The sequence below is a fragment of the Lissotriton helveticus genome, chromosome 3_1 (genome assembly GCF_964261635.1).
Source record: "Lissotriton helveticus chromosome 3_1, aLisHel1.1, whole genome shotgun sequence".
In the NCBI taxonomy this organism is placed as follows: Eukaryota; Metazoa; Chordata; class Amphibia; order Caudata; family Salamandridae; genus Lissotriton; species Lissotriton helveticus.
The window spans coordinates 568,783,329-568,927,507 of NC_136061.1; positions in this window are offsets into that span (position 1 = coordinate 568,783,329).

Below are 144,179 nucleotides of genomic sequence, written 5' to 3' on the forward strand. Positions count from 1 at the left end.
TGTATTTGTTTTGCAGGGACTACTTTCTAACCGCGTAATGTTATTGTGCTTTGTTCAGGATTGGAGAAGCTCGCGGTTGGACGCTGCGTCAATTGGGAAAGGTAAGATTATTTTTAATTACTATTTGTTAGAGATCACAAATGTTTGACTGTAGTTTGGAGGTGTTTAGTATTAGTTTAATTATTTAAGAGTGGTTTCGGTATGTTTTAGGTGTTCGTTGTTTTTAACGGAAGTGTTGTGATGGAATGTTTTAGGCCTAGTGATTTTCACTTACTCATTTAAAGTTATGCTTATTTGTAGATGATATATTAATGTTTATATGTGTTCTGAAATGTTTTGGGTGTTTTGTGTGGATGGGTTTGCTTCTGTAATTTTTTTACAGGTTCCTGGTTTTCGCAGTTCCGAATCGTGGATGGATGCGTTTTTTTTTTTTACAGAGAAGAGTGTAATACTTAATTAAACTAATATTTTTACACTCTCTTTCCTTTTTTCGGCCTTTCCGGGATCTGGTTTTAAATCTTTGAGTTTGTATTCTGTTTTTAAGCGTTTCCGATAGATGTTGCAGATTAACATGCGTTTTTTATCATGTTAAAAGTGTGTATATGTTAATACTTTTTTAGCTGTACACACTTTGTTTTTGGGAGATTTCCTGAAGCTATTTTTAAATTTTTAAACTTATTTTCGTATTTTAAAGGGTTTCGATTTGATGTTGGAGAAGAGCGTTTTTTTAAATTAAAAGTGTGTGTTTTAATCTTTATTGAATAAAGTTACCACACTTTTTTTTCGGGATTTCCTGGAGAGTTTTTTTTAATTTTGATTATTTTTCGGGTTTTTGAGGGTTCCTATACTTTGGATTCATATTGGATTAACATTGGATTTTGTGGATTAAGAGTTGATGGATTACATCTGGGACAGCTACATGAATTGTAAGTAGTAATTTAAAACATTTATTTGGGTGGGAAATGTTTAAGTAATTGTGTTATATTTTTTTGATAATTTGTAAAAATATTATTTAATTGTTACATATTTACTGCATTTAAATAAATATGTATGACAATTATATAATATTTAAAAAAAATTATGTTGCTTTAATGTTTTGAATATATTATATCGAGTATTTTAATTTGTGTAGATGAAATTAAAGGAGGGTTTTAGCTGTGAGAGATAGATAGTCTAGACCTTTTGTAGAAGGATATAAGGTAACCTGACTTTGAAGTTGTCTAAACATTTGTTTACTTTGTTTGGTAAGTTTAGGTCCTAATTGAGTTATTGATTGGTGTATGCGTAGTTCTTGGTAGCTCTGTTCTTTTTGTAAAGCTTCTAGTAGTTTTTGGACCGTAGGTTTTCCTCTGCTACTGGTTGCCTGGAAGGCATTGTGCCATCCTTCTACGCTGTTGTTAGTTCTTGCTTCTTGGTTAAGTTTGCTTAAATATGCATTCCACCAAGGGATTTGAAATTGTGGTTGGCGTCTATGTCCTGAGCGGTGTAACCTTCCCACAGGGACATATGCTAAAGCAATCAATTTTTTCATTTGGTAAGCAAATGTGCTATCTGTAGCATATTGGATGCATAATGTCGATTTTTGTAGGTGTCTCCAAATGCTTTTGTTGAAATGATAATAACAACCGTGTATTGCTGTGTGTGTATACGTTTTTAGAATGGAATTAATCATAGCTAATTCGAAATAAATAATTATTTTCTGTGGAAAATAATTATTAGTTTCTTGTTTAATTGTGTTTAGTACCTCTATGTAGGTATTCTGTTGTTTGTTTGGTAAAAGGCAATATATGAAAGGTATATTGGAATGATGGTATAATCCATGTATGGTGTAAAGTTGGTAAAATGGTTTTGGGCATGTTTTAAAAGTCCCATCCATCCTCCAGTGGTGGCAGTCTTGTGATTTTCTAATATCAAGTCAAGTCAAGTCAAAAAGGCTTTATTTCGATAAAAGTTATCATAAAAGCTTCACATTAAAAAAGAGTATACACAAATTCATTAGTATTAAAAAAGAACAGCAAATTGATTACATTACTTTTTTTTTAAAAAAACATTAAAAGAAGCATTTCATAACAGTTTAGGTTAAAAAAAGAATTAAACATTTTCTTTAAGCCTTTTACTCCTGATGCGCCAGGCCCACGATATAAATTTTGAAAGGGTGCAAACATATAATGAACGTGAGTCTGATATTAAAATACGCAATGCGTCAACATGATTCCTAGTCCCCAACATGCGACACAGATTTTTGAGCCATTTTCCTCTTGGTTAGGTATACTCCTGGCACTCAAACAGGAAGTGCGCCACTGACTCCTGTTTGTGAGAGCACGAAGGGCAGAGATCTGTGGTCTGAGTTGACTGTTTCCACCGGGATGTAAAAGTATGCAGAGGTAATGTTCCAATTCTAAATTTGAAATATAGGGACCTATCAAATGGTTTTTCAATAATGTCTAAGTAGAGTTCTCGAATTGGTAGGTCCTTGAATCTCAAGAAATCCTCTGTCAGTCTGCCCAATGTACAGTCTGTGCTCCTATTATTCAAAATCCAGCTCCAGTACAAGCTCTTGAGTACTGCCTTTGGGGGAGATGATTTGTTGAACCAGGCTTCACTTATGCCCAGGTCACAGGGAAGGGATTTCATATCTTTTAGCCATTTAATTTTATACCATCCTGGTAGGGACATTATTTCAGAGAGCCCTTTCGCGTAGTTCGCAAGCTCCGGAACACGCCACAACCGGGCCCATAGGAGTAGGGGTCTAAACCTTGCTAGATCTTCAATGGGTCGACAACCTAAATCAAGCATTAGTGGAGTTGTGGGAGTACCTTGGGGAAGTGACATAATTGCCCTACAAAACTTCCTTTCAGATCTTGCCAATTCATTAATTTTGCTGAAGCCCCATAGTTCGGCCCCATACAGAGCAGAACTAACTCCCTTTGCTATATAGATGTCAATGACAGGAGCTATGGGTCTTATGACACAAGAACGTTGTTCCTTCAAAAGGGTCCCAGTTACCCTCTTGTGTGCCAGCAACATTTTGTCTAGGTGGGGGGCCCACTGCATATTGTGCGACAAGCGGATGCCTAGGTAATCAAATACATCTACCCTCCCAAAGGTACGTCCTTCAGCTTAGGGGGGCGTACAGGTTTTTTCGGGGGATTCATTACAAGATATTTTGTTTTATCAGTATTGATTACCAGGCCCCGTTCCACACAGAAGCTCTGGAAGTTGTTAAGGAGTTTTTGGAGACCCATTGGGGATTTAGACAGGAGGAGCGTATCATCAGCAAAGAGAAGGGTAGGGACGCGCTCCCACACCAGGGATGGTTCATCTGAAGGGTCTTTCAGCAGGTGCTCAACCACTCCGTTGATGTATAAAGAGAAAAGGGTGGGAGCCAGAACACATCCCTGGCGCACACCTCTCTCTACTGGAATACTGGTGGTTTTTTCTCCCCCTGTGCCCCATCTAATCTTGGCAAAACTATTGTCATGGAGCCTTACAAGTAGTGATAAAATATAGTGCGGTATCCCCATATCACTAAGGACTCTCCAAGGGTCTCCCTGGGTACAAGGTCAAAGGCAGTCTTTAAATCGATGAATGCGAGATAAAGACTGCCTTTGCCTATGACCACCACCTTCCAGTACACTAGCATCAATCTAAACGCTTGTTCTATTGTGCCAGTGCCTGTTCTAAATCCTGCCTGGAAGTCGGAAAGAACCTTATTGTCGTAAATCCATTCCTGTATTCTGGTCAACAGCACCTTACCAACTACCTTTTGGCTTATATCCAGCAAACTGATTGGCCTATAATTAGACGGGTCGCCCCTGGGACCTTTTTTAAAAATAGGGACGACCTCTGCCCCTTTCCAGGAAGTGGGAACAGATACGCCCCTACAGAAGGCAATAAGTAGACTGTGGATGAATTTCCCCCATGTCGTAATGTCAGCACGCAATAGATCCCCAGGAATGCCATCAGGGCCGGGTGCCTTCCGGGGCATAATGGTACTAATGGCATATTTCTAATATTGTTAGCACTAGCAAACATTATAATTCTGTTTGTAGGGTCTTTGTTGTCATAAAGCAAAAATGGCTCTTTATTGTGAGTTATACTCAATTCAGGGGGTATGACAACTTCTTGTAGTGTTTTAGGGTTTAGTAGAGTTGTAGGAGTTACTCTTTTTTGTCTTTGAATTACTTTTTTAAGGGAGTCAATAGAGGGAAGTTGTCCTGAGGCGTGCTGAGGAACTTTTAAGAGTTCCTCTTTTAATATTTGGGTTGTAGGTTTGTCAGTGCTTGTACTTGCTTCTTTTAAGCTTTCCAGGGCATCTCTTATTTCTATTTCTGTGATATTGGGGGGATGATTATGTTCTCTTGTACTTAGTACTCTGGCTTATTCTGTTATAGCCCTGCCATAGCATTTATTTGAATAGTATTTAGTGCATTTCCAAAAAACTTTCAATCCTGTCTGTCTTTCTTGATTGTAGACATACCCCATATAACATAGTAAAAGTTTGTTTTTTTGGGACATGACAAACTCTGCACCTTCAGTCATTTTTGAATTGGTAGTGCTATGAAAGAGTAGAAAGAAACAGTTTTTAAGTATAAATTATGTTAAAAAAAATTTTAACAGGATTCATTTGAAAATTATTATACTTACTATGTATATTTGGTGCAATGTGAAAGCTTCTGTTTATTTTCTTCTATTTTTACTTGTATTTTGATGATGTATTTTCTGTTTGTGGGAAAAAAATATTATTTAGTTATTGGATATTTTTATGTAATTTAGAGATAGTTTTAGAAGGCAAAATCTTTAATAGTTAAGATTTTAATTTGTTAAAGAGTTGAAAATACATAGTTACTTAGCCAATTTGTGAATGTCTTTATTTTTCAGGAGTTGCTTATGAGTATGTATAAATTATCTGTTAAGGAGATAGTAAAATATAAAATATGCATTACAAATTTGTATGGCAAAATAAATTAGTAGTTTTTTGGTATTATTTAAAATAATACTTTGATATTTTGTAGATGTTTTCAATTTGAAGGAGTAGGTATTGGGGGGTGTATACAATTTCTGTTAAGGAAATAGAATAACAATAAAATGTGAAATAAAATTAGTGTTTAAAAATGTACTCGGTTTCTTTTCTATTATTCAAAATCTATACTTACTTAGGATATTTGTAGAATAAATAATTTGAAGGTAGTAGGTTTAGGGTATTTATAAATTTTCTGTGAAGGAGAAAGTAGAGAAATAAGATATATATTACATTTTATCATTAATGAAAGGAGTTTGTGTGGTTTACTATTATTTAAAATATATACTTACGTGGGTATTTTGTAGAGTCCTTTATTGTTGATGAGTAGGTTTTGGGTGTGTCTAGATTTTCTGTTAAGGAGATACAACAAGACAAAAATGTGTATTAAAATTTATTTAAAAAATGCATTTGGTTTGTTTCCTAATATTCCACATTTATACTTACTTTAGGATTTTGTAGAGTTGCGTAATAGAAAGTATTATGTTTAGGCTTTTTATAAAATTTCTGTTAAGAAGATTGAAAAGAAATAAAATATGCATTACAATTTAGCATTTCAAAAAGATAGTTGGTATGTTTTAGTAAACAGTCAAATATATACTTACATTGTAAATTTGTGTTGTTCATTATTTGGATTAGTTTCTTTTTGGGTGTGTATAAATGTTCTGTAAAGGAGGTAGAACACATAAAAAAATAGCATTATTAAATTTGCTTTTAAATAATCGTTGTTTGTTTATAAAAAAAATGCAACAAAATGCTTCTTTTTTGAAAAAAGATATGAAAGGTTTAGTGCTGTATTTAGGATATCTCTGTAGAGGAGATATAAATGGTGTTAAACAAATGTGAAAAATAGTGTTTAATTACATAAATGGTATGGTAACATTTTAGTTTGGTAAAGGTTAAATATAGGATAACTTACTTAATGTATGTCTGTAATATTCTTCTCAGCAACAGTAGTTATATTTGGAGAAAGTTGAGCAGTGTGGCGCCTTCTTCTTTAGATGTAATGTTTGAAAAGTTTCCTTTTATACTGTGTATTTGATTAGTGTTTGTGTTTGATTGGTTTAATGGAGAATGGGAGCTTTTCATTGGCAGGTTTGAATTTTTTTCAGTTAATTGGGGTTCTTTGTATAGTGTAAGTGGTAGTAAGTTAATACATTTTCAGAAAATATACCATAAGTGCATTTAGTGTGAAAATATATGTTATATTATTTTTACCATTGTTTGTTTTAGTTATTTAATGTATTATACATTTAATTTATGTGTTTTAGTGAGTTGTAGATGTTAAAGTGTACTTTTGTTTGTTCGTTATTTAATTGGTATAATTAGTTAGATATTTCTCGTAGAGTGTATTATTTTAAATGTATATATGTATATATTTCTTGAGAATATATTGTTTGGTACATTTTTACATAGTCAATATTTTATAATTTTCGATGTTTGCACAAACTATATTTTAGTAGTCGATATTTTAGCAGAGTACTGTTTAATTTTGGTATTGACGATATTATGTCTTTCTATATTTTGTCTTTCGATATTTTGTCTTTCGATATTTATTAGTGACTATATTTTGTACTCGATATTTTGGTTGTTAGTTAAATAGGTATAGGGAATCGATATTATGGGTGTCGATAATTACTCGACGATATTTGTGGTTGTCTATATTTTGTCCGTCGATATTAACTCAGTGATCCGTCGAAACGTCGACTTTTACCTCAACACCTACCATTGAACAACAGATTATTGTTACTGTGTTTTACCATATGGCATAGGCTCTATGAATGTCGAACATGTGTCTCTAATAACATGCCTATGTGATGTCAACTATTTACTTTCGTGACCACATTTTCCTCTGAAACTTTCATACCAATCCCTATTCCTCACTAATCACTTACCTACCCCACCCCTTCCCACGTCTGTCTCTGGGCACATTGCTGAATTGTTTATATTGAATACACAAATGTATGTGGATGAGGATGTGAATAAATAACATCACTCATCAATATTGTGTAATTTGTTTTGCATAGAACTGTTTTAAGTACTTCTTTGCTCATTAAAAAGCGCCATTACTGGGACCCCTTTTCACTGTACCTCGAGGAGAACAGCATCCTGGACTTGTCCCATTCCGGGTTCCACAGCAACCACAGTACCAAAACTGCCCTCATCGCCGCCACCGATGACATCAGGGCCCTGCTGGACTATGGCGAAACCGCGGCCCTCATCCTTCTGGACCTACAGCCGCCTTCGACACGGTCTGCCACCGAAGCCTACGCACACGCCTCCACGATGTAGGGATCCGAGACAAGGCTCTGGATTGGACCACCTCCTTCCTCTCCGGCAGAACACAGAGCATCCGCATCCCCCTTTCCGATCCGAAGCCTCCTAGATCATCTACGGCGTACCCCAAGGACCATCCCTCAGCCCAACATTGTTCAACATCTACATGGCACCACTTGCTCACGTCTCCCGACTTCACAGCCTCAACATCATCTCTTACGCCGACGACACCCAGCTGATCCTCTCCCTCACCAAGGACCCCCTCACCGCCAAAACCAACCTCCACGAAGGAATGAAAGCCGTCGCTGAATGGATGGAGAACAGACTCTTGAAACTGAACTCGGACAAGACAGAAGTCCTCATCCTCGCCTCTACCCCCTCAGCCTGGGACAATTTCTGGTGGCCGATCGCACTGGGAGCAGCACCTACACCCAATGACCACACACGCAAACTGGGGTTCATCCTCGACTCAACACTTTCCATGACCAAGCAAGTCAACGCCATCTCGTCCTCCTGCTTGAACACCCTCCGCATGCTCCACAAGATCTACAGGTGGATCCCCATCGAAAGATGAAGAAAGGTCACCCAGGCCCTCGTCAGCAGCAGGCTGGACTACAGAAACGCCCTCTACGAAGGAGCCTCTGCCAAACTCTTGAAACGACTACAACGCATACAGAACGCCTCTGCACGCCTGATCCTCGACATCCCTTGCCAGAGCCACATCACACACTACCTGAGAGACCTGCACTTGCTTCCTGTCAACAAGAGGATCACCTTCAAGCTCCTCACCCACGCACACAAGGCACTCCACAACACAGGACGACTCACCTTCTACACCCCGAACCACCAACTCCGCTCCGCCGACCTCGCCCTCACCACTGTCCCCCGCATCCGAAGAGCGACCACAGGCGGCAGATCATTCTCCCACCTCGCCACCAAAACTTGAAACACCCTTCCCATCCTCCTACGGCAGACCCAGGACCTACTAACCTTCAGGAGTCTACTCAAGACCTGGCTATGCGAGCAGTAGACTCCCCTCCAGCACCTTGAGACCTTCACGAGTGAGTGGTGCCCTTTACAAATGTTCTGATTGATTGATTGATGAAAAAGCTACTCTTGGAAACATAAATGCTTAAATTGTCTACATTCAAGCACCACTGTTACAGAATTAAAAACATGTGTATATCTCAGGTACTTTTGTCTGAAAGCACATAAAAATGGAAACAGTCATGGATTTAGATTTGTGTTTTGTTACCCCAAATAGTTTTATAATAAATTTAAAAAACATACAAATTCAATGAAACATTAAAGTTTAATGTTTAGTTATAGTTAGGAAATATCATTTATTAAATTGATACATAACCAACTTAAACTACACAAACATTAGCAATTGTAAAGTTATAGTTATAACTTAGATTTATAATTTACTCATCACCTTAAAATTACTGTAACTCGTGCACTTCGGTACTCAGTATTGTCAGCTTGCTAGCCACACTACATTAACTATAGCTCACGTCTTCATGATGCACAGCTTATACCCTTTCATATTACATGACCTATACCATGTGAAATCATTTATTTATAACAATGCTTATGACAACTCAAATAACATATTTCTGGAGACATTATGCATAGTAGACTGCCTAGTTATAGCTAATTTAGTGTGGCTAGCTATTTGACGACACCGTGTACGGAGGTGTGAGTTACAGTAATTATACAGTGGTGCAATACCTATAAATTTAAGTTATAACCATAAATGTACAATTACATAGGGATTTCCAAACATCATGACAGCCAAAACCGATGGACAGAATTACACCACATTTGGCCGAAAGGTAGAACATTAGCCAGATATCATGATTTGTGTGCTTTAGTATAATTCTGTTCAGTAGTTTTTGGGAAAATATTGATACTTGAACTCACTGGACTCCTACAGCAAATTAAAAAATTTGAGCATTCCTTTTGGCCGAGCAGGCTCTTTTTCCCGCCAGCTGTTTGCTCCTGTAGGAATGAGATGGCCCAGCGGGAGCGCACGCTGTGATTGATATGCCGTAACATGAACAAAAATATTGATGCTGCCTTTAAAGAACCTTGTGAAAGGGTGCCAGAGGGATGGCCTCATGGGTCCAATTTGAAGACAATTTTAAAAAAAGGGGGTTTTGGGAGGCGCCGCGTTCCTGCAGATGTCCGGCAGGAGTCATCGTCCCCCAGTCTAGGGATCACCAGTGGGAGTGCCACAAGGGGAAAATAAAACAAAATGTGATGGGAGTGTCTGTTGATGGTGGGCTGTTTGTGGGAAAGAGAGGCTGCAGAGCCTGGCCAGAGGATTGGTCTTTGTGTTGAGATCCAGGTTACAGTCTGACAGATTATCTATAGTTAAACAGAGATCATAGTAATTTATGTAGTCAAAATGCAAGGTTTTCGAGGGAACAAGGTTTGCTTTCTTAAAAAGCATATTGTGAATTACAAAATCAGAGATTGTTGCTGTTGTTGTCACCAAGGCAGTCAGTGGCTATATTCAGAGAACTTTGGAGTTACTGCTTTAAAAAAACCATTTAAAAATAGGTGCTGACTGCATCTAGAATGATAAGGTTATTATTAGCTTTCACAAATAGACTGCTGATTAAACAATGAGAAATTCCTAAACTCCGAAGTGTTTAAAGCTCCTGTTACATTGTTCAGCTAACAATGGGCCCAGATTAAAATTGAGTCATCTGATATTGCTTTAACTTTCATAAAGAAGTTACTTATTAAACAGTGACAAAGATAAGGTTCTGAAGAGGCTGAAACTTTTATGTAAGTTCTACAAAATATGGAAACTATATCCTACATGCTTAGTACCAAAGAATCAGAAAAATCTCTATACTGAGGAAAGATATCCTGCTAGACCATTTTATTGTGATTGTGACAGTCTTGCCTGTACCAGAGATGCAGCGTCTACCTATAGATTGCAGTGCACACTGTCATCGAGCATCAGTATTCCATCAGTGAATTACAGGCAAGATTTCTCAGGGATAACAGACAGCGTTATAGGGTCCTGTTTAAAATTTAGGGATGCTCAAATTTTTTTTTTCTGTTGCCTGTTTCTGTGCCATTTCCAGTTTCCAACATTCATGAAGTTTGCATCGTTTCCTTGTTACTTGTGCCCAAAAATGTTTTTGCAGCGTTCGATCATTTTACCAACCAAACCCAGTTAAGTAGCAACATGTAACATGTATGCAGGCATTTTTGCTGCCTGGGTATCACGTGTAGTGCTTTGCTATGCAAACTGTGCAGGAGGGAACTAACCATCTTCTGAAAATTATTCCTCATCCAGATCCATTTCTTAGAGTTACATCATAACATATGCAATAGGTAACAAGAACAGTCAATTTATTCGACACACCACAACTAACAGGCTCACAGACTCAGTAAAAGTCCATCCATTTGAAAAACATTTGCCTGGCCTTCCATCTGAACGAAATCATCGATTACCACCACCACTACTACTTTTAACTAAGGAGCTGGAGTTGCTGGGTTCTTTTTGTAACGAGGGCAAAACAAGGAGAAGGCACTCAAAAAACGGGGGAAAAGGCATGGAGAAAGCAGTGAGAACAAGTGAAAAGCAAGAAGAAGGCACACAAAAATGGGGGAAATAGCTGAAGAAAGCAGTGAAAATGAGGAAAAGGCAAGGAGAAGGCACTCAAAAAATGGGAAAAAGTAAGGAGAAACCAGTGAAAATAAGAGAAAAGCAAGGAGAAAGCTCTCAAAAAGCGGGGAAAAAACAAGGAGAAGATATGTTCAAGGGAGAGACGGGCCTGGTCCATATTGGACGCTCATCCTCTTTTACCACATTTGTAAATATCTTTTTCACTCTCAAAAGGGAGTACATTTCGAGCAAGATTACCTCATGACGATTATCTTGCACTCTTACACACATATAAGTTCAAGTTCAAGTTCAAAATTTGTATAGCGCACTACTCACCCAGAGGGTCTCAAGGCACTTGAGGGAGGGGGGGGATACGTTACTTGTCGAATAACCAGGTTTTTAGTTGTTTTCTGAAGGAGAGGTGGTACTGTGTAAGGCGGAGGTGGGTGGGGAGAGAATACCAGGTTTTGGCCGCTAAGTAGGAGAAGGATCTTCCCCCCATGGTGGATCTTAGGATGCGTGGAATCGCGGCGAGGGCTTGATTGGACGATCGTAGTTGGCAGGTGGGGGTGTAGAAGGTCAGGCGCGTGTTGAGGTATTCGGGTCCTAGGTCGTAAAGGGCTTTATGTGCGTGGGTGAGGAGACGGAAGGTTATTCTCTTGTTGACGGGGAGCCAGTGGAGGTCTTTCAGGTGACCGGAAATGTGAGCTTGGCGGGGGATGTCTACGATGAGTCTGGCTGAGGCGTTCTGGATGCGTTGGAGTTTTTTCTGTAGTTTGGCTGTGGTTCTGGCGTACAGGGTGTTTCCGTAGTCCAGACGGCTTGTGACTAGGGCATGGGTGACCGTCTTTCTTGTTTCGGTGGGGATCCAACGGAAGATTTTTTTGAGCATACGTAGGATGTTGAAGCATGATGATGAGACGGCGTTGACTTGTTTGGTCATTGAGAGGAAGGAGTCCAGGATGAAGCCCAGGTTGCGCGCGTGGTCCGTTGGTTTGGGTGCGTTTCCTAGGGCCGGTGGCCACCATGAGTCATCCCAAGCGGAGGGGGATGATCCTAAGATGAGGACTTCCGTTTTGTCTGAGTTCAGTTTTAAACGGCTGTTCTTCATCCATTCTGCTACTTCTTTCATGCCGTCGTGTAGGTTGGTTTTGGCGGAGTTTGGGTCTTTGGTGAGGGAGAGGATTAGCTGGGTGTCGTCTGCATATGAGATGATGTTGAGGTTGTGTTGGCGCACGATGGATGCGAGGGGACTCATGTATACGTTGAAGAGGGTGGGACTGAGTGATGATCCTTGTGGAACGCCGCAGATGACTTCAGAGGCCTCCGATTTGAAAGGGGGGAGGCGGACTCTCTGGGTTCTACCAGCGAGGAACGAGATGATCCAGTCCAATGCTTTTCCTTGTATTCCAATGTTGCTGAGGCGTTGTATAAGGTTGCTATGACAGACTGTGTCGAAGGCTGCGGAGAGGTCGAGTAGGATGAGGGCGGCTGTTTCTCCGTTGTCCAGTAGAGTTCGAATGTCGTCTGTTGCTGCGATGAGGGCGGTCTCGGTGCTGTGTTTGGCTTGGAAGCGGACTGTGATGGGTCGAGGGAGCCGTTGGATTCGAGGAAGGCGGCAAGCTGATTGTTGACGGTTTTCTCAATGACTTTGGCAGGGACAGGGAGGAGCGAAATGGGGCGGTAGTTCTTAAGTTCAGTGGGGTCTGCTGTGGGTTTCTTCAGGAGGGCGCTCAGTTCGGCATGTTTCCAGCTTTCCGGGAAGGTAGCGGAGTTGAGGGAGCAGTTGATGACATCTCGGAGATGGGGTGCGATAAGGGAGTCTGCTTTGTTGAAAATGTGGTGGGGACAAGGGTCGGTTGGCGATCCTGAGTGGATGGAGTTCATCAGGCGGATGGTGTCTTCAGTGGTGATTGGGTTCCAGGCGTAGAGGTTGTTGGTGGGGGGGTTTTGTTCGGAGGTGGGTGGGGTGGACTGGTCGCCAAAGCTGTTATGTATGTCAGCGATCTTGTTGTGAAAGAACGAGGCTAGAGAGTCGCAGAGGTCTTGAGAGGGAGTGATGTCGTTGGTGCCGGCAGTGGGGTTAGTGAACTCTTTGGCGATATTGAATAGTTCCTTGCTGTTGTGGGCGTTGTTGTCGAGTCGATCCTTGAATGCTGATTTCTTGGTGGTTCTGATCAGTTGGTGGTGTTTGTGGGTTGCGTTCTTGAAGGTGGCCAGGTTGTTAGTGGTTGGGTTTTTTCGCCATGCTTTCTCAAGGGTGCGACAGATCTTCTTGGATTTCTTGAGGTCATCATTGAACCAGGGGGCTTTTTTGCTACCTTGTATGATTTGATGGTTTTTCAAGGGTGCTAATTCGTTGGCGCTGTCGGTGATCCATTGTGTGAGGTTGATGGCTGCTTGGTTTGGGTCCGATGATTTGGTAGGAGGATTTTGGTGAAGCGATGTGAAGAGCTGGTCGGTGGTAATTTTATTCCAGTTTCTGCGAGGGATTGGTTGTGGGTGGTTGTGGGTTGTAGTCTTTTTGTAGTTGAAGTGAATGCAGCTGTGGTCCGTCCAATGGAGTCCGGTGGCGTGGTTGAAGGAGATGTGCTTGCTGGAGGGGAAGGTTGGGTCGAGCGTGTGCCCGGCATGGTGGGTGGGGGTGTCAACAAGTTGTTTGAGTCCGAGATTGGTGAGGTTGTCCAGAAGGGTGTTAGTGTTGTTGTCGTTGTTCTTTTCTAGGTGGAAGTTGAGGTCTCCCAGTAGGATGTAGTCCTCGGAGGAGAGGGCGTGTGGGCTGATGAAGTCGGTGATGTCTTCGCTGAATTGTGTGCAGGGTCCAGGTGGTCTGTATATGAGGGTGCCTCTGAGTGTGGTCTTGGGGTCGATGTGAATTTGGAAGTGAAGGTGTTCGGCAGCTGCAAGGGGGTCGTCCGAACTGGTCGTGATGCGGATCGTGCTCTTATGGACGATGGCAATGCCTCCTCCTGTTTGGTTGATGCGGTCCTTTCGGATGATTTTGTAGCCGTCTGGGATGGCTATGGCGATGTCTGGTGCTGAAGAGGCGTTCATCCAGGTTTCTGTAAGAAAGGCGATGTCCGGCGATGTGGTGTCGAGTAGGTTCCAAAGTTCAGTTGCGTGTCTGTGAACTGAGCGGGTATTGAGCAGGATACACTTCAGATGGTTAGTTACGGGGCTCTGTTTGGAGTTTGTGGATTTGGTGTGGGTCCTGATGCAGTCGAACTTGCAGGAGTGGCAGGTGAAGGGTCCATGGGTGTGTCCTGGTGTGGCTTGGTAGCAGTCTGAGAGACGGCCGGGGTTGAGTGCAGAGAGGGTAGCGGCGTTGTACGTTATGCGGGTGGAGTGGGTTTTACGGGGGACAGGGGGTCTGGCGCTGGGCGCGGTCCAGGCGCGGACGGGCGTAGACGGGCTTACCTTTGGCTTGCCTTTGGCGCGCATAGGGCGCGTCCGCTGCGCGTGAACGCTGCGCTCAAGTGCATCTGACATAAGTGGAGAGGGGCGGAGCGAGGGAGGAGCAGCTGGGAGGCGGGAGCGGGGTGGAGAGCCGGGCTGGGAGGCACAACAAACAAACAACAAAATGGCAGCAAGCCAAAAGTGAAACAGGACGAGATTGGGGCACAACCTGAAAATCGCTATTAAATGGGCAGTGGCACCGGCACAATCAGGCACAAAAAATTAAAGTAGGCAAAGCGAGCAGTGCACAGATGAATAATAAGTGTAGATCAGCCTAGCAGTAAAGCGCTACGAAAACGATATAATCAGGCACAATAAATTGCAGGAAGCAGTGCACAAATGAAATCAAAGGCAATGAGCAGTTTGGCAGTAAGCGCTACGATACCAATGAAAGGGCAGGGAGCAGCGTGAGGAGCGACCGCTTCTGAGAAGTCAGGACGGTCACATCGCTTGAGAGATTGGGTAGAGCCTTAAGTTACAGTGGGAGGGAGGAGCAGCTGGGAGGCGGGAGCGGGGTGGAGAGCCGGGCTGGGAGGCACAACAAACAAACAACAAAATGGCAGCAAGCCAAAAGTGAAACAGGACGAGATTGGGGCACAACCTGAAAATCGCTATTAAATGGGCAGTGGCACCGGCACAATCAGGCACAAAAAATTAAAGTAGGCAAAGCGAGCAGTGCACAGATGAATAATAAGTGAAGATCAGTCTAGCAGTAAAGCGCTACGAAAACGATATAATCAGGCACAATAAATTGCAGGAAGCAGTGCGCAAATGAAATCAAAGGCAATGAGCAGTTTGGCAGTAAGCGCTACGATACCAATGAAAGGGCAGGGAGCAGCGTGAGGAGCGACCGCTTCTGAGAAGTCAGGACGGTCACATCGCTTGAGAGATTGGGTAGAGCCTTAAGTTACAGTGGGAGGGAGGAGCAGCTGGGAGGCGGGAGCGGGGTGGAGAGCCGGGCTGGGAGGCACAACAAACAAACAACAAAATGGCAGCAAGCCAAAAGTGAAACAGGACGAGATTGGGGCACAACCTGAAAATCGCTATTAAATGGGCAGTGGCACCGGCACAATCAGGCACAAAAAATTAAAGTAGGCAAAGCGAGCAGTGCACAGATGAATAATAAGTGAAGATTAGTCTAGCAGTAAAGCGCTACGAAAACGATATAATCAGGCACAATAAATTGTAGGAAGCAGTGCGCAAATGAAATCAAAGGCAATGAGCAGTTTGGCAGTAAGCGCTACGATACCAATGAAAGGGCAGGGAGCAGCGTGAGGAGCGACCGCTTCTGAGAAGTCAGGACGGTCACCATATACATCACTGACTTATTGTTTTCAAAATCTTTTTTCTTTATTTGGTTTTTGACCAACCCTCTGCGTCCACTGGAACTAAAGCCTAATTCTATAGCATCCACCACAGTCACACACTTTCATCAATTCAAATGGGGTCCCTTCCTGTTGTGGCATCAGGAGCCTGATGACAGTCCGTGTGAGAAATTGGGTTGTTGGGTAGTGGGGTGTTAACCCTATTCAGGCAAGAAGCCTCAATTCCTTTCAGGGTGAACCACAAAAGTCACTAAATCAACCTGTGGTTAACCCTTGGGTAGCTTGGCACCAATGCTGTCATGCTTAACTGAGAGGCAATGTGTAAAGTATTTATGCAGAGCACAAACAGTAAAAAAGTGAAAATACAACACAAGAAAACTCCCACACTAATTTCGAAAAATAGAGTAAATTGTACTAAGTTATTCAACACCAAAACGACAACGTAATCAGTAGAAATGAAGTTATACATTTTTAAAGTTTAAGCTAAAGACATGTACCTAAAAAATCAAATTGAAAATAGCGGACACACAAGACGGAGTCAAAGTAAAAACATATGGCCAACCAGGATACAGCGCGGTCAGATTCAAGATGTGAATTGGGTCCGGTTGGTGCTTACCTTCAGACATAGAAGACATTTTATTACAAAATGTCTCAGAAGAAAAAGTTCAGCAAGGCAAGACTGCAGGCAGTGTCTGCGGAGGAGACATCATCGTCGGGGAGCCACTGGACAAAGTTGCAGTGAAGATTTCTACGTTTGAATGTAATGTAATGTATCCAATATTTATAAAGCACTCTATCACCCCATGGGTATCTTGGCGCTGAAAGATAGAAGTTCCAGTACACACGCAAAGTTAGCCCGCTGCAGGTGATGAACACTACACCCTGGGAAAAAGATGGGTTTTTAAGTTTTTTTCTAAATTGTACAAACTCCTCTGATTTTCTGATATTAAATGGGAGGTTATTCCACAACTGTGCCGCTGTCCAGCTGAATGCTCTGCCACCAAATCTAGAAGTTCGTACTTTGGTGGTACAGGCCAGGTAAGCAGTGGAAGAGCGAAGTGTTCATGAAGGAGAGTACCAGACACATTTTTTTCTGCAGAGGCTGGGGTCCGAGTTCATGAAGGGCTTTGAACACAATGCAAGCAGCTTTAAACTGGATTCTCTGGGCCAGAGGAAGCCAGTGGAGATCGATAAGAGCTGCAGATGCAGAGTCATCCAATCTCCTCTTTAAGGCTAACTTGGCGGCTATAGTTTGAATTCGTTGTAGTTTCTTGATAAGGAAACTAGGTGCACCAAGAAGCAGGGCATTACAGTAGTCTAGCCGACTCAAGATGACGCTTCTGAGTACTAAGGCCCTGGCTGACAGAGGCGACATGGGAAGGATCTTCCACAGGGCCTTGATGAGGGAGAAACAAGTACCAACTGTTTTATTTACATGTTTCTCCATACTTAGCTTGTTATCAAAAACTACCCCCAGATTCCGCACATCAGCCGCTGGGATGGGGAATGTGCCTGTCTGGATAGGCCAAAATTCAACTGGAAGTGGACGGGGGATATTTTTCACTGTACAGCGCAGAATTTCTGTTTTCCCACCATTAAATTGTAGGGAATTACCCATGAGCCAACTCGCCACCTTCTGCATACACTCGTGAAAATCACTGAGTGAAGCAGACTCCCTGCCTTCCAGGGACAGGACGAGCTGCGTGTCGTCAGCATATGTCACCAACTTGATGTTATGGGATTTGATGATGGGGATCAGAGGTCTTAAATAAATATTGAAAAGGATCGGACTAATCGAGGCACCTTAGGGACCCCGTGCTCAATCGTTCTAAATTTGGATGAGAAGGGGGGGAGTCGTACTGCCTATTCTCCAAATAAGACTTGAGCCATTTAAGGGCAAGGTCTTCCAGACCAAGTTCCGCAAGCCGCCTAAGTAAAATTTTGTGGCCAACAGTGTCGAAAGGGGCAGACATATCGAGTAAAATCAACGCAGTTGATTGACTTCTGTCTGCCCTCATTCTAAGTTCGTCCAAGACCGCAACCAATGCTGTCTCTGTCCCATGGCCTGGTCGAAACCGAATTGCTCATCTTCAAATCTCAAATTGGTTTCACAAAAGGTAGACAAAGCTCTGCTAACCAGGCGTTCGAGAATTTTTACCGGATAAGGGAGAAGTGATATAGGACGGTTGTTGTTCGGACACTGAGGGTCAAGGGTAGGTTTCTTCAGTAAGGGTGTCACTAAGGCCTGTTTCCAGCAAGAAGGAACAATCCTACTACTCAAGGATTGACTGCAGATTCTATGGAGCTTTGGCAGTAATTGTCTGCCATATTCCTTCCAGACCTTGGGGGGAAGAGGGTCCAAGGGGAATCCAGATTTAGTGCTCATAGCCAGTTTGTAAAACTCATCATCTGTAGGAGGAACAAACTGGCTTAGAGTTGTTAGTTTGTACTTGCGAGCCTCTTCATTTATTTGACCTACCGATGACTGATTGTGAGCCTCAGAGGCCAAATTACTCGAGTTATCCTGTTTTTCTGCCAACCCAGTTATTATCTTGGAAATTTTCTCATCAAAAAATATAGCTAAACTGTCGCAAAGTTCTTGAGTTGCGACTGTTGTATTTTTTAGGGAGTCAGGTTTAGATAATTCTTCAACTATTTTGAAGACCCTACGGGTTTTATTAGAGGACTCCAAAATTGAGTTGGCAAAAAATTCCACCTTAGCTTTAGAGATTTAATTTTTATAGTTGTTCAGGGTGACCTTCAACACTTTCAGCCAATTTGCAGTTGTATCTGAGGACTTTCAAATTCTCGTTAAACCAGGGAGCAGATCGTTTATGTTTAGTTCTTAGATTTTTTATAGTAATAAACTGATCAAGCGTCTTATTGATCTGTTTACAGAATTCCTGGTAATTGATTTCAACAGACTTACTTGCGTCAAAAATGCTGGAATCGGAAAATAGGGAGATTTGACTATCTATGTCATGTATTTTATTCCACTCCCTGCCTTTGCGGTAGTTAGATGTGAACGTGAAGTCTGTTTTTTTTGTAGGAATACCTACTGAGAAGGTGACAAGAAAGTGATCCATCCAGCACAAAGGCGAGATAGTCTCAATTATGGCTATGTGTTCCTTAGCAAAAATGAGGTCTAGAACATGGCCACCTTGGTGGGTAGGGACCGATATCAGCTGTTGTAGGCTCAAGTTCTCGCATGATTGCACAAGATCGTTAAGTGCTGACCCATTGTTTCCAATAGCCCAGAGGTTGAAGTCCCCGACAACAACCAGGTTAGAGTGTGTAAGTGCCAGATTAAACAATTTATTAATAAAATTCTGAAAGTGGGAATTCACTACACCAGGAGGACGGTAGCAGATGATACCAGAAAATAAATGTCCACCAGGGCTAGTCAAGGAAAATCCCATAGTCTCCATGCCCTTAGTATCGTCAATAGAGAGTTGCACAAAGTTCCAGATATCCTTAAATATCAATCCAACACCCCCACCTCTTCCAGTAACCCGCGGCTTGTGAAGTACCTTATAGCCGACTGGGCAGGCCAGTCCCAGTTCGACCTCAGAGTCAGGGCGGGTTCAGGTTTCAGTGAGGAATAGTGCATCTAATTCAAGGGTATCGATCAATAAATTAATCTCCTGGAGGTGTTTTACAAGTGACCTGACATTAGGCAAGCCGCACTAAAAACCAGCTGGCTTGCTCTCTGCAATGGGCACTTTAGCCGGCAAGGAGGAAGTGTTACGGGGATCCTCGCTCCTACCTTTTCTCAACTGTAGGAGTTGCTCCCGTGTATACTTCTTACATTGCTCCCTCCCAGCGTGGGACTCAAAACCGGCAGCATAGCTGGCGCTGTGTGCGGCCGGTGCGCGGACGGGCGCAGACGGGCTTGTTTTGGCACGCCGGCGGCGCGGCCGGTGCGTGCGGCCGCTGCGCGGCCGTGCTTAAGAAGCTCTGGTAGATGCGCATCTAGATCGCTGACCGAAGGTTCTGGCCCGAATCTTACTTCCTGCCCTCCCCGGAAGTGAGTATCTGCGAGCCCCCAAGCATATTACTACAGCTTCTGAGCAGGTAATGGCGTAGTTCCCTAAAATGCCTATTCCAACTGAATCAGGTTTCAATATTCACTTGTTCAGGCAGTACAAAATGAGCTTAAAAACAATATGTTTAAAAGACAGAACCGTGAACAGTGCAAATTACAAATTTACAGGGAGCAGGTTAGCATCAGCGCAGTAAGCAGAGCAGGTCGTGCGAGTATGCCCGATTCGAAATGATCTATCACTGTGTCTGCTTTGCGGCCGAACTTAAGAAGCCCTGGTGAATGCACATCTAGAGTGCTGACCGAAGGTTCTGGCCCCAACCTTACTTCCTGCCATCCCCGGAAGTGAGTATCTGCGAGCCCCCAAGCGTATAACTACAGTTTCTGAGCAAGTAAGGGCGTAGTACCCTAAAATGCCTATTCCAACTGAATCAGGTTTCAATATTCACTTGTTCAGGCAGTACAAAATGAGCTTAAAAACAATATATTTGAAATACAGCACCGTGAACAGTACAAATTACAAAGTTACAAGGAGCAGGTTAGCATCAGCACGGTAAGCAGAGCAGTGCGTGCGAGTATGCCCGATTCGAAATGAACTTAGGCTCTTTTTTGGACATCAAAATTCTCCAGTGGACAAAGCTGCAAGCTGTAGCCAATGAGGGTTCCATGAGTCCGGATACTCCTTCGGCGAATGAACACTGAACAAGATTTGCTACTGCAGAGAACAACATCACAGGAGCTGCCGCAAAGTCATGTCGACCGGCGATGCACCTTGGGCAGATCGACGTGCAGGTAGGTCCTGTTCTCCTCTTGGTTCTGAGAACACTTTTTAACCAAAAGTTTCCTAAGTCATCAGATTTGGATTTTCGACACCTCTAGCACCACTTCCAAGGGTTCACGACTAGAGAAACATCACTTGGAGGGTTAGGACTCACTCAGGCTGGGTCCATGTGTGGGTTCAAGATAGTTGGAGACTTTCTGTCCCCTAGGCTCTGATCAGGAGGCCATCCAACTAGCCCTTGGGGTCACTTTTGCTGTCCTGGGCTTAAGTAGTATAACAGGACTCAAAGAGCAGGGAAGGCCTCTGAGGGTTCAAGGCAGATTGCAGGCAGCAGAGCAGCTCTTCCAGGTGCAGCAAAGCAGTCTTCTGAAGTACACTGCAGGCCACAACAGCAGGCAGTCCTCTTAGAGTCATTCCACAGGTCCAGAAAGTGAAATGAGTAGTGTGTCTAAGGGTCCTATTTTTGTACCTGGTGCCTTCTTTGAAGTAGAAGAAGTTTCTAGAGATTTCCCTTTGAAGTGCTTGGAATTTTTAGGCTCCTGTGCCCAGGCTCCTGCCTGACTACAGGTACAATAAGGTAGTGTGAGGTCCTCTCTGTGAAAAGCAGGGCACAGCCTATTGATTTGCAAGTGGGGCTGTGTTCAGCTCCACCCCCATCCTACCAGTGATGGCCCACCCAGGCACACCTAACCTCTCCATTGCGTGGCTGTGTGAGATGAATATATAAAGTCCAGCTGTCAACTATACTCATTAATGAGACTCAGGAACAGGTTACAGGCACAAAATAGATAGGGCAGGAAAATGCAACTTTCTAAAAGTTTAATTTTCAAAATGTTGGCTTAAAATCAAACTTTACCATTAAGGAGGATTTAAAATACAATTTCTTAGACACCAAACACAAATGAAGTACTTGCACCCAATCAAAAGTTAGTATGTATTAAAATTAATAACAATGTTATCCTATGGGATAGATGGACCTCACAGAAGTGTAAAACAAATTTAGGAGTTTTTCACTCGCAGGACATGTAAAACCTAATAGTACATGTCCAAACTTTTAATTACAATGCACCCTGCCCTATGAGCTACCTAGGGCCTACTTTATATGCAATAAAGGGGAAGTTTAAGGCTTGTCAAGGGGGTCAATTTGCCAAGTCAAATTGGCAGTTTAAAACTGCATACAGGCTGCAATGACAGACCTGGACATGTTTTAAACACTATCAAGACAGGCCAGATCTTTCCACTCCTAAAGAAATCCACATTAGACCCAGATTTCTTTGCCAGCTACCGGTCCATCACTCACCTACTCTTCATAGGCAAACTTATTAAAAAAGCAGTCTACACTGAACTCCAAGATCACATGAATGCTAACCACCTCAAGCATAATTACTAATTTGGCTTCAGATCACCCTGCAGCTTGGAGACTACTAGCTTACACATTTTAGACAATGCCCTGCTGACCATCGATTAAGATGACCTCTGTGTATTGCTGCACCTCTCAGCTGCTTTTTTTGACTCAGTTGACCAACCCACCTTCACCAACACCCTGAAGTCTCAAACAGTATTCCCTAGCAATATTTTTCACTGGTTCTCCTCCCACCTTTCCAACTGACACCAGTTCATTCACATGGGCACCACCCGATCCCAAAAGATGATATTCACCTGTGGAGTCCCCCAGAGTTCCATACAACCATCTGTCATCTTTAACCTCTACATAAAGCCTCTTGAGACTCTAAAGATACCAGCATCAAAATTAATCAATATGCTCCTTCAGATATCCAACGCCTCTAACACGGCCTGCACCTCATCCAGACATGGATGTTCAGCAAACCAGAAGCTAGAAATAGTACAAACCTGGCTCAAGTTCATGAATCTTGATGGCTACACCCCCTAACTGTCACCTAAATGCCAAGTCACTTGGATTCACCCGGTACATCAACCTCATCATCAACGAATACAAAGATGAAAAACTAAGATGGCCTGGTACCATCTCGCGCTTCTAATGAAAGAGAAACCATTTATTCTGAAAAGCCACATCAGAACTGCTTTTTTAGTCCTAGAACTCTTGCATCAGTATGGTGGTAGTGCCCAGCTCCCTGGTCTCACAGACCCAGATTAGCCCCTTTCAGGGCATCCTCAATGCCACAGCATGTCTCAACCATGGCCTGAAGGATTATGATCACATCACGCTCATCATGATGAAACTCCCTTTGCACCGCTTGCTGGCCTGAACAATCTGCAAAGTAGCTGCATCATTTACAAAGCCATCATATCTAGTACCCCAGCTTATCTTGCAGACAGGCTTACCCTCTCTGGTGGTTCTTGGCACGGTCACACACAAAGCAACATCAGGATAGAGACTAACAAGTGCAAAAAATAAAAATAAGTTAGCAGGCCTTTTCCATTTTTATCCTATCTACCTCGCCTATCAGTTGTTAAATGTATGATTGCCTTTGACCCTGTAAAGTGTTCTGCTAACTTTAGCTAGGTTCACGCTCTACAAATAATGCATACATATATACACACAAACCATTATATTTGGTCAGTGATATAATTTAATTTCATTTCATTTTCATTTCATAAATCTTTATTTCGGCACACTGTGGCCATAAAAGATGCATAAAAACGACGATACATGGCACATTTATAATAGAAGAAATAGAAGATTTACATGCAGTTGGAGGGGTTCAAGGAAAATACATAAAATCCATGAATTAGTTAAGAAGGCAAAATATGAAAACATGTTAAAAATTAATTTGCACAGTTCCAGTAAATGGTTCGTAGGAGCAATTCAGACTTTAAGCTTTGTACATGCGCTGCGTGTAAAACGCTTCCTCCTGAATTTTAAACCTTTTAAAAACTAGTTAATATTTGCTTTGCGCCGAGCTACCGCGTTTTTCACTTTAATTTGCTAGCGCCGCTTAGTGGGAATCTTAGGGAGCTCTTACCCACATATAATTGTTGTACACCCACATTTGTGGGATAGAAGGGACTCGGGGGCACTGCTCAAGCATCGCGCCGGTTTTAGAGCGCCAGTTTGGAGTGGGGAGAAGGATTTCCTCATAGAGCGCCATCTTGGGTGAGGGAGAGCCACTCGCCCTGCCAGGACCCACGCATAGGAGGAGGAGGTAATAAAAGTAGGACCTCCTACCCCGCTTAGATAGACTTTAAGCTTTGTACATGCGCTGCGTGTAAAACGCTTCCTCCTGAATTTTAAACCTTTTAAAAACTAGTTAATATTTGCTTTGCGCCGAGCGACCACGTTTTTCACTTTAACTTGCTAGCGCCGTTTAGTGGGAATCTTAGGGAGCTCTTACCCACATATAATTGTTGTACACCCACATTTGTGGGATAGAAGGGACTTGGGGGCACTGCACAAGCATCGCGCCGGTTTTAGAGCGCCAGTTTGGAGTGGGGAGAAGGATTTCCTCATAGAGCGCCATCTTGGGTGAGGGAGAGCCACTCGCCCTGCCAGGACCCACGCATTGGAGGAGGAGGTAATAAAAGTAGGACCTCCTACCCCGCTTAGATAGACTTTAAGCTTTGTACATGCGCTGCGTGTAAAACGCTTCCTTCTGAATTTTAAACCTTTTAAAAACAAGTTAATATTTGCTTTGCGCCGAGCGACCGCGTTTTTCACTTTAATTTGCTAGCGCCGCTTAGTGGGAATCTTAGGGAGCTCTTACCCACATATAATTGTTGTACACCCACATTTGTGGGATAGAAGGGACTCGGGGGCACTGCACAAGCATCGCGCCGGTTTTAGAGCGCCAGTTTGGAGTGGGGAGAAGGATTTCCTCATAGAGCGCCATCTTGGGTGAGGGAGAGCCACTCGCCCTGCCAGGACCCACGCGATATCCTCGCCGGCCATTTAAGATGGCAGCCAGACAGGAGCGCAGCGACGGTGCAGAGCGGGTGCGCCGTAGGGGCGCTGGAGGTGCGCCAGAGGTAAGCCCGTTTGCGCCCGTTCGCGCAACGGACGCGCTGGGGGCCGGTACCCCTGGACTATCCACCCGGGATGTTACTGTGTACACTCGAGATGAACTCTTAGCCTTTAACATCAGTCCACCGTCTAGGGGACTTGTTGCATCTTTAGGAAAACTGACGGACTCCTTTAGATGTGGCCTGTTAAATGTGAGGTCGCTGTGCTCACATCATGGAGAGATCGCCCTCATGATCGACCATAGTGAGCTTGATATCTTATTCATGACGGAGACATGGACAAGTATGGATTGTGCAGTAGAGCTGGGTTTGGCCTGTCCCTCGGGATATAAAATCAGGCACATCCCTCGGATTGGTGCTAGAGGGGGAGGATTAGGACTAATTTTTAGAGAGTCTATTGATCTATCCTTGATCGACATCAAGACCATTCCTGGCCACGAACTACTTGCCTTCTCTCTAAATGGACAGGGGGCGCTCTATTCACCGGTCTACTTTGTTATAGACCCCCATCTAGCCCTTTATAGGATGTGACGGGGCTGATTGAGTTAATCCTTGATCTATCCTCCTCGCACTCTAGACTAATGGTTTTAGGTGATTTCAATCTTTGGATGGGCGGCTCCGGAGACACTGCACTTACAGATCTAACCCAGACCTGTCGGAGCATTCAGCTGCAGCAGCTGGTCCTTACTCATACCCACCAAAAGGGCCACATACTGGACCTTGTCTTTGCTGACCCACAGCATGTAACTGTTCAAAACATCCTGCCTCAGTGCTGGACAGACCATGCGTTGGTCCATTTCTCTCTTATGCCCAAGGTAGGGCAGGGGAGAAATAGGAACACAGGTGGAGTAAAAAGTACTAGACAATGGTCAAAACTCCTGAGTCAGTCCCCTCTACCTTCATTACTTTCAGAGGTTTTTACCCTAGAGGAAAACGTAGACTTGAACTACGAAAGACTCAACCAACGCATTGTGTCCTCTCTCGATTCCTTGGCCCCTCTACGAAAAATAAGAAACAGGCCTACTCCGGCCATGCCATGGTTTTCCGAGGAGCTGTTTCAACTCAAACTCCAATGCAAGCGGGCCGAGCGCACGTGGAGAAAGAATTATCTGGACTCCGATCGGGCTCTCTACAAACAGGCCCTGTCCATCTATAAAGCTCAGATTAAATGTGCGAAGGCCAGGTTTCTGGAAGAGTCCTTGCGGGTGGCAGTAAACAAATCACAGACCTTGTTTAAGATCGTGAAGGATCTGTCATGCCCTGCTAGTGCGATTAATACCATCTCCGCATCTCAGTCTCTATGCGATTTATTGGCACAGACTTTTGAGGACAAAATCGCTGCCATCTTGAACAATCTCGGCGTAACATCTAGTGGTAATCTTCAGAGATGTACGGAAACATACTCCGGGCTTAATACAGATACCACCCCCAGCACCACCACGTTGGACTGTTTTCCTTCTCCAACTTTTGAGGAATTCTGCTCCCTGGCCAATAGCGTGTCGTCGGGATCACCTTTGGACCCACTTCCGCATAAACATTGGAAGCTTTTCCGGGAAGAACTCTTCCCTCCACTGTTTGCCATATGTGATCAGTCCATGGTTTCAGCACGGGTACCAGATTGCTGGAAACTCTCCGTGGTATCCCCTCTCCTCAAAAAACCTACTTTGGACCCGGCTAGCCCCGCAAACTATCGACCCATCTCCTTACTCCCGTTTCCAATAAAGATCCTGGAAAAGTGGATCACAAAACATCTGTCTAAATATCTGGAGACTGGGTCCTGTTTGGATGAGGCTCAATTCGGGTTCAGACCGGCCCATGGGACGGAATCAGCGCTGGTGACCGTGTTAGACGATCTTAGGACGCGAGCCGATCATGGAAGAGCAGCCTTTTTAGTGCTGCTCGACATGTCGGCCGCGTTCGACACTGTCAGCCACGCAATTCTGGTTAACAGACTAGAGGAAGTAGGGGTGACAGGCCTTGCACTGCAGTGGTTGACATCGTACCTTGGAAACCGTCACCAGGTAGTGGCTCTGCCACCGTTTAAATCCAACATCAGAAGAGTGGCGCAAGGTGTTCCACAAGGGTCGGCCATCAGCCCTATCCTCTTTAATCTGTACCTGCGGCCCTTGGTTGCGCTGATTAGATCGTTTGGCATAGCGGTGACGAACTATGCAGACGACACTCAACTTGTCTTCTCACTTGAGGGCAAGGAAGCAGTGGCACTTGACACCTTCCACCGCTGTATGCTCGCAAGCGCGGACTGGCTAAACCAGAACTCCTTGCAGTTTAATAGCTCCAAGACAGAAGTCTTACACTGCACTACGGATCGTGTCCCCAGACCTCTTCCACCGGATTTTTGGCCATCCTCCTTCCAAAGTGCAACTGTGTCTACCACCTCGGTTCGTAACCTGGGAGTGATGTTTGGGTCCAATTTCCAACTGGACGCAGCAGTGAATAAAACAGTGAGCACTTGCATGGGGCTGCTTCGTATGTTGAGAAAGATCCTCCCGCTGCTTCCTATGGACAGTAGGCCAGAGGTGGTGAGGAGTATCATCGTAAGTCGCTTGGACTACTGCAATGCTCTGTGTCTTGGAGCACCAGCTACCTTGATAGGAAAACTGCAATGGGTGCAGAATCTTGCAGCTAAATTAGCGCTTGCTCGCCGCCGTTTCGACTCTTCATCCCAGACATTAAGTGACCTTCACTGGTTACCGATCCCTCAACGGATCGATTTTAAATCACTATGTATTGTATTTAGGGCCCTCCATGGACAGGGTCCAGTGCCACTCCAGAACATGTTCCATTGGTATACTCCGTCTAGACCCCTTCGTTCGGCTTCTGCCTTCCTTGCTGTGGTGCCTAAAGTTCTGAGATCACGGTTGGGTGGTCGATCTTTCAGCTTTACGGCAGCCAGATTATGGAATACTCTCCCGCTAGGACTGAGAGGCATGGATGATTTTGTTATCTTTAAGAAAAGTTTAAAAACACATCTCTTTCCTAGGGTTGCTTCCTCTTAGTTTCAATCAGCAGGGCGCGATGTAGGATCCTTTTAGTCAAAGCGCCAGGATACCCGTGGGGTGACAGATACGCGCTATAAAAGATTACCAATACATACATACATAAATTCATTATTATGCAACTATTTGATAAATCAGACCAAACACATCATATACAGAATACTAGAACGCAAACCTAAACCATTTATAAATCCAGACCCAATTTCTTGCATACACGGCTTACTGCCAATAGGAATCTACTGACACCAAAGACAATCACTTGCCTGGTGTCAGTTTTAATGATCCTAAATGCTTTGTTGTACGAGCGTACACCTATAACATTGCACAATGGCTTAATCCACCTTTTCCTGGCTGTTACATATACTGCACAAAAGAAGAGGATATGATTATCATCCTCTTTGGTAGTAATCTGACAACACATGCATATCTCACTTATTGTTGGTCCTGCTGCCTTGGACCACCTTGCTAGGGTTAAATTAGTTTTCAGCATTCCATACCTAAATTTCAAATACAGGCTTTTGGCCAAAGGTGGTCGGACCTCGTCTAAGAAGTCCTCAAAGTATGGAAAATCCTTGTAAGCCAAAAAATTACTTACAATAGATCCACCTGCATGGCTATTTGGGAGATTGCATGTTATGTAAGCCCAAAATTTCATTTTCACCACTTTCTTACAACTTTGCGTCAGACATCTTCCCAGAAATGTGACAGCCCAATTCTACAAAGCCATGTTCGCGCATGTTTCAACCATACATTAGAGTTATGCAAATCCAAACTCATTATTTCTAAGAGACCATCTCTATAATCTCCGAGTTCTGGTGTACACCAGAGTCTCACCCAGTAGGAAAGTGGGCGTAGGATTGCATAATGGTCTGCACGCTTCATCCTTAGGTCTAGCATTAAGGGTAAAAGTGGGGTACGTTTAGGTAGTCTAAGAAGACTTCTATAAAAGTTATTTTCACTTTTCATAAAAAGATTCCTAACTATTGGGCTCCAGATTTCTGCGCCAGAAAGCGCTGCAGACTGGGCCTTAAACTTAAACACTTCTAGAGCTGGTGATACTGATTTACTAAGACTCGCCCCATGTTTCTTTAAAATAGATAAAGTGTTCTGTGTCAAAATCGTTTTGCTCTTCTCTGCTTGGGTTTTCCACAAATTCTTTGAATCTAAAGAAACGCCCAAGTAGGTAAAATTTGACACTAAATTCCCCTTGAAGGTTTTATGAGGGGTTAAGGCCATGCATTTGTTTTTTTTCGTATTAATCTCTAGGCCTTTTTTATTGCAGTACAGTTGGAATGAATTTAAAAGGGCTTGCAGACCTTTGGGCGTTTGTGAGATTAGAATTGTGTCGTCCGCAAATAAGAATCATTGTTGCACTCCTCTAAGTGGGCTGGGATGTCATTAACAAACAATGAAAAGAGCGTGGGTGCCAGCACACACCCTTGGCGAACTCCAAGCATTATTGGAACAGGTGTACTCAGTTCTCCATTTTGTCCCATCACACTCTTGCGTAATTATTATCATGAAGTCTTATAATCTGTTGGAGTAAGCAGACCGGCAACCCCTGCAAGTACAGGCAATCCCATAAACGATCACGCAAAACTAAATCATAAGCAGCCCTTAGGTCTACAAATGCCACATAAATGTGCCCTTTCCGTAAAAAAACATACCTCTATCAAAGGCAACAAAATCTAAAAACTTGATCAATCGTGCTTATACTACTCCTGAAACCAGCTTGGAACTTTGTGAGAATGGCATTCTCTTCCAACCAAGAATTCATACGAGTTAAAATATGCCTAGAAAAAATCTTTTGTAAAATATCCATTAAACTGATTGGGCGATAGTTTGACGGATCATTTCTATCGCCCTTCTTAAAAATTAAAATGATTTTCGCACCCCTCCAACTGTCAGGAAAATCTGCACCAGCAACTAGAATATTACAAAGCCGAATAATGTAAGGTGCCCAGACGTTAATCTCATGTTTATATAGGTCGCCTGGGATTTTGTCTAGGCCTGGTGCCTTACCATTTTTGACTAAGTTAATGGCTAACTCAGTTTCTTCTAAAGAAAACTCTAAAGTGCAAATGCAAGCTGAATACCAGGGATGCTCTTTTTCCCTTGACTCCGTAAATTCTGGGGCTTCGTATAAATGGGAGAAGTGATCAACCCAAGTCTGTTCATCAATGAACACGTCTCGAGCCAATCTTCCTGCATGGTTCCCATTGGCCACTAATCTCCAAATTCCCACATTATCCTTAGTTTTTGCTGCCAGTAACATATTCTCCCAACATTCCTTGTCCCAATTTGATCTTGCTTTTGCCTGTGTCATCTTATATTCCTTTCTTGCCACCTTGATCACTTCTGGTACTTTACTTTTGATTGCCTCTATAAGTGAAGCCTTGCCTAAACGGCAGTCTTTGTTATACCACGGATGTCTGCATGCTAAACTAGATTTCTTTTGACAGTTTTCTTTAGGCATTTTTGTAACATAGGGTATTAATGAATTAAAAAACCCATTGTGAAGATCAATGAAGACATTATCCCCTGCCGGTAAACTTAAATAACTAGAAAATGTGTCAGCTAAGAGCGAGTAAATACATGCTAACACTTCTCCATGGTCCAATATTCGTGCCCATTTAAGTGATCGTCTATTATTACTTACTAATGGAGCATCATTGTTGATATTATCCAAAGCACGGTACTCCTTCTCTAAATTATCACTGGGAAATAAGCATTGGGCAATTAACAATTGAAGTGGACGATGGTCACTTTCAGACCTAGGCATAATTTCTAAATCAATCAAGTACGGCCAAATATCAAAAGATGCTAGAATATAATCTATTCGGCTATGGGAGTTGTTTTTTACAAAGGTCGCAGCCTTTAGGGAATCAGAAGGGAGATGACCATTACAAGCCCTCAGCCCATATACGGTTACCAACCTCATTATTTGGACTGCTAGGGCAGTACAACGCACCGCCTCAGTGTTAGATAGGGGAGGAATAATGTTAGCCTTATCCTCTTCAACAAAAACGTCACCGAAACCCGCAATTGGCTCATAATTACAATCAGATGTCCACCTATTATCATACTCGGTATCACTTCCAGGCTATTTATAAAATTATCGAATTTTTCCAAGATCGGAGACTCCTTAGATAGACTACAAGGTCTATTATATACATAAAGTAGGAGGAGACTCCTCCCATCTTTCGTGCTAACTTTCAGACCGAGTATGTCAGCTGAATCAATGATTAATAACGTGATACTAATCGCCAGGGATACCTTTACCCATATAGTGAGTCCCCCAGAGGGCCTGCCTCTAACTGAGGATACTGCCTCTATATTGAAGGTCCTGTAACCGACTCTATGCGGCGTTTCCAGAGCCCATGTTTCCTGTAAAAAACAAATGTTACTAGAGTCTATGTAACTACTCCATTCAGGATCACAAAGATTTTTTATCAGGCCCGCTATGTTCCAGGATATTAATTTTAGATTTGATGGAGTACAACCCAACCTCTCTACTTTTGGTCCATCCAAGATTATATCTTGAGTACCTTCCATTGTAGCAGTAGTTGCCTCTATTATGTCTCCTGTAACACCCAGTATTAGAGGTGAATCATATCTCCCCTGAACATCAGTAACCATTGCCTCCTTGTTCAACACTTGGGCAGCTGTTTCAGGTTGGGGAGAAGTGTGGCTCAGTGGTTAGAGGCGGCAGACCCGGAAGCTGAGATCAGCTGTGGACCAGGGTTCGATTCCCCGCCTCGGCGGGTCTCGGGCTCAAAAATTCCACGGACTCGACAATTCTCGCTCCGTTGCCTACTCGACTCACGGGGGTCACACTCTGCGACTCTGGGCAATAGCTTGCTTAATCTCCACTACGGCCCCTCGCGGCGGGATGCCTGGCTTTCACCTTGTGGATACCCTGCCGGGGTATCTCACAGGGGAATATCAGGACGGGTTCCCTAAGCAAGCGCCTTGATACCTTCGGGTGATACGTGCGCTATATAAGTCGCAATACATCAGTAGGTTTATTTCCCCCACGTCTTACCCTGGTTACCTCTACATCAGGAATTAGAGACATTGATGAAGTTAGTCAATCAACCATCTCCAAAGTTGGTAAATCTCAGAATCTATTGGAAATGTGTAGAGGCAATGGTGTATCCAATCTTCTACCAACACCCTTAATAGTTGATCTATAGAAGAAACCCAATGGGAGGGCGTGAATATTAGTACAAGCCTTCTGGGTCTCGTCACATACTCTTAGTAGGTGACATACTGTGTTAGGGCGATTAAAATTTATAACTATGCAGTCCCCCTCTATGTTTTTCCTTTGCTCTCCAACCCAGCCAACCCTGCGGACCATAATGATCTCATTCATTTTTTGTGGGCTAAATCCATTAAACTTTTGTAGCCAATCCACAGCCTTGTTCCTAAGTGTATGCCAGGTTTCCATTTGGTCTTTCCTTAGCTCAGGTACTCCTGTCAGAACTAAAACATATGGACATGCTGCTGGAGGTAATCTTAAATTGTCACTATTAGGGGTGACATTAGGATCACTAGGCATTAGGGTATGCATAGGCAAATTGCTGTTACTAGAGTAAGCCAAATTCCCTGGTACATGGTCCAACCTTCTACCACCTAAACCCGAGATGTTAGTTCGAGGTTCAGTCTCATTTAACGATCGAGTGCTCACATTTGGGACAACCGTTTCAAACAAGGGAGCTACCACTGGGTGAGCCATAGCATTCGTCCCTGTGGTCACTTCTTTGTTTCTAGCTTCACTCAAAGTTTTCTCCACAAGTACTTTAGTACTTCCCTCAAAGATGTCTTTCCCCTTTTTGATCATAACATCCAGTTCCACTGACCCCAAGTTTATACCTTTAATTTTATCATCTAGATTCTGCATTCTGGAAACCATAAGGTTATTTATTTGCTCCTGTATAGATTGAAGGGCAGATTTAAAGATATCAGCAACTACAGATTCCAGCGACTCTACTATACTATTGCGCCAATAGAAGGCGAGGAATAAGCCATTTCGGTTTGTGTGCCGAACGATCTACTTTTATGGCTTGATTCCGCCTGACTGATCACTGGATTCTGTTTTACCCCCACTCCTCCCTTTTTATTATATATCCTTTTCCTTTGCAACGTGGATTTTGCTTTCGTTTTTTCCTGGGTCCCTTTGCTTGCCCCCCTCTGCCTAGTCACCATCGGCGGTGTTAAGGATTCCTCTGATTCTTGCTGAGTTCCATCAGTAGTTTGGGTGGAAACCACTGTTATCCTTTCAGGTGTAAACACAGGAGATGAAGTATGCTCGCAGGGTACATGTAGTGAGTTTATAGAGACTAGTGGGCTAAGGGCTTGGTGTAAAGCAAGAGCTGAAGGGTCCAAGGATAACCTTTTTTCCGCAAGTGCAATCTCATGGCTAATAAGCGATTCTGCAAGAAGGAAAAAACCATCCAAGGTTCCAGTTAAACAATTCTGTTTGCTCATTTTATTGTCCAAATTTTGGATAGCCCCTCGATATTTATCTATCTATCTGTCTTTGCTAAGTAAAACCAAATTTACTGTGTGTACACTTTACGGGATCCTTTCAACATAACCAGATAATTTTACAGAAAGTAACTAAGGCGAAGCAACAACTACTAAATACCCAGATATTATCAGGGATTGTAAGCAAGGAACGGGCAAAACTCCCCGGATAACCAAAAGTACTCGCACAAGGTCGGCTCAACAAGGAAGGAGCAATACAATGACTTAGGATCTACCACTTTTTAGGTGAATGACCAAACCTAGTGCTAATAATGATATGGCAAAGTCAATGACATAATACAATCAATGTTCCAAACATAATCCTCAATGTCACGAATGCCTAGGTTATAAACCAAGGAGGGTGGCCCGGCCCGGCCTCGTCCGGCCCCCGACGGCCAAAGACAGTCCCGCCCTTGTCCCGCGCTGGTCTCTGGATAGTAGAGTGCATACATTTTGTTAGAAATACCTCTATTCATCAGAAAAGACTCCACTTCTCGACAGCAAATTTGAAACCCATTGTCGGTCACAAAATAATAGGAATAACTCACACAAGTCAGTGATAATGTTCTGCTTTTTATTAGCGCTCTGAAGCCAAATCCTGAGTGTAAGAACATTGTGCAAAAACAAATGATAAACTAGTTATCAACATGTGAAATTATCGTACCTAAAAATGTGAAGAGAGAATTTAAAAGTAAATTTTGTCAATTATAATCATGCATCATTTCTAGATATTAAGGGGAGATCAGCTTGTAAGTAACACTCAAAGACAATATTTTAAAATAAAAATGAGTAAATGTCGTTTCTACATTTAAAATTGAAATACTTTCAGTGATTTAAACAAATCTTTTGACGTATTAGGTGTGTGAAACATTCTGATTGGTGTCACAGATGGCTTAAAATTGCAGCCATGTATCTTTGCTTTTAAACATGCTGAGCACTCTTCTATTTAACACCTTTTCAGGTTCCATGCGTTTCCTCCTTGAAGGATCGCCAGCTTGAAGTGGTTGAGGGGCTTGCATGTGTCAGTGACCTAGAGTGCTATGCTAACAGGAGCTCACTCTCCTGTCAGGGTTGCCTAATCTGGGTACGTCAAAGGGTAGAGACCAGACAAAGTGCGATCCACTGGTCCTCCACACTGGAGTTTGGGCACAAGGCTAACAATATTCTCCCATAGAAACATTTCTTACTGAAAGAACCTCTACATCATCTGGGCAGGTGTGACTTTCAGACGCTCTGCATGAGACGTAAAGGATTGACAGTAGTCAAAGCTGCAAGGAAACTACTGATAGGACAGAAGTTTTAAATGCCAAGTGCATGACCAGAAGCAGACATGTGCACTATGTATGACAAACGAAAGCTAGTTCAAGGAACACCTGAGAAAAGGTGTTACAACCTACACATCCTGGGGGTCAACAATAGCAGGTGGATTGTACTCTGGAAGGGACGATGGTTAGCATCAAAAAGTAGTAGCCATCATTCTGAGCAAGGGGACAGAAAAATGCCTCGTTAAGTGGAACCCCAACAACAGTAGATGCATGACAGCCAGGTTAAAGGCAGACACATCAACACCAACATTATCCAGTGCTATGCTCCAATAAATGATGCAGAGAAACAGTCAAGGTCATATTCCACCAACAAATGCAAGTTAAGTTTGAAGCTCTGCCGAATCATAAATTGAAGATTGTGATGGGTACTTGAATGCTAAAGTGTGAAATGATGACATTAGTCATGACAGAGCCATGGGATAGGACGTTTGTCAAACAATGAACAACAATCGAGAAAGACTTGGAATTTTGCACTGCAAATGATCTGGTGATAGGAAAGACTCTCAAGTCAAGTCAAGTCAAATAATTTATATAGCGCACTACATACCCAGAGGGTCTCAAGGCGCTTGAGGAGGGTGGGGGGGAATTATTTGTCGAAAATCCAGGTTTTAAGCTGCTTTCTGAAGGCTGGGTGGTTTTGAGTGAGGCGGATGTGAATGGGAAGGGAGTTCCATGTTTTAGCCGCTAGGTAGGAGAAGGATCTTCCCCCCATGGTGGATTTGTTGATGCGTGGAACCGCAGCGAGGGCTTGGTTGGAGGAACGTAGTTGGTGGGAGGGGGAGTAGAAGGATAATCGCGTGTTGAGGCATTCTGGTCCAAGTTCGTAGAGTGCTTTGTGTGCATGAGTTAGGAGGCGGAACGTTATCCTCTTATTGACAGGAAGCCAGTGGAGGTCTTTTAGGTGACCGGAAATGTGGTCTTTACGCGGGATGTCTAGTATGAGTCTGGCTGATGCGTTTTGGATGCGTTGGAGTTTTCTCTGAAGTTTAGCGGTGGTACCGGCGTATAGGGTGTTTCCGTAGTCCAGGCGGCTTGTAACTAGTGCGTGGGTGACCGTTTTTCTAGTTTCGGTGGGGACCCAGCGAAATGTTTTTTTGAGCATGCGGAGGATGTTGAAGCAAGATGATGAAACTGCGTTGACTTGTCTGGTCATCGAGAGAGAGGAGTCCAGGATGACGCCCAGGTTCCGTGCGTGGTCCGTTGGGATGGGTGCTTTTCCTAGGGCAGCTGGCCACCAAGAATCGTCCCAGGCGGAAGGGGAAGTACCTAAGATGAGGACTTCTGTTTTGTCTGAGTTCAGTTTCAGACGGCTCTCCTCCCTCACTGTGAGATTCACCAACTAACTTGATACTCACCCAGTGGCTGAGACAGAAACTATATTGACAACCTGATTAGCAGCACTTGGAGACGCTCACTGTAAGATGTTGGTGTGAGGAGGGGAGTGCATGCCAGCACTGACCACCATCTAGTGATCACTCTTGTGAAGCTGAAGCTGAGAGAAAGAGAATGCAAAACATCAGACAACAGTTCTTTGATGTTGCAAAATTGCAGACCCGAAGACTAAGAAGGTATTCACCTTATAAATCAAAAACAGGTTCCAACTCCTGGCAGGAACAGCTCACCAGATGCAAGCAAGAGAGCATGGACACCATCTGTATGAAATAAAAGATGGAGATTGAAGAGAACAAAAATACATTACAAGAACAGTTCTCCCCAGTACCCCAGAAAGCAAATAGAAGGGAGACAGGCCAAAGAATGTCAGGAGGTGAAATGTGGAAACATAAATTAAGACCCTAAATCACAGGTGGGGCATTATATAGAAACATGCCCATGACAGACAGAAGAAGAAATCCTTCGCTACTGCCCTACGTTATCTACGTAAGGGACAGTAAGTATGTAAAAGCTTTCCTTGTCCAGACTACAAAGGCACACTGTCACATTCCTCAAAGTCTCCCATAGGGCAAACCTGATGTATCAACCACCTCTTACATGAATAATTGTTTGTGTTCGGACACCACAGGCAATGTGAGCTAGGCTCCTTCATAGTCAGCAAAGCAACGGTTATTTAACTTTTTGACTTCTGTAGCCTACCAGTTAATCTACTGGAAGCCAAGGTCACCCACTTAAGCAATCTCATTAATTTGAAACTCACAACACAATAAATTATACAGACACATCTATACACCAAGCCATTGCCAGATCTTGAAATATTTAATTTAAATCATAAAAAATACAAAGATTAGAAGTTACATTTTAATGGTAATGCTGGATCTTTTCAATATTTCACTTATTAAAAAAACCTCAAGCATATCACTTTTAATTTTTAATTATTTAATTTTCTAAACAGCCGTGGAACCCCTGAGTATGCGTCATAGAACCCCAGGGGTCTGCAAACCACAGGTTGGTAACTGCTGCAATAAAGGATACTACAAATGCAGCAATGGATGTAAAAGGCATTAGTTGTCAGTGTGTTTCACTTTGAAAGTGTTGATCTGGATATCATTGAATATGAGATATGTTAATAGCTTGCCTTAATTTAGTACCTCTGGATACCCTGCATTAAAAGAACAGTGAGAGTCGGCAAAAAACATAGTAAGCACCTATATTCTGCTTCAAAGTAGGGTTCCTGTGTCCACCTCAACAGCTGAGTTAAATTCATCCTAAAACAACATTTGAGGTTTCTCTTCAGGCATGTGGTTCCAAAAGGCTGTTAGAATGAGGCAGTAATTCAATCTATAACCGTTAATCTTGACATGACTGACTCAACCCGAGCCTAATTGGAGGAGGCACAGGTTTGTAGGAAAACAATCCACATTTCCGATTGGCAGTGGTGGCCAGGGAATACAAGCAGGAGGGCTTTGTAGGGGGATCACACAAGAACATACATATATACACACATATACATGCACACTCACTCAAACCCCCATACACTCACAACCTTCCATTCGTACACCCACCACTCACAAGCATACACACACCCATTCACAGAATGCATGCATAAATACATTTACATTCGTACACACATACATACATTCATGCATGCACACCCAAACATGAAAACAAAAACACAGTTTACCTGCTGCAGCAGTGATTTCAGGTGGTGCAGGGATGCCTTGAGGTTCTTGTGGGGTTGTGACAGCCTCCTCCTCTCATTGGCTTACAATGGGTCAGCCAAGGAGAGGAGACAACAGCCCTTCCCTCGTCACAGATGGGATGGGGGTCAGTGAGGAGGAGGCGGCAGTTCCTACTCTGTCACAGATGAGAAGGGGGAAGTACGAGTTGCTCACACCCCACACTCTTTGATGAGCATCATGATAGACACTCAGAGGCCAATTTGCAAAGGTAAAGTCTAACTTGATTTCTTTTGGTATTCACAGAGATCATTTATGAGCTGTTTCTTTATGTCCGCAGTCGGGCCGGAATCTTCGCACGCGGGCCATACTCTCTGCACCCGGGCCGTACTCTCTGGCTCGGGCCGCACTCTCTGGCTCGTGCCGCATTCTCTGGCTCGGGCCAGATGAAGTGTAATCAATGGGCCAGAATGCAATTCTTACAAACGGGAACATTAGGAACATGTGATAAATGGTAGAGGAGGTCAGAATAAAAACTGTTTGGGCAATGAAAAGGGTGTGGCCAGACACTGCATCATATCCCAGAAAAAGTTGCTCCTTTGCATCACGGTACAATTTGCGCACCCCTCAGTGTTGACTGTAGTGTTAACTCTACAGTCAACACAATGGCGCTCCCCTTAGTGTTGACTGTAGTGTTTACACTATACTCAACACTGAAGGGAACACAAATTGTGCACTGCGTGTACCATGATGCAAAGGAGCTAGTCTTTGGCGATATAGTGTGCTAGACAAAACACAGTTTGGCATTCCCCTGCCACTCGTCATCTTTAAATGCCAGTGTCAGGGAAGGGGTTTGGAGAAGGTGAAGGGGAACAAGAGTAAGGAAAAAAACAGAACAGTGGATAACACCCTTTTATTTAGAGCCAGGTTGGAGAGAGACTGCTTCAGGCTACTCCTGTGCTACAAATATAAGTAAAATGGGAGTGCTTAGGAAGTCCCCAAACATTTTTTTAATCCTAATTTGAATTAACTCAATACAGTGTCAGTCCAAATACTTATTCCAATCATGCAACTTCTTCTTTCAGGTCCAGCCAATGTACAACAATTGCTTGGGAAGCCAAGTAAATATTATTAAATATTTTGCATGATGTAGTGATCATTCAAACACTGAGATTCTTCTCATAGATTTAAATATAATGCAAGAGCCAAGGCATGATTTTTCAAAGCCAACGTATTCTTTATTCTTTGCAAAATCCGAAAGCACCCCAACCAGCGCATTTCGTCCGCAACTGGGAGTTCATCCAGATAAAAAACATTATTGTTCTTCTCTCTTTTAGTGTCGCTTTTCTGGATGGAGATATCCCATAAAAATACAGACGTAGAGTGAATGTATCCCCAGTAAGACCTGCTATATTAAGCAGAATGGCGCCAAATCCCATCTACATGAATCATTATCGATGACTGACATTCTATTGAGCTAATTTAAATTTAGATACATTTTTTGGGGGGCTTCCTTATCATTCTCTTAAAACTAATATTTAGTCATTTGAATTCAATTCATTTTTGTGTCTGAGCAGTAGAACCATTAGACGGTTGAGTGTAATTGTATTTATACCACAGAAATAAGGCCTGTGCGGCCGGGTAGAGCCAATATTGCTCTTTTTAATGTACTACTGCGCTACTCTTAAGGTTGCTGGCCCAGGCAAGGCACCAGCTTGCCCCTGCTAGAGGCCAGCCCTGTGTAGGATATTGATCAGCCATGCGCTTGGCTCTATCACTGTTGCACCATGCACTTTCTGAGCCCAATTGCAGCCACTGCTGGGTCAAACAAATGCATCTGAGTACTAGAAAAGATCCAGGAAACAGGCAAGCTGATATAAAATTGAGTGTACTGTCCCTTTAATCAAAGTAGCTAAATAATAGTTGCAGCTATGGAAACAGCAGGATTGAGGCTGCAGGTAATCAAATACATTTCTGGGAATCCATTTTACTCCTGAATTACATTCCATTTGTCAATCAGAATTTAAACTTGCGAGATATGGCTTAATAAGTCCCAGATCTCTGAAAACATTGCTGAAAATAACTAAAAATCGATGAATAGTTCCATTGTGTTTGGTTTTGAGTAATAACATGTTTGATTTCAGGCTGTTTGCCTGGTTACCATCCACTGTTGTGCCCCTCCCATATAAAGCAAAGGAAGGCCTGCCAGCTTCTCCATATGTGATTTCATCCTGTTTCCCTTCGTTCATGCCCTGGTAAAAGAGACATGTCCATCCTCTTTGATTGCAGAAGGGCTGAGTCTGGTCTTGAATCATATTCAGTGTGGTTGTCATTTTGCATATGCTATGTTACATTATGCTAATAATATTTGTCAATATACATACATCGAGCGTCTTGGTGCTATAGAAGCAACATAACAGGTGTTCAGAGGAAAAGAGCCTTAACACATCTTAAATGCTTTATTGATTAAACAGTAAAGAATTTAGGCTTTTACAGTATGTGAGTAAAGAAGTGAGCGTGCCAAGTTTTACAGGGATCTTTTATTTGTTGTCCAGTGGCTGAGATATGCCTGGAGGCAGGAGAAATGAGAGACTGTATGCCTTGGCATCTAGATTGACAACAGCAATTAGGTATCAACTCACATGACAAAGGTACTAGCCTTTACATCACATGATTAAGGGTCTAGCCATGTGATCTAAGATGTGAACCTTGCAGGGTCTTGCTTCTGAGGAGTCATGGAGTCTAGAATGTGAGAAGCCACAATATATGGGCTTCGATAAGTCATAGGGTCTAGATGCAAGGGACAAGGGGGCCAGGGCTTGAAAGAGTCATGGATCTAAGATGTCAGTAGTCACCCGGTATAAAGTCTAAAGAGTCCCAGGATATGAGATGTGAGAAGTCATGAGGTCTAGGGTCTGATGAGTTACAAGATCCAAAACGACAGGAGTAACAGAGTGTGGGCACTGAGGAGTTACGAGTCTAGGACATACAGAGTTACTGGTAAAAGTGTCTGAAGATACACAGGATCTAAGTTGGATCAAATCGCAGGGTCTGTTTGACAAAGGCAGCTTGCACTTTGAGTAAGCTTACACTTTTGAGTAAGTGTATAACTTTTCAGTATTTACAAACTGAACTTTTGTTGTAACTTGCACTTTTATAGTAACTTACACTTTTGTAGTGCGTCCACCACTACACATGGCAACCACTGGTACCACAACAACATTCTGTAGAAAGTTATGGATGTAGGGACTTAAAATAAAACTGGATAGATAATAATGTTCAAATAAATTAAAATATTTCAATAGTTAAAAATATAGCTGCATTGTAGTAAATAAAAACCTACTCAAGTGGCTGTTTCACCTGTAGTTTGTTTCTGGTCAGAGGTAGAGCAACCCCACTCGACGTAGCTAGCACAGCCCAACATCTCAACTGCCACTGGCCCTACCGCCAGACCGCCTGGTGCTCTCCCCATAGAATGTATTGATGTCACAATGGTCCCACCCTAGCTAAGACTGCTAAGTACATAGAGATCAATTAATGTTTAAAAAATAGTACATATTTCTTATTTCACTATAAAATATTTAATAACCTATTTTGAATGAAAAAAACTATTTAAATGAACTGAAAAAACGTAATTACCAATGTAGACTTTACAGGCACACAGACAGTACCTTATAAATAGACCTCTGCCATTTTCTTGATGCAGCAGATTAGTTCAATTTATGCAGAAACAGAAACAGAATGAGGAAAATAATGATGATAAAAAGGAGAATAACCACAATCTACTCTCTAACCTCCAATGGGTGATCAGACAATTGAGGAACTGTTGATTGTGGAACTGCAAAAAATAGAAAAGTAAGTCATATCCAATAACAAAGGGAGGGAAAAACCCATGGAAAGAAGAATACTTCATCATACATGTTGTCAGTGGTGAGATCATACTTACTACTGTGCCTTTAATAAAATTAGGACTTTCGTACATTAAAGTTTGGAAAATCCAGATTTTAAGTCAAAACATGAGGGTCTTATTGTGCATTATAAAACAAATTAATAACAGAGTAGACTTGTGAAATTGGCCTACAACAGAAAGCTTTAAAATTTCATGCTGAAGATCAATCAGACGCCCTCAGATCTGGGAAAGAGGCCTTTGAAGCCATAGCCTTTCTGGAAGTGGAGAAGTGTGGCTCACTGGTTAGAGGTGGCAGACCCATAAGCAGAGAACGGCCCGGGACCAGGGTTCGATTCCCGACGCGGCAGGGTTGTGGACCAGGGTCAGCGGACTCGATAATTCTCGCCTCGGTGCCTACTCTAGTCAGAAACCACACTCGGCAACTCTGGGCATCAGCTTGCCTCATCTTCACAATGGCCCCCCCAAGTCCGCCGGGGATGCTTGGTCGCACCTTAGAGATACCCATCAGGGACCATCTCTCAGGGTGAGCCAGGACGGGTTCCCCAGCGGTCGAAGCGTGGAGATACTCCTCCGGGAGTCGATTCCTAGCGCTATATAAACCCACAATTAAATTAAATTAATTAAATTAAGAATGGGCTACAAATTACGAAATATCAATGCAGGCTTGTGACATAATCCATTTAACCCACATGACTAAAGTAGCTGTTGAAACACTAGAATGAGCAGCGCACTAGAAGACATTCTGAAAGAGGAAGTGATGACTCATGTTATATGAAACATCTTAAAGCAGAGATTTGGATGGTCTGAAAATCAGCCTTCTAAAATTGCCGAGGTCAATGTTTTAATTATTCTACTAATAGAGAAGAAACCTTGTAAGGCAGTAGACCGACTCGTTGACAGATCCAAGGCGTTGATCTCTAACACTCTTTTGAAAGAGACTAAGCAAATAACATTGCCAACTTTGCTGCTAATTCTTTCAGTGACAGAGTAGCATTATCAGACCATGATATAAACAAATTCAGAATTCAATTAAAGCCCAAAAATAATTATACTTGGAAGTAGGAGGCATACTTAATCTAATGACATGGAGTGATTAGTAAATCATAGCACACTCTAAAATTGGTTTTCCTGGAATGTAATGATGCTGTAATGATATGGCAGCCCTGTACATTTTTACCTTCTTCTAAGACTTGACTGCAAATGCTAAATGGCTTAGGAAATTGTCTATTGAAGAAATGTCAGGCAAAACAAGATTTGAGGTTGATTCCAGACATCAGCGATCCCAAGCTAACCTACTTGACTTATAGCTGTTGTCCTGGGGCCCAGGCTTTACTGATGAATCAGACTCTCATGAGAAAGCTATTGGATGGACTTTCCATGCCATCAACAGGAGTTAGCATGAATGAACAAGTCTGTATTTCTGCCCTTGCTGGTCTTGTAAAATGTGAGGCAAACCAGGGAGAAGAATTGGAATGTCTATCAACATTTGTAATAGATCAAGAAACCAAATCTGTCAAAGAAAGTACTATAAATAAAGGAGTTAACTTCCGCCCTGATTTTGTAGAGACAATGAGAAATCATGAGAACTGGAGGAAAAGATTAGGGAAGCTTTTGATTCTACAACCTAAGAAAATCATATATTGCTATTGCTAAAATATCTGGTCTTCAACTATAGAACCGGGGAAGTTGGTTATCAGTCTGGAGCCAAACCTATTTATTTAGTAAGGACACCAATCCTTCTGAAGGTGCTGAAATATAAAATTGCCTTTTGCCAAAATCTCTGAAATGGCAGGAATACCAGTCTACTACTGAACTCAGACATTGTGGAAAATATTCGCCCATTGCTGAAATGTGACATTGAAGACAATGCTCCCAAACTTTTTCGCCAGATTGACTACGATCGTGGAACGAGTACACACAGATGATTGATGTATCTTACTGCTGTAAGATTATTCCTCCTGTGAAGGATCAAACTGTGTGCATACTTTTTTGATGAATGTTTGGCTCAGAAAGGAGCCTCTAAAAAGCTCTATATAAGTTCTGCACATAGACAACTCCCTCTGAGAGTATGCATCACCAGTCAAAAACTGATCATATCCAGCACACCACCCTTACAAACTTGGGTCTGATTCTAATAGGAGAGCTTGGGCAGAACTGAAAATTGATCTTCTATTCCAAGCATGGAGGCAATCTTATCAATAGTATGCCCATTGTTTGTTTTCTATATCTGCTCAGACCTCATCTTAAGTGTTGAATTTTCAACCTTTGAAGAGCCCAATAATAAAGTGGACCTGGAATCACTGCTTGATTTGATGAAGCCTAAAGACCTAGTAGGTCATAAGGATGTAGGGCGGATCGCCACTGCCAGCATGGTGGTGGCGATCTACCCTACATCCTTCCCCGCCTGCCACCCATTACCCCCGCCATATTAGTATTAGTACCGCGGCGGACAGGAAGACCGTCCGCCGCTTTCAGGCGGAAAATGGTGGACTATGGTGGCGGTGTCTGCTAGACACCGACATCTATTTTAGTATGGGGCGGTAACATGCATTACTGTGGTGGCGTTGCCGCCACGGAAAGACATGCCAATTCTGCTTTCAAGAGTCCATTGCAGACCCCCAGGGTATTAGGGGGCTGGGGGTGCACAAGGGGGTTACCTATGGTACCCCCTTGCACTGTCATGACATGGTGGCAGGCACCTTGCGGTGCCTGTCACCTTGTGCATGACAATGCACACAGTGCATTCCCTCACATCACCGCCCACCACAATGCTGGGAATGGAGGGAGCTACCGCTATGGTGGCTGTGGCACCCTAATCGCCGGGTGGGACCGCCGCACCACTGGTGCTAATGGGCCCCTTACTATTTGAGCCAGTTGTCAAAGGGATGTATTATATATATATTTTATGGAGAAAGTCGGGAGTTCTATATATAAAACATTTAGTATAATGTTGCATTCGTCGTAAATTGGTCCCTATCAGTAGGGAGCAATTAAACGTATTGATCTGATCACTGGCTGAAATGGATATCTAGAGGCCTTCTTTAGATTGCCTTTTTTTGTGCTTGTACATAGAGTTTATCTGCTCCTTTACTATGTAGGAGAGAAGCCCAACTGCTGATTGTTTTACGGATTTTAGATTCTAACAACTGCTCCGTGAGCTCCCTTGTTTCAATCATGCGTATGGGATTCAGTTCCCGCAAGAAATGTTTGATCCTAAAATAAGACCACTGCATGATTTATTTTACAGTGTTTTATATTAGGGTCTATTTTGTTCCAATTTCTCGAAACATGACTCATACATTTGAACATTCCAATTTCATCTATCAAAGGATCTTCCTGTATATATACATCTGAGAGAAGTGTTATTCCATTAATACTGGGAATCGCATAGTGGCAAAACAGTTGTTGTTTACGCTTAATATTCAGTTGTAGTGTTTTATATCTAACTTTTCTGGAGGTTTTCGTTAAAAGCATAATATCAATAATATCATATTCTTGATGGATTACATCTAAAAAGAAATTGTTATACCTATTAATATTTAAAAACATGGTTGATCTATATGTAGTGTGTAAAAATCGCAAAGTAATATACTTTCAGATCAGGAAGGTCTATACCTCTTTCATCTAAAGCTAATCTTGATACTTATTTGCCCATAAAAAAGTAGAAAATATACCTTGTATTTCTTTAAAAAATGTCGATGTGTATTGTGTTAAAATGGCAAAAAATAAGAGACTACACAAAGGTAAAATAGGCATACGAATAATAGTAGCCCGGCCCAATATTGAAAGGTGAAAATCATTCCATTTTATGAACAGCCCCTTTTTCTTATTGAATAGGGGAAAATAGTTTAAAACATACAGGTCATTTACATTTTCAGAAACAAATATACCAAGATACCTCTTGGGTCTAGTGTTGACCAGTGGGCCTAATTCAGTTAGTTATGTGTCAGAAGCACTGCTACAAAGCAAGATCTCTGTCTTTGATTTATTCATTTTAAACCCTCCAATTAACTGGTATTCCTGAAAAATACTAAATATTTATTTTTGAACTTCTAAGTCAGGCTTTAAAAACAGTGCAAAATCATCAGCATAAAGCTTGATATTTGACATTCCTGGCATCGGAGATGTCAAACTGCTGATTGCGCGAATGGCTACAGCCAGCAGCTCTATAAAAAAAGCAAAAAGTCATGCCGACACAGGACATCCTTGTCTTGTTCCAATGTTAACTTTACAAACGACAATCTTATTTTCATTCATAGTTATTTGTGCAGAAGCTCCTTTAAAACACTTAGAGATCATACATAAAAGTTCAGCAGAAAAAGCAAACTCAGTTAACCCCTTCGACGCTCATGACGAGCTGGGCTCGTCATGGCGTAGCCTCCTCGCACGCTCATGACGAGCCCAGCTCGTCACGTAACATGCGCTTTCGCAAAACCCAGCGTACGGGCGGAATTCCGCCCGCACGCATGCGGTTAAAATATAAAAAAGGCTCTAACAACAAACCAAATTGAAAGCCTTCTCTCTATCTATTAACATAATCTGAGCAGGAATTTTATTTTGACTAAAATAGTCTAAAGGTACAACCAAAAAACTGGTGTTAAAAGATAATTGTCGCCCTGCAATGAATCCACACTGGTCTGAATGTATAATTGACCCTCTGCATTTATTTATTCTATTTGTCAATACCTTGGCTACCATTTTATAATCTGTGTTTAAGAGGCTTATGGGCCTGTAAGAATTCACACCCTCCTTGTCTTTGTTATTTTTCAAAAAGCTGACTACCAATACCATATGGAAGGAGGGTGGTATCTCTCCACCCTGCAAGATATGATTAGCCAGCGCTACTAGTTCAAAATTAAAATTTTAAAAATTCCACAGGTAGCCCGTCTTCTCCATATTCTTTACTATTTGCCAGGAATTGCACAACATCATCTGTTTCTTTTAATATAACACGGGTGACCATATTCTTACTTTGACTTGCCTGCAATTTTGGAATGGGGAATCTACTAACGAAGTCCTTTAATTTTGACATATCTACCTCTTGTTTGACTGAATAGACTGTTTCATAATGTTTTCAAAACTCCTTCTGTATTTGTTCTTCATTTGTAATGCAAATTGTCATAACTTTATCTACCAGAGCGGTAATTCTGTTCTGTGCCTCTCTATCTTTTATTTGCCAATCTAAAAATGTGCCTGAAAAGTTGCTCTCCTCGTAAACCTTTTGAAGATATGCGGAATTAGCTACATACACTTCAGCGTAGTAATAATCTTGTATACCCTTTTGCGTTTAACATTAATGTTGATTTATTTTCAATAGTTTTCTCCCTTATATATTGTTCATTTGCATATCTGACTTCTAATTCCAAATGTGCTCTATGTGCATTTTGGCAGCATCTAGCTGCTATATCTTTGGTAGTTATATTACCATGAATAGTAGCTTTTAAGGCTTCCCAGACACTTTCTACCTCAGCTGTGTTTCTGTGCAGGTGGAAAACACTTTCTATTTCATTTTGGATTGCCTTGCACAAATCTCATGCTCGAGGTGGATTCTATCGAATTACCATTTAGAAGATTGCTTACCCACGCCAACTCTAGATACCTCTAACTTTACTAAAACTGATAATAAAAGTTATTTTGAATGAATGAGCGATTAACTAAACTTAAGTTACGAGAAGTTGAAAAGTATTCCAATCTTGATGCTGTTTTATATTTGGCTGAAAAACATGAATATTCTCTTTTATTAGAAAATTCTGTATCCCATATATCTATCAAATCTAATTTTTGCATGCATTTCAATAGCTCCTTTTTCATGCGTGGTTATTCTGTTTCCGTACCCAAGAAGATGAATCCAATCCCGAACCCTGCAAAAGATTAAAATCACCCCCTAATATTACTGTTCCAGGGATTTTGCAATAATGCATGATAACGATACGATAAAGGTGTTGGATTGTCTTTGACCGAAGCATATATTGTGGCTATAGCTAGCCTGCTTTATTATTCATCAAACCGCCAACCAAGTCCCACCTCCCATCATTGTCGACTTGAAAACAAGTGGTCTGAAAAGGGGACAATCTATTAACATAAATTGCTATCCCTCTATGAGCTGTGCTCGCTGATGAAAACTATCTACTGCCTGCCCACTGTCTAAACATACTACATGTAGATTTCTTCCTATCCACACAATGCATCTCCTTAATCAATACTTTTTCAAGGGTGTTTCCTTTTAACCATTCTTCAACAGTCCAAGCATTTATTTTGTTATGAAGGCAACTGGCATTGCAGGAAAGAATGCATACAGAGTCCTTGTATGCCTGCTTATGAAAAGCTATAACAGAAAAAAGTAATAATCAAAGTGCGATGTACATTTTGAAATACCTGCTGGTACTTGTTATACAGTACATAGATTTACTAACGCTACTAGTTCAGGATTTAATATTGAACTACATTTTTGTACCTTTTTGTGCCTATACATACATCAAGAAAAGTGCCAGTTCAGAGCAAGATACCACATAAAGTGCATGGCAGTTTTAGTAATAATGTTACTTCATATATTTGAATAAAAAGGATTTTTTCAACCGACTAACCTCTCTTCTCTTATGTTGATTTAGACCTTTACCAAGAATAATGTACTTGTATCAACATATAGATGAACTATTCTATTTTTCCCCCTGCAATCACCCCGTGCCCTACCCCTAACCCACCCTTCCCCCGCAAAAGTTGTGGGAGAATAGCCCACATCTCCTCCCTACTCCTGTTTAGTACCCTGGGTGCCATGACTCTGCACCCACTGTTGTGCGCTTACCACTCCCGGAGTGATCTTAGTACCTCCGGGCCCCTGTCACCCGCCCCAGATAACATTAATACTCATATACATATTATGCAGCAGCACCTATAGCCTATAGCCTAAGTATCTCTAAGAAATATCTACACAATTATACCTAAATTCTATCGTTCATCATTGTGGACTATTATAATAAACTATATATCTTCTGTAATACTTCTTGTGCTTTTACTACTTCGTCCAATATGTGAAATTTGCCATAGGCAAGAACCTTTAACTTCTAGTGTTGAACAATAGTTGCTTGTGCCTCTTTAGTCTTGAAAGAATCAATCACTCGTACAAATTCTCACCGCCGTTTTGATGCAACTGCAGACATATCTGAAGAGATTTTAAATTGCGGAACTTCTTGTGCTGTCATAGTTTTTTTTCTATTGCCTTGGAAATCATTTTTTCTCTTACTGGGAAATCAGCACAATTCACATTCACATAAATATTTCACATTAATGGGGTGTTGAAAGGGTACCCTGTGCGCTCTTGTGATCGTTAGATCTCCTGAAAAACCTGGAATTGCTTTTTTCATCAGGGATTCAACCCAATCCCAGACTTGGGGTCCTTCAATTGCTTCCAGAACCCCCACTAGCCGTAAGTGTGAACGTCTATTGTAATCTTCCATGTCTTGTACTCTGTATTTTGTCTAATTTGTGTTATTTCCCGCCCAAAAGTCACCAACTTGTTCTCTAGGCTAGATATTCATTCCTCCACTTCGGTTAGGCGTACTAGCATTATACCTATTGTATCCCCGATTTTCGACAATCTTTCATGCAGTGAAGCGATCTACTGTGATTGTATCATATGCAACTCTTTATTCTCACATAGAATCAATTCAAACATGTCTCTGACCATCTGTCTGAATTCCTTATCATTTTCTATTTCCTGCAGAGGTTCTTGGTTACCTGCTGTGGCAATTTGGCACCAGTGGGGATTTATCTATTACCACTTTTGTCCCGGCTTGCTGTTGAGTTAGAGCCAATGTGGCCTGAATTGGTGTTGTATTTATTGACTGTCCAGAGGTAGTTGTTGCTGTTACAGCAATATGTGATTTTGAGAACAAAGGATACTGTTTACAGCAGATGGGGGTTGAAAAAGGTTTCAGCAGTGGATGACTTTTGGAGGTCTCTAACTTCAATGTTACTATCCAGATCTTCTGTTCTTTCCAGAATCATGTAGGGGCTAAACCTTTGTGATCTCTCAGTTTCTATAATATCTACATGCCCCACCCTTGTTACAACCTCTGACTGGGTTTCCTGAACATCGGGGACCAGCAGGTGTTGCATCTTTAAATCCATCCTTTTCTGTGTGTTACGCAATGTATGAGAGCTACCCATTACATTCTCTAGACCGCCTTTGTTGCATAACTTTTGAACCGGGGTAGATTGATTAGCAGGGAGAGAACTTGTGCTTAAAAGTTTACGCTTAAATGTTGTTGCAATCCCTTTCTCTCCACGTTTATTTGTCTGTATTTTATTCCCGATAGCCAATATCTGCCGATCACAGTATCCTGGTGCCCAATTATGCAAAGCCCAATCTATGAAGATTTATTTAGTCACAATGAGTCTTCTCTCCTGTATTTGCTTCCACAGTTGAACCCCTGATTAAAGGATCCTCTGGTTGAAGGAGCAGTGCTCGTGAGCATACAAGCGCGACCGACGGTGGATCACTTCAGGAGAAGGACAAGTGCCCTTACTGCACGGCTCCCCACGCTTCTGGAGCCTTACCTTCACCTTCTAGTGCCGTCATGACTTGGTATCGATGTACAGGCGGCAAAACTATCACCCTCCGATGTCACAGGATGGCGCCAAAAGACATGCCAGAATTTCACCAGAGTACTATGGATGGAGCAGCCATCGCATCTGCATCCCCTTCTCGGCCTTTCTCCTCCACTTCTGGGGCATGACCGGGTGAGTGGGGAGTGAACACACTAGCAGTGACGCATATGAGTAGCGTCTTGCCTTTCCCTTATGCATGTTCCTTTTACACTGTAAACTTTAACCTCCTACGCATAGCAAAAAGATGCTGCATGTTGAAACAAGGTCACAGGTTCACACTTTTTGCCCCCTGGGTGGGTAATTCCAGAGGGGTGCCAGGCTGTTTTGCTCCAGGCTTGGGACCTGATTGTGAGTAGTCCAGTTCCACCTGGTGCAGAAACTCTGGGTGAGATGTCACCACTCACACTCGCCCCTTGCAGTGTCTTCCTGTATTGCATACACTGGCTCTGCAAATCCAGATGGGTAAAACCACATATCCCGTGCCTGATATTTCTGGAACCAGACACAGTGGCCATTGTGTCATAGGATGTAGATGTGTAGTCACTGAAACAGCCCCTCTCAGAAGGACGTGTTGAGTTTCAACGGGGTAAGCACATAAAACTACCCGACCTGGGTCATAACAGTAATACGTTCAAAGAAAGGTCGAAGTAGTATCAATTTACTGAGACATTAGCAAAACAGTTCACCACAGAAGCAATTCATGATTTGATCACCAAGAACATGCATTTATGACACATTTATGACACATTTATTGGAGGCTCTTTCAATTCAATACATCAATGTTACTTCATGTATCTACTTAAATGTACTTCAATTCAGTGTGATATTTACAGTGCTCACAGTATAATGAAAAAAGGAGGTATTTGGGAAAGTGGGAGTGAATGGATACGCGAGGGACAGGGTAAAGGTGTGGTGACATAGGCACAATTACATTTATATACAGTAAAACCTTTACACGGAGTGTGGCTTGAACAGTCAGCCTAACAGATTAGGCGATTTCTGCGGGAAGGTGGTAAATGCTCTCCTAATCCAGCGAGAATAAATCTGTGGACAAAGCGACAAAATTGGGTCTGGGTAAAAGGGGCGCAAAGGAAGTCTGATCACATAATGGTTGCTCCTCTTGATAGACTTGCGCACGGCGGTCTAGGCGGGACAGAGGGTCTCTACGTGCTGCAGAGGAAGTCTGATCACATAATGGTTGCTGCTCTTGATAGACTGGCGCACGGTGGTCCAGGCGGGACAGAGGGTCTCTACGCGCTGTGGTATGCCCGGGTGTACTCACTCAAGCTCCTATGGTGGTTAATGATTCGGGAGCATATATTACATATATGTAAAATGAATTATAATGAGTGGTGAGCTGGCTTATCTTTAGGAGAAAGCTCGACTCTGTAGCGGCTCGATAATAAAACAGAAAGCGTTCGGTAATGCTGGTGTCATCTACATGATTGGGCGTGAGCGGATTAAACTGCACAATAGATCGTTATGGAGAATAGGCTCGATCGCAATGCCTAAACTAAGCGTACGTGGAGCACATTAGAAAATCAGTGCCGGATCCGGAAAGGGATGTGTGGGCTCTTCCCTCGCGCTCTTGTTACTTCAGAGTGGCAAGCCGGTCGCTACTGAAACTGACGTATATCAGAAGATGAGTGTGGGGACTTGGCCTGCTCACGCGGTGCCGCCGCTGGATGCTACAGTTAGGCTCGTCTCACCATTGGCCAATCGGAGACTCAGAAGAGTTTACAATGCGTAGTCATGGGAACAAAGGCAGAGAGATGCGGGCGGGTCTGTAGGCATTATTGAAAGTCTTACAAAAACAATGGAGGAGTATCCACTCAGAACAAAGAGAACAGAAAAAGGTTTCTCTGGATATGGGCTTATGTGCTCAATTCAGCACCATGTGCCTCAACCTGTTTTAGGATAATGCATATCCTTATAGAAGACCCCTCACTCACCAACCTAGTTGGTGACATGCTTCATCATCGGGGTCCCACCCCATAGGCCGAGTGCCTATAGGGTGTGCTGCGACACCTGATTACAGTGGAGCTGGTTCGTTATTCTTTTATGTGTTCAGGGCGATCAAACAAGTGATTTTAAAAGGGGCCAACACTACTCACTACAAGTATTTATTCTTGAGTGCTTGAACCCTAATTAAAAAAGTGTTACACCTATGCCTAATTAGGTAGACTTCGGTGATATGATTAGTGTTTGATAAAAATAGCTACGTGTGCTATGTGAGGTGTGATACATTTTATAGTTTAAAAAGGTCTACATGTTTCAACCATTGTATTATTCATTGGTTTTCGTCAGGACCATGATATTGAACTGGGTGGTCCACACACGCTAAGGTGCGTCCTGCCCTAGTCCAAATTAGAATGCACAAATTGTTGGACTCATGTAAAATTAGTGCGTTTCTTTTGTTCAAAGAAAAAACCTGTAAAAACAGGGAAACAAAAACCAATGGTTGAAACATGTAGACCTATAGCTATTTTTATCAAACACTAATCATATCACCGAAGTCTACCTAATTAGGCATAGGTGTAACACTTTTTTAATTAGGGTTCAAGCACTCAAGAATAAATACTTGTAGTGAGTAGTGTTGGCCCCTTTTAAAATCACTTGTTTGATCGCCCTGAACACATAAAAGAAAAACGAACCAGCTCCACTGTAATCAGGTGTCGCAGCACACCCTATAGGCACTTCTATAAGGATATGCATTATCCTAAAACAGGTTGAGGCACATGGTACTGAATTGAGCACATAAGCCCATATCCAGAGAAACCTTTTTCTGTTCTCTTTGTTCTGAGTGGATACTCCTCCATTGTTTTTGTAATTAATTCCGGGGACCAGGAGTTCTCGACTCACATTGATAAGTGAAAAAATTCCCTCACTCTCTCTTTTTGTTATTGAAGATTATTGAAAGCCTCTCGTGAATGGGGTCATCTAAGGAGTGAAGTGTGCAAATCAAAGCCCGGTGCTCATTGGCTAAGTGGCCAAGATCCTGCTCGGATGTAACGTTTTGATGTAAGCTGAACAGCGAACATTAGGTGCATTGCAAGGTTATTCACAAAGTTTTGGTACGTTGTGTTATCACAGTACCTTACAATGTCGGTATATTTCATTTCAACCACATTGGATCTGAATCGCATGGAACGATGTGGAAACCTACAGGAGCATTGTCTATTCAGCACAACGTTATCCCTTAAAATGTATAAGAAGATTGGTCCTGATATACGTTCAAGACATTACATATAAATTTACATATAAACCCAAATCCGATATGTAATTGGATTAACATCGCAAGGGTAGGTGTGGGATCACATAAAAGCAATACATGTTTCATACAGTACCCTAAATAAAACTGGTCTAGATAATGTTGGCACAATGCATTACATGTTTAGTATAGCACAATGTTGTCGCGGACATAGTGTCCGAAATATGAGTGGTCTCAATCATGTTGGCACATGGTGGCTCCATTGATGGTTGCATAGGCAGGGTTTTAGATCTAGCTAGTGTCAGTTACCAGATGTCTTAGATCGTGTCATGCGCGATACAACGCAATCCATGTTTGACACAACACAGTGTAGTTGCGTACATAGCATCCGCAATATGAGTGGTCTGAATCGTGTTGGTACAATGATATTGGAGACATGGTGGCTCCATGGATGCGTTGTGTAAGCAGGGTTCAGGATCTCGGATCATATCCTGTGTGATACAGTGTAATGGCCTGAGTCTATACCTATTCTGTTTCTAGACCCGCCATTTGGGCATATGTTGCATCCAGTTCATTGAGACCGTTGTTATCAGTGTCCAATAAGTGCATCCATTTACATTCTTTGGTGTTAAAAATGGGACTCACGTCCTCTCCTCTGGGGCCTAGGGTCACCTTTTCTAACACGCACCATTTCAATGATTCCGGGTTGTGAGACTTAATGCGGAAATGGTCAACTAAAGGGGCTCCCATCGTCTGACATCTAATGCGACTACAGTGTTGTAGGATCCGATTTTTTACCCTTTGTATTGTCTCACCTATGTACATTAAGTCTCATGGACAAAGAATGGCATATATCACCTCACTGGTGTTGCAGTTCATGTGTGATTTCAGGTTGATGGTATGATCCCTGTAGGTCAAAGTTTTGGTTTCTAGGCACATCGAGCAGGCTTTGCATCTCGTGCATTTGTAGTGACCTACTACCTCAGGTAGGTTCCACATTGTCTGAATCGTTGGAGTGTTCGGTGTTTCGAGCAGAAGGACAGCCCCAGGAACTGGCTATTAGGAATTCAATGGAAATCCTCTTCTCCACCCAAAGATACACATAAGGGGATCTGAGAAGGCTCCCCGCCTAAAACTCCAATGTGTGTTTCTTATGTCTAGAGACATGATCCCCCTATTAAACAAACGGGCCCTATGCCTGGAAACTCCTGAGTACCACCAAATAAGTATTACACACTCATTCAATCATTTTAGGAGGCATTCTGCATTACATCCCATTGAAAAGGAAACAATGTGGTGCAAATTCCTTACCATATTCTATTACGGAGCACTTCGATTTCGATTACTATGGTTCGCTTTGTAAACCGTGAAAAAACTGTTCTGTATGTTATTGATTCTGTAAAGGGCTTCAGTGTACTCTTGGACTTAATGACTACATCCAAAGAAAGACAGAATCACAGGTAGGTACAGAATAGACAGACACACATATAGACAGACACACCGATAGACAGACCATTAGACAGACAGACAGATAGACAGACAGACAGACAGACAGACAGACAGACAGACAGACAGATAGATAGATAGATAGATAGATAGATAGATAGATAGATAGATAGATAGATAGATAGATAGATAGATAGATAGATAGATAGATAGATAGATAGATAGATAGATAGATTTTCGTTTACTTTAATGGCATGATGTTATTCATCTTACTCGTTCAGCTGCATTCCTGTTAAATGCAGGACATAGCCACCCAGCAGAAAATACCAAGAAACTGCAATAATGGGCACTCACAATAAACTATCATTACAAGAACATTACCCGCAGGTTGCTAAATTGTAGCAGTCCCTTTATTTTTAACTTCTCTACAATCTGCTCACCATTATTAAGGATGCTGGGACACCATGGGAGATTTCAAAGTGCCAGCGAGTAATTACATACATTAGGCAAAGATATTTTTCATCTTGGGGTCAAAACAGCACCTAGATAACAGCTATTCAAGCGGCGACATGGGAAGCGTATGTTTTAGCGCAATTGCACTTCTCTTATGCTATCTAATACTCACGTGGTGTTTCTTTCTCAACTTCTGTGAAACTGACCCTTCAAGGAGCGCTGCTCGCCTCTTTCGTCTTTCAGGAACACGATTTTCCTTTTTGCTATAAAGAGCATTAAAACAATGCATTGAAGGAGCGACAATACGTGCAATCTTCGCTGAAAACGGGGAGATCTTTTATGGCGTGTTGTAATTGTTTCTCTCTGGAAGTGGAGGGGGGGGGCGTAGAAGGTAGTGAGGGCGGACGGACAAGGACGGTAGCAGCGAACACTTAGAAACTTCTGCAGACAATATGAAGGATGCTGAATAGATAGACGAGGGACGGATGGCGATGAGGTGACAGAGACACAGGCATATGCTTTTTGTACCCTGTCATTTGTCATTTCCAGTCCTTCACTTTGGAACACAGAGATGGGCATTAGCAGCACGTTTTCTTTTGTTCCAGCTTTGCTGTTCTTAAACGTTAATAATAATAATAATTAGTTTTAGCCATTCATTCAAGACAAAAGATGGAGGAAAGAAAAGGTATGACCCAAGTGCTTCAAGGGTTTAGTACAGCACAGCCACATTTAAACCCAGCCCCTGTTGGCAGTAATTTACTGTCATCGGCACAGTGCTCTACTTTGTGGAATGAACTTCATAATTAGGGCTCCCAGTTTTATGGTATTTATGTTTTTCAACATTTCCTTCTCTATTTATTCATATTAATTTTTTGGCCATCTTATCAGTATTCCATATTTATTTTGTGTTTATTGAAAAAATGAAAAGTAATACTGTATATTTCCACATGCATTTAAAACGTGCACTCATACTTTGATGCCTTTTGAGTATTAGCAAAATTAGGGAGCCAAATATAGCAAAACAATACATCTACAAGTAAATGCAGACAGGAAACACATTGTTTTATGTCTATATCTAAAAAAAAACAGCAAAAACTGAAGACTGGGAGCCTTAATCATAATCAGCTAGTGCCTAAAACAAACAGGGAGCAGCTTCAAAACGCTCAAAGCCAATAGACCCTGAGGCCTATAGGCAGTGCTTTAAATGGGCCGGTACTCACCGGTACTGAGTACCAGCACTTTTATATTTTCTCCCCTTGAGTACCGGGACCTTTCCTCCAACAAGGAGAGTACCTTACTCATAACGGCTCGGTTTTGATGCGGTTGCTGCTGAGCTGATTCAAAAGCGCCTGGACCGCAGCTCATTTTCAGTGGAACACATCGAGGTGTGTGTGCGTCTCTGGAAGCTAAGAGAGGAGGAGTTTTGCTGCAGGGTGTCTTACAGAGGGGGTCGGTATCTATCCGACAACCAAGGTAGATCAAGGACAAAATTCCTCACATTCTCCGATACCTCATCTTCAGGAGGAAGTGAGTCTGAACAAGGGCCCTCTCGCCCTCAGTACAATCAAAGAGGTGGTTTTCAAAGAAGCAATCAACAACAATATCAGGCCAACTACCAACCAAACTATCAAAACCAACAACAACAACCTTTTTTAGGACAGGGCCAGCAAAAGCCCCGAGGAAAAACAAGGTTCAACCAACCATGGGAGATGTCGACAAGGAGACACAACTACAAGAACTAGTCATATATGAAAAATCTCCAATTTATAACCTCTCGAAAAAAGTCTTGACGCCTGTGGAAATTAGCGTCCGAGAAAAGGGATTATCATTCGTACCAGCCAAATTCACCGACTTTGTCCGACTGAAATCAGAATTTATTGAATTTTGTCGCAAAATCCGTTTGGTTACATTTTTTTCTGGCAAGGAACCACCACCTCAATTTGAAACAACTGGATTCAAGAAAAAATCTAATTTTTGTCCACCGGCAAACACAATACCTAAAGAAGTCATCTACTTCGAAAAGACTATCATGTCCGCTTTGACAGCTCAAGAAAAGAAAAAGAAAGGATTTGTTAAACCTAATCTCTCTCACGAGCAGAAATTGGCGTTACAATCACTTAAACAGGATGAAAAGATTATCATTAAGCAAGCCGATAAAGGCGGATCAATTGTTGTATGGGGAATAGAGGAATATATTCACGAAGTCAACCGACAACTTTCTGACCCAAAATGCTATCGCAAAATTAATATGGACCCTACGGCTGATTTACAGAAAGAACTTGGCATAATTCTTCAAAATGGATTTGATCAAGGATTCCTTGGCAAAAAAGAGTTCAATTTTCTATCAAATAAACACCCACGAATTCCATTATTTTATGTACTTCCGAAAGTACATAAAAATGAAACCACACCACCAGGACGACCCATAATCTCTGGGTGTGAGTCTTTATTTGAACCAGTCTCAAAATTTATAGATTTCTTCCTGAAACCATTCACACTGACGGTTAAATCGTTCCTCTTGGACACTACGGACTTCTTGACAAAACTGGATCAATTACCATTCACAGAAAATCATGACCTTTTAGTGAGCATGGATATTGTATCGCTCTATACTCAGATCCCCCAAGACCAAGCATTGGAGGTCCTTGAAATCTTCTTGAACAAACGAGAGAGACCAGCTAAAATTCCTACAGAATTTATCCTCAAACTGGCCAAACTTGCACTCACGAAAAATTACTTTAAGTTTGGTGAAGACTTCTACTTCCAGATCAAAGGAGTCGCGATGGGCTGTCCTTTTGCCCCAGAACTAGCGATCCTTTATATGAGCCAATACGAAGATACCTTCATCCACAATGACAACCCATTCCACCAATGGATTGGTGGATGGGTGCGATATATTGACGATGTCTTTTTCACCTGGTCGGGGACCACAGAACAACTTGAACAGTTCCACGACTGGATCAATAACAGGACAGAAGATATTAAATTCACACTTCAGACCTCTAAGACAAGGATGTCATTTCTAGATGTGGAGGTTTACTGTGCTAATGGACAACTGGTCACCACTCTATTCAAAAAGAAGACGGACCGCAATAAGGCATTGGACTTTTCGAGTGGTCATCCAAGGAGTTTAAAACAAAACCTTCCAATAGGGCAGTTTTTGCGTATCCGCAGAAACTGCACCTTCAAAGATGAATTCATGGACCATGCAGATGCCCTAAAGGAGAAACTTCTGGCCCGAGGCTACCCAGCGAAATTGCTCAAACAAGCGATCAAAAGAGCATGGTGGACGCCTCGAGAGGAATTATTGACCAAAAAACAAAAGAGTAAGCAACAACGAACAGTGTGTGTATCTACATACTGCCCCTCATCTAACATCCTGAAAAAACTGATTCATCAGAACTGGCATCTAGTCAAGGACCTGGACAACCAATTGACAGATGTGCCCCTTTTCGCATACAAAAAGGATCAAAGTATTGCAAACCACATCGTCCGAGCAGCCATTCCCAAACCGAAAAATCCGACATTACGTGATTATCTGAGCCTGCCACCTATAACTGGCCATCACAAATGCGGCACATGTCTTTGCTGCTCATCGACTATTGAAGGTAACCTTTTCCAACATGCAGGGATCTTCTGGAAACATGATCAGTTTACTAACTGTAAAACCAAAAACGTTGTGTATGGCCTACTATGTCCATGCGACAAACTTTATATAGGGAAGACAACGCAAGAAGTGAGACAGAGAATGTCTCAACACAAATCCAGAATCAAGAAAAAAGTCCTGACAGCCCCATTAGTCCAACATTGGATAGACAAATCGCATAGTGAACATGACTTTAAATGGACGATAATTTCAAAAATTGAAACTGACCCAAGAGGTGGAGATGTAGAGGCCAAACTGCGACAACGAGAGGCAATGTTGATTCTGAAGTTTAATACTACAATACAAGGCCTTAATGAAATGTCTGAATTGTATAATCTGTGATCAATGCCCTTGAGCATATATATGCCACGAACATGCTCACCTTGGACTTTAATAGTCCCTTGTCCAGCAGCACCAGAATTGTCAGTGTCTGAGTCTTATATGAGAAAACTCCAGCACCCCTAGCCAGACGGAGCACACCTCTAGATTTTCGGCCTTTGACTAACTGGACGCCAAGGCGGCAAGCATGACATTTTAGAACGAATTAGGAACCCTTTTCTTTTCATTCTGAAACTAATTTGACTCTGAATTATAGCGTAATTTTAACATCTAGTGCTTGTAAATTCGTGGCAGATTACAAACTAAACTACAACTCCCATGAGCAGCGCGAACGGACCCGGAAACGGCGTTCACTGAAAGTAGGTGAACCAGGAACTGTCTCACATCGCGTAAACACACGATGGCGGAGTGAGCAGGAGAAGACGGACGCTTTTGTGCAAGTAAGTGAAGATTACAAGCCGTGACTCCGCAGCGCGACCCCCTGCGCGTGCACCAAAGGGCTTAGGGACACTAAGTCTAGCCTAGACGATGGAAGAAATTTCCAAATACCTTTTGGCACACTAATTTATTAAATCAAGGTCGGTAAGACGCACTCGCGCAGTGCGACGATAAAACGTAGCAGGTCCGGACCGGGAGTCCCGGCAGGGTCCTCAGAACGGGTTCTATTATCCGTCATAGAAACGGTCCTCAATCAACCGTTTTTTCATATTGTCACAACTTTCTCTTGAGGGGTTGGCACCCAGAATTTACATTTTAACTGGCTCAGTGCACGAGCAGCATAGAAAATCAGTCAGTACGCCCGCTATAGGGACAGTCACCCCGGGTTCTGAGAGGCCTCCCTAACAGCCTCCTTGGTTTCTTTTCTACAGAAATAACATCCGGAAATAACTTAGATCCATTGCCAACTCGTGTGGTCACGCCGAGGGTGCAAAGAGAATTACACCTTTAGCTGGACAAGATACTGAAATTCACCAGTGAGTATATTTAACTGACCCCTTTGTCTCAACAAATTCGACGTAGGTCGCAGCCTATGAACATGTATTAATCCGCGGTGTTCAACACATTCTGTTTTGTAGCTGACTAGAACCTCCACCACTTTAACGACATTAAGAACCAGTGACAGGTAAGCTTATGGAGAGTATGTGGCGGCTGAATGACAGTTGAGAGTCTCTCTTTGGTTTTAATGGTTGACTGATAGAATCTTTATCACTCATTATGTCTTTCAGATTAATTGTGTTTGGTCCTGAAGAGAATCCTTTACAATGATTTTAGGATTCGAAACGCGTCGACCGAGGTGGTAGTTGTGTGTGGTGCCAAGTTTTGGTTCTAAATAGATTCATTTATAATTTAGAGTGATTAGAAACGATTGTGAAATAGAGTTTTGGTCTTTACTACTGTGTTGATCTATGGAGCTCACTGATTGTATTATACCACTCCTATGATTGTAAATAGGTTTGGCTCTAGTTACACCATAAAAGTCAGCAATCTAACTTTGGCGAATATTTTGAGAACAACTTGACATCAATTACCACCACGTATTTGAAATGTTCTGATATATGTTCACTGTCCTGTGTACACGTGTCTTATGTCTATTTGTGTTGTTGTTATTGTGATAAACCACTTTTACACATTTTTGTCCTCTTGCCCCCCAAAGAACCCTATTTTTTCGTATATCACTAATCATGATGATAGTGTGTTCTTGTAAATAGATGTACAGATATTCACATGTATAAATTTCTTGTTTGAAATCCAAAAAAAACAAACTAAACCACAAGCTAAAAGAAAAATAAAAATAAAGAATTTTTGAATTTTCTATGAAGAATCTTGACTGAAAAAGTGGTCTTTTTTTAGGCAACGACTAGGAGTGTCTTATTTAAATGGTTGAAAACTAGTGCACAGTACTGGCATTCTTCTTGTTTATTACAGAGGGGGTCGGCAGGTGACCTAAAAACCTAATGGGCGTAAGTGTGGGACACATTGTTTAAGGCAACACAGCTTTTTAGCTTGCCTATTGTTTTAAATGCCCGCAAACCTTCGCCCATCAACAATTGAAATGAAAGGGATTTGCATGAAAGAAAATCCCTGTCCTCTAGACTTCAATCGATGCATTAATTCTTTTCCAAAAACTGCACCACTGGTATTGATTCGTCAGTGCGCCATTTATAAACATTTGTTATATAACTATAAATGTAGGTGATTTGCAGCACCCAAATCACCTCCTAAGTATCTCTGCTCCAATGAGACATAACTGTGGCAGTTTCTGAAAAGGTTTCAATATGCCAATATGTACATTGCACAAAATGCGAACCCCGACTTTGTGCTGCACCTGCTAAAGATTTGAAGGCCTCCACTGTCGGGCACTGCGTGTGAAAGAGAATGTGTGAGGGCCAGGAAGAAAAAGTGTGTGAGTTTGCAAGCGTGGGTATGGTTGTGAGAATGAAAAGTAGTACTGTGTGTTTGTGTGAAACTAAATGTAATCCAGAGAGTATGAAATGAGCTTTTAAGTGTGTGAGGGGGTGTGTGTGTGTGAAATGGAACAAATGTAACTAGACAGCTGTAGGGACTGTGTGTTTTTCAAGCCTGGCTCGACCTGTAAGTGGCTCCGACACCTCTTGGCAAATCTACTTTAAAAATAGCTACTCATGACACCAACTCTAGCTTTATTATTCGGGCAAAGCCCAAGGGTTTGCAGCAGAAAGTGGGTGCAGTCGCAAACAGCAAAGTCTGAATGTATTTTTTTTAACTCTGCCCCAAAGAATTTGTCAACAAGTCAAATGTGATCATAAATGTATCTGCCTTGCCTAACTCGTGACAACATGCTGCATTTCGAAATATTACCTGGAACAGAGATCTTTGCGAATCCAGTAAATTCCTGGGTAAAGTGAGACAGAGAGAGAACTCTGTTTATTTAGACCATAGTCTTTGGGTATAATGGCACTTTAATAACTCTGCTGGTTAATGCACTTGCTAGAATTATCTGTGTGCATTCTTCCAATCAAAGGTTTGACTGAACATAAAATTGCATAGAGGATCAATGTACCTGCTGTAACGCACAGCATGAAACATGCAGATCACAGAGTTGTTTTGTATATAGAGAGCTTTGCTGGTTACTGTTTTTGCTGCAGAGATCATTGTGTTACCGGCAGGTCCCAAGTTAAAATGTTTGTCTTATAGTTTAGTGATTCATGATTCTGTATCAATGATATGCATGCAAACTACAAGGCAAACGTTAGGCAACTTGGTGTTTTTTTCCTCAATATTTTATTATTATAAGGTTGCTTAAAAAAGGTTAGTTTGGTTAATATTAAGGACTTATTGGTAAGTACTAAACAAATGGCTAGACATTCTTACAATGCATGCATATTTTTTGCATTCAAAGTTTAGAAAGTAAAAAACATAGCCCCGGCCCTTGTCCCACCCAAAACTCCACCCCCAGTCCACTGCTTATATTTGGTGAGTACCTGCACTTAGTTTTTTTCTATTTAAAGCACTGCCTATAGGCAATGTACGGTATTCTCCCCAGTGCTTCAGTTTGCACTGTGAGGAAGACACAGGGCTTAAACCTTAACTCAAGAATGTAGAAATATTGATTACCATCCCGCCAACACCAGCTTCGGTATACAACCTTTACAACGCAACTTTTACAACGACCTACCATTACCACGCATTTTTTACAACGCAGGATCCATTACAACGCATACCATTACCACGCATGTATTTACAACGCAGGTACTTTTACAACGCATACCATTACAACGTAAGTATTGGTAAGTATATTATTTTATTAAAAATATTATTTGGGTTTTTGGTTAAAGGGGTATTTTTAGGGTTCAGGGTCAGTTTTGGGTTTTTTGGTAAAGGGGTATTTTTAGGGTTCAGGCTCAGTTTTGGGTTTTTGGGTAAAGGGGTATTTTTAGGGTTTAGGGTCAGTTTTCAGTTTTTGGGTAAAGGGGTATTTTTAGGGTTTAGGGTCAGTTTTCAGTTTTTGGGTAAAGGGGTATTTTTAGGGTTCAGGGTCAGTTTTCAGTTTTTGGGTGAAGGGGTATTTTTAGGGTTTAGGGTCAGTTTTCAGTTTTTGGGTAAAGGGGTATTTTTAGGGTTCAGGGTCAGTTTTCAGTTTTTGGGTAAAGGGGTATTTTTAGGGTTCAGGGTCAGTTTTCAATTTTTGGGTAAAGGGGTATTTTTAAGGTTCAGGGTCAGTTTTCAGTTTTTGAGTAAAGGGGTATTTTTAGGGTTCAGGGTCAGTTTTGGGTTTTTGGGTAAAGGGGTATTTTTAGGGTTCAGGATTAGTTTTGGGTTTTTGGGTAAATGGGTATTTTTAGGGTTTAGGGTCAGTTTTGGGTTTTTGGGTAAAGGGGTATTTTTAGGGTTCAGGGTCAGTTTTGGGTTTTTGGGTAAAGGGGTATTTTTAGGGTTCAGGATTAGTTTTGGGTTTTTGGGTAAAGGGGTATTTTTAGGGTTTAGGGTCAGTTTTGAGTTTTTGGGTAAAGGGGTATTTTTAGGGTTCAGGGTCAGTTTTGGGTTTTTGGGTAAAGGGGTATTTTTAGGGTTCAGGGTCAGTTTTGGGTTTTTGGGTAAAAGGGTACAGGGTAAAAATTAAATATAATTAAATTTAAATTAAATTAAATTAAATTGATTAAATTAAATTAATTAAATTAAATTAAATTAAATTAAATTACATTATATTAATTTTAATTAAATTAAATTAAAAAAAATATTATATACTTACCAATACTTACGTTGTAATTGTATGCGTTGTAAAGGTATATGCGTTGTAAATACATGCGTGGTAATGGTACTTCGTTGTAATGGATCCTGCGTTGTAAAAATTGCGTGGTAATGGTAGGCGTGGTAAAAGTATGCGTTGTAACGTCATACATCCCCAGCTTCCTCTGAAAGCAACACATGTGGTATTGTAGGCCCTTGCCATTCAACAAAGTCACTAAAATCAAATTTGTGAATCTGAAGATTGGCACATATGGTGGATATGACATTTCAGAGGTTAGAGATGTTATGGATTTAGGTCTAGACCTACCACCGGACCCTAACAAAGCGGACCTGTTATGACAGATATAGCTGCATTAATGAGGCAGTGTGGGGAAATGATGGAGGAGGTCGCCTGAGCGCTGTGCTCCACGACCGAGCCTCCTATTATCCTGTTAAAGCACCTCTACAACCTTCATTTCCCCTCGCAAGTCCGGTGGAAGGGGACCCCCACGTCGTGACTGCGGGACAGCTCCTGACCGGCCCTGTGGACTCGAGAACCGGGCTCGGCGAGCTGCCCGGGGTGTCCGGAGCGAGTCACCAAAATGGCGGCCGCGGGGTCGCCTTCCTGACTCCGAGAGCGCCGAGGACTGTGACTGCCCCTGCAGATCCCGTATGGCCTCCGGTCTGACGGAGGACCTTAACGGACGGCTGCCGAGCAGAGGATTGCAGTGCGGATGGCGGTGGAAGCTGCCCGACCGAGTGGTGGGCGGCGCTGATGGGCCGCGGACCCCTGTGCTGGAGGAGGAGTGTTCGCCCTTCCTTTCCCGGAGCTCGGTGAGGGCGTCGGCCTTGCACACTGCACCGGTGAAGGCTTGACCCACCCGCGATAGGACCCTGACCCGAGCCTAGGACGGAGGCTGCATCCCACCCGACCCACAAACGAGGGAGGCGACGGACTGCTTCCCGCCCCCCTCGCTGCGAGGAACGCCTCGGCCCTGCTGGAGGATGGGCACGTCGGGGTTGGATCCTGGTTGCGGTGGGGATCTGTGGACCGCGGGTGTGACCGCGGAGTGCCTGCTGCCTATCGGGCGGCCCTTGAGAGAGCCGACGCACGGACGCCCCGCTGGATCAGGGGCGCTTGCCGGCGGTCGGCCCGTGAACTGCGTGCCCGGTTCAGAGGGGCTGGTTCCACGGTGCCGCCCGGACCACCGGGGCTCGGGCTTTGGGACTGCTGGGAGTGCCCCCCCGCCACCTGCGCAGCGGCGGGTTAACTGGTCGCCGCTCCGGGGACTCCCCCCCCCGGGCGGATGCCGAGGAGGTGACGAGACCTGTGGAGGACCCGGAGCAGCTCATTAAGTGAATGCCCCGCGGTGAGGGGCCAAGCAGCATTTGTTGTAGGAACCGGAGGGGACTTCCGCCCACTGTTCGTTGACTATTAGGGCTCATACTAGTGGTACTGCAGAGGGACCTGACAGCGAGACCAGAGAGGTGGCTGCGGCGGGCGTTACTGACCGGAAGTCCCCTAACAATTTGAACTACCGAGTCGAGCTGGCTACCTACCTACTGGTTGTACTCTGCTGCCACTGCACGTGCCTCACACGCCCCCTCCTTCGCAGATCCTAGAGCAGCTGGACCTGGAGCCATCCCAATAGCGCCTAGGAACTTGAAAGCAGTGACACTACCTGATAAGGTGCGTTGGTGTTGTGGCTGGTGACCCGGGGGGACTGAGGGCGGCCCTTGTTGAGATAGACTGTGGAGCCCATAGAACTCACACTTGATAGCCTGTTACATTGCGAGAAGGCACTTGATCATCTGTTTCCCTTTGCTGAAGTCACTTTCACCCGGATGGTCTGGAGCGCTGCTGTCTGTGACCGACTCTACCTTGGACCCCTACAGCTGACGGCGGGGTACCTATGGCATACTCGCCGGATCGCTAGGACTGTGTTTTGGTGCCCGCGCTGGACGTGCCCAGGGGGGTCCCTAACGACCACTGAGGAGAACACCTGTCGAGATAGATTCTAGCAAGGTCCTCCTGACTCTGGACAGCTTCCCTTTCGCCTATCCACGAAGCAAGCAACCGATACCACTGTCATGGGAAAGCCTAAAGGAGTTAAAAGCGGCACACAGTCTACATCGGACACAGAGATGCCGGACAAGGGAGATCACCCAGACCCCGTTCAGCCACGAGATCCACACTTGCAACTCCAGCTGGACAGGATCTTGGAGGCGATAACAGATACCCGTACAGCGGTGCAACAAGATATAGCGCAAGTGGCCACGGGTCTCGGTTTGCTCCGAGCAGACCACGGCAAACTGTCTGATAGAGTTAAAGAAGTGGAAGATACAATTCACACCCTGGAGCCGGCACAAAAGGCCCTCTCAACCACTATGACTAACGTGCTGGACCGCATAGGTGTACTGGAGAGACGAGCGGAGGAAGCTGAAGGGCGCAATCGCCGGAATAACATCCGCGTCGTAGGCCTGCCGGAGAAAGTGGAGGGGAAAGACATGGTTCGTTATCTCAAGGATTGGCTAAAGACGACGGTGGCGCCAGAAGGTCTGTCCTCCTTTTACACGCTGAAGAGGGCACATAGAGTCCCGTCCACGCTGCTACAACAGGGCCGCCCCCTGCGTCCATTGGTGGCACGACTGCTGCACTACCGAGACAGAGACCTGCTGCTTCATAATGCTCGCTTGAATGGCCCCTTTCAGGTGGAAAACAGCAAAGTTAACATCTTCCCGGATTATACTTATGAGACACAACGCAGACGGACCTCCTTTCTAGCAGTCAAAAGGGAGCTGAGAAATGAGGGCCTCCAATACTCCTTATTATTCCCAGCTCGACTCCGAATAATTGTTGATGATGCCACCAAATTCTTTGACACGCCGGAAGACGCCTTCACCTGGCTGGAACTATACAGGGCCGGGAAAGACGGCTGTGGCCCACGACATAAAACTATATTAGAAGGATTACCGCAACGGAGATCCAGGCGGATCCGTAATCGACACAGAGGACTCAGACGACCTTCACGGTCAGTGACGACGGCGGTGCGGCAGGGAGTCCTGGAGGTGATATCTAACATTTCGGGATCACAGGGTTCTCCCTCGCGGGAGGAGACGGAATCTGGCAGAGGTGATGACCATTCGGACACTGAGCGCTCAGAAACTGACAGTGTGCCAATACCTGCGATCACTCCAGCGACAGCTGAAGGACTACTAGATGAACAATGAGAGGCCCTGGTGAGCTGTTGAGATTCGGACACGAACTATGGTGCAGTGTTTGCTGAGAAATAAGGGAGGGAACTAATTATATTCGGATGGGAAATGGATGGAGGTCATGCTGTGCTTATTTACCTGAGGCTCGGTTGCTCACCAGGAGCCCGAGTAGGGGGCGGCTTACTGTTTGATGCCCAACCCCCCTCATTGCCCTTAAGGCTTACCCACGGTGACTACTGTTGGGTTAATTGAGTTACTCTTGGGAGTGTTTGGGTGGGAGCTAGATTGCGGTCTTTAGGTCCTGTTCTGGGGGGGGAGAAAGTTTGGAGAAATTCTATAATGTTGGGGGGAGGGTATACCAACGGTGCTGACGATTTATCATACTTGCAAAGCATAAGGAAGGGTTGTGAAAGAGGGTTCAGGACATTGTGGGACAATGGGTGATTTATCTAATTTGAAATGTATAACCTGGAATGTGAGGGGACTCCACACTATGATGCGACGCCATAAGGTACATGCCTATCTAGTGCGAAGGGGAGTTCAGATTGCATTATTGCACATTTAACGAAGGCAGAAGGAATAGCATTGCAGCACAGATGGCGGGGCCAAGTGTACAATACCACATATTCAGCGTTTGCCAGGGGTGTTTTAATTTGGATTAGGGCCGGGATCCCATTTCAGATTATCAGACAGATTATAGATCCCGAGGGGAGGTGTGTTGCCATAGCAGGAAAGCTAAGAGGTAGGGACGTCACCTTCTGTAGCGTGTATGCACCCAATGTGGATCAGCTGACCTTTCTCACGAAATTATCAGGGTCCCTTGCTCACTTCCTAGTAGGACCACTGTTAATGGGAGGTTACTTTAACTCAGTCTTAGATGTGACCCTTGACAGATCGCATCCTCCATTGGCGGACTCCCCAACACATCGTATTGCTAAAGGCAGGCTGGAATGGCAGTCGAGATGGGGCCTCTCCGATATCTGGCGCGCTCATGATCCGCAGACTCGAGATTATTCCTTTTTCTCAGGACTGCACGAGCTCCATGTGCGGCTTGATGCGATGCTGTGCTCTCCAACTCTCATACCGATGATTATGAGAACGGAATATCTGTCGAGAACAATCTCAGATCATAATCCCCTACTGTTGGCCATGCAGTGGTTCCCTAGTGCCTCCTGTGTTCCTACCTGGAGGCTACGCCAAGAAACGTTGGAAGATCCACTATTCCATGACACACTGAAAGCGAGAATAACTCATTACTTTGAGGAAAATGCTGGCACAACGAAGGAGAGAGCAACAGAATGGGATGCCTTCAAAGTGGTCGTTCGAGGATTTTGCATAAGTAAGCAGGTGGGAGTACGGAAAGTACTCTTGGACGACCTCGATAGAGCTGATAAGACACTCCGAGATATGGAGCTCTTGAGGCCTGGTCATCCGGAACCACAGGAGCAGATTACTGCGGCGAAAGAAACAGTTGCGGTTGAAACAGAACGTCTGCACGGCTTCGACTATAAGGCATATACAGCCAGATTCCATGCAGAGAGCGACAAATCAGGATCCTTACTGGCCTGGCTCGCCAACCCCACAAAGAGAAACTCCCCTATAGTATCCATACGCACGGTGGAGGGAGACGAGGTATATACCCAACCTGAAATCCTGCGTTGCTTCGCAAGCTACTATGAAACCGTGCATCAAAGCAAACTATTGGCCGGCACCCCGGCCATAGATGTTTTTCTTGAGGGTCTCCCCTTCCCGGTGATAGACCCAGAGCAAACAAAAGACTTGGGCAAAAACATTGAGCTAGGGGAAATTAGATGTGCAATAAAACAGATGGCGCATAATAAAACCCCAGGTCTGGACGGATTGCCCATTGAGTTCTACGTAAAATACATAGACCTGCTGGCTCCACAGCTGCTAGAGGTCTATAGAGAGGCGAAACAATTAGGCCATTTACCGCACTCCATGCGAGAGGTGTTGGTAATTCCCCTACTTAAACCCGGTAGAGAGAGTAGCGATACAACGTCCTACAGACCATTATCGATATTGACTACCGATTACAACATTTTAAGCAGCATCTTAGCATCCCGTCTATTAGGACACATGACCACTCTAATCCATGAAGACCAAGCTGGTTTCAGACCTAAGCGCAATACTACCATGAATATTTGCCGCTTGATACGGCTCCTAGGAGAAGACCACTTAGAGGCCCATCACCCAATGATATTATCGGTCGACTTAGAGAAGGAATTTGACAGCCTAGAATGGGAATACCTTTACAAAGTGCTTAGGCGAATGGGGTGGGAGAGGAGTATCTGAAGTGGACCGCTGTGCTATATGCCTCGGCAATGGCTAGAGTGAAGACGGGCACACTAATATCACCACAATACCCAGTAGAAAGAGGCACGAGACAGGGATGTTCACTGTCTCCGCTGCTATTTGCGTTGGCAGTGGAGCCCCTCGTAATGTCAATCCATACGGGAGTCCGTTATGGAGGATTGCGGCGCAAGATTGGGCAGCAATATATATTGTTATATGCTGATGACTTGTTGCTCTTCCTTGAGGACGCCGACGGGGCACTGGTAGGAGCCGACAATCTTTTAACCAACTTTGGCGAACTGTCCGGCCTCAAAGTTAACTGGGCTAAGACATGCTTATTTCCAGTACGCAAGGGGGAGACCCAACCCTCCACGACTAGAGCGGTCAGATGGGAGCCCAGCTGCCTGAAGTATCTAGGGGTTCATGTCTACCATGCCCCAGCTGACGTTTTGGAGGGAAATATTACCCGAGGCATCAGAGCATTGAAGGGCAGCATGTCCTTTAGGGCTACTCTCCTACTATCGGTGGCGGGCCGGATAGCGCTACTCAAAATGGTGGCGCTCCCATGGCTCCTATATTACTTCAGAACCCTGCCCATCTGGATTCCTCCTGCTACCTTCAAGCTCCTTAAATCCATGATATTATCCTTCCTTTGGGGGATGGGCCGACGCAGAGTGGCCTTAACAACGTTAATGAGACCTAAGCCGGAAGGGGGTTTGGCGGCCCCCGACTTTGAAGTGTACTATTTAGCAGCTCAATTGCAGTCCTACACCCAGGAAATAGCGTGCGAATTCCGGGGACCCGAACATAAACGGGGCCTAGGAATACCTCGCCATGTGCTTTCTTTTATAGCACTACAGCAGAAATTAGACCTTCGAGATCTTACGCAAGAGGAAAAAACGATTAGACTATGCTGGAACCGTACGCAGCATAGGGCGGGCGTGTTGCACCCATACGCCCCCGAAATCCCGTTGGGAATGCTGACAGCACTACCACATGGCGGAGACTGGTCACGGTTGCAGCGATGGGAGGAAGCAGGGATCCAAGTCTTGGGGGACCTCTACGAAAACGGAACGTTATTACCGTTTTCGGCACTCTTGGACCGATATGATCTGCCTAAAGGGGACTTCCTGCTGTATTCGGCTCTCACACGAGCAATGCAAGCGCATTGGAGAGAGGGGCTCACGAAACCTCGAACTACGATGGCTTGCCTATACACTATGATGGCAGCGGGAACATTTAAAGCGGTCTCATGCCTTTACTCCAGAATGATCAATGAAGGATTGCCTCCTCTAGTGGCGCTAAAAGGTAAATGGGAAGCTGATATAGGCAGGGAGATCCCTGAGACAGTCTGGATGCAATTGATGAAAAGGGCTTAGAAGAGTACTCGCAATGCGCGATTTCAGCTGGTGCACTTCTACATTCTCCACCGAGCATACCTGACCCCAGGGAAGATCAAAAAATACTTTGCGGTAGATTCCACGAGATGTCCCAGATGCACGGCAGTTGGCGTAGAATTAGATCATATGCTCTGGACTTGCCCTGTCTTGACCCCCTACTGGAAGGCAGTGAGCGACACTCTTAACGAGATAACGGAGAGAGGCTTAGTATTTGACATGGCCATTGGGATTCTACATTGGTTCCCTCACACCCCTAAAAATAAGATTACGAGCAAATTTATAGATATGGGGCTTATCCTTGCAAAGCGTGAAATTACACGACACTGGAAGGCAGTGACGGGACCCACGGGCACTAGATTGCGAAATGAGTTTCTTAAGTGGGCTGATGGGGAAAGTATGTTGAGGTTCCAATCTGCGCGGCGCCAACAGAATGACATGGTTTTAGAAATGGCGCAAGCATGGGACGCACTGGTACAAGCACTGCGTGATTACGACGCAAGGCGCAAATTAGAGATCTAACACCATGATAGGAGTACACCCCTATAACACAACAGGTACATAGCACGTACTATTGTCTGACGGCTCCTGTGCTTTATAACCACTTTGACTGTAACATATTCCGCACACCGATGATGGGCTTAGGGTGAGGGGGGGATTACTGTTTCTTTTAATTTGTAGCATTTATTGAGTAATTAGGCTGGACTAGCTAGATACACCCTTTATTGGGATTTCCTGTATTTGATCCTATGCATACCTGGGTTTACCACTTAGGTTCATATAGAAAAGGGCCATTTTCGGTAACTTGAATAGCACGGGACATGTACTCAATGATGTATGTTGTGTGACACAAAACCCAATAAAATTTGTTTGAAAAAAAAAATGCTGGTATTAAATCACGGAAACCTTGGATTCCTAAGAAGATGTAGGTTGTGCTGGTCAGGACGATAAAGTTGGATTTGAAGTGCTTTAGACTGCCAAAGCTTCAATGCGCTTGACCGACGAACTGTGGGGTTGTGGCCCTATACACTGGAAAAACCAGTGACAAGGTATCCAGGCCTTCAAGTTCGAGCAAAAGTAGATCAGTTTGTGCATTGAATGGGTTCCGTAAATGAGTGAACTCCATGTGTGGGGTGGGGAAGTGAGGGCAAGCAGCCTCTGCCACAAAGTTGCACTGCCAGTGCATGCACACGTGGAATCTCACACAGACCAGTTAGCTCACTTTAATGCTCCTTCAAACACAAAAGCAAGGTATGTGAGGGTTGAAGACAAACATCTTTTGGGAAAGGAAGGCCTTGTTTGCTGGTTGACAATCTTGGGCAAAACCTCTGAGCTCTGGAGAAGTAGAAAAAAAGGCAAAACAAATTGAGGCTTTGTTATGTAAGCAACTCAATTTCCACGTCTCTTTCTTGGCTATTATCTTATTTTTGATAACAGTGAACATTGATTAAGGAAGGGTCTGCACGGATTTTGTTACCACTTTTGTTGGCTCACTGCTTTCCTTCAAACAGGCGGGCCTGCGAGTGTCCTGTGCACAATGGTTTAGATCTTCAGATATGACGTAACACCCACACCAGCAATGGGGAAAGCCATTTAATCAAAGTGCCTGTGTTGCTTAGCCCGCATTGCCGCATCGTTGGTCTATTTACTGATAATAACATAATCACTTTCTCCCAACCCGGTCTGCACTCGCGTTTCAGCCGCCATTATCTGTGTTGTTGTTGTTTTGCCCGGAGCCCGCCCCCTCCACCACGCACCCGCCTCCCTGCTGCTCCTCCCTCCCACTAAGAGGCAAGGCTTCTCCTGACCACCTAAGCGCTGTGACCGCCCTGACTTCGTTAGAAGTGATCGCTCCCTTCTGCCCTTGCTGACTCCTGCCTAAATCTGCCTGGTATCGTGTGCATTGCGCTGCTGACCTCATTTAGCGCTTAAACGTGCCTGTAGCATTATTTTATTGTGTGCATTAGCATTATATCATTATTTTGGCGTGCCGCTTGTTTGCTCGACTGTGCCTGCATTTGCTCATTTAATCAAAGTGCCTGTGTTGCTTAGCCCGCATTGGCGCATCGTTGGTCTATTTACTGATAATAACATAATCACTTTCTCCCAACCCGGTCTGCACTCGCGTTTCAGCCGCCATTATCTGTGTTGTTGTTGTTTTGCCCGGAGCCCGCCCCCTCCACCACGCACCCGCCTCCCTGCTGCTCCTCCCTCCCACTAAGAGACAAGGCTTCTGCTGACCAGCTAAGCGCTGTGACCGCCCTGACTTCGTTAGAAGTGGTCGCTCTCTTCTGCCCTTGCTGACTCCTGCCTAAATCTGCCTGGTATCGTGTGCATTGCGCTGCTGACCTCATTTAGCGCTTAAACGTGCCTGTAGCATTATTTTATTGTGTGCATTAGCATTACATCATTATTTTGGCATGCCGCTTGTTTGTTCGACTGTGCCTGCATTTGCTCATTTAATCAAAGTGCCTGTGCTGCTTAGCCCGCATTGCCGCATCGTTGGTCTATTTACTGATGATAACATAATCACTTTCTCCCAACCCGGTCTGCACTCGCGTTTCAGCCGCCATTATCTGTGTTGTTGTTGTTTTGCCCGGAGCCCGCCCCCTCCACCACGCACCCGCCTCCCTGCTGCTCCTCCCTCCCACTAAGAGGCAAGGCTTCTCCTGACCACCTAAGCGCTGTGACCGCCCTGACTTCGTTAGAAGTAGTCGCTCCCTTCTGCCCTTGCTGACTCCTGCCTAAATCTGCCTGGTATCGTGTGCATTGCGCTGCTGACCTCATTTAGCGCTTAAACGTGCCTGTAGCATTATTTTATTATGTGCATTAGCATTATATCATTATTTTGGCGTGCCGCTTGTTTGCTCGACTGTGCCTGCATTTGCTCATTTAATCAAAGTGCCTGTGTTGCTTAGCCCGCATTGCCGCATCGTTGGTCTATTTACGGATAATAACATAATCACTTTCTCCCAACCCGGTCTGCACTCGCGTTTCAGCCGCCATTATCTGTGTTGTTGTTGTTTTGCCCGGAGCCCGCCCCCTCCACCACGCACCCGCCTCCCTGCTGCTCCTCCCTCCCACTAAGAGGCAAGGCTTCTCCTGACCACCTAAGCGCTGTGACCGCCCTGACTTCGTTAGAAGTGGTCGCTCCCTTCTGCCCTTGCTGACTCCTGCCTAAATCTGCCTGGTATCGTGTGCATTGCGCTGCTGACCTCATTTAGCGCTTAAACGTGCCTGTAGCATTATTTTATTGTGTGCATTAGCATTATATCATTATTTTGGCGTGCCGCTTGTTTGCTCGACTGTGCCTGCATTTGCTCATTTAATCAAAGTGCCTGTGTTGCTTAGCCCGCATTGCCGCATCGTTGGTCTATTTACTGATAATAACATAATCACTTTCTCCCAACCCGGTCTGCACTCGCGTTTCAGCCTCCATTATCTGTGTTGTTGTTGTTTTGCCCGGAGCCCGCCCCCTCCACCACGCACCCGCCTCCCTGCTGCTCCTCCCTCCCACTAAGAGGCAAGGCTTCTCCTGACCACCTAAGCGCTGTGACCGCCCTGACTTCGTTAGAAGTGGTCGCTCCCTTCTGCCCTTGCTGACTCCTGCCTAAATCTGCCTGGTATCGTGTGCATTGCGCTGCTGACCTCATTTAGCGCTTAAACGTGCCTGTAGCATTATTTTATTGTGTGCATTAGCATTATATCATTATTTTGGCGTGCCGCTTGTTTGCTCGACTGTGCCTGTATTTGCTCATTTAATCAAAGTGCCTGTGTTGCTTAGCCCGCATTGCCGCATCGTTGGTCTATTTACTGATAATAACATAATCACTTTCTCCCAACCCGGTCTGCACTCGCGTTTCAGCCGCCATTATCTGTGTTGTTGTTGTTTTGCCCGGAGCCCGCCCCCTCCACCACGCACCCGCCTCCCTGCTGCTCCTCCCTCGCCCCTCCCCTCCACTATCCGCATATGACAGATGAATACTCGCGCAGCGTTCACGCGCAGCGGTCGCGTCGAAGGTGCGCCAAAGGTAAGCCCGTCTATGCCCGTCCGCGCCTGGACTGTGCCCAGCGCCAGACCCCCTGGCCCCCGTACCACCCACCGCACCCGCATTACTTACGACGCCTCCACCCTCTTAGCCCTTAACCCCGGCCGACTCCCCAACTGCGCCCAAGCCGCTCCTGGACACACCCATGGACCCTTCACATGCATCTCCTGCAAGTATGACGGCACCAAGACCAACTCCTCATCCACGAACACCAAACAGAGATCTGACCCCAACCACCTAAAATGCATCCTGCTCAACACCCGCTCGGTCCACAGACACGCCATCGACCTTTGGAATCTACTAGACACCATCTCTCCGGACGTAGCCTTCCTAACAGAAACATGGATGAACGCATCCTCAGCCCCAGACATCACCATTGCCATCCCGGAAGGCTACAAGATCATCCGTAAGAACCGCATCAAGCAAACAGGAGGAGGCATCGCAATCGTCCATAAGAATTCCATCCGCATCTCAACCAGCTCAGACGCCAACCTCACTAGCGCCGAACACCTTCACTTCCAGATCCACACCGACCCCAAGACCACACTCCGAGGCACCCTCCTCTACAGGCCACCAGGACCCCGTGCACAATTCAGTGAAGACATCACTGACTTTATCACCCCTCACGCCCTCCCCTCCGAGGACTACATACTACTGGGAGACCTCAATTTTCACCTGGAAAAGAGCAACGACAGCAACGCCACCCCCCTTCTGGACAATCTGGCCAACCTCGGACTCAAACAACTTGTTAACACCCCCACTCACTACGCAGGCCACACACTCGACCCCATCTTCACCTCCAGCAAACATATCTCCTTCAGTCACACCACAGTTCTCCATTGGACGGACCACAACTGTGTTCACTTTGTCTACAAAAAGATCACAACCCACAACCTTCCTCAACCCACTTTGCGAAGAAACTGGAACAAAATCACCATCGACCAGATCTCCTCATCGCTTCTTCAAAACCCCCCGGCCCACTCTTCAAACGCCAACCAAGCAGCCACTAACCTCACTCAATGGCTAACCAATAGCGCCGACAACCTAGCACCTTTGAAAAAACGTCAAATTAAACTAGGCAGCAAAAACGCCCCCCTGGTTCAACGACGACCTTAAGACATCCAAGAAACTCTGTCGGTCCCTTGTGAAGGCCTGGAAAAAAGACCCAAACACCAGCACCAAGAACGCCCTCAAAAAAGCCACCCGCACACACCACCAACTGATCCGGACTGCCAAGAAAGCTGCACTTAAAGACCGCCTAGACAACAACGCAAGGAATTATTCAACATCGTCAAAGAATTTACCAACCCCTCAGCCAACTCCAACGACATCACTTCCTCTCAAACCCTCTGCGACTCCCTAGCCTCGTTCTTCCACAACAAAATCGCAGACATCCATAACAGCTTCGACAACCAACACGGAGACCAACCCACCCAACCTTCTGCCGTACCCTCACCCCCCTTGAACATCCTTACTGATTGGAACCCAATCTCCACGGAGGACATCATCCGCCTGATGAACTCCATCCACTCAGGATCCCCCACAGACCCATGCCCTCACCATATCTTCAACAAAGCTGACTCCATCATAGCACCACACCTCCGAGATGTCATCAACTGCTCCCTCAACTCTGCCACCTTCCCGGAAAGCTGGAAACACGCCGAACTCAGCGTCCTTCTGAAAAAACCCACAGCTGACCCCACCGAACTCAAAAACAACCGCCCCATCTCGCTCCTACCATTCCCGGCCAAAGTCATCGAGAAAGCCGTCAACAGCCAGCTCGCCGCCTTCCTCAAAACCAACAAATCCCTCGACTCCTCACAGTCCGGCTTCCGAGCAAAACACAGCACTGAGACCGCACTCATCGCAGCAACAGACGACATTCGAACTCTATTAGACAATGGATACACAGTCGCCCTCATCCTCCTTGACCTCTCCGCAGCCTTCGACACAGTCTGTCATAACACCCTCCTACAACGCCTCAGAAACATCGGAATCCAAGGAAAAGCACTGGATTGGATCACCTCGTTCCTTACCGGAAGAACTCAGAGAGTCCGCCTTCCACCATTCAAGTCAGAAGCCACTGAAGTCATCTGCGGCGTACCACAAGGATCCTCACTCAGCCCCACTCTCTTCAACGTATACATGAGCCCCCTCGCGACCATCGCACGCCAACACAACCTCAACATCATCTCCTACGCTGATGACACTCAACTGATCCTCTCACTCACCAAAGACCCGAACACCGCCAAAACCAACCTACATGAAGGAATGAAAGAAGTAGCCGAATGGATGAAACACAGCCGTCTGAAACTGAACTCAGACAAAACAGAAGTCCTTATCTTAGGCACCTCCCCTTCCGCCTGGGATGACTCTTGGTGGCCAGAGGCCCTTGGAAAAGCACCCATCCCGACGGACCACGCACGGAACCTGGGCATCATCCTGGACTCCTCACTCTCGATGAACAGACAAGTCAACGCCGTTTCATCATCGTGCTTCAACATTCTTCGCATGCTCAAAAAAACATTTCGCTGGATCCCCACCGAAACCAGAAAAACGGTCACCCACGCACTGGTCACGAGACGCCTGGACTACGGTAACACCCTTTACGCCGGCACCACCGTAAAACTTCAGAAAAAACTCCAACGCATCCAGAACGCTTCAGCCAGACTCATACTAGACATCCCGCGCAAAGACCACATTTCTAGTCACCTGAAAAACCTCCACTGGCTCCCCGTCAATAAGAGAATAACATTCCGCCTCTTAACCCACGCACACAAAGCACTTTACGAACTCGGACCCGAATGCCTCAACACACGACTTTCCTTCTACACCCCCTCCCGCCAGCTACGCTCCTCCAACCAAGCCCTTGCTGCCGTACCCCGCATCAACAAAACCACCATTGGAGGAAGATCCTTCTCCTACCTGGCTGCCAAAACCTGGAACTCACTCCCCACTCACCTTCGCCTCACTCAGAACCACCTAGCATTCAGAAAGCAACTTAAAACTTGGATATTCGACAAGTAATTCCCCACCCTTCCTCAAGCGCCTTGAGACCCTCTGGGTATGTAGCCCGCTATATAAATTATTTGACTTGACTTGACTTGACATTCAAAAAAGACAGTCTGATCGGGACGTAACACTCAAGACATGGCACCTACAAAGAAGAAACCCCACAATAACCTGGAAGGAAACAAAAGGACATGCTCCTAACAAGCTCACTGCTCTCTCCCTTACCTGAAGCCCGATTGAAGACAACAAAGCAAACATAATTGGCAACCGGTTATCAGTAAAGCACTCAAACCTACACTCAAAACGGATAAAGACAAAACTCCACTTAACCTGGAGCATCGTCGCATGTAACATCAAGGCAAGCACTGGCAGACTGCCATGGTCAAACTATTAACAGCAAAAGAAGCTGTGAAGACAAGTGCTTTTTTCACATGCCTTTTAATCCTCTGTTATGAATGAAATCGTTTCTGTGTAAACTCTGGTCGAAGTAGTGGGTTAGTTCATATCTTGTTTTTTTGTGAGGGAGTCCAAACTGTTAATATGCCTTTATTTATGAAGGAATATTTCACAACATTCAACCCGTAATCCTGTAGGGCATGGCCATCAACGAACTCTGTCCAAACACCCATTCTAGGTGTTTACATGACTTGTCTTTTAACCCCTGGCCCCAGTTATATTAGGGGAAACCTGTGGAAAAAGACAGGCTTTCTAGAAGTAACAGATTGGTTGTTCCTAACAACAATCTATTTTTCCTTATCAACCCAGCCCCGAAATGGCATCACTATACAGGTACTGCAGAAATCGGACAGAACTTCAAGGACACATGTGGCACAAGTCAGATGTATATAAACACAGAGAATCCAACCAAGAATGGGGGGGGGAGGGGAGTGTTTTCAACGTGTGTTGAAGCACTCAGTGTTTTGAAAAATACCCCTCACACACCAAAAGGCCCCTTGGTGTCATGCTTCATCATCGGGGTCTTCGCACCCCTCTATCGGGATGCGGCGTGCTGCGACCTACGACTACGCGGGAGCACTAATAGTAAAGACTATGTGTGGTGTTGGTGTGTGGGGTGTTTTAGGTTAAGTGAGTGGTGGGATGTGGTGAAAAAATTAAAAAATACCTGGCGCATGAGTTTGAGGAAAAATTTATTCTGAACTCTGGCTGGTATTATTAAAAGAAGTGCAAAGTGAGGTCAGGGCTGTTATATTAGGGAACAGGACCTCTGGTGTGCGTTGTCGACATGTTTCGGAGCCAAGCTCCTTCTTCAGGACGGGGGCACAACCTCCCCACCTTACTCACGTTTTTCTAAAATTAAAAAGTGTATTATACAGAAAAGTGACGAAAATATAGGCTAAGTGTGCCTACAGCGGTCTGCTACAAGTACAATGACCTGCAGAAAGACAAAAAGGAGAAAACAACATTGGTTACCCTTGTAGCGGGTAGTTCAAGCAGGTGCAGTCACCTGGAACCTCACCATTATGCTTGTTTTAAAGCCTGTGGAAGGAAAAAGACTCACAAAACTCACAACATAGAACACACATGTACTGGTACTTAGAGTTATTATTGGTCCTACTTTTGAAGCTTGCTTTATTGCCTCATGAGCATAGAGAACGTCTGGGGTGTTGCTATTTTTGCAATCTGTTGGGAAGAATGATGTAAGATTTAATAACTCATTCTAACTCACTTTGGTTTTTGAAGGATGGTCTTAATTGATCAGTCTGTGGATTACTCACGATTACGGGACGCTATGGACACCGTCTACCCCCACACGCTGCTCCGCTGGTTCTGAATGGTAGACCAGTGGTCATGCTATTTATACCCTGTTTCTTAATGGGCGGAAGTATCTGTGTTTCCTAACATGGGTGTTCCGCTCCATGTTTAATTGACAGATGCCCATGTTTGGAAAGTCCGCTAATTTGCCTCGCGCATGTCTCTCCGTCATGTAATGACATGGCATAGACGTCTGGTGATTCTCCCCGTAGGCGCATGGTAACTGATCACTCGCGCATGCGCACGCCAGTGATAAATGGCGCATGCGCGATTGCTATGGTCATTTCTGACAGACACTGATTATCGCGCATGCGCTTCTTGGATTCCAGCGGTCCTTTCAGTACTGTCTGCGCTTTCAATGGGGCAATATCTTTCTTATTGAAGCCAGTTTATAAAACTTCAGTTTTTTGGTCTCAGAAGTATCCTGATTGAGTAACTACAGACATATGATTGTGGTCGCGCTGTATTTATCTGATTAGTTATAATAGTCTTCAATTTCAAAGATATTTATTAATTGAAGTTCTATTTTTTGACATACTTGAAGGACCGTTTCACCGGTCATTGGTCATTGGTCAATTGGGTCCACGGTAAATCGTCATTAAGCCCAATTATATGGGTTCCAAGCCTGAAAACCCATCTCTGTTCCTTCTGGAAGAGCCCGGCTTCAGAGGGTAGTTGCTCAAAAAACCGCGGATTCCGTATTTTTACAGCATCCCGAAAATTCATAAAAACCTCACCAATCCCCCTGGAAGACCGATAGTATCAGGGATCGGTTCAATCCTAGAACCACTGTCAAAATTCGCGGACGCTTTCCTGCGCCCTCTAGTACAATCTACAAACACCTACCTCAAAGACACAAAAGCGGTATTACAACTCCTACAGGACATACCCTTTGACCCGGGCAGTCAACTCTTAATTAGCCTGGACGTCGAAAGTCTTTATACAAGCCTTCCCCATGACGAAACACTCATGATCATTGAAGAAGTTTTGTTCTCAACACAATGGAAGTACAAAACACCACGAGGACTGGTTCTAGAGTGCATCTCACTGGCCCTAGAAAAAAACTTCTTTCAATACAAGACCACGATCTACCAACAGTGCCATGGAACCAGCATGGGTAGCACCTTTGCGCCGAGCCTGGCTGGGCTCTATGTACATCACCTAGAGACCACAAAAATTCTCAATGAACGAAATCCATACAGAGCAAACATAAAATGCTGGAGGAGGTACATAGATGACGTCCTAGTCATCTGGGAAGGTGACCGACAATCTGCGGAGGAATTCCAAATATGGCTGAACAACCAAAATGCCTTCCTCAAATTCACCAGTACCATGTCATCCAACCTACTAGTCTTCCTTGATCTAAATATTTATGCAGAAGATGGGGGCTTAAAAACCACTACCCATTTCAAGCCAACATCGAGAAACTGTTTGCTAAGATACGACAGCTTTCACCCCAGGCACTTGCGTGAAAATTTGCCTTATGGACAATTTTTACGTCTGAGACGTAACTGTACAAATGTGTCCAATTTCAAATCACAGGCGAAAGACCTGAGTGAGAAGCTAAAGCAACGAGAGTACCCCAAGAGAATCATTGCAAAAGGACTAAAAAGAGCTACGAATAACAACAGAGAGGCCCTACTGGAGGACCGAACCACAGAAGCTAAGGAGAATAAAAGACCTATATGTGTGACAACTTTTAACACCATGTCCAACGAAGTATCAAAAATTGTGAATAAACACTGGAGGATACTAACCTGTGGCAACCTAAACTTTGAAAAACCTATGTTTGCTCACCGAAGAGGGCGTAACCTAAGAGACATATTGGTACACACAAGACCAAAATCAACAACAACTGTTACGCAACCATCTGTTGACGTCCAAGGCCATTTTCCCTGTGGAAACTGCAGTAGCTGCCACCTGACCAAGAAAAGCAAAAAACTTTTCTTCCGTAATGGAACCACTTGGGAGCAAAGGAAATTTACAAATTGCAATACTAAAAACGTAGTATATCTGATCAAATGTCCCTGCAACCTTGAGTATGTTGGTATGACAACGAGGGCCGTCAAAACAAGAATGAACGAACATAAGAGCAATGTACGCTGTAAAAAGAGCACAACGAAAATGGCAACTCACTACCTAACTGCTGGACACTGCGTAAATGACCTAAACTGGACAATTATTGAGCAACTACCCTCTGAAGCCGGGCTCTTCCAGAAGGAACAGAGATGGGTTTTCAGGCTTGGAACCCATATAATTGGGCTTAATGACGATTTACCGTGGACCCAATTGACCAATGACCAATGACCGGTGAAACGGTCCTTCAAGTATGTCAAAAAATAGAACTTCAATTAATAAATATCTTTGAAATTGAAGACTATTATAACTAATCAGATAAATACAGCGCGACCACAATCATATGTCTGTAGTTACTCAATCAGGATACTTCTGAGACCAAAAAACTGAAGTTTTATAAACTGGCTTCAATAAGAAAGATATTGCCCCATTGAAAGCGCAGACAGTACTGAAAGGACCGCTGGAATCCAAGAAGCGCATGCGCGATAATCAGTGTCTGTCAGAAATGACCATAGCAATCGCGCATGCGCCATTTATCACTGGCGTGCGCATGCGCGAGTGATCAGTTACCATGCGCCTACGGGGAGAATCACCAGACGTCTATGCCATGTCATTACATGACGGAGAGACATGCGCGAGGCAAATTAGCGGACTTTCCAAACATGGGCATCTGTCAATTAAACATGGAGCGGAACACCCATGTTAGGAAACACAGATACTTCCGCCCATTAAGAAACAGGGTATAAATAGCATGACCACTGGTCTACCATTCAGAACCAGCGGAGCAGCGTGTGGGGGTAGACGGTGTCCATAGCGTCCCGTAATCGTGAGTAATCCACAGACTGATCAATTAAGACCATCCTTCAAAAACCAAAGTGAGTTAGAATGAGTTATTAAATCTTACATCATTCTTCCCAACAGATTGCAAAAATAGCAACACCCCAGACGTTCTCTATGCTCATGAGGCAATAAAGCAAGCTTCAAAAGTAGGACCAATAATAACTCTAAGTACCAGTACATGTGTGTTCTATGTTGTGAGTTTTGTGAGTCTTTTTCCTTCCACAGGCTTTAAAACAAGCATAATGGTGAGGTTCCAGGTGACTGCACCTGCTTGAACTACCCGCTACAAGGGTAACCAATGTTGTTTTCTCCTTTTTGTCTTTCTGCAGGTCATTGTACTTGTAGCAGACCGCTGTAGGCACACTTAGCCTATATTTTCGTCACTTTTCTGTATAATACACTTTTTAATTTTAGAAAAACGTGAGTAAGGTGGGGAGGTTGTGCCCCCGTCCTGAAGAAGGAGCTTGGCTCCGAAACATGTCGACAACGCACACCAGAGGTCCTGTTCCCTAATATAACAGCCCTGACCTCACTTTGCACTTCTTTTAATAATACCAGCCAGAGTTCAGAATAAATTTTTCCTCAAACTCATGCGCCAGGTATTTTTTAATTTTTTCACCACATCCCACCACTCACTTAACCTAAAACACCCCACACACCAACACCACACATAGTCTTTACTATTAGTGCTCCCGCGTAGTCGTAGGTCGCAGCACGCCGCATCCCGATAGAGGGGTGCGAAGACCCCGATGATGAAGCATGACACCAAGGGGCCTTTTGGTGTGTGAGGGGTATTTTTCAAAACACTGAGTGCTTCAACACACGTTGAAAACACTCCCCTCCCCCCCCATTCTTGGTTGGATTCTCTGTGTTTATCTAAGTATCCCAGTGGAGCAAGAATCCAGTCGTTTCGCTCTACCTCCCTTCTTTGTTTTTGACTCACAAGTCAGATGTATCCTTTCAACTTTAAGACTTCAATAATGGCTGTTTAATAATGATGGAGAATGGAGTTTTAAAAGTTTTATAGTGACTTAGGGCCTGATCTAGCGCGTTAGGAACAGGCCATTCTTTCTCCGCCATGGTGGAGCTGATCCAATCCGTCAGTCCAGGGATTATCTGTCCTCCATATTTAGGATTTGGTCTGACTGACTGATATCCTTCATGAAGGAGGAAGGACAGTCGGCTGGTCTTCAGTCCATTGTCGTCAGTCCAGCTCCTACTCTGCCATCAGACACCACTTCATCAACATTATATGGTGGGCACCCAATCGCTATATTTAGAAATGTCTGCCATCAGAATGGGATAGAGGGACCCACACAAAGGGAGACCGCAGTCCCATATGGGGTTTGCAACAGTGGATGCATGCATTAACGCTGATGGATGCATCCATCAAGACACACCAGATCAAAATCAACTCACCAATAGCAGCTGCAGGTCTCACTACAAAGGCACGCCTCAAACCACACCAGTCATTTATCACTCACAATACAAAGCATTAGCATTAGAGGTCCTTAACAATAGTGCTTAACATGTCTGGAAGAAGACAATCTAGATTCTCTGAAAATGAGAAAACTGTGATAGTAAATTAGATAATTAGGGTTGAGCCCCAGTTGTTTGAATCACAGGTCCATACAACAACCATGTACCAGAGAAGGGACATTTAGGCCAGAATTGTGAATAAGGTGAATGCTGTTTTCAAAATCATCTGTGTCACATCTCAACTGTGTTTCTGTAGGAGCGATTATTTTATTTATTTTATTTTAGGTTTTTATAGAGCGCGTAGTCACCCAACGGGTATCCCAGCGCTGAACCTCGTGGTCCTGAAGGAAGGAAGTGCGGGAGAGAGGGTGAATTAAGGGAAAAGGAGGGTTTTAAGAGATTTCCTGAAGCGCAGGAGGTTGGGTTCTGATCTGAGTTTCAAGGGGAGCGCGTTCCATTGTTGCGCTGTGTGGACCGAGAAGCGGCGGCCTCCTGTGCGGGCCTTTTTCACCCTGGGGACCACAATAAGGTTTTCATGGTCCGATCGAAGCGCTCTGGTAGGTTTGTAGGGTGTGATCCAGTTGCTTAGGATTGGTGGACCTACGTTGTGCAGTACTTTGTGAGCCAGGCACAGGGCCTTGAATATGACTCTTTCCCTGATCGGTAACCAGTGTAGTTTTTTCAGTGCGGGTTTGGCTGAAGTTCTGGCTGGGGTATTTGTGAGCAGCCGGGCAGCGGCATTCTGGGTTTTCTGTAATATTTGGAGAGTGGCTTCCGGGGCTCCTAAGTAAATGGCGTTGCTGTAGTCCAGCCTGGACACAACTAGACCTTGGATCAGTAGTAGCCGGGACTGGAAAGGGAGTAGGGAAAGCACCTTTCTGCATGATCTAAGTAGGCCGTAGCAAGTGCCCGCCGTTTTCCTTGCCTGCATTCTAAAGGTGAGATCTTTCTCTAACCATACTCCCAAACTCTTAACTTCCATCTTAGGGGCAGGGGGTTTACCCATACAGATAGGCCAGATGTTTGGTGGAAGATTCTGTGTTTTATGCCCTAGGAGAAGAATCTCCGTTTTTGACCCATTTAATTTCAGGTCGGAGTCGCTCATCCATTGATGGATATTGGAGAGGCAGTCATGGAGATTGGAAGGCTCTAGCTTGGGGTGAGATAGAGTTACCACCAGCTGAGTGTCGTCAGCATAGCTGACGATGGTGACTCCAAAAGGGGAGACCAACTCCTCCAGTGGGGCCATATACACGTTAAACAACGTGGGGCTTAATGAAGAGCCCTGTGGCACACCACACCGGAGGGGGATGGAGGAGGAGCGGCTTTCACCTTCCCAGACTTGGAAAGAGCGTTGGTGAAGAAAGGACGCGAGCCATTTCAGGAAGGGCGCAAAACAATTTCCCAACTTTCACCCACCACCAAGACTGCCCAATATGGGTCAAAGCTAATCAACATGGAAAGGGAGAAGATGAGATGGTAAGAGAAAGAACATAGGTCCCACAGAGTCAGAGCAGGAAGGTACGTGGTGCCCAGATATTCTCTATACGCCTCCTGATAATAAATAAGAGATTAGGGGAATCAGTGCATTTATAAACATTTATATATACACCATCCAACTGTTCTGACACAAACAAGTACATGTATAGAAATAAGCAATGCAAGTCCTCTCTGAGCAATCAGAAAGTAATTATTAGTAATAGTCTAAAAGTTGCATATGTTGTAGTCCATTTTAATTGATAGACTTCAGTTCAGGGACGTGATTCAATCCAAATTCAATGTCCAACAACACAGTAGTTTGATACAGCTTTATCCACAATACAGCTTGATTCATCAACAGTGCAGCCTGATACATTCGATTCATCAAGACTTCATACAGTCAACACATGTTTTATTGTGTGTTATCTCTCACACCTTGACTTCTTCAGGGCGAATGCCACTGAAGACAAATAACAACAGGAGTCTGACACCCTTGCGCTGTTATCCCCAATATTTCTTCTAAAGTATCCAAGTAAGTCTGTATCAACAGAACATGATGCTTTGAATCATCCTGATCCTCACTGTCGGTTGGCACATTTACAATGTAAAACAAGACTTCAATCTGAGGCCCAATGGAGGGCTTTGAAGTTGGAAAAAAATGCCTGGTAAAACACAGAACTCACTGAAGGGTATGATTCAATGCATTACAAGCCCCAGCATGCATTAGTAATTGGATATACCTGTGAAGCCGACTGGAGGGCAGATCAGCATGCATTTGAAAAGCAAGGGAGACAGTGCTTCTGTGTAACTCCAGCACAGCCTATGAATAAGGAGTAGGAGGCTCCGAAACGTGTCAGGTAAAGGGAACAATTGGATTGTTTTTTCTGGTTTTAAATAAAGCATTCAGTGGAACCATCTGCCTGCGAGTGCGTCCTCAATTCAGGGCAACATATGGAGACATGCTTCAAGGCAGCCCAGCCATGGAGGACTGTACCACCGTCACTAAGGTATGTGGACGCAGAGGCTTGGAATCATGCTGAGCCTCAACGGGGGATGACAGATTTACAATGTAAAAGCAGACTACAATCTGAGGCCCACTGGAGGGCTTTGAAATTGGAAAACATTACTGGTTAAACTATTAACCCACCAGAGGTTATGATTGAATGCACTACACGCCTCGGCATGCATTAGTGATTGGACACACCTGTGAAGACCACTGGAGGGCAGATCACCATGCATTTGAAAAGCAAGGGAGACAGTGCTTCTGTGAAACTCCAGGACAGCCTATAAATAAGGAGTAGGAGGCTCTGAAACGCGTCGGGCAAAGTAAGTGAATGATTAGATTGTTTTTTTCTGGTTTTAAATAAAGGTTTCATTGGAACCCTCTGCCTGCAATTGCATCCTCAATTCAGGGAAACATATATATTATATATATATATAATGTCCTCTTGTGTATTCTTTTCTCATAAAGAAAAAAGGTCAAATGTAAAAATAAAACAAAAAATGTGCACAACCTTATAGTAATCCTAGTACTTATTGTATTTCTTAGGACGGCAGAAACAAGGAACAAATATTTTATGCTGAAATATGTCTTTCATAAAGATCACCAATGTGACACAAAAGAAGATTTGGGCAGGCAAAGGAGCATATCAGATAAGTATATGTATACATAGTAAAAATCCTTACGTTGACGCAGTGCACGTTACTACCATTTCTTTTGAAGAGTTTGATTCTTTAAATGTCTTTTCGTTTAATTTCTGCAGGGAACCTTGTGAGCGGAGCCAGGTCACAGGAACCAGAGAACGCCCTGAAGACAAAAGAGAAAGCAGATGAACAGCAACACCGCCAAATGCATTGCACGACTTGAGGTGACCCGTAAACGGAAGGTAAGTGATCCTACAGTAGGAGATTGCAGATGTGAACACTAGAATACTAAGAAATCTCCTGCCTATGGAGGACAGCCTTTATGCCTGAAGTGTTCCACCGCTGCTGCATCTGAGACCAGGAACACGGCAGGCAAGATAATTTGCTCACAGTAGGAGAACCAAAAGTGGTGGAAGGACCTGAGAGGAGAGTCCATTCTAGGACATACCAAGAGGCCCTGGCAACTGAAGATGCATCTCCTGGACCCCTCAACTCCATGCCCTGGGAGTAGAGTGTGTTGTCCATACTCCACATTGAAGGCATTGTGGGAATAAGTACAGGCAGATTTGAAATTAGTAAGTACAAATACTTGCTCTCTCACATTAACAAATGCACCCTTTCAGCACTATGGTACTCCAAATCCATAAAACTGTACACTCAGGACAATCTATTCACACAAGTATGCTACCTGATATCTGTCACAACTCATTATTTACTTAAGTAATCACAATCTACCATTTACTGAGTCTGTTACACTATTCTCCTTAACAGAAGTATTATTGGAAAGAAATTCAAATAACTGTGACCTTACATTTGGACCCCAAATCACACACCTCCCATGGAAAAATAACATCTAGTTACTCAAGTTGCTCATACCACAGTAAGCTCCACCAACTATTATCAGATTTACATACCACATAAAAACTCTCTGGAGCCACTATAATACCATACTGAAAATATCTAGAAGTACAAGTCTGAACAAATGAATCTATGTCACCAGGACAAAACTGTTACAGTTCTGGATTCTAAATGACCATATCACTGGATTCTGCGATTCAAGGAATAGAAAAGTGGTGTCATAATGACATTGATCCATTTCATCAACATAAGTAACACACTCCTGTGACACACATTATCCTGGCCCATAACAGTGAGAAGAATGGGCCTTGATAGTGCAAGTACTACTCAGTTTTGAAAAGGGAGTGGGTTGAGCAGGGAATCAGCAACCTTGGATGTCTTTGTATCATACATGCGTATAGTCTATCAGAAAATGAGTGTGGATTTTGTACTTTTTATATAAAGAATGTAACACATTGTTCTATTTTAGTCAAAAGAAATCATTCTGAAGCTCAATTTTTGTAATGCACACTAGCCTGTATGTTGTGATCTGATTGCTTTGTATGCCCACTCTAACCTCCCCGTGGAGCCTAGGATTGAATACATATTGACAGTCAAGCACTTGAAAAGTATGGATGAACTTTCTGACACTATAACATCAATAAAGAGCAAATGTTCAATAGCATATCATAGCAATATATATAGCAATATCTACCATTTTCAAAAAAGTCACAATATTTTATTTTATTTTTCCTTCATAGTGATGTAAAAAGATTACTTTCATCAGCCTCAACCGTGTTATCATCTGACTGAGGAAACAAGATCACACGCCTTCAGTGGGAGATTGGTGTGGCCAATGCCTTAGGCCTCTTCCTCTCCCTGAGGACAAAAGATCAAATATATCCAGTAGAATCCTGTCTCTGTTACTTACATCAGTGGCCCCACAATACCCTGTGGCCTCACACTCCCAACAACTGTGTCTGCCTTTGTGACCCTACACTCCCAACAACTGTTGTAACCACTGTCCCAGGTCCTGCGACAACCACAGCCTGACGGGTTAAGCTAGGCAGACAAGGATCAGCTTGGCCAAATTATTGACCTCCTAAAGGTGCAGAACGATCTCTTTACGGTCCAGAATGATCTCTTGGAGCATCAACTGGAAGTAATAACTCTAAATTTTGGATTGGTGCAGGATGGCTTCAAAACATTTACCAATGTCTGATTTAGTTGCTACTTTCCCTAGTCAAGTACCATCTGCTGCTAGCTCAGTCCCATAAACATCTACAGCTGGCAGCTCCACAGAAAGCAAGACAGAGGTGCCCATGGAGGTTCCAGTCACCACCCACCGTGTAGACACTCAGCCCACTTTAGTGGTCCTTAGGAGAGATTCTTCATCTGGCCTGGTTGAGGGCAACATCAAAGAGCCTACCACTAAGAGATGTCAAAAGTGATCTTGTAACATGAATGCCTGGACTATTTTCCTTATCCACTCAGCCATTGTTGTCTGGAAAAGGACTTTAAGCAACTATTGGCTCATTGTTATTTCTCATCTAACATACAAGTTACCTTATTTTCTGAGATTCTTTGTAGGGGCGTAAAATTATTTTAACAATATGTTTTGCTATATAAGTACATTATGGAATACAAATAGTGTCTAATGACCTCATTCTTATATTGTATTGTTAGAGAATACATTTGTTTACAAGCCAGATATACTTTGCATAAAATTTGCAATCATGTAGTCTAAACACACTAGACATTTCATGGAAAAATGCATAGTAAAACAAAGATATGTATGTAATGGAATAGCAATTGTGATTGGGGCAAAATAATTTTTTTTAAACGTGTTAAAGAGCCAAAAGCCCAGTAGGGGAGAAATACATGTCAACAATGTGTACAAACACTTGTCTATATATAGATCAAACAGAGAAAACACAACATTATGAAGAACAAACTGAAATAGAATTAGTTACATGAGGCATAATGAAAAATGAAATACGACAGTTCCAAACCATGGTGTTTATCGGGGATCCATCTACTTTTAAAATATAAACTCAGTATCAATGACAACTGGCTCACTAAATATAGTAGAAAGACACATGGTAGTCTTCAGCCACACATTGGGCTACCTCATGTTTTCGATAGACATTATGCTTGGTTGAAGGAAAAAATGACATAAAATTTCCACAAATCAATTACAGCTGATACCATCAAGTTAGAGTTTAATGCTATGTCATAGACACACCATTGGGCAGGTGCCATTGATGAAAATCATGTTCACTGGCATTTCTGTATGATGAGAGGAAGTGTACTACTAATTTTTCACAACCATTCTACCAATGATCAGGCTACTTACACTAAGGATCTCTTCCAAATCAGCATCTGCGCAGCCAGTGTGCAACAAAACAAAATATCAACCAATTACTTGCTAGTTTCCTAGCAGATGACTGGATGACATGACCGAGGAAGGATTAAGAAGATATATTAATATGTTTGTGCCTAATATTGTACTGTCATTTGATGTTTCAAAAATGTTTTTCTAAGCCTACATCAACTGCTGTTGAACATAACTTGTCATCATGCATAATCAACATGATATTTGTGATTATGAAACTATAATAATCTAGTTTCAAACAAAATTTTAAATTCAATAGCACTTTTAAAATACTGAACAAACCAGAATCTGAAAGGAAATTTGCTGATTAGTAGCTTTAATCCTAAAAGAAAATATGTCCATAGGGAAGATAAGCACATGGCACTTTCTTTACAGTCAGGTAAAGATGTTTAATGAGTTCACACCTGAGGCCAGTGTTTTCATCCTCATTACTGTCAACTTATTGACACATGCCACCAAAATCACCTTGGGTTTCTAACAGTTATCAGGGATGAATGGCATCTTCATTCTCCAGACAATATTGTGAAGCATATAACATAAAACAACACTTTTAAAGACCTTAACTGGAGAGCAGTGGAGAGCCCCTTCGGTCTTGTCAAGCCAGCTGAACTGGGCCTTGGGGAGCCCAAACGTCTGCTGCACTGGACCTCTTGTTATCACATGGGCCACATTGAAGCTCATGCCCCCTGGAGGTATTGGGTTTACTGGAAGGTGTTAAAGGTCAGGTAGGGCCTGGATGCCCTCTGTCCTTTGAAATATATTGTAGTAATGAAGTCCAGACAAATTGATGTAGTTCAGGAAGAATTATTGTAGATATGTAGATGAGCCCCACCAGGAGCAGCCAGGATACTGCTCAGCCCCATCTCAACTGTGGCTTTTCTTGACAAAAACCCAACATTCCGTAATACATCATCATACTGTAACACTCCTGAGCATGTGGTAGAAAATAGCATACACAAATGTGGACAGGAAACTAGGGTACTACATATCTCCTTTTCTAATATAACAAAACAAAAGAGATAGAAACCAAAGAAAGAAAATGAAAGCACCAATGATTACCTCCAGACTCACCTACTGGTCAGACAGGTATGCTAGGAGACAAAGCATAACATGATAAATAAGGAAAACTGAGAAGAAGAGGATAGAATACAATAAAATCACTCATAATTCCCTGTTATAAAATTGTAACTATGTAAAGGTAAAAATTTACCCAAAGTTTTTGAGCATGGGGCTAAAACCCATGACCAAGTCCTACCCCGAGCAAATGGGGCGAAGAGCAATTGAGAGTGGGACTAGGCCTGCAATTGAAAGTGGGACTGGGCCCGTGTAAATACAACCTCGTAAAGAAGTCACATGATGTGCACTGTAATAATGAGACTGTAACCCATATGAGACACCCAGAGTGGTGTAACAGTATAGATAGTCCATTTAAGGACAACCTCGCATTGAGGTCACATGCTGTGCACTGTAAAGGGACTAAAACCCATACTACACACCCTGTGTGGGGTAAAAGTATAATAGAAAATTTAACCTGAACAAGACATACACCGAAACGTGAGGGAGGTTAACTATGGTCAGGTAGCGTATTCCAGGAAATAGGTATGATAAATTGATGTGAATGGGACTAACACCCATACACAAATGCCCTGTGTGAGGGCAGAAACCGTAAAAAGTACACATGGGCAAATGTACATAGAACAAGTGGGACTAACTGCCATCGCTACTTAGGGAAGACTGCATACATGCAAGCAAATCGAAATAATAGAATAATCAAACTCTTGAAGGTGTGTACCTACGGTACATATGCGTACCCTGTTGAGCCCACAAATAAAAACAACATACAATCCTAAGAAGGATAAAACTTGAGAAAACAGTAACATCATGAATTGTACAACAAGCCCAAACATAGATAAATATAATAAAACAGGCTTCAAATTACCATATGCATTAACATTTCATTTGAAGAGAGTTACAATGATGTGTACATGTCACTGTACCCATTTGACACACATCAGAGTTTGAACCAATAGACTTAGAAGAGATAGACGGGAGAGAACTAAAACTATTGGGTTTCTTGTGCACAGACAATAAATCTAATCACCTAAAAATAAAAATTATTTTTAACCCTGGGCAAAGCACTACGCTACGCTCACGTACTTCGCGAAATTTGAGCAACTTTGCATTATGCGAACTGCACGTAGCACAGTGCAAACATGCGTAGCGTGGCGTAGTGCAGCGGTCATTTTTTGCTTGCTCGCGGTCCTCAATGTCAAGTTGGCGACCGTGAGCAAGCAAAATGACATCCTGGCGAGACTTTTTCGGCGTTCACGATCAGCAACATCAAGTTGCCGATCGCGAGCGTAGGAAATAAACCTCCTGGCAAGATTCTCAACACGTGGAGGTCAGGTTTCTCATTGCGAGTGGTCGCGTATCCTCGCGACGAGAAACTACCAGTACGCGTTGAGAAAGCTACTGCTCGAGTAAAAATCTTCTCGAGTTGCAGAAAACTATAGCTCGCACTGTGCAAGATGCCGTTTTCAATGATTGCACAGTTCCGGATGCTTGTCCCCACTGTGCATTCATTGAAAACGGCATCTTGCACAGTGCGAACAGGGAACTAGGCAGTTTGCGTAGTGCTACGCGTAGTTTGCGTGGTGCGAAGTGCACTTCGCGTAGCTACGCGTAGCGCTACTTCACGAACTAAGCCCAGGGTTAGTTATTTTCAATTAGAATCCTTCTACAATGTGTACAAATTGAATAATACAGGCACTGTCTCGAAACATGTAGTCAGAATGGGAAAGATGGGACTTTTTCAACAAGAGTACTTCTCCAATGAGTAAACTTGCTTAACAAAATGAACTGTCACCCCACTTTAAACAAGTCAAAGACGAATTAAAGAGTACAGGCACTATCTAGAAAAATGCCCAATGGCACACAAAGACCACTTTGTGCCAGATGCTGCAATCGTGAGGCAAACGGTGAAAAAGTAAGAAGCCAAACTTCTCACTTACCAATGTCCAAGGTGAGCCTGTCACCGAAAGCAGACGTGTGAAGGAAATCTCACTCAAATGTTATTTAATAGACCATAAAATGCTGGTAGCCTTTTTTCCTCTGAGTAATAGCAAGAAAGTGCAACAAAATGGAGGCACGCACATGACGCCTGTTCCAGAAGGTTCATGGCACCTCAGAGCACCAAAGCGTCGCAAGAGATGACACAGGTCTGGGTGAAATGTCATAACATGATATTCTGAAGTCGATGTAAGAAGAGACCGCACGCGAACTGAAAATTGAAGGTAAACAAGCGCATGCAGCTTGCGGCTCGTGCCACAGTTTTTAAATGGCACGGGCTGTTGAACTGGCATTTGCGCAGACCCTAAAATTCCTCTGGTCGCGCAGCCAATATTTGAACAACATAAGTGAACAATGTTCTTCGTATCAGGCAACTGGCTGAAAACGTCAGCTACAACATTACGGTGCTAAAACGGGATGCGCGGCAAAAATGAATAATAAAGTTACCATCCCACTCACGTTGGAAAAAAAAAACGGCCCGACCAGACAACCAATTAAAATCCACCCAAATCCAAATGGGCTGGCAAACGGAGAGACAGAATGCTTAAAAGAATTAAACATTTCAGTTAATTTTTGCCACAGATAACAAACAGAACTCACATTTTGTGGTAACATCTTGATCCATATAAACTCCTGTTTTTGACAGGCAACAAAAAGGTTGATAACTTGAGCAATATTATGTGTACGGTTATCTCCCTGTTACCGCAAAATTGGAGATGACAATGATGCTTGACAGTTTTGAAATGCCGTTGAAAATATTTGATGAAAGGCGCAGTTCTTTAAGATGTGTCCAGATGCAGAACGACAAAAATGTAGTGACTTAGTGTACTTGAAGGCGCAGTTCTTCTTGATGTAGACACATGACACAGAGGGCAGCACGCTTGCGTTGCTATGAACTTGAGAGGCGTTTGTGAAGACATTCACTGTGACTAACTGAACAATCTGTAGTGCCACGCTGTGGTAGGATCTGGCATGTCCAGGTTGGGGGCGACCGGTGTATTGGTCACTGGTGGAGCTCAGGTTGTCAGAATCCTTGTTCCAATTATAGTTTGTTGTTTCTTCTCTACATCTTGACTTCTTTGCCATAAACTTCTTTTGTTGAAAAGGTATAAACGAGGGTAAGTTTCCAGATCATCGCCATAAAACTGTTGTAATGAAGTCCAGACAGATTGAGGTAGTTCAGGAAGATTTATTGTAGATATGTCGATGAGCCCCACCAGGAGCAGCCAGCATGCTGCTCTTCCCCATCTCAACTGTGGCTTTTCTTGACAGACAACCAACGTTCCGTAATACATCATCATCCTGTAACATTCCACTAGCTGAGCTTGTGGTAAAAAAAGCATACATAAACGTGGACAGGAAACTAGGATACTACATATATAAACGCAAACATGAGTGAATTCATGTTTGAATGCGCAAAGAATGACACTATTAATGGAATCCACATAGTGGTTGTAACTTACCAACTAGCCAGGCTCTCCTCGGTACAAGGACCTACAATTGCTGTGGTATGCAGCTGTTGCCCAGCACCAGTGACCCATGTGTTGAACCTGGAAATGTTTCACAGACAACAGTGGTAGAAGTTTGTAATGCAAAACACATGCACACTGGTGGAGTGGAAATGCTTTCTTTTGCTGTAGACTTGCTCCTTGTCATGAGGTGTTACCCATGCAAGATGGTTTCTGTCTATGGCACCTACCACATGTGATATGCCCGCCAATCTATAGAACCCATCCTTGATATTGTTCTGTGTAGCATTATCAGATGGAAATTGGATGTAGTAATTCATGCCTCATACGCATAACATCTTGGACCTGGTTGACGACATATGAAAACGCTGTCTGAGACATGCCGTTTGTGTGATTAACTGAGTGCTGGAATTAGACGGTAACACAGAAATGTAATGCTGCCATAATCTCCCTAATAGGTGGGGTGGCAGTCTGAATTCTGATGTCTGGCAAAAGTTAAGATTGAAATTGGGCCAAAGCTTCGATGATGTTACGGATCAGCTGAGTCCAGATGTGGCTTGTACATAAGTTCATTACTTTTATGTGTCCTCCTTTTTGTTTGGTGTGGATGATGGACATAACTGAAAAATATTAGTACAATCAGAAAATGATACCGGTACAAATATGATTGATGAGGCTATTTGAATAAAAATTAATGTCACCACATGTGTAAATATAAGCACAAATAAAATAGGAACAGTGAGAATAATTTTGATAATGATTTTTAGATAGTCTAAAATATAATAAGCCACATACCTACGTATATTTCCGTAAAATACCTATCTCCAAACTCATCTATAGGCACAATAATTAAATTTATTTTTAATAAAAATTGTATCTTGTTACACACATTCTATTTCATTCATTTTTTTTTCCTTTATTTGTTTGTGGAATTAGTCAAAGTTGACAGATATTACATGGCAGATGAAGGAAATCTATTTATTGCAAGTGAGATGTTCTAGTTGTGATTGACGGAAGCAAAATCACAGGTAACAGATGCTTCCGTCAGTGACATACTACCAATCTTCTATATGGTCAGGCATACCCTATGCTGACAATGACATTTTTTGCTTGCCGACCACACATAGCGGATGCTTGATATGTCAGCCATGGACAAAGGACTAGGTAGTGAAGGCTGCACCTATCTTTCCCAACGACTTTGCTCCCAAATTGGTTAAAACTATTTGTTATTGACCGAATCCATCATCGGCCATGGAGGCTTCTGTCACGTGGCCTGGTTAGAAACAACGCCATTGTCATGTTCATGTTTCTTAAGTTGCCCTCTTTCTGCAATGCAGTAACTTTTGACCTACATTTGTGTGCGTGTCAATGTAGGATAGAATTCCCCAAAACTGCATTTGCTTACATTTCAACTTCGTAGGCACACTATTCTGACACCTTGAACAATTAGTACAATGTATAGAGTTCAATGCACAAATGTCATGGCATGGAATTACCCTGTGCACAATGACACTATCAGACTAATACAAAAATTTGTGGCATGACTGGGACCTCGACATGGCAGCATGGGGCTGTTTAGTGTATATACGAATCTACTTGCCAGTTAAAATCAGAGGAGCACTCTGCTGACACCTTGAGGTCATTGGGCGCCGGAATCCCAGCTCAGCTGAGTCCTGTCACTGCCAGGAGGGATTTCTTGTACCACACCAAGACAGACAGCCTAATTACGCTTGCCCACAGATAATGGGGAGTTAGACCACCCAGCAGGGATTTTGACAGATCACAAACCCTAGGCCATGTTAGGTTAGAAAGCCCTAGGTAGGAGTACCAATATATTTCATTACTTATATGCGAGCATATATTTCACAGTTTTATCACAATGGTGGAATTATTCATTTTATTCACTTATCTTGTATTGCTTATTATGCTCATATGTTTTATTTTATTAGTAATTACAGTGTACATATTTTACTCAACATCTCACTGCTTCAATAAATATTAAAACTGCAGTTTGTGTATTTCTTGTGTATTTTCTTTGGGTATGCATAAGAGTACAACCAAAATAGTTTTAGATCTGTTACCACTTGGGGAGTCAGGGTTGTCATGTTCTGAGGTTGCACACACATTTGCTTACCCTGGGAGGTGCATATGGTGCACTGTGAGCTAGCAGGACTACGGGACAACCTCTCCTGAGGGTGTGGGGAATCAGACTCGCACCATCCCAAAGTTGATGTTGTCCAACAAATGAAAAGTGTTTACCATTGAGGTACAAGCTGCACGACACTCCAGTTGAAGGAAAAACCAGCAGGTGCAGGTGAAGATACAGGTGCATAGCCCTCACCTCCATAGTACTTACATTTGCCTGGTCCTACAACCAGTCAAAGCCATTTTGGACCCAGCTCCTGCACCTTGAGGTTCCTGACTTGCTCCTCTGCAGGTCATTCTCTCTATCACTCTCTCTCTGGCTCTTTCGATCTTTCTGTCTCTCACTGTGCCTTTCTGTCGTGTGCTGTGTTTTCTGCTCTATTTTTCCCCATTTTTCCTCTTTTGCTCAATTTTCCACTCTGTTTTACCAGGTCATATGTCTCTTGTGCTCCGTTTTCTGCTTTCACTCTTGTTCTTTGCCTCTTTACTCTGTTCTTTGTGCTGATATGTACCTTTATTTGCTCTGTTTTACTTTTGTTTGTGCCTCTTTTCTACCTAGCGTAAGCTTGTTTAGCGCCTCTTTCTGCTCTAAGTTTTCCCTTGATGGTGCTCTTAATGTCCATTTGCTCAGTTTTTGTGTGTCTTTCCTGTTTGTGTCTAAGACTATGGGCCATGTGTATCAAGGTACCCATTTGCGATTCTGAATTAGTGATTTTTAGCGAATCGCAAAATCAGAATCGCAAATTAGTATGCATGTAATAAATCGCAATTATATAGCGATTCGGTAAAAATCGCTATTTAATTGTGAGATTCCCAATAGCGATTCCTTAAACATAAGAAATCGCATTTTTGCGATTTCTTAACGGAAATAATCGCAATTTTGCGAATTTCGCAAATCTGCCAATCGGAAACTCAGGTGCAGCTTGATGACATCACAACCAGGAAGTGTGACTACCCATGCTGCACCTGAGTCACAGTCAGAGAGAAGGAGTGGTGGAGAGTGAACTCTGCAGTTTTCAACAGTATGGCAGAAACTGGAGACATAGCCAGCCAGGAAACACAGCAGCAGCAGCAGGGTGAAGGGCAGAGGAAGAGAAAGCAGAAATTCTCAGAGGCAAAGTTGGAGGTATTAATCCAAGAAATGGTGCTCAGCAATGAGCTACTATTTGGAAAAAAATCATTGAGGGTGCCGGAGACGCGCAAGAGGCGCATTTGGGAGGAAATTCAGCGGAAAGTTAATGCAGTGGGGGTGACACACAGGAGTGTCGATGAACTGAGAAAGCGATGGTATGATCTGCGCCAGCGCTCGAAGGAGAAGTTGGCTGCCAGGCTGGAGCAGTCCAGGTCGACCGGTGGAGGAACCTCAACAGTCTCTGACTCTACACCTCTGGAGGAACTGGTAGAGGGGACCCTACAACCAGAAAGTGTCATGGGCGTGGCTGATCTCGACAGCTCCGAGCAACCAGTACCAGGACCAGGTAATAAGCATGACATCACACCCCTGACACCCCCCAACCATCCCCCAGCATCGACTTAGGGGCAGGAGAAAATTAGTAGTCCAGAGCATGTACACAGGCACACACAGCAATGCATTATGGGAGATGTAGTCACATGAACAGTGAAGTGGTGCATTTTCACCCAGCCAATCCCCAATAGCATGTGCACATCAGGAAAGGAAAGTACATGACACATGTAAGCCCAAATAGTGAAATGTATTAATTGCCAAGTGCAAGTGAGAACAATTAAAAAATTTGTGCATTTACGTCCACAGCACCATCTGGAACACAGCCTACAGGCAGTGGGACACTGGCCGAAAGTCCAAACTTAGGAGTCGCAAGGCATGAGGAGGACACAGATGAGGACGACAGCCCCGTCATCCCTCCGAAGCAACGCAGGAGACATTTAGTCAGACCACTACCCACATTGGAGGGCGAGGCCGAGGCCGAGGCCGAGGACCGCGACGTCAATGTGCACTCACAGCCACAGCAACAAGTCTGTGCACGTGCTGACCACCTCCCACAAGGCACAACCAGGCGCAGGTATCACACACCCAGCAGTGCTGCAGATCCGGGGGAGGGAACAGTCTTTCCCGGCCTGGAGATGCAAATGTTGCAGGTGCAGCGCCTGCAAGCAAAAACAATAACATCTTTACAGAGAGAAGTGAGGGCAGGCTTCAGGGGCATGACGGGTGAACTGACGGGTGCCCTGCAGGCACTCTGTGAAGAACTAAGAGCAGACCACGCTGCTAGGCGCCGAGAGATGCAGCACCTGGACCTCTACTCACGGGCGGTGAACCGTCTGGCTTCTGCCACCAATGTCCTCTCCAGGCGCAGCATGTACATGCAGCGCGAGGTGGCACACGGTAGCCAGGACGTAGCTAGGGCACTGGTACAGGTTACAGCTGCTGTAGACGAGCTGCGAGCAGTTCGTACTACTGGGCCAGGAGTCCTAACTCCCAATGAAGAGGACGCACTGTCCGGGCAGAGCAACACCACCACCACATCCATCATGGAGAGGCGCCGTAGTGGCCGAAACAGTCGGCCTACCATGCCTAATGAGGAGGACAGTGTGCAACCACCAACAGTGACTTCATCTCGCCAGCGCCACATGTGAGGTGCAAAGTTTGTGACCACTGGAAGGGGGCAGCAAGCTACTTGACTTGTACACTACCTCCTGTTTACAAACTTGCAATGTGACAATAACATGTGCAGGAAATATAGATTGTGATTGGGTGGCATTCAGGCTGTGTGACATAATTGATCCTGCAGTTATGGAATTAAACACAGTCACACACATGAGATCTGGCATTGTGTCATATTATCTTACCTAGAAATAGTTGCGTGTAATCTCATCTCGCCTCTGGCACCCAGCTGCTGCACCAGCTACACCGGCTGGCATACGTCCTGGGCCAGGCCCCTCCACGTCTGAGGAATTCGATTCACTGACCTCCACTGGTGTGCCTTTCCTGGTGGCGATGTTGTGCAGCATAGCACATGCTACCACTATCTTGCAACAGGTCTGGGGGCTGTATTGTAGTGCACCTCCACTCTTGTGTAGGCATCTGAATCTGCTCTTCAGTATCCCAAATGTGTGCTCAATGGTGCCTCTGGTTGCTATGTGTGCTCTGTTGTATCGCCGCTCCCCAGCGTTGGCAGGATTCAGGTGGGGCGTCAGTATGAAATCCCAGACAGCATATGCACCTGTGGGATGGGATGGATATGGTTAGTCACTGTACTGCACATGCTAGCCTGAACAAATGTGGCCTCTGTTGAAATGCATTTACCTAGTAGATATCCCTCGCCAAACTCCTACGGTATATCCCACTGTGACGGAAGATGAAAGTGTCATAAGTGCTGCCTGGGTATTTCGCAACAATGTCTGTGATGATGTGTTTGGCATCACACACCACCTGTATGTTCAGTGAATGGTAGCATTTGCGATTCCTGAACACGTATTCATTCTGGGAGGGAGGGGCTATTGCAACATGTGTCCCATCTATGATTCCTATGCCATTGGGGAATTGGGCTATTTGGTAGAAGTCCTGCTTGGTCTGGTCTAGTGCCTGTGGGGTGCCTGGGAAGTAAATGTGGTGTTGCATCCTCTGAACTATGGCATCAAGGAACACGTGGAAAAAGCACGATAGTGCACTTTGTGACACCCCTCCTGCTGAGGCTATCACCCCCTGGAAGCTACCTGATGCCAAGTGCTGTGGTGAGCACAGGACCTGGATGTGAGTGGGGTTGAAATGTGTCCTGCCTGTGGGGTGTTCAAGGAAGGGTTTGAGTTCCTCAATTAAATCATGGATACTCTCTTCATCCAGTCTGTAGTGTGTGTAGATGTCCACCTCAGTGTGCTAGTAGATGGTAATGCGCGCACGGAATCTCCTCTCCTGGCGTCTCCTCCTCTGTGCAGCAGCTCTGAGTCGCAGCCTCCTGGCTATCACATACAGCCCAGCCATTGTGGAAAACGGTCTGTTGCATTCTGGTTCTCCTTAAATAGTTTGCACCTGGTTACCACCTGCTCCTAATTGGTGTTAATTGCGATTCTGTAAATTGTGAATTTACGGAATTCATAATTTGTGATTTTTTCATACATTCCATTGCAATTTCTTGATTTGCGATTTCACGTTTGCGAATTTCGCACACTGAGAAATCGCAAAATGAGAAATCGCTAGGAAATTCGCAGGATTTTGATGCTCTCAAAATAAGGAATCACATTTTTTGCGATTTCTCATTTTGCGAGGCACTTTTGCTTCATACATTCGAAATAGCGAATTTTCATTCGCAAACGCAGTTTTTTGAGATTCTCAGCATTTGCTAATGAAAATTGGCTTGATACATATGGCCCTATGTGTGCTAGTTTCCAGCACTCTTCCTGACAATTCCCTTTACCTTGGTTTTCCTCTCCAGTTCTCTTGCCTCCTGTGCACCTCTCCGTCCCATCGACTCCCCCTGCACTCCTACCCCCTCCCTAGACCTACTTAATGCCATCCAGCCATCAAGCAGGTGTATAGAGTCTCCCCATAGGATTTATATTTGTATTTGTATTTGTATTTGTATTTGTATGGGATATTTCTAAAGCGCTAACTGTCGCTCCGAAAGGAGCATCCTGGTGCTGGACAAGTGTACAAACAAAATATCAAGATCTAAATAGCAGCCATTACAAAGTCATCTGCCAGACTGAAAATCCACGTTTTTAAATGCTTCCTGAAGGTCGTTTCCTGTACAAGGTGTCTGAGGCTGAGGGGCATAGCATTCCAGGCTTTAGAGGCCAGGGCTGTAAGGGTCTTTCCTCCTTTGGTTTTAAGCTTAAATCTTGGAATATTAGTTAAATTACTACCAGACGACCTCAGACATCTTGGGGGATCATATCGAGTGAAACGTTTCATAAGGTATCTCGGGCCTGTCTTATTGAGGGATCTAAAAGCAGTTAGTAAGATCTTTAACAGAATCCTTTTATGAAGGGGTAACCAATGAAGGGTCTGAAGAGCAGCAGAGGCAGAAGATCTTCTAGATGATTTAAGGACTAATCTTGCTGCCGCATGTTGCACGCTCTGTAATTGTTTTAGCATAGCTTTTTTTGACTCCAGCCATTAGCCCGTTACATTAATCTAGTCGTGATAATATCAAGGCTACTGCAACTGACTTTCTAGAGTCTGTAGGCAAAAAGTAAAAAAACTTCTTAAGGGATTTAATGAGACTAAAACAGCTTCCTGCGGTATTCCTGACATGTTGGTCAAATGAAAGAGAGGAGTCAAATAGGACTCCTAAATTTCTAGCAGTTTCAACTGAGTGAGGCGGAGCAGGTGACTCTTCAGGCCACCAGTCCTTTGGGCAGAAGAAAACCTCCTTGCCCAAAGGTAAAATCTCAGTTTTGTTGGCATTACATCTTAAATGATTATTTGCCATCCAGCGGAATACATCCGTCAAACAGATCTTAAAATTGTGTTCCGCATTGGTGGAATTTTTATCCAGAGAGACCACAAGTTGGGTGTCATCGGCATATGATGTTACTAATATGCCGTATGACTCTATCAATGCAAGAAGAGGAACCATATAAATATTAAATAGTAACGGGCTCAAAATCGACCCCTGCGGGACCCCAGATGAGACCTTTTTACGTTGGAAAGAAAAGGGCCCAAGGAGACCGTTTGAGTCCTATTGGTCAAAAAGGAAACTATCCAAGCCAGAGCAACGTCTGATATACCTATATCTATCAGTCTACCAATCAGGATTTCATGAGAGATGGTATCAAATGCTGCTGTGAGGTCTAGCAAAATCAAGACAACCTTTCTCCCATCGTCCTGCAGGAATTTAATAGAATCAGTGAGCTCAATGAGCTCAATGAGCGCAGTTTCTGTAGAGTGTCTAGGTCGGAAGCCTGACTGTTGGGGGTATAAAATTTTATTGGTATCTACAAAGTCCTTTAATTCCTGATATACTATCTGCTCTGTTAATTTCCCTAAGACTGGGAGAAGTGATATTGGGCGAAGGTTTGACAAATTGGTAGGGGGTTTATTGCATTTCTTCATTAGTGGTTTGACAATTGCCAGGGTGGGAGACTTGGTGTCTCGTATTATACCACCCTCTTTTCGGGTTCACTGGAACACTCACAGTATAATCCATTTTGTGGGTTTTCGGTGGACAAGAGAAGGGGACTGGTGCATGCTACGCTCCTGCAGTGCTTGGGCTGAGCAGGGTCCAACAGAATATCGAGCCCACGTATTTAGCACTGCCTGAGCGAGCATGGACGTGGATGGGAACGCAGTGGGGGATGGTTCAGGAGGTCCTTCAATGCAGGATATCATGGGGGCTTTGCAGACATTACAGACACAGGTTCAGGAGCTACAGCAGGAGAACGCTGGTTTGAAACAAGAATTGGTGGCTGTCAGGGCCAGAGAGCAGTCACACCAAAGGGGGGCCACTCCCGTTATTCACCCTGCGACCTTCCAGTACAGCGGGGGGGGCTGGTCAGGGTACAATGGGAGGCAGTAACTCCAGTAACCCTATTAATGTTACAGTGTCTTCTCCGGTAGCGGTGCCGTTAGCCCCTCCTGAGAGATTCACGGGAGATAGTGAGAAATTTGGGATGTTTATGACCCAGTGCCAGCTACATTTCATGTGTAGACCGAGTGCCTTCCCTGACGATTCCGCAAAAGTGGCCTTCACAATATCCTACCTGGCTGGCAATGCGGCTCAATGGGCTATACCTTTGGTGGATAGCGATGATCGGGTGTTGTACAATTATAGCGCATTTAAAGAACTGATGCGGGGACTGTTTGCCAAGCATGCGTTTATGCAGGCTAGTGACGCTGAACTAATGAAGCTCCGGCAGGGCAGACAGGATTTGTTGTCCTATATTGCTTCTTTTAATAGATTGGTATCCGAGACCCATTGGCCCACTGAAAAGAGAACTTCAATATTCTACCAGGGTCTCTGTGAAGAGCTAAAGGACATCGTATCCCAGGTGGTAGATCCACCAGAAGATTGTGCGGCATTTATAGATCTGGTGGTTAAACTGAACCATAGGGTGTCCGAGAGGTGAGGTGAGCGTAGCAGGTTTCAGGCATCCAGAGGCAGTTACGTAAAGGCGGAGATAAAGGCTGCAGGGGATAACAAGGTGGCACCCGAGCCCATGGAACTGGGCGGGGTACGGGGTCCTTTGGCGCCAGAGGAGAAGAAGAGAAGGAGGGAGAACAATCTGTGCTTATATTGTGGTCAGGGGGGTCATTTCGCTAGGGAATGTCCTGTGAAGCCCTCTGGTGCGGGATTCAGCAAGAAGGTGGCTTGTGTTCAGGTAGATCATAGGGTAGGTGAAGGACGTGGTCAACAGTATGAGGTGGTCGGATCTATAGACCAAGCACCTAGACATTTCGTTATCAACGCCCAGTTATTGTTACGGACTCAGGATTGTGTTTCTGTTCCAGTATTGTTAGATTCAGGTGCCACTGGCAATTTTATGGATATCACTATGGCGGAGAAGCTGGGGGTTCCTTGGCAGTTGAAGGAACGACCTGAGCCAGTAAGGGCTATTGATGGTACCGAGCTGACATCGGGGTGTATCACCCGTCGGACTGCACCTTTGGGTCTATCATGTGAGAATGGGCATTCCGAGATGGTGGTTTTCGATTTAATCGATGCCCCTTCATTTGGTTTAGTGTTGGGGGTACCATGGCTGCAGAAGCATAATCCTAGGATTGATTGGGTACAGAGGTTGGTGACGTTAGATTCAGCGCACTGTTTGAAGCATTGTTACGCTGTTGCAGGGGCACAGATCGATCCCTTGGTTTGCGCTGTGACGGATGTGGGATCTGTTCCTCCTCAGTACTTGGAGTTTAAGGACGTCTTTGATAAGACGAATGCCCAGGAACTTCCCCCCAACAGGGCTTATGATTGTAAGATCGACCTGGTACCGGGGGTCTCTTTGCCTTGTAGCCGGGTGTACGCATTGTCAGAACCAGAGGAAGAACACTTGAAGGAGTACATCGATGAGATGTTGAGACTCGGGTTTATTCGTCCTTCTTCCTCCCCTGTGTCATCTGCTATTTTTTTCATTCATAAGAAGGAAGGGACCCTCAGGGCATGTGTGGACCATAGGATTTTGAATGCGGCCACAGTGAAGAATAGGTACACTCTTCCACTCATCTCCGTGTTGTTAGATCAGCTCCGCAGGGCTACCGTATTTACAAAATTGGATTTGCGGGGAGCCTACCACCTAATAAGGATGAGACCCGGGGATGAGTGGAAGACGGCTTTTAGGACCAAGTATGGTCTATATGAGTATACTGTAATGCCGTTCGGCCTATGTAATGCGCCGGCGGCATTCCAGTTCTTCATTAACGAGGTGCTCAGTGAATACCTGGATCGCACGGTTATCGTCTATTTAGACGATATTCTTGTGTTTTCAGAAATAAGGGCAGAACATTCAGATCATGTACTTCAGGTATTGCGGACCCTCCGGGAGCACCATCTGTATGCCAAGCTAGAGAAATGCCAGTTTGACACTCAAGAGGTAGAGTTTCTTGGGTTCATCATTTCAGCAAAGGGGATACGAATGGATCCAGGGAAGATACAGGCCATTGTGACCTGGCCTGTGCCTACCTCTGTGAAACAGATCCAGGTGCTCCTGGGTTTCGCCAACTTCTATCGGCGATTTATTACGCATTTTTCTGAGGTAGTGTCACCGATGACTCGCCTGTTGAGAAAGGGTGTTCCTTTTGAGTGGACCAGTGAGACTCAGAACGCTTTTCAATCTTTATTGGAGCACTTCACTTCAGCCCCCGTATTAGTACACCCTGATCCTGCCCTGCCGTTCTTCGTAGAAACCGATGCATCCATGTGTGCAGTGGGTGGGGTGTTATCCCAGCGTGACGAATCTACCGGCCATATGCATCCAATCGCCTTTTTCTCAAAGACTTTGTTGCCCGCCGAACGGAATTATACAGTGGCCGAACGAGAACTGCTAGCTGTAAAATTGGCATTCGAGGAATGGCGACACTATTTGTGGGGCGCCAGACACGTCATCACCATCTATACAGATCACAAAAACCTTGAATTCTTCCGTTCCGCTAGGGCATTGACACCTCGTCAGATGCGGTGGGTGTTATTCTTTAATGAATACGATTTTGTCATCACCTACAGGCGGCCCAGCAGGTTAAATCCGATGCCCTTTCTCGGATACATAATGAACCTAAAGGGGAAGAACCCGTGACGGGTAACAGGGCTATGATAGAGGGTAAACGGATAGTGGGGGCCATAGATATGGATGGTTTTCCTGGTTTGGTAAAAGAGCGATTGAAGCTTCTTGATCCAGCTTCTTTGTTATCTGTGCCCCAGGTAAGAGAGAAGGAGGGGTTGTTTTATCATGGAGACAGGATGGTAATCCCTCCTTCTTTAAGGGATGAGGTTTTGGAGTGGTGCCATTCGTCTGCACTGGTGGCACATCCAGGGATGAGAAAGACAAGAGAACTGTGTGAGCGGTGGTTTTGGTGGGACTCCATGATAAAGGACATTCAGGGATATGTTAAGTCATGCCCTGTATGTGCCATCAACAAGCCATCGCACTGTAAGCCCTCTGGGCTTCTGTGCCCTTTGGAGGTACCGCCATCCCCATGGCATACCATAAGTATGGATTTTGTCACTGAATTGCCATTGGTCTCTGGATATACGGCCATATTGGTGGTGGTGGATTTATTCACCAAAATGGCACATTTCATACCACTCCGCAAGATCCCTACAGCGAAGGAAATGTCGGTGGTCTTTATGTCTTCAGTAGTACGTTTACATGGGTTGCCAGAGGTGATTATATCTGATCGGGGGGCACAATTTGTATCCCATTTTTGGTCCGAACTATGTCTGGTCCTGAAGACAGAGATACGTTTGTCCTCGGCATACCATCCTCAGTCTGATGGACAGACTGAGCGAACTAATCAGACAATGGAACAGTATCTGAGATGTCTGATTACCTCCTTGTCATGTGATTGGGTGACGGCTCTGCCCATTGCTGAGTTCGCATATAATAACAGCTTGCACTCCGCTTTGGGCATGACCCCATTCTATTGTTCACTTGGGTACCACCCTAGGGCGGTAGCCATTCAGCCCACGGGACGCATGCCAGCCATAGATGGGATTTGCAGGCAATTGAGTGATATCTGGGGCTTGGCCCGGGAGAGTCTGATGGAGGCCAAGGCTGATATGAAGGCACAAGCGGATAAACATCGGGCCCCAGCTCCCCCATATAAGGTGGGCGATTTGGTGTGGCTGGCATCTCGTAATCTGAGGTTGCAAGGGTCCCGTAAATTGCAACCCAGGTACGTAGGTCCCTTTCCAATAGTCCAGGTTATTAACCCGGTTGCAATGAAGCTTGAGTTGCCACAGGACTATGGGGTACATCCGGTGTTTCATGCCTCATTGTTGAAACCTTACATACCTTCTGCACAGGAGTTGCCCCCACCCCCTCCATTGACAATTGATGGTCAGGAGGAATTTGAGGTGTATGCCATCTGCGACTCTAAACGGGTTAGAGGTCGCCTCGTTTACTTGATTGACTGGAAGGGATATAAACAGGAGGACAGGACTTGGGAGCCAGCTGGTGGGGTTCATGCCCCTCGATTGGTCCGATTGTTCCATAGGCAGCATCCCTTGAAGCCCCGTCCCGTGGGGAGGGTCGTAGGGGGGGGGGTACTGTTAGGAATCGGCAGTTAGTCCTGTTTCTGTGACCATGGGCCACCATCACATGACCTGGGCTATGGGTATTTAATTGTGTCCTACCTCTTTTTTCATTGCTCGATATCGCCAACATTGTGGCCTTGGTATCCGGCTCGTTCGGTTCCTGTGATTGCTGAGGAGTTCTTTTGCCCTTTGCTCCTTTATTGTCTCCCACGGGCTCGTGGGGGATTTTTGTTCGTTTGGGTTCCTTGTCATTCCCCGTTTCCCTGCCGTGCTAGTGAGTAAGTTAGTGTCCCTTCCCTTCCCTTATTTTTTGTCCCTTCCCTCGTTCTGTCCCCTCCCTTGTTCGTTGCCAGCATTTGTGTATAACATTTTGATGTGAGCGGGGGCTCCCGTTCTCACCTTTAGTCTTGCCGGCAGCGCGGTGTCTAACGCGCTGTTTGTTTTCATCTGGCAGACTTTATGTAAGCGCCTGTCTACATCGTTCGGCGCGCGGAAGTGACGTTTTGGGTCATTCCGCTATTATCATTGTTTACACAAGACGCTGGCGTGTTAGAAGGAGAGTCGCTAGTCTCTTTCTTATCCCTTGCCTTATTTCCCATATTGAAGGGGTTTTTTGTAGCTGGTGTTAGCGGAATCCGTTCCCAGCCTTCTTTTTTTCCCCTTTTACGGTGCTTAGCTTTGCACCTTCAGTAAATTCAGGACACTGTGTTCTTTGTGCCCCTGACTGGGTTTTATCTCCTTGGAGTGCCATTATTATTATTCAGATTTGGAGAAACCAGTCCCTACACGAAGCCAAGCCTGCGCTTACCATTGGTAAGGAGGGGGTATATGTTTATTGGTGTTTTGGTGGTACATGGTCATGGATGCAGAGGCTATATTGTGTACTGTATACTGAGAGACGTTCTTTCCCTTGTTAACTCCAGGTGCAGAGGCGTGAAGGAGGGAGCCGTGTCCTGACATTCTACAGGGTGGGAGACTTGGTGTCTCGTATTATACCACCCTCTTTTCGGGTTCACTGGAATACTCACAGTATAATCCATTTTGTGGGTTTTCTGTGGACAAGAGAAGGGGACTGGTGCATGCTACGCTCCTGCAGTGCTTGGGCTGAGCAGGGTCCAACAGATTGCAGAATGCTTCCGAAGGGGGAATTTTCGGCTGGAGAGCTTTGGGATGCGTAAAAGATTTAACTATAGAGAAGACCCTTTTCTGCTTTTGCTGAGCCTCGTTAATGGCCTTAATGTAGTAATCTCTTTTAGCCAATTTGATGTTGGCAAGATAAGATTTTCTTTGTTGAACATAGGCCATTTTGGCTGAGTAGTCATAGGATTTCCTCCATTTAGGTTCCATTTGTCTACATAGTAGGTGATTTTCTGCCAACACCTGTGAAAACCAGGGGGCATTCGGTTTTGATCTTGTACCCTTATATTGGCCTACTTTAGGCGGGGCACATTCTATGATAATTTTATACATCCAGGAGTGAAAACTTCTGGAATCTTGGGTCACATCTCCCGACAGACTGGGAGCTAGCAACTGTCGTGGAGAATTCTCCTTTATAGTTTCAGCCACCTTCTTCCAATTAATATCAGTAGTTAACTGTTGATTGACCCTGGGTGTTTTTGTCTGGCGTGGGAGGCAGATATTAAACTGAATCAGACTATGGTCTGTCCAGATTTGAGGAATAGGGCTAAGAGTGGATAATGCCGGGAGATTGAAACAAACGCCGTCCAATGTATGACCTGCAGAATGGGTAGGAAGGTCAACTAATTGATGCAAACCGAAAATGTCCAAGGTCTGATAAAAGTTGGTAGATTGCGCATCATTTTTGGATTCCAACTGGAGATTGAAATCCCCCATGAGCGTAAAGTGAGGGTAACGCAACAGGAGCTGTCCTAGACATTCTCCTATTGAATCAAGAAATGGAGTGGCGTTACCTGGAGGACGATAAATCAAACCTCCTGAAAATGAAGCAGATGCATTCAGCGTAATCGAGAAGCTTATTGCCTCTGCCCCTTTTAAAGGACCTAAATTAAATGTGAGGCATTTAAGGGTACTTCTGATTATTAGGGCGACCCCTCCCCCTCTGACGTTCTGTCTATCCTGCCTAAAGATGGTAAAGCCCGCTGGAAGTGCAATAGCAAGATCAGGATTGCTGGAGTCATTCAGCCAGGTCTCCGTCACAAAAAGGTAGTCCAGGTCACACTCAAGGATCAAATTCCTGATGTCCTGACTATGACAGCCTATAGACCGGGCGTTAATCAATCCACCCTTAAATTTAGAGGAGCCTGCCTTCATAGGGACTACACATGGCAAAGACTCTGAAAGCCATGGGGTGGTCCATTTACAGGATACACACGAGAAGGGGCCCCAGATGAACTCCATAGAAGGGCAGTTGGAGCATGAGTTAGAGTCCTTATACATTGCTAGATCTGTCCCATTGTACATATGAGTAGGTGGAATAGGAGTGGGATTGGGTTGGACCAATTTTAATTCTGTCACAGTTTTTTTTTAAAACTTTAATTAGCAGCCTAGAACCCCCGGCTCACGCCTTAGGGGAAGGAAAATACACACGCACTAAGCGCACGAGAATGAGCTCAGTTTAAGTACTCGGAGGGTGGGGGGGAGGAGCAACTAGAGCGCTGCCCTGGAATCCACCAAAGATGGCGGTACCTTCTGTGGGAGCGCGTCAGCGTCGGATCTTCCTGGTGGAGATCGAGGATCACAGTGCCACAAAAGCGAAGTGAATTTAAAATTACATAAGGTAAATCAGATTCTTAAATAAAGCAAAACCAATTTTAATTCTGTCACAGTTTTTTTTTAAACGTTAATTAGCAGCCTAGAACCCCCGGCTCACACCTCAGGGGAAGGAAAATACACACGCACTAAGCGCACAAGAATGAGCTCAGTTTAAGTACTCGGAGGGCGGGGGGGAGCGAGCAACTAGAGCGCTGCCCTGGAATCCACCAAAGATGGCGGTATCTCCTGTGGGAGCGCGTCAGCGTCGAATCTTCCTGGTGGAGATCGAGGATCACAGTGCCACAAAAGCGAAGTGATCCTCCAACCAGACAAGGCCCTTTCGGACCCGGCTCCTGTGCCGCGTGGTTCCTACCTTGCTCTTCTCCTGGTTGCTCTCTCTCTGCCCCTTTGTTCTGTGCGCTACATTTTCTGCTCTATTTTTACACTTTTTTTGTCTCTTTAACTCCATTTTCTGCTGTTTTTATCGTGCCTTGTGACTCTCATGCTCTGTTTTCTGCTCTTTTTCACCCTTGTTCTGCACCTCTCTGCTCCATTCTTTGCTCTGACTTTTGTCTCTTTACTCTGTTTTTGTGCTTCTTTTCTCTATTTTTGTCCATGACTCTGCGCCTTCTTTTTTCCTCCATCATTTTTCCTCCCTTAGGTGCTCCTTACCATGTTCCCACACTCCTGCCCTCCCGCTTCTTGCCTCCTGCTCCAACCATAATAATGTTTTTAAATATTCTAAATGTATTATGAATATGTGTATGATATATAGAATGTGTTTAAAAATTCAATATTTATGTATATTTTTGTATGATATTAGTGTCAATGACATTGTGACAGTGATCCCCGGGAATTCTGGTTTAGCTCTCACCCTTTGCCCCATGCCACGACCCTCCTAGCTCTTACAAATTATTGCCACAAACACAATACAACATGAGGTGAGCATTCAAAGGCATGTCTTGTAAGTGTTCTTGTGCTTTTCCACACAAGCCACTCCACTCTCTCTCCTGCAATACTACTCTCTCAGCTATGGTGCAGGAGCATTGCCCCACTGCTATCAAGCAGTGCAAAGTAGAAACAAAAAATGAGAATATCTTTGAGTTATTATCATTTTATGTTTGTGCTGCTTTGCGGACGGGCGGGGCTGCTGTGTTTTCAAACCAGGGCAGGAAAGGAGAAGTTTGCCCACTCCTAAGTGCACATGACTGTTTGGCCGGCCCTCTCGGGTCTCCCAAAACAGTAATGTGCACTTTCCCTGTTCTCCATGCAGGCTGCATTACAGCCTGTGTGGAGAATATAGCCAGGCCCCCATTCCCTGGCTGAGCGTCGAACTAGGACACTCAAACTAATCACAACACAGCATTGCAGCATTGTGATTGGTCAGGGGAGCCTGGGTGCTTACCCATTACAATTCTGCGTTGCAGCATTGTGATTGGTCAGTGGGGCCTGGCTGTGCTTCTTGTTTCTCAAGGAGAGCAGGAGCAGAGAAGCGGATCCCAGCAGCAAGGAACATTTATTTTTTTTAATGTATTTTTTATAGTGCGCACCCTGCCGTTCCCCCTTGATACCCCAAACTGCGACTCATCCTTGCCCACTCCACCACCGTCGAGCCTTGCCGGCCACCACTCATCTCTTTCACACTCACTCAAACCAATCAGCATCCACACAGCTTGCCGCACTCTGTTGGATGATCCACAACACTCACTCACTCAACAAACATGCCACAGATATCCGGGATCTGTTACTTGAACTTTTCCTGGAACTACTCTTCCTCACAGAAACATGGCTAAACCCAACCACAGCTCTGGACATTCCATCCCCACCAGCTATAAGATTACCAGGCCTTCAGCATATACCCAGAGGGGGAATCCCCATCATAATAAAGGACACCATCATCTGCTCCACCTCCACGGACACACCCACAAGCTGCATGAAACACCTCATGTACAATGTACAAATCTCAGCGAATTTCAGCCTGCGTGAAGCCCTCGTAAACAGACCTCCAGGACCACACACCAGCTCCACCAGCAACGACACAGATTTCATCTCTTCCCTCACCATTGACTCCAAAATCTTTATTCTCCTCGAAGACCTGTTTTTCACTTGGCAGAATGCACCAACGAAAACTTGCTTACCCTTCTGGAAAAACTTTGAAAACCTCGGCCTCACCCAGCATGATAACAAAGTGACCCACACTACCAGACACCTCATGGACCCAATTTTCACCTCCTGAAGCACCATCACAGTCGATAAGCCATCACCAATCATAGGGACAGACCACTCCCTCATCAGTTTCAACATCCGTGTCCCCCACCACCACAGATCAATCACCAACAGACCTATCATCGTAGCTGGAAAAACAGGAATACTGGACTTCCGCTCTCTCTGTGCACCAGCCAAACACACTACAGCCTGATAAAACCTATCAAGAACTTCAAAAGCTGGATCACCAGAAGTCCTGACACCCTGGTTTCCCCCAAGTGCATAGAAATCAAAGTAACTGGTGAGCAAGTGGAGAATAAACTGTGTACAAAGACACCTTCAAATCCACTATGAGACAATACCACCACCAGATCCGGAATACTAAGCACACAGCACTTGCAGACCACATTGATCCAGGCACCAACAGCTGCAAGGAAATCTTCGCCATCATTAAAGAGTTAACCTCACCTGCAGCTGCCTCTAGCAGCAGTGCCCGCTCACAGGTCCTCTACAAAAGACTCTTGGAGTTTTTCTGCAACAAAATAACCTAAATTTACTGCTACTTGGACCTTAACGGTTACCCTCACAATGCACTTTACATTTTGGCCGAGGAACTGACTTTGACCTCATGGCCAGTCGCCACCACGAATGAGATGACAGCTGCCATAAACTCTATCCACTATGAGGCCCTATCAGATGCCTGCCCACACCACACCTTCACCTAACGACTACTGCCTATCAAAATGGCAACATATATTACCAAAATTGCAACATGTTGTAGCATAGAGGAAAAGGACCAGTTGGTGTCACGGAATGTGTGTATCAGGTTCAGATATCAGAAGGATTAAAACTGGTTGTACTGTAAGTTCGTAGATTGTAAAGGAGAGTGTTGGACCGCTGAGATCTTTATCATAACTACTAACAATTCAGTTTAAGCTGATGAATTTACGCCACTCTTCAAGACTGTTTAACCCCTTTCTAATTGAATCGCATTTATCCAATGATTGAAGGATCAGTGAGATGTTACCCTCCCTGCAACGGGGTTTTGCCTTTTCTATGACCTGCCAGCGTATCTCATCTGCAGTGTGGGATCTTTCTTTATAATGCTGTACCAAGGGAGCGCTTTCCACCGGACATCGTATACTGCTCCTGTGCTGGCCAATCCGAGTCTTTGCTGGTTGAGTAGTTTGCCCTATGTATATGAGATTACAGGGGCACCAAATACAATAAATGACATTTGCAGTGGCAAAGTTTGTATGGTGATATAATGTCCATTTTACATCACCATGTGTACAGTTTTTTGTGTTGAACGTGTGTTGGCAGGCTATGCAGCTGCCACATTTAAAGTGGCCAGTGACAGGTGGTAGTGAACAAACTTCATTAATGGTGGTTTTGGAATGTAGAATGCTGGTATCAGAATGCACCAGGTGATCTTTGATGTTCTTGCCTTTCCTGTAGGAGAACATGGGCAACTCCTGACAGGTGCTGAGTGTGTTCAGGGTAGGCCAATGTCTCTTGATGGTTTTAACTACTTGTTTACTGAGAGGGCAGAAGGTAGTGACACGAATATTTATGCTCATCTGTGTTTTGGGCATGCTCATCAATATTTCCTCCCGTGGGCTATACCAGGCCCTTTTCATTGATGTTTTAGTCACTTTGGATATCCTCTCTCCCGTAATTTGTTACTTAAGATATTTGCCTCTTTGAAGAAGTCTTCTTTTTCTGTGCAGTTCTTTCTCAGTCTTAGGAACTGCCCATATGGTAATCCATCCTTCAGGGCTCTGGGTGGAAGCTTTTATACCGCAGTAGTGTATTCCGTTCTGTAGGTTTTGTATAGAGACTCACAATAAGTTGGTTACTCCTGTTGCGTATGACTAAATCAAGGAATTGAACTTTCTCTTTATCTGCACTGTAGGTGAAAGTGAGTGCTGACTGACAATCATGAAGATAGGAGAGGAACATTTTTAGTCTGGCTTCAGTACCAACCCATATTATAAAAATGTCATCGATATACCGCTTCTAACACTTGATTTTACTATGAAAGGGGTTGGTGACCGTTGTGATGAATTTCTTCTCTGGATCACCCACATACAAATTTGCCAGGTTTGGGGCTAAAATTGCTCCCATGGATGTTCCCGAGCATTGTGTTAGTATTTGGTGATAAATTTGAAGTAATTCATGGATAGAGCAATCTCCAATAAGTCTGTGATGAATTCAGATGAGACAGGCACTAGTGTTGGGCGTGAGTTCAAGACCTCCTTTATTGCGTCAATGCTCTCTCTTTGCGGAGTTTTTGTGTATAATGATTCTATATCCAGTGTCAGGAGTATCTCTTCCAGAGGATCATATTCCATTCCCTCAATTAAGTTAATAATGTACGTGCTGTCTTGTACATAGGTCTGTAGAACAGAGACATGATCTTTGATAAAGCTATTAATGTGGTGTCCCAAAGGTTCTAATACTGAACCACTCCCAGACAACATTGGTCTTCCTGGGGGACTCAGTGCGTCATTGTGTACTTTGGGTAGGGTATATAACACAAGAGTCCTGGGATTCTTCTGATTGAGGAATTCAAACTCAAGCTTAGTGATGAAACCTTCCTCAAGACCATTGTTGGTTACTTCCTGTATTCGCTTATGGATTTCTGTCAATGGATTGTGGCTTAATTCTTTGTAGTGGTTGATGTTCCCCAGTTGTCTTGTTATCTCAGCCTCATACTTCGCCCTGCCCTGGACAATGATACCACCACCTTTATCCGCTGGTTTTATAATAATTGAATCCTCTTGTTTAAGGGCCAACAGTGCTTGTCGCTCATGTCGCGAGATAATATATGGAGTAAACAATTTCTGGATATCTTCTAGGACAGCCTTCTCAAAGGCCAGAATCTCTGGCGGCATCAAGGCATTGGCCGGTATGAATGTCGATTTTGGCCTCATAATGGAATTCTGGGTGAGGGGGACCCCTTTGTTGTCATTGAAAAAGACAACATTCTGCTATACAATCTGCAGATTCATATTTTCCCTCTAATTTTGCTGCTCTCAATAATCCTTCAGATATTTCACAGACTAATGTTGTAATTCCATATATTCATGTTGTTGGTCCTTATCATTCAACTATTATTCCACATCAAAGCATTTTTTTCTGAATGCACATTCTTCTTCAAGAATATCTTGCCTCCTCTGATGTTTGGTACCCTCATCACCTTTGATTTGCTGCACGAGTACAAATCCATATTAACCTCGACAACTGATAAGTCGGAATCAAAACCTTTTGTCGTGCCCCCTAAGAATTCACCAAACCCTTGCCCTGAAGAGAACCCCCAAAGAAAGTGTGGGTTCGAATTGCATAGACCGGGATCAATGGGGGATCCTAGTTCAACCAGTATCAATATGGATGTATGAATTAATTTGGCCAAAGAAACTATTGGAAGCCCATATTAGATACCTTTGGACCCTTTATACTAAGAGCACTTTCTGTGAATGTAATGCTCTGGTCTTGTAAAATCTTGGATTCGTGAAGATGCAATTTTAGCTTAGTTCATGTATAAATTTTGTGGGATAACAATGTATATTTGATTAATCTTTCCATATTTCACACGTTTTTCAAATATATTTGACTGTATATCCATTGAGTTGAATGTGGATTGTCCTTTCTTTTATCCCACCAAATGTGAAAGCTTAAAAAATGTTTGTGTTCAATCATTACTAAAACAAATTTGAGGTCACGATTAATGAGTACCTCATGCATACGAAAAGATGTGTTTAAATCTCACAACCACCTGATGTTGTTTTGTGTATACAATTGTCTAAGGCCCAAGGTGGTTGTAGGTAAGGGCCAAACACCCCAATTTCATTACAAGACCGGAGGCTACCATTATGCTTATATCTTTTAATTGCAGCATATGTCATAAAGTAAATGTTCCATATTAGAACACTATAAGCCAAACAGTAGCAGTAAGCACTAGGCAAACAGCCTCTTTTAAATGCGGCTCCAAGCAGATAAGTCACATCCTTTTTTACTCCTTCTCTTTATGCTGTGCTTGCTTTAATCTGTTTGATTACTACTTAGCATGACTTGATAAGCTTTTATTATGATGTTTCTATCTTATTGTCTCTCATCTTATTGATTTATTTAGTTTAACTTGCTAGGAGGTTGGCTCCCGACCTTACTCATAATTTATAGGGCTCTAACTGTCCCTTTTGCCCGCATTTCCCTCCTTCAGCGCATTTTGGCCTTTTTTTATAGACGCTCGCTCTATCTTCCACATGCGCCTTATCACACGCGCGTCCTGATTTGTGCTGTTGGGCTTTCTTTGACCTACCTGCTCCTTCTCGTGGATCTGCCGGACGATTTTGGCGCCGAATATGGCTCGATCCTGCATTTCACAGAGACCTTCTCTTTAACGCGGTGTTGGAGGAATGTACCTTGGCAACGCTCGCGTAGCGTCGCCGCGTTGCCGCCAGCGCTCATTCCTCTTCACTGTATGGCAACAGCTGTTCACGCTGATCGCGTTTGAGCAGCTTTGGCAGTTTCATCCACCGGAGACGTTTCTGCCTTTTACCTCGCCTACGTGCTGATCTTTCGGGGAATAATCCTGCCCTTTGTTTTTCTATGGTTTCCTAGAAACAGAAAATCATTAATTCCTGCTTGAGTCTCTTGACAGCCTCTCCACACCCCCCCCCAATAAGCTTAACTTTGGTATTGAAAATATATAAAAAATAAAAAAAGGGAGAATTATATATAAAAAACTAATAATATAAAAAAATATATATATATAAAAAATAATAATAATATATATTAAAAAAAAGTAACTTATAATAGAAAAATAATCTTAACTCTCAGGCATCATACATTAATATATTTTACTCATGTCCGATTCAGACTCAGATCAGGCTAATACAGCCGAATCTGATCTTAATAACGAGTCTATCAGAAGCCTTATACATAAGGAAATGAGATCACGCATGTTCTCTACACTTTCCCAGATCATGTCGTCTAAAAGATCATTCCCCCCCGAAGGGGATGACTTTCATGACGATGACTTTGAGGACGAGAACGCTGAGATAAGGGGTAAGAGGCATAAGAAAACAAATAATATTGATTTCACCCCAGAGAGCACGGGAGGTCCTAGCACCTCAAGATTCAGAGGAGGTAATCTCACCTCACTTGCCTCAGGTGTTTAGCGGCACAAAATTGAAAGGTGCCCTTGGCGGCACGAATTTTATGGGTGTCCCTCGAGGCACAAATTTTCAGAGTGCTCGAAATTATACTAACTATGATCTCAACGAAAATGATGATGCCTCAGAATTTCAAGACGAGTACATCCTTGACCTAGCTGAGGATGACCCGGATTTTGACTCCCTTCTCTTTGGTGATAACGTTCCACCTTCTTCAAAAGATAGTATTATGGACCCCTTGGGTGAGGAAATGTTTTCTCCTTTTAATATTAAACATCCAAGGAGTTCAGAATGGACCCCTCACGACCATGTCTGTAAGTTTATCGCCAAATGGCTGAGAAACCCCTTGGAGAGGGAGACTCGCAATCTCTTGAGAGCAGAATGCTCAAGACCTTCCATCGAGGGGAGAGTTTGCCAAACCCCAAACCTCGATCCCGAACTCATTACCTATCTCTTTAAACTTGGCAGAGACCCCCGTAAAGGGTTGGAAAGATCCCTTAAAATCTGCCAAGATAAGGTTCTAGACATCCTAGGTCCCTTAACTAAAATAATTGACGCTGCGGAAGAAATCTACCTCAATGACTCCCCTCTTAACACACCTTCTATTCGGGGTTGGAGTCAGAGAGCTTTAGTACTGTTGGGCAATGCTAACGCAGGCCTCAACTCTGAGAGAAGAAGGGTGGTTTTGACCAAAATTAGCCCTAAACTTAGCGATTTGGCTGATAAGGAAACTACTCTTAACCCCAAAGGTCTACTTTTTCGGGAGGATTTAATCAAGAGCTTGGGGAAATATGTCTCTACCTTTACAGCCCTGGACAAGGCACAACAGAACATGAAGAAGGTCTTCAATTTGAACAACCTTTTTGGAAGGGCCGGAAGAAGGGGCCAGTCTTCCGGCCGCTTCAACCGACGGCCCTATTCTAGATCAAGAGGTTATGGAGGGAGAGGATACCAACCTCCCAACCAACAACAATTCAACCCTCCCAGAGGAAGAGGCTTCCGTACGAGGGGATTCAGAGCGCGAGGAGCTCCCACCGACGCCAACCCTCAAAGTGAGTACTTATCCTTCCCCTTCTTCGAATCCAAAAGTGGGAGGGAGACTAAAGTTGTTCTACCACAACTGGGAACTTATTACTCAAGACCCATGGGTTTTAAGTACCGTGCTAGGTTTTTCTATAGATTTCATACAGTACCCGGTCCAAAGCTCACTTCCCAAAGTTATTCCACTTACCTTGGATCAAGAGAAAATAATAGAGGAAGAAATGTCCTCAATGCTTATGAAAGGTGCGGTTACCGAGGTCCCTTTGGAATCTCTGCAATTTATAAGTACTCTCTTCCTAGTAGAGAAGAAGGACAAAGGCTGGAGACCCGTCATAAACCTCGGGGAGTTGAACAAATACCTTGTCTACAGACACTTCAAGATGGAGGGCATCCATCTGCTCAGAGATCTCTTAGTGGAAGGAGACTGGCTAGTCAAGCTGGATCTCAAAGACGCCTACTTTACCATCCCTATGGCAGAAGAACATCAACCCTTTCTTCAGTTTATATGGAAAAACCATCTTTTCCAATTCCAAGCTCTTCCAAGCTCTTCCATTCGGCCTTTCCTCAGCCCCTTGGTGCTTCACCAAGGTAATGAGGGCTGTCGCTGCATATCTAAGGGAAAAAGGTATTCGTCTCATCGTCTATCTGAACGACATCCTTATCCTGTCTCAAGACTACAGTCAGATCCTCCTAGACCTGGAGACTGTCATGAACCTTTTAGAAAACCTCGGCTTTATTATAAACAAGGAGAAATCCATACTGTCCCCCTCAAAGACTATGGAGTTCCTAGGTTTCACCATGGACACCGCAAACTGCCTTCTTCTTCTTCCTCCCAAAAAAGTTTCCAAAATCAGGAAAGAGATAAGACATGTTCTCAAGCGAAAGAATTTATCCCTGAGGGAACTGGCCAGACTTTTGGGCCTTCTCTCTTCTTCTATTCAAGCTCTCTTTCCGGGCCCCCTGAATTATTGAGCCCTTCAAAGAATAAAAGCGAGGGCTCTGAGGTCAGGACTATGGTACGGGGATTATGTTTCCTTGAACCAAGAGGCCACCTCCGAACTGACATGGTGGTTGGACAATCTGGACGCATGGAATGGCAGGGCAATCTTCGGTTCAGCATCAGACTTTATTTTGGAATCGGATGCGAGTCTTCATGGCTGGGGTGCTTTCTTTCAACACTGGAGGGGTCTGGTCCCAGGAAGAATCTTCTCAACACATCAATTACCTAGAGTTAACCGCGGGGCTTTATGCTCTCATGAGTTTCAGACACTCTCTTCAAGGCAGGTCAGTTGTTCTGAAGATGGACAACATGTCTGCTGTTGCATACATAAACCGTTTAGGTGGTACCAAATCAGAGGACCTCTCCAACCTGGCGAAGAAACTCTGGATCTTCTGCCTGGAACACAAAATCTCTCTCAGGGCAGAATATCTCCCAGGAAAATCCAACCTCTATGCGGATTGGAACTCAAGGTTTCTCATAGACTACAGCGAATGGAAGCTCAACATGTTTGTGTTCGATTCCCTCAATCAGTTCTGGGGCACTTTCCAGGTAGATCTATTTGCGAGCAGAATAACGGTCCAACTGGAGAATTATTACAGCTGGATGCCCGATCCCGGCGCTCTAGCGGTGAACGCCTTTCTCCAATCTTGGGATGGGATCATCGGTTATGACTTCCCTCCATTTGCAATGATCCAGAGAGTGCTTCAGAAGGTGAGACAACAAAGCTCTTCAATTGTCCTGATACCCCATTTTGGCCGTCCCAAGCATGATTCCCTACTACTCTGGATCTAACTTACGATCTTCCGTTCCTGATTCCTTCACTTCGGGACCTTTCTTACAGATGTAGACGGTCGAAATCACCCTCTTATCCAGACGGGGAATTTGAACCTTCTTGTCTGGAGAGTGTCAGGAAATCCAACCTTCTCACAAGACTTTCGTCAACGGCTTCTGCTCTCCTCGGAGAATCATGGGCCCACGGCACATACTACCGGTATAACAACATTTGGAAGGTATGGTTACGTTGGTGCTTGGAGTGGGACCTGGATCCCGTGGAGGCACCTATTGTTGATATAGTTAATTTTCTTGGAGAACAATTTGATAGAGGTCTGAGTTACAGATCTATCAACTGTAATAGGTCTGCCATTTCCGCTGGTCATTCGCTTGTCAACAATAAGACGGTAGGTAAAAATCCTATTATTTGTAGAATTCTTAAGAGTGTAAGAATTAGGAGACCTCCTAAACCTAGATACCAATCTGTTTGGGACGTTAAGCTGGTTCTTGACCATTTCTGTGCATGGCCTGATACTCTCTCTTGAATAGAAAGGACCTTTCTTTAAAATTAGCCACTCTTCTTTGCTTAATTTCATGTCGAAGGGTTTCTGATGTTAAATCTCTCGATATTTCATATAGATCTTATGATATGTTTGGGGTTAGGTTTGATTTACATAGAAGAACCAAGACTATGTCTGATGCTATTTTTTACCCACGCTTTGACATGTGTAATAAACTTTGTGTTGTCCACTGCATGAAAGAATACGATTTGAGAATGAACTCTCTTCGTCCTTCTGGTGTTAATCAATTACTTATCTCATTTGTTAAACCTCACAAAGGTATTTCTTCCTCCTCTAAAGCAAGATGGGTTAAAATCGTAATGGGTCTTGCAGGTGTCAATCTGGATCTTTTCAAACCACATTCCATCAGAGGTGCTATGGCCAGTAAGTCATTCTGGTCAGGTGGTAAGTTGGATGATATTCTTAGAGCTGCTGATTGGTCTAATTCCAGGACTTTTGCTTGCCACTATTGCAAACCTATTACTCATATGTCTGATGTTGTTCTGCATGACTACCAACAAGCATAATGGTATCCTCCGGTCTTGTAATGAAATTGCGATTCTCCTATTAACATGACCAGAGAATCTGGATTTCATTAAAGACACAGAGGCTAGCATTATCCCTCCCACCCATCCCTTGGGTGGTTGTGTTTGATTTTTCGTTCTTCTATTTTAAATCTTATGTATTTTTATTTGTATGCTTAACATGCTCTTATGCTTTTATGTTCCCTTGCAGGATTTATCCTCTTGTTCCTGGTTTCATTTACACCTTTCTCTTTTCAGATAACCTGTTGTGAGTTCTCTTTCGTGGTTCCTACCCTGCGAAATTTTGGAGTTGACTCCTTTCCTGCAGATGTTGAAGTTTTTTTGTTCCTTCTTCTTCATTCAAGTTATGGAATTTCGTGGATGTTATTTGGACATTTGCTTTCTCCTTTGCACCACATTTAAAAGAGGCTGTTGCCTAGTGCTTACTGATATTGTTTGGCTTATAGTGTTCTAATATGGAACTTTTACTTTATGACATATGCTGCAATTAAAAGATATAAGCATAATGCTAGCCTCCTTGTCTTTAATGAAATCCAGATTCTCTGGTCATGTAAATATGAGAATCGCAATTCACATACCTTTTAGAAAGTAGTCATTTCTCTGCTCTGTGTGCCTTGCAGTGTGTCTCCAATACATGTCTGGTATGGGTGACAGCTACACTTTGTGTATTTTCTTTAGACAGCCACAAACACAGTAAGGGTCGGTGTGACAGAGAACTCATCTGCATTCTGATAGTCCTTCCTGGGCAGGAAGAGAGGGGGAGCTAACACTTACACCTGAATAGGCAGTGTCTCTTTTCCACCCCCTACTGATAGTCTGGAGCCATGGCTAGGAAGAAAGGGGGACCTTTGCACTTCGAAGGCCTGCTTTGCACTTCATAGGCACAATTGAGTATAAGTACTGGGGCCTCTGACCCAACAAGACTGTAAACGAGTGGACCTGTGAAGACCTCTGCAGGAGTAAAGACTGCTGTGCTACCACGATTGCCACTCTGCTTGACTGCTGTTCTGGAAGAAAGCTTTTCTGCTTTGCCATGCTGCCAGCAGCCTGTGTATCTCTGCCCTGCTGAGGACAAGACTAGGCCCATCTCACTTGAACCCAGAGTGACTCAAAGGGCATGCTGGCTTGCCAACTGGTCAGAAGTCGCAGAGCCATCAAAGACTTCCTTCAACCATGCAACAGCACCTGCCATCTTTGAATTTTAAAGGTAAAAAGCTGTACAAGTCTTCTCTTTATTTCCCTGTCTCACTAAGAAATGTATTCATCGGAAGGATCTGTGTGGAGGTACATGTTCAAATCCTGGGAAGCGTGGTCAACCCTATCATATTGCAGAGCTCGATAAAATGAGTACAGTTTACATGGTGTAATTCCATGCTTTGAATTATGTATAACCACTTTTTTAAAATCACCAGCCGCCACTGTGCAGAAATCAGAACAGTATATTATGTGCATAGCCCAGTGAGTTACTGCTTTTGTCACAAAGATCCTTTTATTACAAGCGTAATCTAGCACAATGAGCTATAAACTGACATTAAGGCGCTGTATTCAAACTGCATGGTACATGTTTAAAAAGTTATGTTTGTCTAAGTCTTTAAAAATCCTAATGTTGCTAAAAAGGGTTTGTTTGGGTAGAAATATATTCCTATTAATAAAGCCAAGCCGAACCATTGTTACGTATAGAATTCTGAGTTTCTACTTCTTTAGGCCAAGCAGTCTTAAACAGTTCCTACCAGAATGGATGACAAGTGAATCCTACACTTCATTGTCCCTTTTGTCTTATGTAACATTTTCTATACACTGATTTACACACGTATTATTCATTGTCTCTATGCATGTGTGATGTAAAGTGCTCCAACAGCCTACACTGATATGAGAAATAAACGAAATACATGTGAGGTAGGAGCTTTGGAGAGATGGGGGTGATAGTGAGGGAATAATTGAAGCGCCCCAAAAACATTGTTGTATCCTGTTGCACTGTAATGTCAGAATTTACTATGTTTTGAAAGCTAATACAATTGAATATATAATGACAAATGTGTTGTAGAATGCACCAGGTCTGCCATTTCCCCCCACATTTTCTTTTGTGGGTGAACCTCCTCAAAATATCCTAGTAGTGGACAGCTCACTTGCTGTACTCACATGCTATGCCACGTACTGGGCTGGTCTGACAAGATTTGCTAGGGCTGATCTGGGTACCCAGTCCAGCCCTGGTTCTATAAAACTGGCAGCTCTAAATATATTTAACCATCCAAACATTGTAGTTATGTTTAGTTAGCCCTTCCAAAATGCAATCAAATACATGAAATCCAATATGCTATAGGCAGCCATAGCTTCCTAAAGTGTAAATGTATCTACAGTATGACCTGTTTCCACAAATTGGGGAGCAGAGAACCTAGAGGGTTATTTTCAGCCCTTTCCCTTTGACACCTACTGCCAGCCAGGACACAAGTGCCAAAATATGGTACTAATGGCTAATGTGGCAGTTGTGTTTTTTTCACTAAAATCAGTACACCATTTTCAGCATGATGCTCCTCTTGGTCAGTGCATGGTGCACCTGAAATCAATGTAGATCTCTAAGAAATGCACCCTCCCCAATTTGAAGAGACCTCTACTCCTTCTCAAGAACCAGTGCACATAGGTTGAGTTTAAGGTATGTTGCCTGAAACAGTGAAGGAAAGAAGGCACAAATCTGGATTATGTTTTAATTGTGTTGACCCAGGTCATTTGATACGAGATCGTCATATTAAACAAGCTAGAGTTTTGAAAAATGCACAAACCGATCCTCTGCAAGGGAAAGAAGGATGGAGACTGAACAACTCTCTTATTTAGGAAATTTAATCATTACAAATGTGTCAAGTCACAACTATTTCTCCATGAATACTATAGTGTAACAGGGTGGTGTGTTAGCTTTACTAGATTGTGGAGCATCAGGTTTCTGCAGAGATAAGAAGTAGGCTAAAAATAACTAAATTCGAGCTCAACCAAAATATACTCCAGAACAAGTTCAAACAGTTGATTTATCTCCAGTTTCTTCTGGACCAGAGAGATAAATTACAATCTTTCTAGTTGTTGCTTTAGAACCACATAAAGAAACTGTAGTTGTGAATCGATTATAACGCCAAATTATGTCCTCATTTTGGGAATTTTCTTTACGCCCAAAGCAAGATTGCCATCAATCCTCTTCTCTCAGGACACCTTCCCAAATTCATCATGGCAGAGGTAGTTTACTGTTCCAGTTCCCTTATCCTATTAATATGTCCATCCTTCAAACACAATACAGTCAGTGTTTCATCGTCTATACTTCACTGCTCTTGTTCGAGCTCTTCACGTGTGATACAGCCCACTATTTCGTCCACAATTCTAATGATCAAATGTCAAGCTCTTCAGCAAGCCTTAGTCCTTCATTCATCCGTGGCCGCTTTTTTGCATTTGCCTCGTCCTTCCAAAGAGAGTTCATCCTCTCTGAGGGCATCTGGACTTCTAAATTGCTATGTTGAATCAAGGTGGTTACTGAGAGGCAGGAGTTTGGTCCTTTCTCTGCATACTTTTTTCTTACAATTTTGTATTGAGACGAAAGATCCATGTTTCCGGGAACATCTTGACTTTCAGCCCTTGACAAACAAAGGGTGTAGCAGGATTGGAGTGGCGGGGCATGGTCACTGCAGATTAGTAGTAAATAATCCCCCCATCTAGTGTCTCACCAAACAAGCCTGCTAACGCGGGATTACTGGTTACTAATTATCTTGCCAAATCCCATTTCCTGTCGACTGAATCGTTGGTACCTGTCTTGAGTAAAAGGTAATCTCGCAGTAAACAATCAATTTAAGAACTTACACCACTCTAAATGACCACTGACCAAAATTTAGTCTTAAAGATTTAATATAAAGTCAAAGATAACTGAAGATACAAACTTCTCAAAATGAGATTAAGAAGATAAATCGGTATCACTATGAACATGAACTTTTGAATAATCTGAGTCTGAAAAACAGAATAATAAGTACAAGCTCGAAAACCATCAGGTTTGCCAAAATGGATACAAGTTGCAACCTCAAAGTCATTACAGAAAAGAAAATTAAGGTTAGTCTGTCCCTACACTACACTAAATGACATCCCTACTTAACAAGATCTTTACCCTCTAGGTGTCAGCCGTGGTGATTTCCTAAGAAGATCACGCACTTCTCTTTTTCTCTTCTCTGATAATGGGTCTCTCCTGATCAGCCTATCTGCCTACCCATCCGCTTCCTTAGGCTCCCAAAATCATCTGCTCTGCCCTCCTCCCGGGTCACTTTCCCTAATACCAAATCACATTTCCAATAGAAACGCCCCTTGGGACGCCCCTCACGTGGTACATCTTTGCGCGGTAAAACTCCATGATGGTACTCTTGAAGACCCTCGTTATAGTTGACCTTGGTTCCCAGGCTCCTTCTTCCGTGCGCTGATACCCCCTGAAATTCCTGGAAACTCCTACAGGCCTGCGCAAGGCGCCACTGAACAAAGTCCCTTTCATTCGAGCTGATTAGGACCCTCGCACCTGCATACAGCCCGTCCTGCAGTGGGCCTCAAATTCCAGACTTCACCATATCTTAGGCCATAAAACACTCTCAGAGCTCCATACTGGACACCTCACGACCTCTCCTCTAACGAGCACATGACGATTTAAACTACATGACATTATCTGTTCTGGCCTACTTGATTTACATGCAGCAGGTTCCTGCACTCTTAAAACGTTAACTTGATTTAAACAGCAAACATTCTTAACTAGCATACGTTTCTAAAATAACACATCTATAAAGCATATACTTTTAACCCTAAGTTCAATAGTACATTTTGAAAGAACCATGTCAACTTTATCTCACATTATTTTAGCAGCACGTTCAGGTTTGCTGTGAATTGCCCTAAGGCCTACACAAAATACTGGAATCCAAAGTTACATTTAATTCGGACATGACTCTTTTAACATGAGAGAACCATGAGGTTTTCACATATACTCCAACATTTCTACATTTAATCTCACACCGTTATAATTATGGTTACTCTACTTAACATTCTATACATTTCGCTATTGAATATAAAACACTCGTGTGCAAAACATGTTTAAACTAACTACGTGCTTGTAAATATGGCGTACTTATACATTTTTTCAAACTTGTGCTCTCTCAGTCCCCCCTTTGATGACCTTTAGGGGTCATCATTACCATGACACTAAAATGTAGAACCTTTAAAGTGAAGACAGGGCAGTACCACTTCTTTTCATACTCTCTGATGCTTTCAGACTCTTATATTGAGTGTCCTGCATCGCTGTCAACTCTTCTTCCTGTTTCTTCATAGCTCTCTGTAACCTATTTGCTCTATACCATTGATACAAACGCACCAATCCCCACAAAGTGATTACACAAATCATTACTATGATGATGGGCTTCAATATGTACCAAACGATACCCTTTCCTAAGTTGGCAAACCAACTTCCAACTTTACCCATTCCATGACCTACTTTTTCCCACACATTTACCTTTGCCAGGTCCTCAATTTCGTAGTGTATGGCAGTGATGTTTTGTATATACTTCTCTAGAGGCTTTGAATTGTCTGGAATGTAAGTACAGCATTCCTGTACCTTCAAGGCCCTACAGACTCCTCCCTCTTTTGCTAACAGAACATCTAAAGCAAGTCGGTTCTGAAGAACCATTGCCCTAATCGATTGCATCTCCCCCTCTATCAGCATCAAGGATCTTGCAGTACTGGCAGACAGTCTATCTACGACTGTCGCTAACCTCCTGATCTTAATGTCATTCATTATCAATCCTAAGAAAGGGAATGCAGCACCTATTACATCTCCAACTACTTCTGCTGCACCCAGCCCTCGCTTCCATCTAGTTGATATTTCTTTCTTAGGCGTGTCTAAATTCTCAACATGATATATTTTAGGGAAGACAACAGCCAGATAGCATGATCCGTACCAATTATCTGGTAACTTCACATAGGCATATCTTCCACATACAAAATATACATTTGGTATTGCTTGCATCCCTTTCATGAAGTTCTTAGAGTAGTACTCCAATTGAAAGGCATGTTCACAATTTACTTGTCCTACATAAACGTTTTCATAATAGGAGTAACTCCTGTGAATGCACAGTTTCCCCCGTTTCTCCTTATCCAAAGCAATTGGACCAATACTACCTTTTCGTTGTTGTGCCCTTTCCTCCTTGGTCCAATCTGTTTCCCCTTGTCCTGATGCCTTCAATATCTTCTGCCTCCTGTATCTAGTATCTACCTGAGCTATAAACTTTTTCTCAACTTCTGATATTTGACAAGTCAGATTGTTGATTCGAGCATGTGAAGTATCTAACGTTCTCCATGGAATAAACCATTTGTGTAACCTGTCTTCGCTTTTGTAGTAGTCCCATTTGTTCAAATGCTTGAAATTCGGAACCTCTGGCAATGTCGAGTCGAAATTCGAGAAGTAATACTCAAATCCGTCTCGTCCATAAAACATACTTAACAATAAACTGCACGTTATCCCATATGTCAACGGGAGATGATGGTATTTGATACCCTCCTCCACCGAAATTGGTAATTGCATACAGACATAGCAATCCTTTACCTCCATGGCATCAACATATTCATAAAGCAACTTAGCATAAGCATTTGACTTGTAATTCCCCTGTGACTCATCCATGTGTAACCTTTTTACTTCTGCATCTAACAACGCTTTGTCTTTCTCATTGATGTTTCCCTTCTCCTTAATAATGGTAGTTCTCGGTGTTGACACTCCCTTATCCTCCTTAACTGTGGTTCTATCCCCTTCGTGTCCCGCTAGGAATGAAACAGTTACCACTAAAATTATAAGAGAAACCACTACTCCTAAAAATGTAACAGCTATACATTTTGCCCTGCGGTTCGGGTTGCCAGCCTCCATGTTCTCAAACAGTGTAGTTTTCGACTATCTTCCAGCATTCACTTCCTCTTCTTTTCAAACAAAGTCTTTCTCTCTTGCAATGTCTTTCTTGGAACACTTGGAAGCTTGACAATTTATTTCCGCAAAACAATTCAAAGTCCAGTAAAATAGACAACCCTAGCCCTTCTCCATCCGCTAAAAGGAAACCCCTACCATTTTTTTTTCTTCTTCCACTCGGCGCTAGGTTATCTTGCAACAATTTACAATTTCTTTTCAAAAGTCTTATTTTCGTCTGAAGTTATGTATGACTCAAGGAGTGACACTACTTCTTCATAAACGTCCATCCGAAGTATCATTCCCTCAGGTTCTGGACAGTTCGTACCACAACATGGAAAGTCAACCTTTTCTAGGATTATTCTCCTTATTTCGCTCAAGACAAGTGGACGGACGAAATTGAGAGTTAGCGTTTTTTCAATTTCCAATCCTGGTACTATCAGTTCTATATCCACAATTACAAAGGGGTTCGTTCTAATCAAGATCACTTTCTTCACCTTTCCAGGTCTGCACCCCCTTAAAGCCATTCGCAATATGATATTAGTCCACAACAATAAGTGCTCCTAACATTTCTACTACTCGCTCAAGCATTTCCAAACGAAGAAGAGTTCCCTCCAATATTGGATATCGTGAACAGCAAACTGGAAACTCAACTGTTTCTAAAATCAACTTTCTTATTCCACTCAGGAGAGCAGGATGAACGATGTTGAGTGTCAGCAACCTTTCGGTCTCCGCTCCTGGCAGTAGAAACTTTATTTGCACTGTGATGATCGGGTCAGTTCTGATCAGTTCCACTTCCCTGATCCTCCCTGTTCTGTGTCTCCCAGACATCTGCAACAAGGTAGGTCCAGTCGGGAGTAGAGTATCTTCTGCTAGGCACTCGCACCCTACTTGATCTTCTAAGACCCTCCTCGGCTTGATCCTGGATATCTTCTTCTGGATCTGAGTCTTCGGATATAGGAGTAAGCGTTTCTTCCTGGGCCGACCTCAAACTTAGCCTTCTTCTCCTTGTTGGCCAAGTGGCAGCTCCAAGCCTTATTCTCCTATTCCTTGTCCTCCCACTTGGTTCTTGATCGCTCCGATACGGATCTGAGTCTGAGTCGTATTCACTTCTGCTCTCTCCTTCAGTTGCGTCTTCTGTCTCACTGCCGTCCTGCCTTCGCTCTTCTTCTGAATCCGATGCGTTCCCAACTTCTTCCGACACCTCCTCAGCTGCCTCAATCCCTTCTTGCGACTCTTCTTCCACTTCCGGGCTTTCGTCTGGGATGGGAGCTGTTCCTTCTAGAGGTGCTGGAACTCTTCTAGTATGGGATGCATGGATCCAATTTGGCAGCCCCCCGCACTTCACCGCGGTGTTCGTGATCAGGATTACCTGAAAGGGCCCACGCCAGCGAACATCTAGGCAGTTCTTCCGGACGTGCTTTTTAACCAAGACCCAGTCCCCTGGGTTCAGGTCATGACACAGGTTCCTCGCTGCTGGAACTTCAGCCGCATGCACCTGAAGGGACACAGAATGGATGGCGTCAGACAGTCCTTTACAATAATCCAAGATCAGATCATCTGTAATATTCAATAGAGCAGTAGTTGGAACTGTAGGAAGTCTCATGGCCCTCCCCATCAGGATCTCGTGGGGAGAGAGACCTGTCCTCCTATCAGGTGTGCTGCGCATGCTCATGAGCACCAATGGAAGAGCATCTGGCCAACTCAAGGATGTGGATGCCACTACTTTAGCCAATCTATTCTTCAAAGTGCCATTCACTTGTTCCACAATTCCTGAAGCTTCTGGTCGATAACTACAATGCAGCTTTTGATCGATATTCAGTGTGGAGCACAACATCTTCACTATTTCGCTGTTAAAATGTTTTCCTCTGTCCGATTCCAAAGAGGCAGGCACCCCGAAGCGCGGTATCAACTCCCTGAGCAACAATTTAGCCACTGTGAGTGTATCGCACCTACGTGTAGGGTACGCTTCAACCCATCTGGAAAATACGCATACAATCACCAACACATACCGAAGGCGATTGACTCTTGGCATTTCAATGAAATCTAGTTGCATTCTATTGAAAGGCCCCCCCGACCTCCCAATGTGACTCAGTGTGACTGGTGTTCGTTTGCCTACGTTCAGTTGTTGGCAGGTAACACATCGCTTACATACTGATTCTGCTGCTATTCTGAATTTCGGGCAATACCAAGTCTGCCTAAAAACTCTCATCATAGCATCCCTTCCTAGATGTACTGGACCATGTATTTCTCTCGCCATGGGATTAGCTAATTCTTCAGGTAACACAGCTCTCCCATCTGCTGAAACCCAAAAATCCATTTCACTTCGCACACAGCCTGCTATTTCCCATGCCTTTTTCTCTGTTTCAGGTGTGTTCTCCTGCATTATCCTTAAATCCTCCCAAGTGTCTACAGTTTCTAACATCATACTTAATTCAGTCTTTTCTTCTGCACCTTCTATTTCCACCTTTGAGAAAGAATAACTTTGTTCCGCACAATAGCGTGCGACTTCATCAGCATATCTATTACCTTGTGACACAAAATCTGTATTCTTAGTATGAGCTACACACTTCACTACTGCAATGTCAACAGGACCTTGTAATGCTTCTATCAGCAATCGCACAAATTCTCCATTTCGAATGGGCGAACCAGAGGAGGTCATGTAACCCCTCTGAGACCACAACTGCCCGAAATCATGAACCACACCGAAACCATATTGGCTGTCCGTGTAGATGGTGACTCTCTTTCCATTTCCTGCTATGCAGGCACGAGTTAGGGCAATAATCTCTGCTACCTGTGCGGAATGTACTCCTTCCAGGCAAGCGGCTTCCACAACTCCAGTAATGGTACAAACAGCATAAGCTGCTCTCAACCGACCAGTATCGTCTCTTAAACATGAGCCATCAACAAAGTAAATTTCATCGGGGTCAGACAATGGCTCATCCACTATATCTGGTCTGGGTTTCGTGCATAGTTCAGTCACATCAAGGCAATCGTGGTCTTCACATCCTTCGCCTTCTATTACCGAAGGTAATGGCATCAAAGTAGCAGGATTCAAGACAGAGCATCTCCTGAGAGTCACGTTTTCTGCGGCAAGTATAACTTGCTCATAACGCGTGAGCCTGCTATTGGTCAGATGCTGCGTCTTCGTCCTGGTCATTAACAATTCAACTGAATGCGGTACATACACCACCACTGGATGTCCCATTACAATACTTTCGCTCCTTTCAATGCTGACACCCGTTGCGGCAACGGATTTGAGACATCCGGGCAACGCTGCGGCTACTGGATCTAATGTAGCCGAAAAATATGCAACTGGTCTACGGGCATTACCGTGGGTCTGTGCCAAGACTGACAAAGCACATCCCTCTCTCTCACAGCAATAGAGTGAAAATGACTTTTCGTAATCTGGCATTCCCAGAGCCGGAGCACGACATAAATCGTCTCTCAGCTGTAAAAACGCCACCAGACATTCTTCATCCCATGGTACCGGATCACTCACCTCCTTGTGCGTCAGTTTCTGTAAGGGCTTTGCTTTCAGTGAAAAGTTAACTATCCACTGTCGGCAGTAACCCACCATTCCTAAGAACATTCTAACTTCTCTCTGTGTTGTAGGCGCATTCATTTTCATTATCGCCTCAATCCTCTCTGGGGACACCTTACGTTTCCCTTTTTCTAACCTGTGCCCTAGATACTGTACTTCTGTCAGACAATACTGTAACTTGCTCGGAGATACCTTATGTCCATTTTCAGCTAAATGATTCAGTAAGGCAATTGAATCTACTTTACAAGCTTCCTCTGTTTCTGACGCAACAAGTAGGTCATCTATGTACTGTACCAGAACCGAGTTCTGTGGCAGTACTAGATTCTCAAGATTCTTTTTCAACAACTGATTAAAGATGGATGGACTGTCTGTGAATCCTTGTGGGATTCGACACCATGTTAAAACGCGATCTTCCATTTTAAACGCAAAAAGGTACCTGCTCTCTTCATCCAATGGGATTGAAAAGAAAGCCTGACAAAGATCTATCACTGTGAACCATTCTGCTTGACATGGTATTTGAAACAATATTACTGATGGATTCGGTACCACGGGACAACATGAAACGACTATGTTGTTAATTTTTCGTAAATCCTGAACTATCCTAAACTTCCCGCTAGGTTTCTGCAAACCCATAATCGGGGAGTTACAAGGACTGCCCACGATTTCCTTCAGTATTCCCTGCTGTATCATTGACTCGATCACAGGCTTTATTCCCGCAATCGTTTCCTGGGACAATTTGTATTGAGGCGTTCTTGGAAACTCAACATTTGGTTTTACCAGAATTTTTACCGGTTCTACCCCTTTAATCAATCCTATATCTTCTCCTGTGAAATCCCACACCTCTGACGCCACTGCATCTCTTAAGTCTTGTGGAAGATCTTCTACAGTCAGAGTAGGATATAGTTCTACACAGAATTTTGAATTGGCCACCTTAAAGGTAGCATCATCGTCGGTAGTCTGTACCTCCACTCCTTGTGGGGTGCAGTATATGGTGCAATTCAATTTGCATAACAAATCCCTACCTAACAGACATACCGGACTCGAGTCACAAACCACAAACTGATGTTCGTTCATGTGGTTTCCAATTTTCACAGACACTGGTTCTGTCAAGGGACTAGTCATTCTTTTATTTGCGACTCCTACCACTTGAATTGTTTCCCCTGACATTGGCAAGTCTGGAACTACCGCTGATCTCAGAGTCGAACGAGTAGCCCCAGTGTCCACTAAGAACGTAGTGGGACACCCTGCCACTTCTGCCTCAACAAATGGCCCTCTCTGATCCACTTCTAGAACTGCCCCGAGGGTACAGTCTTCTTCACTGCTCACCCGTTGTCCTGTCAATGGATCAATGTAATAACATTTTTCTTCCTCGATAAACAGAGGCATTTGTTTAAAGACCTTTCCTCCAGCTGCTATCTTCGGTGGCTGTGGGAATTGGGCCCGTGGAGCCGAAGTCCCCCCTTTGGCCACCTTACTGCTTGGGACTGTCACTTTTTGCACTGGGTCTTCTTGGACCTGCTCTTCTACTTCTAGCTCTCCGTTTTCAGGGTTAAAGGGACACTCGCGTCGCCAATGCCCCACCTGATGACACAGATGACACTTTGTCGTTTTCTTTAAAGTGGCAAAGTCTATCCTAGGTCTCTGCCCTTCTTCATTATCTTTGTTCTGACCATTTGGTTTTCGTCCCATCCCCTGCTTCTGCTGGCCACCCTTCCCAGCGGACTGCATTTGCACCACCATCAATTTCTCCTTTAGATTCTTGGCTTTAGAATCTATCTCGTCACTGCAGTACCTCGCATATCGTAAAATCTCATCTAGTGGTTTGTTCTGCCAACAGATTAAATGTTGCTGTATCATCAAACAAATATCAGGTCTCAACCCCAAGACAAACTTTGACACGAACTGCCCTATGTCTTTGGGATCCATTACATCTAGTCCACTGTATTGCTTGAATGTTTTCAACAATCTTTCATAAAACTCGTGAACTGTCTCCTTGGGTTCCTGCCTTGTTCGGTCTATTTTTACCCAATCTATATCCTGTGGTGGTACCTTATCTTTCAGCCATGCTATTACCCTTTCATACTTTCGCATGACAATCTCAGATGGTCCATTTGTTCGAGCATCCCTCAATGGTTCAGCATTTGGCCATTCGACACTAGTCTTACAAGGGGTCCATAGATCAGATGGGACCACGATGTCAAACAACGTGTTCAAATCTATCCACAGTACTTTCGAGATTTTAACGAACCTCTCTACCTGCTTATACCATTCGACTGGATTGTCCCGCAACTTCGGAAATGAGTTGGTAAATGCGGCTAAGTCTCCTCTACTCCAGGGCACATGTACATAATTTCCATTTGATATTTCTCGCAAAGGGAATGCCTCCATCTGCATTACCCTTCCCTCAGGGGTCATCACATTTGTACTTCGCCTAACTGTGCCCTTTTTCGACCACCTTTCTTCCCATTTATCCAGTTCTCTCCACACTCTTATCCCTGTTACCAACTCTCTTATGTGTGTTTTTAATCCAGTAGTTCTCTTCTCATCTAGATCTTGGTCTGCGTACTGTAATCTGTGGTTGCTCTGCAATGCCCTTGTCCTAGACAAATCCACGGCATACTTGTCTGCCAAATCAGTCAGTTTTTCATGAAACGCTCTAGCTTTCCTAGTAATATCCTTTGCCATGAACAATAACTCATCCTGTTCATACAATTCTATCCTTTCCAAAGGCAATGTTCCATCTATTATCTCATCAACATCTGATTTTAAACTGGTAACATCAAGCCTTTTTGCCTTTATTTCAGCTTTCAAGACACTCAATTTAGCTCCTCCATCCGCATCTCTCCCATCCCAGCTCCGAGATCTACGTTTAGGTATTGGTGAATTATAGGGAGTCCTCCCCTGTTCCCATCTCTCTAAGTCCCATGCCTTTCCATCTTCTCGGGGTGGGTGGTGAAACACTCCTTCATGCCTCCCAGCCTCTCTCTCTCCATCCTGGCTAGTTTCACGGGATAGAGGGTAAGAGGTTCTATTACTCCCTCTTTCTTCCCTACTTCCCTGTGATTCCTGATTATTCGAGGCGTGGCGGGACCTATCGCTGTTCTCCTTTCTCCAATGTTGAACGTCTTCCCCAAGTGTATGATGAAGGCACCTAAACCTATTCTGAAAAGCCCGTACCGCCTCATCTCCTCCGTTCCCCCAGAGACGGGACATTTCCTCACATTCTACAATCTTAGTATTTTGTTCCGGCTGTTCTCTCTGATTTGTAGGACATGCATCCCCTCTATTCTCTTGACTTTGGCCTTCCCGGCTCTGACTACTCTCGCTGGCCCCACAATGAGATACTGTCCCGTTTCCCCTGCTTTCCCACTCTGGTTCCGTTCTTGTCCTGTTACTCGGAGATACTATGGACCCGTCCCATTCCCTCAAATCAGCTCTTAACTCTGAAAAAGATCTTGGCCGCGGTCCCCTTAGATCCATTGGTCCTCTCGGACCTCCCTGTTCTGAATTGGGACCGACAGTTGTGTCTAATGGGGTGTTCCACGTTACCGAACCTGGTAATTGTTTCCATGCATTCGTCACATTATTCCTCCTTTCCATCTCAATCCTTTCCCTATCCAATTGCCTTTGTTGTTCCCCTCTATCTCTCTCAGAATTATAGATCGAAACTATGGGTCCTATGGTAACAGGCACTTGAAGAGCGTCTGGCAATCCCACAGACTCAACCCTTTCTGTGGTTGGCGTTTTCTGCACCACAAACCTTCCCACTACACTCTGTACAGTGTTGTTTGGAGGTGTTTCTCCGCCTTTGCTAGGTGTCCATTCCGATATAGGGAGTGGTGTATATCCCTCTATCTCATTCCCATCTTCCCTTGCGAGCCCTCTATCTTCTATCAATCCCACTCTCGGAGGTGGTCTATCCATTAACAATCTGTTTATCAGATTGTCCTCCGACTCGCTTTCCTCGTCTTCTTCCATGAGGTTTCCTCCTCCTGACACCTCCCTCATCGGATACATTTTCTCCACCTCAATAGTCTGTACCCTCCAACGCTTTTCCTCCTCATCCCATTTGGAATCTCGCACTGCCCTTACCGATCGCGTCAGCCTTTGTTGACGCCTGTTCAAATTTCGGTCGTGTGCAGCCTTAATCCATGCATTAAGAGCCTCAAACTGTGTTGGTCTAGGTGAGGGTTTCAATGAGGACATGGTTGCTTTTAGCCGATGTAACACCTCTAACTTAAACGTTCCATACTTCGGGAACTGCATTTCCTCATTTCCTTCCGTAAGCTTATTCCAAGCCCCAATCCACAATATCGTATGCAGCCCCACATTCGTTGCCATATAATGAGCTGGCGTACCCTCTGGGGGAGCCTCTTCCCCGTAATAATGTTCACTTCGTTTACGTTTAAAAATCCCTTTCAAACACTTAAAACACTTCATGATTTCTCTTTTCTCCGCGTTTGTTTACTTCCTGATGATATTCCACCAATCTCAGCGCCGTTCTCACTAACTGGCCTATCCGTACGCGACTTTCCTCCGACGTCACTCTAGCCGCCCAACCAGAGCGCGGCTCTAGCTAACGTCACACCAACCGCTCAATCAGAGCGCGGCTCTAGCCGACGTCACCCGTCCCCCTTCGCAGCAGTTCCCCTCCTTTCTCAGCTCGTCTCCTCGGTCATGCACGCATCCCATTCATACTCTGAAAAATGATTACTTCCGTCCAAGCGATCACCTTTCTTTGACTGTACGCCCACAGTCTTTCTGTAGTTGTCACCCTAACTTGGCGAAATGTCTTTCCGTTTACTTCCAGACAATCGCCTTCTCCGATAGGTTACTCACACGCAGTAACTTTCGACCAGCGTCCGTTACTCATACACTCACTCTTGCACTCCCCCTATCTTGGATCCACGGCGGTCAATGGTACCCCGTGACCTCCGTACTATGGTCGACAACTACCCTGGATGTTCGATACACCCAAAACCACTTAAGCTCTGGCCTGAACTTAAGATTTCACCAGTTCACCCGTTTACCAGGTTACCAGTTTACCAGGTTGCGCGCGCTCACAACCTTCTCTCTTTCACACTACAGGCATTCAACTCCGCAAGACATTACAATACAAATACAACACAAAACACCGCAATCTGTTCACGCATGACCCTTTTTATACTCACTCTCCGATACTGCTGCTTTTCTCGCACCGTCTGCACCTTTCGGCACACGATTCTTCCGCTGCTCGTCTCTCGGCGTCTCGGGCCTTGGGGTAAACTAACCTCTCTAGATTACCTTCCTCAAGAAGATAACCATCCTCACTCTGCTACCAACTGCTAACGCGGGATTACTGGTTACTAATTATCTTACCAAATCCCATTTCCTGTCGACTGAATCGTTGGTACCTGTCTTGAGTAAAAGGTAATCTCGCAGTAAACAATCAATTTAAGAACTTACACCACTCTAAATGACCACTGACCAAAATTTAGTCTTAAAGATTTAATATAAAGTCAAAGATAACTGAAGATACAAACTTCTCAAAATGAGATTAAGAAGATAAATCGGTATCACTATGAACATGAACTTTTGAATAATCTGAGTCTGAAAAACAGAATAATAAGTACAAGCTCGAAAACCATCAGGTTTGCCAAAATGGATACAAGTTGCAACCTCAAAGTCATTACAGAAAAGAAAATTAAGGTTAGTCTGTCCCTACACTACACTAAATGACATCCCTACTTAACAAGATCTTTACCCTCTAGGTGTCAGCCGTGGTGATTTCCTAAGAAGATCACGCACTTCTCTTTTTCTCTTCTCTGATAATGGGTCTCTCCTGATCAGCCTATCTGCCTACCCATCCGCTTCCTTAGGCTCCCAAAATCATCTGCTCTGCCCTCCTCCCGGGTCACTTTCCCTAATACCAAATCACATTTCCAATAGAAACGCCCCTTGGGACGCCCCTCACGTGGTACATCTTTGCGCGGTAAAACTCCATGATGGTACTCTTGAAGACCCTCGTTATAGTTGACCTTGGTTCCCAGGCTCCTTCTTCCGTGCGCTGATACCCCCTGAAATTCCTGGAAACTCCTACAGGCCTGCGCAAGGCGCCACTGAACAAAGTCCCTTTCATTCGAGCTGATTAGGACCCTCGCACCTGCATACAGCCCGTCCTGCAGTGGGCCTCAAATTCCAGACTTCACCATATCTTAGGCCATAAAACACTCTCAGAGCTCCATACTGGACACCTCACGACCTCTCCTCTAACGAGCACATGACGATTTAAACTACATGACATTATCTGTTCTGGCCTACTTGATTTACATGCAGCAGGTTCCTGCACTCTTAAAACGTTAACTTGATTTAAACAGCAAACATTCTTAACTAGCATACGTTTCTAAAATAACACATCTATAAAGCATATACTTTTAACCCTAAGTTCAATAGTACATTTTGAAAGAACCATGTCAACTTTATCTCACATTATTTTAGCAGCACATTCAGGTTTGCTGTGAATTGCCCTAAGGCCTACACAAAATACTGGAATCCAAAGTTACATTTAATTCGGACATGACTCTTTTAACATGAGAGAACCATGAGGTTTTCACATATACTCCAACATTTCTACATTTAATCTCACACCGTTATAATTATGGTTACTCTACTTAACATTCTATACATTTCGCTATTGAATATAAAACACTCGTGTGCAAAACATGTTTAAACTAACTACGTGCTTGTAAATATGGCGTACTTATACATTTTTTCAAACTTGTGCTCTCTCAAGCCCCTGGAGAGTTTACCGAAGCCCTTGTATATAGGTTGTGGCTCTCCCTACGTTAGGATTCCTCCCTGAAAAAGAAAAACTTGACCCCAATTCTGATTGGCTAGACCTTGGAAATTAATGCTCTGCTGATTGATTTTCAGTCTGGCACAGGCCAACTTTTGAACTTTGTGATTAAAACCTGGAGACGACAAGAAGCAAACTGATCATTTTCTGGATTTCGACGTGTGTAAAACATTGTTGTAGAACTGCATCCGATTGTAAATTATAGCTAGCATGCTTTCCACTTCCACTTACGTAAGGCTACACTTCTGGTCTTTCTAAAGCACTCTTTGGTGACCTGGGGCTGACCTTTGCATGTGTTGGAAACCCCTGGCCTGCCCAAGAGTACTGAGAGCAAAATGAGGTCCTGACCCTATTGCGCCCCTCTCCAGGAGACAGAGGTGGTCTGCCAAAGATTTAGGCTCGATGATGCTGGTGCTCTTGATTTCAGCAATTACAGGAGAACTGAGTTGACTCGGGAGTAGAGCCATCTATGCACTGACTTTTGTTACTATTGGTATTTTTATCCTTTTACCTCCTCCATTTTGAAGTGTTGTGTGAGGCAGTACAGCGCCCCGTACATAACCATAACACAGTCAATACTGTTATGCTTGAGTTCATCTGCATTATGTACATTTTTGTGAAGATTTAGATTTGTGAAGTTCTTTTTTTAATAACTGAAAATATCAAAATCCCCTATTTTGGTGTGGAAGTTACAATCCCAATTATGCAAGCATTGGTGTTCATTTCCTTTGAAAACATTAGTTGTTTATGAAGATTTATTTTCAGTGTTCATAGCGTTTGCATTGATTTTGTATTATTTCCATTTTAAGTTCACTTAGAGCTTAATGAACAGTAGAGCTATGTGAGGCCCTGGTTTTAGAACAGAACAATGTTCACCCCCTATTGAGATGCAGAAAGGTCCCCTGCAGGGCTTGGGAGAGACTACATCGTTGCCTCAAGTTTACCATAGCTGGTGCGTTAGAAATGGGGTTTCTGGTTGGCTAGGGTATGCACCTAAGCAGGGGCTTAACACAGGCCCCTGCAGCCCATGCGGTGCGGGGGGCCCCTAGCTCCAAGGGGCCCCCTCGGCATGGAACTCTGGCCAGGAGAGCTCCTGATTGAGCCCGGAGGGGGCGCCCCCTAAGTACCGTGCAGTGAGGCCCCCTCACTTTTCGTTACGCCAGTGCACCCAAAGCCAGGCAGAACCCACCACTCCAGCCAGGGAAAGGGAGTTACACACCCAGGATAACCCATGCCCAACCCCAGTAGCTTGCCAGAGCAGTCCGGCTTATTCCAGAGGCAATGTGTAAAGCATTTGAGCAACACACACACACACTGGTGACACACTAGCACACCACAAAAAGAAACTCCACACAACGTTATGTAAAATTAACCCTACTGATTAGGTCTTTAAGTATCAGAGATATGATGCAATTAATGTATTTACAGGGGTTTATATCAAATTCAGCATTCCGTGTTTTTTCATAGAATCTATTAACTCCATCGCCGCGGGGCTAATTTCCTCGCGGCGCGGGGGTTGGGGGAGGCCGCGCGCGGCGCCGCGATGCTGATGACGAGCTTGGCTCGTCATGCAGCACGGTGGTGCTGTGCTGATGATGACCTGAGCTCGTAATGGCCACGCCCGCTCAATGGAACGCCCAGCACAGCGGGGTAATTATCCCCACGTGGGCATTCCGCGGAAGCCATGACGAGCTCAGCTCGTCATCAGCACAGCGCCACCGTGCTGCATGACGAGCTGAGCTCGTCATCAGCATGGAAAAGGCTAAAGATAGATATTTAAAGAAATCATTACAAGTTATACCAAAAGTAGAAGAGAGTGTAGTAAAGATACTAGGGAAAGAGTTTGCAAAAACTCACTGAATTCCTTAGTTTAGTGCGCAGTCTCTTATAAAATATTCACAATAAATTTCGTTAACATTGTGAAATTTGGGGTGTCCTGTTTATGATATATAACATTAGTCATTCTAATTTGGCTCCCTTTATTAAGACAACATGCTCGTCGTGAAAACAAGTACTTGCTATTGTATCTTTTTGCTTGATAAAATGTTATCATTTTCCCAGTTTTTCATATATGCACCATTTAAAAGCAATGCTGCTCAAATCATTATAGGAAGGCTTTCTGACATTTTTGTTTTTTCCATATTATTTTTTAGCCATTTCAATATGGACATTCTTGAGCATGGGAATATGTTGATCACTCTTCTGCAACAATATGAAAACTTATTTTTCTCTGTTCTAGTGATCAAAAAAACCCTGAACACTTGTTACTGCATTTTCATACCCGTTGGACTGGTGTTCCACTTAATTGGGAGCCCATACTAGGCAGTGAGCGAACACCAGTGTTCCTCATTGGTAAATCTGTCTGGCATACCTAATTAATGCTTTCCAGTTTTAGGTAGGCGCTCACATGTCACCTTTCAACATTGGTTAAACATCTGATTTAGGGATTGCATATTTAGTTTGATACACTTTTTTCAGATAGGCAAGGGATACTACATAAGCACACAATAGGATCCTGCCTTTGGTCACCCGTAAGGACCATGTTTGATAGACTCTGCACTTGTTAAGTTTACTTATCATGTCTGTGCTGTTCTTTTACATAATGCAATCACACTCGCTACACATAAGGCATGATTCACAAAGGTAACTTACACTTTTGAGTAAGTTTACACTTTAAAGTAAGTTTACTGCTTTCGATATTCGCAAACTTCGAGTGTAAACTTACCACAAAAGTGTAAGTTAGATTTCTCCAGCCCCATAGTAAAATATTGGCTTACTCTTGTATGGGTGGGTGATGTCCCTCCATAAACACCCCGTTGCCATTCCTAAACCTCTCTAAGTCCTCCCTAACACATTCGCATTAGCAGTAAGTCTGTCCTTTTTTTGCCCACTCCACTGTGTCTCTCCCACATTTACCAGTAAAAGCTATATACCTAATTGTGCCGAGACTCCGCAGTCGAAGCGAGATCTCTGCACAAAGCTTTCGCAAAACATACATTTTTTACAACTACAAAACATACCACAAAGTGCAGATTTTTAACCAGGTCCATGGTGGGTTTGAATCATAATTAGACATTCTTTTCAAGTACCAAAGGTAACCCTCTTAAAACCGAGTCATGGTGGGTTTCCTCTGGATCTATTGGGATATACTGTGTTTGGCAGGTTATATATTGTGCATATTGTCGATTCAATCACGCGGGTTGGTGGTGGAAACATTGATTCACAATATAAGGGATTTTGTGAACATACAGCAATAGAGTGATGAGAAGCTGAACATTTTGAAATCGCAATAACAATAGAGAATATTTTTAAAGAACAAGGAACACTAGCACAGTGAATGGTATTCGAGGAGAGGGGACAACAATCTCCTCTGGAATAATTTCTAAGTCTACTATGTTTAACTCTTGAGCAGTTTTAAGAACCAAATCCTTAATGAAAGTAGAGCCAAAGGGTACTTTAGTTACATATTTACCATTGTTTTCAAACTCCCCATACTCAGGGTCTGTGATTCCACATTGAAAATCTGGGGAATTTGTTTTAAAGGGAAAAGGATTTTACACCTATTAAAGGGACGAAGATTTTTTGCTTTTTTTACCCTTTCTACAAATGTCAAAATAAAGTGACCTTCTTTTATCATCGGTACAAAAGGGGGTGGTGATGGACGGAGCATCTGAACCAATCAAACACACACACCCAGTCAAAAGATCTGGGTCTAATCCATCACCGTTCTTTAGCCCACTCCGCCACCCCAGTTCAGACATGGCTATATGCAAATCAGTCTAACCCTGTGCCTCAAGGGAACAGTCCAGCCCGAACTGCCAAGCCATGCCTTCCCTGGACCGGAAACAAGCTTCCGAGGACCGGTTTCTGGCATTACAGCCGTTCTCAGCCCGGCTTGCTTGAATCCAGTGGCAAAGTGAGAAAGGGACTCACGTCTGAGCATACCCTGCCACACCTATGGCGGCCAAAAGCGGTACAAAAGGGGGTGGTGATGGACGGAGCATCTGAACCAATCAAACACTCACACCCAGTCAAAAGATCTGGGTCTAATCCATCACCGTTCTTTAGCCCACTCCGCCACCCCAGTTCAGACATGGCTATATGCAAATCAGTCTAACCCTGTGCCTCATGGGAACAGTCCAGCCCGAACTGCCAAGCAATGCCTTCCCTGGACCCGAAACAAGCTTCCGAGGACCGGTCTCTGGCATTACAGCCGTCCTCAGCCCGGCTTGGCAGGGAAAACATGGCTTGGCAGTTCGGGCTGGACTGTTCCCATGAGGCACAGGGTCAGACTGATTTGCATATAGCCATGTCTGAACTGGGGTGGCAGAGTGGGCTAAAGAACGGTGATGGATCAAACCCAGATCTTTTGACTGGGTGTGAGTGTTTGATTGATTCAGATGCTCCGTCCATCACCACCCCCTTTTGTACCACTTCTTTTATCATCAGCAGTAGTTGCGAGATCTTGAATCTTAAACTAATTGCAACTACTATTTAGAGGCGTTTTCTGTTGTATTAATAACGTTTTAAAAATAGCGGGATTTGGCATCTTCAAATTAATTTATTTTTGTTCTATTACGCATCTCTTGTTGGGTATGTGATTCTTCAGAGAAGAGGACCTTATTACCTGAAGATTTTTCTTTCACAATGACTTCCATAATTGTTGACTCTATATATGATTTTTTGTATTCAAGAAAGAGAATTTCTCTTCTGCTGATTTTTTACAGCCATATTTAGGCTGTTTCCTTTAATATGGATAGCATTGGTCTGCATAATACATAAACTGAAGACATAGATAAACAGGCCTGATCTGGAGTGATTTTCACCATATTATCATGTCTAGTGGTGTAACAAAAGTTGAGGAACTCCCCTTGCAAAGTACATGGAGGGGCGCTCAGGAGCTTGCAGGCCAGGGTACTGTGCTGAGAGGGCCCCCTGGAGAACGGGGGCCCACTTGAGCTCCAGGGGTTGTGGGGACCTTTATTACACCACTGAGCTTGTCTAGATGAATTCTTTGCTAATTTCTCCTTCCCTCCTATTCGGTCCTCTGCGGTGGCCCTCTCTTCTGAAGGTATCATAAGACAGGTAAGGGTAGGGAGGGCACTATTTACTTCATACAACTGAGCTGAAATAATGTTCTGGTATCAGAAATTATCATGTTGATTATTATTTACTAAAAACCAATTTTTCCAGTACCCCCTTTAATGTTTTTATACCAATAGCAAAACAT